This window comes from Solanum verrucosum, unplaced genomic scaffold (genome assembly GCF_900185275.1).
Source record: "Solanum verrucosum unplaced genomic scaffold, falcon-dt-bn FXZP01000281.1, whole genome shotgun sequence".
NCBI lineage: Eukaryota > Viridiplantae > Streptophyta > Magnoliopsida > Solanales > Solanaceae > Solanum > Solanum verrucosum.
The window spans coordinates 1-136,392 of record NW_026020554.1 but is presented as its reverse complement, the minus strand read 5'-3'; the positions used below and the strand labels follow the sequence as shown (position 1 = coordinate 136,392).

At 31.0% G+C, this 136,392-nt stretch overlaps 15 protein-coding genes, 2 non-coding genes and 1 pseudogene across 19 annotated transcripts in view; 11 read left to right on the top strand and 7 right to left on the bottom strand.

Moving 5' to 3' along the window:
* Positions 1 to 3,099, bottom strand: part of LOC125810152 (lanC-like protein GCL2) — a 3,443-nt gene extending 344 nt beyond the window's left edge. Inside the window, exons 1-7 of one of the 2 annotated variants that reach the window (XR_007441846.1) lie at positions 2,865 to 3,079; positions 2,044 to 2,222; positions 1,463 to 1,574; positions 1,140 to 1,256; positions 728 to 1,045; positions 130 to 177; positions 1 to 35 (exon numbers count right to left, since the gene is read on the bottom strand). The exon at positions 1 to 35 is cut by the window's left edge and continues 208 nt beyond it. Coding sequence is in view for 1 of the 2 variants with exons in the window: in XM_049489672.1 (XP_049345629.1) it covers positions 1 to 177; positions 728 to 1,045; positions 1,140 to 1,256; positions 1,463 to 1,574; positions 2,044 to 2,222; positions 2,865 to 3,044 (1,083 nt within the window). In the remaining variant the exon portion in view is untranslated. Of the gene's footprint in view, positions 178 to 727; positions 1,046 to 1,139; positions 1,257 to 1,462; positions 1,575 to 2,043; positions 2,223 to 2,864 lie in introns of both variants that reach the window. The other variant, XM_049489672.1, reaches the window with a different exon arrangement.
* A 1,850-nt stretch (positions 3,100 to 4,949) lies between these two features.
* Positions 4,950 to 6,297, bottom strand: LOC125810099 (F-box/kelch-repeat protein At3g23880-like; annotated as a pseudogene).
* Positions 6,298 to 14,148: 7,851 nt separating this feature from the next.
* Positions 14,149 to 16,406, bottom strand: LOC125810145 (expansin-B3-like). The gene is made up of 4 exons (XM_049489666.1): positions 16,235 to 16,406; positions 15,514 to 15,814; positions 14,876 to 15,005; positions 14,149 to 14,348 (listed from the first exon to the last, which is right to left on the bottom strand). Exons 1-4 carry the CDS (start codon positions 16,404 to 16,406, stop codon positions 14,151 to 14,153), a joined length of 801 nt encoding a protein of 266 aa, XP_049345623.1. The 3' UTR covers positions 14,149 to 14,150.
* A 5,535-nt stretch (positions 16,407 to 21,941) lies between these two features.
* On the top strand, positions 21,942 to 22,014 carry TRNAV-UAC (transfer RNA valine (anticodon UAC)). The gene has a single exon. It is a non-coding gene; the product is annotated as a tRNA-Val (tRNA).
* A 20,976-nt stretch (positions 22,015 to 42,990) lies between these two features.
* Positions 42,991 to 46,094, top strand: LOC125810111 (uncharacterized). The gene is made up of 4 exons (XM_049489639.1): positions 42,991 to 44,652; positions 44,801 to 45,073; positions 45,624 to 45,743; positions 45,822 to 46,094. The coding sequence occupies exons 1-4, from the start codon at positions 43,531 to 43,533 to the stop codon at positions 45,876 to 45,878; spliced, it is 1,572 nt and encodes a 523-aa protein (XP_049345596.1). The 5' UTR covers positions 42,991 to 43,530; the 3' UTR covers positions 45,879 to 46,094.
* A 373-nt stretch (positions 46,095 to 46,467) lies between these two features.
* Positions 46,468 to 52,983, bottom strand: LOC125810089 (E3 ubiquitin-protein ligase RMA1H1-like). Its single transcript, XM_049489607.1, has 5 exons — positions 52,977 to 52,983; positions 51,526 to 51,766; positions 51,291 to 51,383; positions 50,721 to 50,805; positions 46,468 to 47,124 (listed from the first exon to the last, which is right to left on the bottom strand). Exons 1-5 carry the CDS (start codon positions 52,981 to 52,983, stop codon positions 46,468 to 46,470), a joined length of 1,083 nt encoding a protein of 360 aa, XP_049345564.1.
* Positions 52,984 to 53,867: 884 nt separating this feature from the next.
* On the bottom strand, positions 53,868 to 55,336 carry LOC125810110 (E3 ubiquitin-protein ligase RMA1H1-like). Its single transcript, XM_049489638.1, has 2 exons — positions 55,284 to 55,336; positions 53,868 to 54,655 (listed from the first exon to the last, which is right to left on the bottom strand). Exon 2 carries the CDS (start codon positions 54,615 to 54,617, stop codon positions 53,946 to 53,948), a length of 672 nt encoding a protein of 223 aa, XP_049345595.1. The 5' UTR covers positions 54,618 to 54,655; positions 55,284 to 55,336; the 3' UTR covers positions 53,868 to 53,945.
* A 4,860-nt stretch (positions 55,337 to 60,196) lies between these two features.
* Positions 60,197 to 64,651, bottom strand: LOC125810105 (uncharacterized). Its single transcript, XM_049489633.1, has 2 exons — positions 64,371 to 64,651; positions 60,197 to 60,613 (listed from the first exon to the last, which is right to left on the bottom strand). Exons 1-2 carry the CDS (start codon positions 64,606 to 64,608, stop codon positions 60,300 to 60,302), a joined length of 552 nt encoding a protein of 183 aa, XP_049345590.1. The 5' UTR covers positions 64,609 to 64,651; the 3' UTR covers positions 60,197 to 60,299.
* A 4,399-nt stretch (positions 64,652 to 69,050) lies between these two features.
* LOC125810141 (GPI-anchored protein LLG2-like) lies at positions 69,051 to 71,128 on the top strand. The gene is made up of 3 exons (XM_049489661.1): positions 69,051 to 69,217; positions 69,386 to 69,442; positions 70,650 to 71,128. Exons 1-3 carry the CDS (start codon positions 69,133 to 69,135, stop codon positions 71,018 to 71,020), a joined length of 513 nt encoding a protein of 170 aa, XP_049345618.1. The 5' UTR covers positions 69,051 to 69,132; the 3' UTR covers positions 71,021 to 71,128.
* Positions 71,129 to 73,902: 2,774 nt separating this feature from the next.
* LOC125810150 (uncharacterized) lies at positions 73,903 to 74,660 on the bottom strand. The gene is made up of 2 exons (XM_049489670.1): positions 74,538 to 74,660; positions 73,903 to 74,300 (listed from the first exon to the last, which is right to left on the bottom strand). The coding sequence occupies exons 1-2, from the start codon at positions 74,628 to 74,630 to the stop codon at positions 74,157 to 74,159; spliced, it is 237 nt and encodes a 78-aa protein (XP_049345627.1). The 5' UTR covers positions 74,631 to 74,660; the 3' UTR covers positions 73,903 to 74,156.
* Positions 74,661 to 82,950: 8,290 nt separating this feature from the next.
* Positions 82,951 to 83,031, top strand: TRNAL-AAG (transfer RNA leucine (anticodon AAG)). The gene has a single exon. It is a non-coding gene; the product is annotated as a tRNA-Leu (tRNA).
* A 1,811-nt stretch (positions 83,032 to 84,842) lies between these two features.
* LOC125810088 (uncharacterized) lies at positions 84,843 to 89,477 on the top strand. Its single transcript, XM_049489606.1, has 3 exons — positions 84,843 to 85,168; positions 86,483 to 86,773; positions 88,034 to 89,477. Exons 1-3 carry the CDS (start codon positions 85,010 to 85,012, stop codon positions 89,219 to 89,221), a joined length of 1,638 nt encoding a protein of 545 aa, XP_049345563.1. The 5' UTR covers positions 84,843 to 85,009; the 3' UTR covers positions 89,222 to 89,477.
* Positions 89,478 to 90,664: 1,187 nt separating this feature from the next.
* Positions 90,665 to 92,607, top strand: LOC125810087 (uncharacterized). Its single transcript, XM_049489604.1, has 2 exons — positions 90,665 to 90,850; positions 91,975 to 92,607. The coding sequence occupies exons 1-2, from the start codon at positions 90,679 to 90,681 to the stop codon at positions 92,250 to 92,252; spliced, it is 450 nt and encodes a 149-aa protein (XP_049345561.1). The 5' UTR covers positions 90,665 to 90,678; the 3' UTR covers positions 92,253 to 92,607.
* Positions 92,608 to 94,625: 2,018 nt separating this feature from the next.
* LOC125810086 (uncharacterized) lies at positions 94,626 to 95,324 on the top strand. The gene has a single exon (XM_049489603.1). The coding sequence runs from the start codon at positions 94,626 to 94,628 to the stop codon at positions 95,280 to 95,282; it is 657 nt and encodes a 218-aa protein (XP_049345560.1). The 3' UTR covers positions 95,283 to 95,324.
* A 1,663-nt stretch (positions 95,325 to 96,987) lies between these two features.
* Positions 96,988 to 97,521, top strand: LOC125810085 (uncharacterized). Its single transcript, XM_049489602.1, has one exon. It carries the CDS (start codon positions 97,003 to 97,005, stop codon positions 97,519 to 97,521), a length of 519 nt encoding a protein of 172 aa, XP_049345559.1. The 5' UTR covers positions 96,988 to 97,002.
* A 5,474-nt stretch (positions 97,522 to 102,995) lies between these two features.
* On the top strand, positions 102,996 to 107,692 carry LOC125810083 (mannan endo-1,4-beta-mannosidase 2-like). Of its 2 annotated transcripts, XM_049489600.1 has the most exons (6): positions 102,996 to 103,178; positions 103,438 to 103,892; positions 104,891 to 105,088; positions 105,879 to 106,001; positions 106,704 to 106,915; positions 107,092 to 107,692. In XM_049489600.1, exons 2-6 carry the CDS (start codon positions 103,503 to 103,505, stop codon positions 107,501 to 107,503), a joined length of 1,335 nt encoding a protein of 444 aa, XP_049345557.1. In that variant the 5' UTR covers positions 102,996 to 103,178; positions 103,438 to 103,502; the 3' UTR covers positions 107,504 to 107,692. The 2 variants fall into 2 exon arrangements, with proteins under 2 accessions (XP_049345557.1, XP_049345558.1); XM_049489601.1 differs by lacking the exon at positions 102,996 to 103,178 and having other exon boundaries at positions 103,183 to 103,892.
* An 8,190-nt stretch (positions 107,693 to 115,882) lies between these two features.
* LOC125810104 (probable serine/threonine-protein kinase At1g54610) lies at positions 115,883 to 122,433 on the top strand. The gene is made up of 8 exons (XM_049489632.1): positions 115,883 to 116,360; positions 117,191 to 117,475; positions 117,596 to 117,913; positions 118,381 to 118,608; positions 119,966 to 120,066; positions 120,394 to 120,475; positions 121,019 to 121,495; positions 122,082 to 122,433. Exons 1-8 carry the CDS (start codon positions 116,010 to 116,012, stop codon positions 122,256 to 122,258), a joined length of 2,019 nt encoding a protein of 672 aa, XP_049345589.1. The 5' UTR covers positions 115,883 to 116,009; the 3' UTR covers positions 122,259 to 122,433.
* A 9,239-nt stretch (positions 122,434 to 131,672) lies between these two features.
* Positions 131,673 to 133,096, top strand: LOC125810109 (transcription factor bHLH162-like). The gene is made up of 3 exons (XM_049489637.1): positions 131,673 to 131,848; positions 132,300 to 132,650; positions 132,872 to 133,096. Exons 1-3 carry the CDS (start codon positions 131,714 to 131,716, stop codon positions 133,091 to 133,093), a joined length of 708 nt encoding a protein of 235 aa, XP_049345594.1. The 5' UTR covers positions 131,673 to 131,713; the 3' UTR covers positions 133,094 to 133,096.
* Positions 133,097 to 136,392: the final 3,296 nt, after the last annotated feature.

Genomic DNA, 136,392 nt, shown 5'->3' with positions numbered 1-136,392 from the left:
AAAAGCTTTGGCTCTATACAAGTACTCCACATTTCCTGTGAGCCGATACAGAGATAAGAAGGCATAAGCATTCCCGCTGATGCCATGACAAATCCCAACACGGTTAAGAAGACCGCGGTTCCATACTACCTCTGCTGCAGCTACTGCTGCATTAAGAAATTCTTCGTCTCCCAAAACCTGGCATTGGAATATTCCATGTCACTTCAAGTTACAAAATCAACTGACAGGAAGTCTTGGGCAAAGGAAACCAAAAACTATATGAACTTGAAAACACAATTTCTTCATTCCTCTTTCTTCTTAGGAATGCAGTAACGCATTAATGCTCATTGAAAACCCAATTTGTTTCAAATGCAATGAAGAACACGCTAAAAATTGTCCAGGAATAACAAGGTAAGTTCAATGCAGAATTCCATAGATCGCGACCTCCTTGAGCTACTTTAACTTAGTTACAATATATTGAAATCAAGACAGGGTGAAAACAGTTGAAAGTAAACTTATGATGTTAAAAACCATGTCAGTTACCATATAAAAAAAGTTTGAAATTCGTCATTGTAAGAGATGCTAGAACCTCTTACATCTCAAGAGCATAAAAACAAAGAAAAAACTCGAGGGAGTTCTATGTAATGACTCGAACGCCCTCAATTAGTTAAGGAAATGATGAATCTTCGATCAGAAAGATGTCATACATAATAGCATGTGAGGCAAATATAATTAAAGGGGTTATTACCTCAGCTGCCTTGACAAGTGTTAGCACAATCCCAGGAGCTCCATGGCACCAATGCACGAGTAAATCTCTCCTCCTATCATTTTCACTTGCAGGGTAATTTCCACTGGGAAACCGATTCTTAACCATGTACTTTAAAGTCCCTTTGACATCTTCATAATCATCGGGTTTCAGTTCAAAGTCCATCAGAACATGCATAATTCCAGCCAATCCATGAGCTGCACCCCAGTACATCTCACCATACCATTCATGCATCAATGGGCTTCTGCCCTTCCCGCCCAATTTTCTTCCATTCTTGATGATTTCATTGATCACAGCAGCCTTAGACACAATCAAGAAAGGGTAAGTTTGGATTGGATACCACAACCGCCTGAGTAATGCCTGCTTAGATTACAGAACTTATTGTTGCACTTACAGTGTAGGTGGAAGGAATTGTTCCTTGGCCAATATGCTTATTTATAAATAGAAAGGCCCAGAGGTATCCAGCTCTACCATACAGCAATTCATCAGGAAGATCTTTGGTTAATTTTATCTGCTCTTAGAACAAAATGTGTATCTTGTAAGCTATCATGTAAAGGAAAATAGAACAGAAGCTTGTATAAAACAAACCTTCAATATGAAAGTCTAGCTATAAGCTTCCGTTTTGTTTTCCTATCACGTAAGGGAAAACACAGACGGAAGTTTATATAAAACAAACCTTCAATATGAAAGTCTAACTATAAGCTATCAAAACCAAACCTCTTTAAATTGAGATACATAGTAGAAAACCAATTGATCATCACCCATGTACTTGGCAACGACGGCACCTAGTGCACAAACCCCAGCTCTCCCACATAGGAACGTCACATCCCTATAATTCATTGATCAAATTAACACAATAATCAACCCAAAAAAAAGGCCATTTTGTTTATCCGGTTGCCATTTGAAACTTTAAATTGAAAAGCCAGGAAGTCATCACTTCCCTCAAGATCATTTTATCCAAAGTAACACAAAACATATACTAGAAAAGTCCATTTTCCTCATATTGCTGCCAATTGAAGCTTTACATTGAAAACCCCATAAAGGGATGCCAATAATTAAAACTCATGGATCCAATTAACACATAAAATCAACCAAAAAAATGCCCAATTTCTTATCTTGACGCCATTTGAAACTTTAAATTGGAAACCAAGAAAGGCGTGCGAGATATTGATCAAAGTAACACAAAAAATCAACAAAAAGAAGTTCATTTTGCAGATGTATCGTCAGTGGAAACTTTAAATAAACCACACTGCATATAACATAGAAAGGATAAGACTTTCCCCAGATCAAGCGCAAACCTTGAGTGTCGAGAAGCAGAGTCACAATCCTTCACAATCTGAGAGGAAACAGCAAGGTCATTCGTGTTCTTCGTCACCTGATAGGCCTTGAAGAGCAAAAAAGCAGTCCCAAGGGTTCCACAATATAGTGTAAAATCTGGAACCTGTTGCTTTGTTAGTCCCCATGTCTCCACCACTATCTGTTAGCAACCGCACCAGACACCAATTCATCAAAAACAACAATTATACCTCAATCTCAAACTAGCTAAAATCAATCATATTAGACTCATGGCATTCTGCTATTTATAGCCTGTTTGACCAAGCTTCCAAAATCTACTTAATTGAAAAAAGTAATTTATTTAATCAAAAGTCTTTTCCAAAAAAAGTACTTTCGAAGAGTAACCGTTTATGTTTGGCTAATCAATTTGAGAAACACTTCTACCAATATTAGAGCAACAAGTTCTTCTTGTCCAAGTTTCCAATAGTACACGAAAAAACTAATTTTTTAGCTTCCGAAAAACATATTTTGCTACTCCGCCCTCTAGAATTATTATTTTTTTGCTTAAAAGCTTGGCCAAATAACTAAATTCTCTAAATCAAACATTTTATTTTTTTTCACTTTTACCTTTCTAGAAGCTTGATCAAATAGACTATTAATAAGAGTCAACCATCAAAAACACATCAGAACTATCACTTTTTTCACGAGCTTCATACCTCAATCATAATTTGCTCTATTTTCCTACGTGAACTATGAAAAAGTGAAACTCGCAAAAAAAATGATATTTTAACAATTATGACTATGAATAATCTATCATATAAGGAAAGAATATCAAGTTGCTTACAGTTTCTTTGAGATCGAGAGCTGCGCGTTTGAACTTTTCGGATAGAATGTGGTATGGTGTTGAGAGAAGCTTCAACAGTGATTCATTCGTTCCTTGCGGAATTGGATGTTGTTCTTCTTCTATCGCCGGATTCTCTGCAACAAAATCCGGTATTACATTTGGGTAAAACCGATCCGCCATTTCTGCAATTCGACTGAAAATCGAAGAAATTTTCAGAGAGACGCTATACTAGGCTGAGTAGTCAACGACAGAACGACGTCGTAATTGGAAATATTTTTTTATAAAAATATTCTCAAATTCAACTTGATTTCCAAGAATTTTATGGCCAAACATGTTTACTCTTATTTTTTTAAGTGTCTTGAGGTGGCAATGGGTTTTCTAAAGAGGGTGGAATATAAAATCTAATCTCCGCAAAATATATAGTTGAAATGTTCATTCTTTCACCTACAATAACAACAATAATAACAAGATTCAAGAAGAATGTTGTTCAACTTTTATCTCTATCTTATTTCACGGGGTATGTTCTTATTGATTTATATACTATTTTTTTAATATGTTAGGGGCATTTTAAACCCTTATTTTAAAGTTATCATAGATGTAGACTTAAAAGTTAAATTCCATTAGCACAAAAGGCATTGCTAAAAGCCATAAATATAATTCATAAAGAGAGCAAACAACAGTTCCATAGTTCATCATACAAACTCTTCTTTACACCAAAAGTAAAATAAAGGCAAACAATTCATCTTAAATCTTCTGGATAGTATTGCCAATATCTTCGAAACATCTCAAGATTCTTTCCTTCCTTATGTTAGAGATAGAATGGTGAACCGTAGGTGTGTACTTTGAACCTCAATACTCTCGTGCTCGAAGTATGCTTGAAAAATGCATAGCCATTCGAAGAGGTACCTGGAAAATGCATAGAGCAAAGGGAACATACAAGTATTTACTTGCACCAACATTTATATTGTCCATGAGATCAGCTTCAAAGGCAGAAGTTGATTCGATGATGAACAAACCCAGAATTCTTGTGGTTCCTGCATTGATTGATCGTGTCATTGTATAGATAATGTAAATTTGTCCCTCACCCCTTTATCGATGACAAGGAAACATGGGAAAGCAAACAATCAAGCATATAAACCGTACAGCCCAGGTCGTTCATATCATACATACAAGGCACACTTTACTCAAACATGGTCACTGCAAGCATTTTACACATATAACTAGCAAGTTTCACTTCGACACATTCACAAGAGTTATAACAAGTCATGTATGACTTATGAAGGCTTACCTTAGTCACTATTTATCTAATTATCTTCTCGGGATAATTTTGTGTCTTTCCGTGAAATATGCTTGTTCCAACACATACACGGCAAAGGATAACATAACTACTTCACTTTAAGCATTTTAACAAACACATGCACTAGTTTGTACGCAAACCAATTCAAGGATTGTGTCTCGGTAACCTCAATGCTACCTTAGTAAAAGTGATGTTACGAGGTCAAGAATGCACTCAACGCAATCAATCTACATCACCAATAACATAACAACATCTTGTCCATCTGTAATGAAGAGACGGGGAAGAATCTCTTGTTAACACAAATGGGAAACTTTAATTTCTTTTTTCATTACTTTTCATAGGAGCTAGACACATGTCTTAGGTCAGTTTTCGGGCTAACCAGTATGATAATTTTTCTCTATGAAAACATATTGGGAAGGGCAGTTATACTGTATATGTGGGTGTGTGGGTGGGTGAGTGGGTATAAGGCTAATCATCCTTGACGGGAAGCATTGCTTAACCCCAGTTCCTGAAGAGGGAAAAACACACCAAAAACATACAACAGAAAAACTTGCAGCACTTAAATTTCAAGTAATCAACCTAAAACCACTTTCACAAACAAGCTCCATTTTGTACTAAGATATCCAATTTTGTTGTATACTCAACCGAATTACTCTATTAATCTTCATAAAGCTCACGGCAAGATAACCAGCGCACACTTTATTAATGCATTCAACCAGCTACTTCCTATTTGGCATTGAGGATTGTGTATCGACATGATATGAATTGTGCGGGAAGATAGAACTTAATTGAGCATGATAACAATAATATTTCAATGTTGCTGAAGTACCAAGACTCTTACATGATAAGGAAGAACGCAAAGGAACACAATGACAAAGATACAATGTGATCACTAAATATGAGAACATGGATACAAGACAATCAGAAAGATTTTTACCCTCTTTTAATTTCTCTGCCCCCACAATGTCACCTGTCATCACATCACTTCATATGAGGTGAAGCAAGGCTCTCAAAGTAGGTCGTAGCTTGAGCTTGACGAAAATAATCACCAGATGAGTAAACGTCAAGTCGCTTGTATGAACCATCCCTTGAATTATACAGTGCTAGCTCTTCCCCAAGCTGCAGCAGAAATTCATCACAATTCTCAGCCACGAACAATGGTAAGATATAAGCCCTACGATCAACGGGTAACGAGATGGTAACCAATTTAGTCCAGGATTCCTCAACACCATACTTCTTCATCACCCACACATCTGCCTTATTCTTTTCGTAGTTGCAACAACCGACTAAATACCCCCTCGAAACACCTAATGTCCAATAAACACCTCCATCTTCATAACTAGGCAGTGCTATTTTCCCATATCTCTCTACAGCCAGGTCCAAAGTAACAATCTCCCAAAACGAACCCGAACAATGACTATGGGACGCTTCCCAATGAAGTGCCCCATTTACAAACACACCAACCTTTCCATTTAAACTACCACTATTGAATCCCTCAATCATTTTCCAAGATTTAGCCTTTAAGCTATAAACATTAACCATATTCTCATATCTTCCCTCAATATGAAGAAAACTAAAGATCTTCACAACCTTATAATCTTCAAAAGATGCATCATAACCAAATCCATATCTAATAAAACAACCAACAGCACTACCACCACCGCCGCCGCCATTACTCCGAAGCATTGAATCAGGAAACACATTAAACTTTCCAGTACAGGGATTCAATAACATTACTGTAAACGAGTCACTAGTTAAACAAATCAACCCATTACAAGAACCCAAAATCCTAGCTGAGATAGCTAAAGATTTAGCAGGACAACTATTTCTAGCCACACCAAGGCATGAATTTTCAAACCCCATGTTGTAAAAATTGCATTTTCTACCTGAACCATAAACAGAAGCTACCACAGCAAGTTTATAATCAGTCAATTTGGGGTTCTTTAAGCAAAAATCGACATGGGTTTTGCTGAATAGAGGACTTGAGAGAAAAAAAACCAAGATTTCGAAACACACCTGAATTTCAAGAGGGATTTGACAGGTAACCTCAAGAAAATCTCAAAAATGATTTCTTGGGGAAAAATTGTTGACCCTTCAGAAGTTTGTTCCATTTTTTATGATTCAATTTGCTTATTGAATTGAATCAATAGAATCACTATTTTATTGATGCAATTGTTGTCCAAATTTCGCTTGCCGATAAGCTTATACGAGTGGCCTTTTAAGTAGTCTGATGTTGTCATGCCTGCTTGCCGATACAAGGGTATTTTTGGTATTATTAATTTGTGCGCTTTAAAATTGTCATGTGTATGTATTATCTGCGGTTTGGATAATTAGTCTAATATTTTTTACGAAAAATTACTTTAAAATGTATTTTTTTAATAAATAATTACTGATTTTAGCGATATTTTTTATCTATTACTATTTGTAGTAACATATCTGCAATATGTATTAAAATTGAATTATGTATGCAATATATATGTATTATAACTGTTTAAAATATATTATGCTTGTTTGGAAAGAAATTGACACATTGTATTATAAAGTGTATTAAAATATGTGATAAATGTATTATTTATCAATAAAACTTGTATTATATGTGTTTTATAAATTGTTCTCTATAATATGTATTATAAATGTATTAAAAGTGAACAAGTGAAAAGAAAATGTTATTGCTATAAAAGGTAAATATTTTCTTAATATAGTATATTTATGTAAGTTTCCTTTTTTTTCTTATCTATTGTATAAGTGGTTTTTAAGTAGTTGGACGTTGTTATGCCTGCTTGTCGATACGAGGGTAGTTTTTATATTAGGTAATTATTTTATATGTATTATCTTTGATTTGGTCGACCAGTTGGACACTCATCATCAACTTTACAAGTGGCTTTTGAAGGGGATGGATATTGTCATGTTTGCCTGTCGATACGAGAGAATTTTTATTTATGAATTTGAATGATTTAAAATTGTTATATGTAATGGTGTTTTTATGTGTACTTATCTAAGTAGCTGGTTGTTGTTGTGATTGCTTACCGGAGGGTACGTTTGGTATTATGAATTTGTGTGCTTTTAAAATTGTTATATGTAATGGGTTTTTTTTATATGTGTTGTCTCATGTTGGGTGGCCTGTCGAACATTCTTCGTCAGCTATAAAATGACCTATAAGCAGTTGGACGGTGTCATGTTTGTTGTCATTACGAGGGTATTTTTGGTAGATGAAATTGTATGCTTTAAACTTGTTATATGCAATTATCTTTTATATGTACTAATTCCTGCTTGGGTGGTAAGTCGAACGTCCTTCGCCAGCTATACAAATAGCATTTCAGGAGTTGAATGTTGTCATGTATGCTGCTTGTCGATACGAGGACACTTTTTATAGGCCAAATCCATCGATGGCTCCCTAAAGTTGACACCAAATTTCACTTAGACACCTTAAATGGGCGATGTTCATTTTAGACACCTCATGTAGGGGGGAGACGAGCACCGGAGATGATAAACAGTGTTTTGAGGTGGTGGGGTATTTGGAGAAGACAAATGTTTGGGGGGGGGGGGGGGGGGGGGGGGGGGGGGGGTTCTTTTATTGGTTTAAGTTTTATTTTAATTTGTAATTATTTGGTTCATGTGTCATTAATCGATTGGTTAATTTTTATTTTTACTCAAAATTAATGATTTAAAAATTACTTTTGACATAAATGACAAATGTCGTCATTTAATTTGTCACTTTACACGTGATTCGCGAGCGTAACACACACATTATATATTTTTGCTGATATAAAAAAAGTGTCCAAATGACACAACGGAACTCAACACTAAGTGTCTAAAATGAACATCGCCTACTTAAGGTGTTTAAGTGAAATGTGGTGCCAACTTTAGGAGGCTACCGATGGGTTAGGCATTTTAAAATTATTACATGTAATGATTTTTTTAGGCTTAAGTCATTGACAGCCACTCAAAGTTATCTGCACAATTCACTTGGACACCTTAACTAGAAGTTGTACCTATTGAACACATTTTGCTTACATGGCATAGAAAGTGTTTTACACAATTATTTAGCGCATGAACATATCTTCTTCAAAATGTGTTTAGCTGTGTACCTCTTTTCTTTTCCTTTCGTCTTCAACCATATCTTCTTGGAGCATTGGGGTGTTTTTTCAAAGCTCAATATATAGCAATAAATATGTTGAAATAACATGATTGTGATTGGTGACATATAACAAATCTAGTGAAACTAAGGGTGTGCATTCGGTTTTTGGTTTTGTAAAAGTGTAACCCAATCCGATCCAAAATAAATTTGGTTTGGTTTGGTTTTCCTCTATTCGGTTCGGCTTTTTTCGGTTTGGTTGTTCGGTTATGTCAATAATTAATAACATATATAACTAAAGTAATAATATTTAATCCCTTAAATATACTTTCTAATATAAATCATAAGTAAAACTTAAAACACAATACTTTATAAGTATACCTATTATAGATGTAATTCAAACATAAAATATAAACGTAATCATCATGAAAGGCAATAACCAAAAAGGGACAAAAGTGGTTAACTCCAACTTAATTCTAAGCCTAAACGTTATATATATTTAAAATCCAAAACCAAACCAAACAAAGTAATTTATTAATCCAAAACCAATCCGAAAAACCAAAAAAGCAATCCAAATAAAAATTTGGTTTGGTTATTCGGTTTAATCCGAATAGTGCACACCCCTAAGTGAAACCATTGAAGATTTTGTATTCCTATTTGAGGGCATTTTATGTATTCTATTATACATAATGAAAATCTAATTTATTTTATTTTTTATATATATATGCACTATTTAGTGATAGTTACATATAGTTAATTTAGTGAAACCATTGAATATTCTCAAATCTTATTTCCCTTCTTGTTTTCTTCTTCTTCTTTTTTCGGAGGTTGAATTCACTCATAAAATCAGTGTGTTAAAGTCGGCTTCATGAAAGCAAGAAAGGAAGCAAGTTTAGCGAACATAGAAATGGAGAGAGATGGATTTTGCTACTGGTATTGGTAGGCAACTTTTCCAATACGAGGACATTTTCAATATTTTTGGACTTGTAAACTTTAAAGCTGTTATACATAATGATTTTTCATATGTGTTATTTTCAATTTTGAGCATTTGATTGATTTTTCAAAGTCTAATAAAGCAAATAATGGGTTGAAGGAACCTAATAGTGACATATAGCTAACTTAGTGATATATTATATTGTGTGCTTTAAAATTATTATACCTAATGATTTTCATTTGTATTAGGGATCATTGAAATAAAAATTATATTAATAAAAAGAGTAAAAGTTTTTATCGACATTAATTAATTGTCATTAGATTTAATGACACTATAAGGTTTAGAGATATTTACAAAGAGTGTTAATTGCCCCTAAAAATTATATTTAGCGACAATTAAGTTATTTTCGTTAATAAAGAACTTGTTTGGATTGACTTAAAAGTTGATAAGACTTAAACCCACTTTTAAGTCATTTTTAGTTTTTGAGAGTGTTTGACAAGGTTAAAATTAACGTAAAATAAGTTTAAAATCAAAAGTACAAGTCTTCAATTTCCGATTATAGAAAAATGTGCACCTAACATGATTGAATTTTGTTCGAATCGATTTATTTTTTTCAGATTCAATTTGATTGGATATTTCTAAGATGAATTTTCAATGAAAATGAGTGGAGTAAAATAAATACCACCTAGCATCATTGAATTTTGTTCAAATCGATTAATTTTTTTCAGATTCAATTTGATTTGATTGGATATTTATAAGATGAATTTTCAATGCAAATGAGTGGAGTAAAATAAATACCAAATCAAATAGAACTCTCTAATTTCCATGAAGGAGGTCCCAAAAACTCATTTTTCTGCAAATGTCAGGTAAAGGCAGGACAAGAAAACTCTAATCCTAGTAAATTTCTTTTTCTTTAAAACATATATAATAAAGTTTGATTTTTTGATGCACCAAAAAGTTGACTTTTAAATCAAACATCGAATTGAAGAATCAAACTGTTAGGATAAAAATTGTACTCAACTGGACGAATTGAATGAATTTTGTTTGGTCCGATTTTTTAATTTTTCAATATTTATGCTTAACTCTAATAAGGCAATAAATGTATTGGAGTAACATGATAGTGCGATCCTTAATTTAGAAATAAGGAGTTCGAGTTTTGGGTATGATTGAAATTTTATTAAAAATGTCATTTTTAAAAATGGACTTTATAATATGAATTCGTATTTAATCGAACTTCAATAGATGTCGAATGAAAATAATACTTAATAATAATAATTAGGGGCGGGCGTTTGATATTCGGTTTGGGATTATCAATTTTCGGGTTCAGTAATTCGATAATTGACAGTTAAAAAGTAGATACCAAATACCAAAATTTTAAATTTCGGTAATCGGTAAATTAAATTTCGATTTGGTATGGTATTCGGTAATACTGTCTTGAAGTTGTAGCCGATTGTATTACAAAGTTGCTGCTACTATTTTTTCAATCATTTCTATTTTTTATGTGGAAGCACGATATAATAAAAGATTAATAAATAAGAAGATATCAAGAAAAAAACAAATTGATACAATTACTAAAAGATATGCATTTGTATTGTTTATGTTCATTCTTTAACTTTCTTCTTTGGACTTTGTAGTAATGAGTAATGGACATGTTGATAAATTATTTTCATTAAGTAAATAATTCGATATTCGAGAAATATCAAATACCAAATAGCAGATGGTACTCTGTCTCATACCACACGGAAACCCGAATACCATAATTCTGAAATTTTACTTCTAAATACCATATTGAATACCCAATTACTGAATACCAAATCACCAAAAATTTCAATTCAATTCGATAATTTAATTTTCAGTATTTTATGCCCAGCCCTAATAATAATAATGACATATAGCAAATTTAGTGAAAAATCTCAATTCGTATTTCCCTTTTTGTTTTCTTTTTCTTCTCTCTTTTGTTCCAAGTAGGTGGTTAACGACTAATGATTAAATTAGCCAAATCTTTGCTCAACTGAAAAAATGGACTAACCAATAATTAGAAAAATATAAGAGATAATGAATCAAATATCACATTATTAATTGGCCTAATATAACTTTGTGATTATAATCCAAACAACATAATAGATCATTTGGTTTGACTAATTGTATAATCAATGAAACAAATTCATTGTTATTCAAGGGTTGTGGTGCTATGATAAATTTCTTCGTCTTTAATTAAATGTTTCATTTTTGAATTACAACAATAATAATAACAATATATCCAGTGAGTCACAAATAAGGTCTGAGGAAAATAGAGTGAATACAAACCTTACCACTATCTCGTGAAGATAAAAAGGTTGTTTCCAAAAGATCTTTAGATATATAGAAAAAGTAAACAGTGATGAAAACATAACAACATAACTAATATAAATTAAAGCCTAAAAGAAAGAATACGAACAACAACAAGCAAGACAACATTCCACTACCTACTAACCTTCTACCCTAGTACGCGACACTATCTAATATCACGTGCTCGTCACTTATATGCTCTCAACACTTGCCACATCCGTAGCAAACCCAAACGAACTAAGTACCTCTAAATTCAACAACACTTTCTCTTGTTGCTCCTTTGTTTAAATAAATATCATACTATTCTTTTTATTTTACCGTTGAGAGTTATTAGTCTTGAAAGTATGAATTTAACCAACATAGAAAAGCTAATTAATTAATACATATTCATTGACCAATTTAATTAATCAAAATAAACTAATTTATGTTCATTTATTGAAAACTTGACTTCAAAAGATCACTGGATAAGGGTAAAATGGTAAATTTACGTAATTTCTTAAGGGACGTGAAATCTAAAATAGTGACATATAAATAGAAATGAATGGAGTAATTATTAGGTTAGTGGAAAACTTGATGTAATGAAGAGAGAGACAGTCAAGAATTTGATGTAATTTTAAGATATCTTTTTAAATTCTCTCTTTCTTTTTTCATATATAAATATATATGGGAAAAAGGTCTAAAACATATTCGAACTTTGACCAAAATTGTTGTAACAATACCGAATTTTGGAAAGGACCTTTTACCGCCTGCACTATTTAATAGTGTATTTTAAAGGTATATATGTGTCCACGTGGACATTAGAAATATTGCATCATTATAAATAGTAATGTATGTGTCCACGTGGACACATATATACCTTTAAAATACACTATTAAATAGTGCAGGGGTAAAAGGTCCTCCATAAAGTTTGGTATCGTAATAGCAATTTCGGCCAAAGTTGAAGTATTTTTCAAACTCTTTTCCCTATATATTTCAAAGAAAAAGAAAAAACAAACTTTTCCATTTCATTTGATTGTGTAATTATATTTGTCCAATCAAACACGACAAAGGAAATTACATTCTGACAAATAAATAGATCATTATATATAACTATTATACTATGCAATTACTAGATTATGTAATTATTATTTCAATAGTTACACAGTCTGATTATAATTATACATGACTTTCTAAACAAATCCTGAAACTCAAAGGAATTAACAAAAACCTACACAGACTTTTAAGCATAGTTTAATTTGATACAATGCGCTAAGCGTATATTTGACCCTATTCACTTGTTAATCAGATAATTAGGTTAATTGAGTGCTCAAGTACTCCAATTAAATAAAAGATATAGGTTGATTAACTATTAAACATTAAAACCATATATGAACTAAACAATTAAGAAAGAACATATCTACTTAATTTCAAATACTTTAAGAATATACTTCAAACTTTTTTCATCTAAATTAAAAAATCTTTTTTTTAAAAAAAAAAGCTGTCTTATATTGTAGACCAATACAATTGTTCCATTAAAGATGGGGAGGATTAATTTGAACACATGTCCATTCACATGGGCAAGAACTATTCAATGTCAGTTTGATCCCAAAAAAAAAAGTTATTGGGACCTCCTCCATGTGTGGAACATTATCATAATTGTCCACTTCTCAAACTATTATGCATGTGAGAATGATAATTTTTTTTTGTTCTTGCAAACGATATAGTCACCCTTTCTATTGGCCTAATCAAACTCTAGTCGTGTGATTGAAGTTCAGACATTTTTTTATAAGTACGTTAATATATTATAAGTGATTAAATTTCTATTACCTTTTTAAATGTATATCAATCACATATGACTGATGTTCAGTTATTTATATATGAGGTTTAGCTGAATAAATTTAATAATGCAATACATGATCTAATGCTAAACTCTATTCGAAATGTGTGCTCAAATTTAAAATATAAGTTTCACTAAATAACAATTATTTTAACAAATTCATTTTGCGATAATGGTGTTTTGTCACCAATTTCAAGTTTTTTCAATATCATTCACTTCCTTTAAACTCTTTTATTTTGTATGAAAAAGGGTCGTCATGCGAAATTGAATAATAATACTTTTCGTTAATAATTTGGTCTAAAAACATAATATATGTTAATTGTTATTAATAGTTTGTTCTAAAACTGCCTCAGAGCAAAACTAAGAAGATAAGCCGTCCCACATCATTTATTTTATGTATTCATATGAAACAACAAAAACATTAAATGTAAATCACTTAACATACAACTAACAAATAAACATAGGAAAAATCACTTTTACACACAAAGGGCTCACTCTCCTTTGGAGAGGGCAACTACTATTAACAACCCTTATATAAGCATTTTACAAAATAATAGGGAAAAAAAATTACATCAATATAAAGAGAGAAAAAAAAGGGAAAAGAAATGAGCCTAGGAAACTTATTATACTAATCCAAAGGCTGATTTTCCTTCTTTTAAAAAAAATTCCAACCAACACTGTTAAATAGGGTTTTTGGTTCTTCTAAATCTGTCCACATCGAGACAGATTCAAGATTTAAAAATTCAAGTTTGAAATTTCACTCATGACCCATTATTTATACTTAGTGAATCTACAAGTCTTTAACTACGATCGTTGTGATATAAAAGTAAAAAAAGTTACTTTAAGAAGTTAAGTTTAGATGTGTAAGTAGCCTTAGGAGTCCATTTACTTGGAATAACATCTCTAGCTGAGAGGGTTCTCTTTTTGGTTAGTGTGGTTAACTTCACTGAAAATGGTCCTTGTAATGGTCCACCAATAATGCACCAATTTGCACCCCATAGATGTGACATGGTTAACCATCTATTAGACTTTGCCTGAAAAATAAATATATCAAAATTTTAAATGACAGGTAAAAATGACATGTCCTTTTGCTTTAAGGCATGTCCCTTGATGACCTATTATTGTCTCTCTAGTGCAAGAAAAAACCAGATAATAATTTATTTATTTTTTAAAAAAGAAATAAGTCATTTTGCACTATATGATTGGTTGGAAAGGTTAAAAGTCAATTTTGTAGATTATTGTACTTGTGCACTAGGGTGGAATATTGGAAGAGCATGTGAAGAAAGTGATTTTAGATGGCAAGAAAAAATTGCATAACAAAAAGAAGATATCATATGTATTTTTAATGGTCAGATAATCTTAAAATAAAAATTAATTCTTAAAATGAGTTGAAGTTCTACACTATAATGAAATAGAAAATACAAAATCAAATCACTTATAAGATAACTAGAAGTACTAGAACTTTTTAATATAATAGCTAACCGCTATATATCACAAGTTAAATTTAATTTATATGTAAAACATATTTTACGTTGTCAACCTATATAATTTAAATTTGTACCTCTCTTATTTGCATGGATCCAATATCACCATCTCCATCCTCAAACTCCACCAAAAGTGAAAGCCAATAAGGTGTTGAGCCTGCATTTACATGAAATGCAATGTTTTGTCCAGGATATTTGCAAGGAGTCCTACACCCACAAATTCAAAAAATTAGTTTTTTTATTAATCAGAGCGATAAAATGTTAAATTTCAATCGATCGTGACATTATAGTTGCTTTGTTGTCACTAACAATACTTTATCTCATACTTAAAAGGTTGGATCTCAATTGCTCGTGTGGCAGCAACAAAGTCACTCTACTGCTTACAATACTTCATCGCTATACGTTTGCAAATGATTTTATTCTTCGCTCGATAAAAACAATGATAGAAAATGTATATTAAAAATGAAAAAAAATAAAAAAATATATATATATATATAACATTATAGTGACTGAACTCAGTGGTGTCATTGTCAGTTTGTCACTACTTTCTCAAAAAAATTAAAGCAAAAAATTGTACGGTATACTTTTGTTAAATTAATTAATTATACCACTAATCACAAATTGACAAAATTGAAACTGCAGTTTGTTAGTATTAATCAACTAATTAAAAAAATTAAGACACATAAAATAAAACGGAATGTTCTTTATGACTTACTTGCGGTAAATAATGGAGATTTTACCACGGTTGCGCAGTTTAGTGTTACGACCCGAAACAGCCATGCGTCCAAACGCGGACCCACTAAGATCGAAGTGCACTAGACCTTTAGTTAGGGCAGGAGATTCATCGGTAATAATAACTGTCACCGCCCGTTTCGAGCAAATGGTTTTATCCAAGCATCTTACTTTATAGCAAGCGCCACAACCTTCGCCCTTTTTAAAAAGGGCCGAACTCACGGCCCCAACTCGGGCCCTAAACGGCTTCACATCAACCATCGTCCCGTAACCACATGCTCCACCTACACCAAAATTCCATCATTCACAACGAAATTTATAAGATATTTCGAAATTTTCTAGTCGTAAAATTTTAACTCCACTACTTAAAAAAAAAAAATTTAATTATATTCCCATTGGCCTGTTTCTCTATCCATAAAATGCATGACCTGGAAAGCACGTTATAATGCATTTAATATCATAAAATTCCTCACTAATAATTACTCAACTTGTTTTACTATAACTTTCCACTTATGTCTCCTTGTCTATTTATTGAACCAATTAGAAGTAAATGTGGCGGAAATAGAATTTTTATAATTTTTCAGCATTTCGCCTATGAATGTAAATATGAGCCTTTCAAAATTTGTATCAGATTCTCTAAAAAAAAAGCATTTCTGCATTTATGAAGAATCCAAATAATATTGAGTATAAAACTTGAAACGTACCGTCACTACCATCTCCATTAGGACTACCATACCAAGTAGCTGAAGCAGAGTGCCAATGTGGGTTCGAATTCACAACACGTCTAAGAGGGCCAGCCGATGCAATGTCAACAACCGCGAAAAAAACTAAAATCACCGAAACAACACAACTAACAAGGCAAATACTAGAATCCATAACGTTGTGTTAATATAGTCCTCGGTTTCTCTCTGCGTTTTCGCGGAGAAACCGAGGAAGTAAGATTGTAAGAATTGAAGAAGAGATGAGAGTGTTAACAAGTTAGAACTAAGAAGAGAATTATATAGTCTTATTTTTATAAGGTGAAGAATATTATAAAGGTAAGTGGAAATTTTAGGGTCCATGTGACCTTATATTTTAGATTTTTTTTTTTTTTAATTTATGATGGTACCACTACGAACTTTATATTATAATAAAAATAAAATAAATGGGGGCCAGCGACAGTTAAGGCGTTAGAACAGCAAGCTAAGTATAGTTCTTGTCAGTTGAGGGGTCACTTTGTTTGTTGGTTTAGTTATACATATTTTACTACATTAATTATGTATTCAATAAATAATAGAGTTTTCAGTTATAATATATAGTACCGATAGAGTTGTAAGTATTTCTTTTATTTTTAATTAGAAATTTTGGGTTTGAGTTTTTTTAGGTATGAAATTGGCATTGTTAGGGTGCGTTTTAATTAACCCGACCTTAATGTGAGACTTTTTGGTGCGAATCTAGATTTTGTCAGGTTCCAATGTGAGTACTGAATTATATGTCTAGAAAATGTAAAGTAGTTAAGAAACCCATATAAATGAACGGTAAATATGAAGAAAAAAAAACAAAAGAATTCTTTTGAACTTTGAAAAAATCACTTATTTTGAATTATGAAATTCAATTACTTATTATGGACCAGATCGAGGGAGTACTAATCTGGCTTAGTGTCTTTGTCCGTCTATAATCAGTTGGTTTACGACATGTACTCATAGCTTTGAAGATGATATATACATCGTCTTTGCATTTTCGATGACCGTAAATTGAATGATTGTGGAACTTAGTTAGAAAGGGAGATTGCTAGTGTACGAATAAGTCTCACATTGATAGTTGGAAAGAACAATGAGTTAATTATAAGGTGTTGGATACTTTTAAAGTGTGAGCCGCGCCTGTAAGACCTTTTAGAAAAAACTATGTAGATTTGACTCAAATCAGATAATATTTCACGATATTTCTTAGACCATTTTAGCCCAATAATTTCTTATACTATCAAGCTCTACATATAAAAAAATAAATTATACTAGTATTAGTTATATGGAGATTAACATTATACACATAATTTTTTATTTCATACCAAATATGGTTGTATTAAAATACTTGCTTAACGGTAAGTGCTTAGGGGCATATAGGTCATTTGACGAAAAGAATAGAGAATTCTACCGTTATTTTACTTATTTTTGTTTGTTTATTGGGTTTTGGGATTTTCCTCAAGTGTACTATTTATAATTTCCATTCTTTGGTTTCATCTAAAAAAACAAAAAAAAAGAACGTAAGAATCTTTTATTTTTCAATATTTGGATCCATTTTTTCTTTGTAATGTTCCTTTGAGTACATGTTTGATTTTTATACTTTAAACAAGATCAACTATTTTCTTCCATTTTTGTTTTGCTTTTTTATCTTTTTTATTTTATTTCTCACAAGTCCATCCATATTGAAGTCCGACTAATTCAGATTTGTGTCGGATAAGGCTCCATTCAGGGGATAGCGCTCCCTACCTTAAATAAACAATCAAGAATTGAATGTAGTCTTTGTCTAACGATAATAAAAAGTTTCTTTCAAATCGACCAGTGTAATGACGGAATGATTAGGATCCCTTCTTCTTCTTCTTTTTTAACCTTAAATAAGTAATCAAGAATTGAACATTCTTGTTGTCTAATAGTAATGAAAAGTTTCTTTCAATCGACCTATGTAATGACAGTGTAATTGGTATCCCTCCATTTTTAACCAACGATTTTAGATTTGAGCCTTTAAAATAAAATAAAAATCAATTGAGAGAATTAACCCTTGAAATATTTGTATGTAATAATATATAACATGATTTTATGAAGTCCTCAAAAGTGTTATTTAGTTTGACTTTAGAATATTATTATTGGATCTATATTATATATATTATTGCCATTTAATTTTCACGTTCTATCTTTCACTTTAGGCATCTCTTTAGGGGAGAACTTTATGCTCATGTGATTGACACCTCTATTAGCCTGTTATATATACGCATTTTGTTTTTCATCACTTTTGGGGTCTTGGACAACTCATCTTTGTTAAAGTCGTACAAAAATAAATTATCGTAATATATTTTATGTGGTTAATTTAATTATTTAATATAGACGGATAAGAATATACAAAAATGATTCAATTCTTTTAGTTGAAACTGTCAAATAGAAACGTTTTATTAGGAGTCGAGATGTTTAGCTGAAACAAATTAAAGGATTATAAGTTCGAGTATCTAAATGAAATGTTCTGACAATTTTAAGGGGCGATTATGTACTCCATTAATAACCAATGGATGACTCTATCTTCTTACCTCCAATGTTAAAGTGAAATAGATAGTAATCTTGCGTCATTAATTAGAGGTATTGAGTTTGAGTTTTCTATATGAAAACAAAAAATATATAATGGAGAGTACTATTTCCTCCTTTAATTTATCTTATGGCTGCAACATAAATCAAAATTAGACGTGATCTGAATATAAATATTGGACGCTAAATAAGAATTTTTTTAAAAAACTATATATATTTCCTCATCATATATTATATAGTACTATTTTTACTAGTAATTAGTAAATGGAACTCGGCATATATACAATTGTTCCTCATCATTGGCTCGCATATGTAGGGAAATCCTAAAAAAATTTTGTAATCCCATTATTTATTTGCTTAAATCAGACACAGATTTATGATTTGAAAATAATAGAGACATGCGCAAAAAAATTGTTTGTGCACCTTGTATTAATTAGTATACTTATCCAACCTCGAGTGACTATGATCCTCATACCTTAAGCTAGAGAAGAGATAAACTTACCTTTAAGGCAGGAGGATCATGGTCACGCGACAAGAATATTCATAAAATGAAAATCTAAAATGTATCATAGCAGAAGAGTAACAAATGTGAATCATCAAAGGTGTTTTATCCTTATTTTCCCACCTAGCTATGAAGAGTGATAATTATAGCAAGAAAAGATAGCAAGTGCCATGAGCGGAGGCACCTTAAACGATCAAAGAGTGATTCTATACACATTCTTTATTGAAAAATTATATGATATGTAAAAATTAAATGTTAATTATTATTAATATGCATATTCTTCGTTAAATTTCTTATTCCGCCAATGGTAGGTGGGGTTGTGGCATCAACCTTCAAGTCTAAGAATTATATATTATGGTTGAGGGCAAAAACATGCCTCGTGCGTTCCTTATCTATCCAACAAACGTATCACCAATCACACACTCACTTCATAATTATTTTAGGCAAAAACATGTCTAACTTTTACCATATTCAATCATTGACACGTTATTATGTTCTTTTTCTTTAATTGCACGACGTGTAACAACATTAATAACCAATAATATGATAGAGGGAGTGCTATATCGATAGCCCTTTGAATTTGTCTGTAATTAAACGTAAAAACTAGAATTAAGTATTGTTTCAATTGAGCACCTAAACACATAATAAAGTGTTTCTATTAGATCGATACTTTTGATTCAAATTTTATAAAAATATCCGAACGTGTTCTCAAATATAGCATATTTTGTTCTTATAAATTATCAGCTTCTTGGACAAACTCATATAGAAAGTCATATATATAATAAATGTGAAGGAAAAATTATAACCTAATAGTTTTGCATTATCTATTTTATAAAACATATCTATATTTATAGTGTATACAAATATATATATATATATATATATATATATATATATATATATATATATATATATATATTATATTATATATATAAATTTGATTATCGAAGGATATACTTACTTAAACCTTCTCAGGAATTATTATAGGGAAAATTGTATGAAATAGCAAATTATTAATTCAAATTAAATCCTATAGCCATAGTTTATTTTAATTGTAATTTGCAGCAAACATTCCTTTTTTTTGCCATTTGATTCGGTATACAATTAGCCATTTTATACATTTCAGTATAAAATGTGTTTGTGTTTGTATAAACCAAGAGAAAGGTGTTTATAAAAATACAAATACATATATTTTCGTCATATACACTTATAATTATACAAATTACAATGTATAAATTAATTTATACAAAACTGAACAATTTGTATAAAATTGGATGTTTGTAGCGAATTATACAAATCAAAAGCTCCATAGCAAACATAAAATATGCTATGGAACGCAATTATGCAAACTATAGCTATAATATAGAAATATAATTTTTATGTTTGCTATAAAAAATTTTAAAATTAAAGTTTTCATATTATATTTTTTTAAAATAGGACTAATGTACGCAGTACACGTACAGGAAGTTAGTAAATATATTGGAAGCGATGATGTATAGTTTAATTAATTAAGTGGTACAGCTAAATATTACAATGTTTATTAGATTATTGTGGTACTTTTTAATCTCATCGATTCCATATAGTTGGGATTTTTGGTTTAGTTATGAATAAAGTTAAATATACAAATAATTCTTAATACATCGACCCTACTTAACAAAACAATTAGCAACCAAATGCAAACTTTTCTTTACACGTATTAAAGTACAGGCTTGAAAAAATCTCAAGATTTTCTGTGATAATGGGTAATGATATACTTTCGTTCTGATACTATTTGAATTTTGAGAGTTAAAAAATTGATCGTAAGTTTGATAAAAAAAAATTAAAATAAAATTAATTGACATATTCGAGAATTGAATAAAATGCAATTATAGAAAAACTCTTTTAATTCTTGAAATTCGAACGATATCACGTAAATTAGATCGCATAGAGTATATGTTACAGGCTGTTAGTTAAAGTAACCAAATCTCTATGATTCCCTTTCAGCTTATAGAACAATACTTACTATAAATCAATCATTTATAGTATATTTCTCAAATTCTTATATAATCTTATCTGAAATATCATGACGTTGTTTTTCATAATTTTATAAAGATCCATTAGTTAACAATAGTAATAACTAGTTAGTCTTTTAAAATAATCTTTTTCACATGGAATGAACATCTCATCACATCGAGCATGAATTATTTTTTGTAAAAATAAAAATGATTCGATTCATTTTAGTCCATTCAAATTCGTCTCAAAGTTAACGAGCTCCAAATCTTGAGTTTATCAAATTATGAGTTTAAAGCTCTATACGATCGATGATGAGCTGAAAATTTTGTAGGTCTGGCACAAAAAAACATTATATTCGAAAATATATAGATCCAATGTCATCCGAAGATTTATGATACCTATATAGAACGTACTCAATATCTCTAAGCCTGCACCATCAAACAAAGATGTATATGAGAAATGTACTATCTATAGGACCTATTTTATCGATAAGATTTATCATCATTTTTAGCGACTCTAAAACTATTATTTTTATTATTATTTCTCTATCCCATGTCTAGTACCTACAATGGAGCCTAGATTTACGTGGGTAGAGCCCACTTGGGAGTGAGTGATAAAATTAATTACTAGAGTTTAGTTTAACATGAAGTTGCTGTGGTGTAGTGGTTATCACGTTAGTCTTACACACTAAAGGTCCCCAGTTCGATCCTGGGCAGCAACATTATTTTTTATTTTTTGTTCGCTTTAATTTTTGTTCCACCAACTTATAATTGATTCACTTGTATGGTTGGTCATATAGGTGTCAAATGAGCGGGTTGATTGCAGTATCGGGTGATTAATTACAAGAATGGCGTTGGAAGTGTGTGGCGTCTTGAATTTTCGCCCCCACTTTCCCATGAGCAAACCTTCAATTTTAATAAAATTTGGCCCAACATTTTGACTTTTAACATTGAAAGTCTATCTACGAATCAAGCAGGGATAAAAAGTTCAAGACCTCCCATTTTAAAGGTTGACAATGGTTGCAAGATCATGTTTTCATCGACTAATTTTATCATCCTTAATTAATTGTTTTTGTAATTTTGGATGGGAATAGATGGGGTCATTATTCTTGCTATAATAATGAAGTTTATATTCCATCATGCTTGAGTCATGTTGCATTTCCTCCCTTGTTAAATTATTGAGATTTTGAAGCCTTTTGTACTAAAATTTTCCATGTGACATCATGTGAATAATATCATAAGAGAATAATTGAAGTTGGTACTTACTTGGCTGGTGGGATTTGATTCAAAAGAAATTACTATATGTTTTTTTTTTTCAAGTTTTCAAGGAATTTGTTTCCTTCCATCAAAATAAATAGGTTATTCATGTTTGTTTGTTAACCATCAAAATCATAACTCAATTTAACATAAACACAAAACAATGCTCATCATCATACAAGTACTTGTAAATTAAACTAAAATCAACCAAAAATTATAAGTCAATCACCTCAGCCTATCATTTTACGTCTCATAAAAATACTGATTTGATTAAATCTTTTACCATTTATCCATAATATCTTTTGTAGTCTTCAAAACATTTTTCCTAAGACATAACATTTTATTTATTTCTTTATTCTATTTCTGTCATAAAAATATATATATATATATATATATAAACTTATTCATTTTTACGTTAAAAAATGTCTACCAAATACATATGAACTACTTAAATTTTACTTTTTCTGGGTTCATCCCCTATTAATTTCTTTTACCTTTTCTTGAGTCTTTTTTTTTCCCACCCGGTGTTCCGTATCCACATTGGAGCCCGACTAAATTCAGATTCGCGCCGGAAAGTCCCACATTGAGGGTAAAGTGTTCCCCTAATAAAGGCGACTCCGTACCCAAGGAGACTCGAATCCAAGACCTCTTGATTAAAAATGAAGGAGTATTTACTACTCCACCATAATACTGTTGGTTCTTGAATCTTTGTTATGTTGTATTATGCAACAACTTTATTTAAAGGGAAAAGAAAAGCACAAATAAAGTCCTCAAGGGCATAAATTGAAATAAAGCATTTCTTTTCCAACAGTTTTGTACCAAAAGTTAAGGAGGCGTTTGACAGAAAAAAATTGAAATTGAATTTTCAAGAATTTGAAAAATAACAAAATAAAATTTGAAATCGTTTCACTTCAAATTCCTTACAAAAAGTCAAAAAATAATTTTAATTTGTATTCATGGCCAATCACAATTCCAATTATCAAATATCATTTTTCATTTTAACTATAAAAAATTATTATTATACCAAATTTTATAATAAAACATGATCAAATACCCACTAAATTAAATAACCATCATCTTGTAGTGCAAGTAAAGCAGAATTTGAAACCTCAAGAAAACCCGCAATTACTATCCTTCAAAAATGAACGTGCAATAAATAAACCTACTTCTGTACAATAACTCATAAACCTTTAAAGACCAAATGTCATTCTTTTAAATCGATAAAAGTATAATTAAAAAAAGTATATATTAAAAAAAAAACTAAAGAAATGATATACACTCCCTTCACGTCTATATCTTCTAAAATACTCATAATGTACCTTATGAGTTGGATCCCACGTAGCCCAACTCCTTTAAAACTTTTACTTTTTGATTGAACATTCTCTTCACATCTAAGAAATATTTGTGCATATAAGTTCTTGCTTGCTACTTTAAATTACTCGTAGCGTAAGCCAACAAAATTATTGCATTGCATAGAAGTCGCTAAGATATTGGTAAGAATATATCGTTATTGCAAGTTTATAACTGTTAGAGTTTGTCTTGAATTTTCTATTTTATTTGAATTTTATCTAATTGTGATTTACTTTTAAAAAAGAAGAACTCTTTCATATTTAATTATTTTTCTCATTTGAAATGTTAAAACGTCTTACTTATTGATTATAAAAAAAAAATTAAAAGTGAACTAACCTTACTCTAAGATAAGAGGGTTTTCGCCCTTCTGTCTTTTCTAGGGTTTTGATTTTGTGATATTTTAAATATATTTTTATAGGGAAAGTTAAATATGGGAAGTTTTGAGAAGCAAGTGAAGGAGAGAACACAAGAGTTGAAGATGTTTTTCAAGAAGGGAGCAAAAATTGTGGGAGATTCTTGCAAGAAGGGTTGGTACAAGATGAAGAACATGAGGAGTTGAAATATTTTTATTTTCTTTAATTTGAGAGGTTTTGATTAATTGGAGAGAAGGTTGATTTTATGTCACTAGGTATATTTTGGTTTAATTTGCAAGCTTGGTTCTTGAAAAGATAGAAATGTAAAGAGTCTTTGGTATTTCTCTAGTGTTTCTATGGAATAAATTTGATTTTGAACTCTCTATTTTATGGTTACTATGATTTTGTTTGTTGTAGTTTGAGTGAATATAAATGTTTAAAAAGAAAGTAATAATATTTTTGAAATTTATAATCTTATAAATAATTAAATATTGGAAAAATTACCTAACTACACATCATTTATTATTATATTTTCTTATTTTCCCTATCATTTCAAAAAATATCAAAAATCCCTTTTTTGGCTCTCATCATTCCTTTTTTTGGATACATTAATTTGAAATGTCCTAACCATGATTTTCCTTTTTTTTGGATACATTAATTTGAAATCTCCTAACCATGATTTTCCTTTTTTCGGATACATTAATTTGAAATCTCCTAACTGATCTGATACATCACTGCTACAATAGCTTTTGTTTTATGCAATGTATCATGTTCATATTTAAGGTATGATACATAACTCTAATGTTGTTGAATCTTCGATTAGTTTTATCATGTTCAATATAAATGTACTTGATACATTAAAAAAAATTATGTATCACACACCAAAAAATATGTTATTTGGAACAATTACATGTATAATGTTTTTAAAATAAAATAAAATATAGTAATTCTCAAACAAAATAAGATACATAGATAATACTATATCATGTACTAATTTTTTAGGCATGATATGTAAATTCAAATTCATACTAAATGTATCTGATACATAACAATTACCAAACATAATGTATCAATCTCAATAAATACACTTGATACATAAACCTTAACGTTTGTAGCTAAAGCATTGTGTATCAAATTATTTGATAGGTGCATGATACATAATATATATCAAATTCAATAGTTTTCAAACTTTATTACATATATCATTATATGTATCAACTGACCACTGTTGTTTTTGTATCCCACACAAAAAAATGTTATTTAGAATAATTATATGTATAATGTTTCTTTTTATAAAATACAATATTTCTCATACAAAATAAGATACATAAATAGTAATATATCATGCACTAATTTTTTATACATGATACGTCAATTTGAATTTATACTAAATATATCTGATACATAGCAATAAACACATAGATATGTATCCATCAAAGTTATGTATCTCTTCAACCTTTTTATACGTTGTTCAATGCATAGCGGATACACATGAATAATTTCATAGCACCAACATGGACGACACAAGGCAATTACCTGAAGGAAATTTGCAAAAAGAAGATATCATATCTTTTTAACCAACCCAGTTGTCCAACAAGTAGGCAGAATCAAGTGATGTTGCCCCTCCCACTGCGAAATTCACACCTTGCCTGAATTTTAAAATATTCCTTTCATTTTTCCTTCCAAATATGGTGGCACTAATATATGAGAAATTTAACATCTTTGCTAAGCGTTTAAGAGGAGCCTGGATACTATAACACGAGAGCACAATTAACAATGGACAAAAATTAGTTGATTGATCCATTGACCAATGTATTAATTATCCAAATGTGTAGATACACATACCAATAAAATCAGCTATTGTTTTCGACTTTTTTCAATCTATTACGATTTGGGTGAGAATTGAAAGAAGAAAATTTGAATTGTTTGAAGCTAGACGAATTTGGAAGAGAATTGAGAGAAGAAAATTTAAATTTTGAATTGAATCTGGGTGGATTTGGAAGAGAATTGAGAGAAGAAAATTTGAATTTTGATTTGATTGAATCTTTTAAAATTTGGGAGAGATTGAAATTAACTAGATTAGCGTGATTTGGGCAACTCACAACAATTTTATATTCTCTTTCCTTTAAAAGTCTAACTGATTTTGTTTTAATGTATCAGATTTAATGTATCCGACTTCTTTGCTATATATTCGGATAGCAATAATTTTGAGGGATTTTTATAAATTAAAAAAAAGTAGGGATAGAATATAATTTAGGAATGTAATTTAGGTCCTTGCACTTTGTGATTTATGTAAGTTACTTAAATATTTATATGATTGTATGAGTTTTGAAATTATTGATCTTAAATTTTTTGATTTTTCTTATTCCACTTCAATTTTGAAATCTCTCTTACACTGTGAGGTATGATTAATTTGTGTGGATGTTATAAGTGTGCTAGCGTACGGGTGCGGATTATAATAAATAAGGATCGAATTAATTCAATAATTTTTTCTTAGATCTTGTATATAAATATATATTAGAAATTTCAACAAATATATACAAATATTTAATCATGAATTCAGTAATTAAAATGAGTAGTATATTTGACAAGAAACTCATAATCATAAATTTCAAAATTTGACTTTATCTAAGCACATAATAGCGAAAAGCAAAAAAAATTGTTAGGAGCCCATTATTGCAGGGGTGTACATGGTCGGGTTGGTTCAGATTTTTCAAAAATCAAACCAAACCATTGTGTCGGATTTTTAAATTTATAAATCAAACCAAACCAATAAAACTCGGGTTTCTCAACCTCGGGTTTTTTCGGATTTTTTCGGGTTGTTTCGGATTTTTCCGGTAAAGTATTCATACAAACATATAATTTACTTGTACTTCAAATATTTCTTTAGTCCTACCAAAATACAACTATCTAAGATGTTTCTTAAAAATATAACAGAATATGATATGGTTAATGACACTAAAATATCTTACAAAAATAATAATAATGAAATCACGTAAAACAAATATTGCAAATTAACAAGTCATAATGAAAATGATCATAATTTAAAAGTACTAAATCATGCTAAAATTAAGTTTAATAAGTATTAGTTACATGACTAAATATTAAAGGAAATTAAAATTAGATTATGTATTTTAATGTCTAAACCAATGTAAAATTAAAGAACAAATATTCAATATTATTGTCATTCTTAGTGTTGAATTGATTTCCTTTTTGCATTAGTATTAATTTGATTTTGATTTAAGCTTTATTATAATTACCAACATCTGTGGACTATAATCTTTATTGGCCCATTCATAATTCTAAGTTTCAAACTTGAAATAATATATTAAAAGATAAAAACTATGAAAAAGTATAAGAAATATTTAAAAATTATATCACAGTAAATATTTTTATGTATAAAATAAAATTTTAAAATTATATTTATAATGTCGGGTTGATTTGGTCTCGGGTCGGTTTTTTTTAGTTAAAATCAAACCAACCCAAATATAGTCGGATTTTTTTTTTGGATTGACTCGATTTACAGTTTGATTCAATTTTCGGTTCGATTTTGTACACCCCTAATTGCAAGTTCAAGTAACTTTAGGACGAAACAACTTTAACCTAAAGTATAGCATAGACCTAAGGTGTAAAAGTGTTATGATTTGATTTGAATGAGTTTTTATCAATTCATTATTTCCATACTTATACTTATAATTATTATTAGTATAATAATTTACCCATTTCATATCATATCTACTACTTATTTATAAGTGTGGATAACCACTCAGGAGGCAGTCAACATGTCTACTTCACCTGTGTAGTTCTACACTTTTATTATTTTTGTCTATTTTTTTCTTCTGTTTTAATTTGTTTGTTTTATTTTTAAATTTTTTTATATATTTAAAGATTACGTAAAAAATATTATAAATTATGATAATTAATATTTTTTTAAAATATATATAAATTCAATTGCTTATAAAAAATTCGATTGACTCATAAAATTAATCTATTTATATCACATAAAATGGAACAAAAGAAGTTGCATGTATTATTTAATTTGAAAAGTACGTAAAAAGTATTGTATATCTCAATAATTAATAACATATTGACTCTTGAAATTATATTTGTGCTACATATATTGGGACAAGGAAAGTAACATATATTATTTAAAAATTACATAAAAGTACTATAAATTACAATAATCAACAACTTAAAATATTTTTAAATCATATTAAAATTTAATTGACTCTTTAAATTTCATCTACTACTTATTTATAAGTGTGGATAACCACACAGGAGGTAGTCAACATGCCTGCTTCACCTGTGTGGTTCCACACTTCTATTACTTTTGTCTATTTTTTTCCTCCATTTTAATTTGTTTGTTTTATTTTTAAATTTTTTTATATATTTAAAAATTACGTAAAAAATATTATAAATCGTGATAATTAATATATTTTTTTAAAATAATAATAATAAAAAATAAATATATATATATATATATATATGGTTAGATTTTTAACTTCTTAATAACAACGATGGATTAACCTGTAAATTCCTAGGATGTTTCTAAGGCCTTAAAAAAAAAAAAAAGTCTGCAACATTCACAGGACGTCTTATTGGTCGTTTCCGGGGTGGGGTTAATGAAGAAGTTTTTAAGAATACAGGTGAAAAGGAAGAGATGAACGGGGTAGTAACATTAAAAAAAAAGAAAAAAAAAGAAAAAAAAAAGGGAAAACAGGATACATATAAGATAAACATGACCAGACATGAGTAAGAGGGAGTACTGAGTAAGATTTACAAAAATCTGAATTTCTGTTATTCTGCTATTTTGCCGATTTCTGTTATATTAAGTTCTGTGTAAATCTGTATTTTTGTCTGTATTTTCTCTGTCTCTATTAAAGTAAAGTCTGTTTGCATTAGTATTTTCAGTATTTTCTGCTTTAATTTCTGTATTTTCTGTATTTTCTGTATTTGTCTGTATTTTCTGTATTTGTCTGTATTTTCAGTATTTTGTAATATTTGGTATCAGAGCGAGACGTTTTTGGGAAGTAATCATTTAATGAGAAGACCGCTACGTAGTACTCAGACACATTTAGAAACTAAAAGAAAGTTAGAAAGTCTATATTTAGAATACAAGAGACTGAATAAGACTAAAGAAGACAATATAAGGTTAGATTTTCTAATAGAAATAATATCTAGATTAGAATATAAATTTATTACACAGTTAAGATCAAGACAGAAATAATATATGAAAAAACATCCTTTTGCTAATCAACTACGACTAGGATATTGGTATTTATACAGAGAAATACAAATAAAATCAGAATTGTTAAAATTAAAACAAGCAATAAGTATATATTTACAAGTACTAGAGACAAGAGACTTAGCTGATAGACTTTGTAATCACGGAGGTTTATACTCAGTAAATAGACAAACACTAGTCAACCCAGAATTGTTAAGCGCTCTAAAGTGGGAATTACATAGCATCGATAGTGATATCCAATACGCAAATAGTAGAATAAAAAATCAACGGAAAAGAATTAATAACATTGATATTCCGTTAGGATAGCAAGAATAGATTCATTAAAGCAATTAGAATACCTAGACTTAAGAATTTACCCTGAAAAGAAATACAGAATATTAAAAGAAAATTCAGTAATAAGGTGCAATTTTAGTCAAGGAGAACACCTTTTACATTCAGAAGATAAGCAATACAATACTATAATAGATCTTATATTAAACTTTAGTGAAAAAACACAAGAAAAGGAAAAGAATATAGTAAGATTACTAGAAACAAACGAAATAACTCAAAATAAACAACAGAAGATATTAGAAAGATTAGAACAAAACTTTGATTTCCTAAAATCACAACAATTAGAACTAGATAGAAAAATCCAATACTTAAATAATAAGTTTAATATAGAACAAATACCTACAAAGATTGAAATAGGAAAACTAATTAAGACCATAACAGAGAAGCCTAAAGAGCTAGAAATAAAAACAACAGAATTAATTGAAAAGATTACAGAACAAGTCGAAATAGTAACAACTGAAGTTATTGAGTTAAAAAAGACGATACAACAACTAGAAGATAAACTCCTTTCATGAACGATCTATGCCAAGAACCATCCTATACAAAAGCCTTAAAATTTGCAGGAAGTATCCAACCAGATCCACAAGGATTGTCTGACCACCAACCTTCAAGTAAATCAGATCAAATAATTATTAAACAGAATAACACTATAACAGTATTACTGATAGAATTAAATAAAAAATTAGATAAAATAATTAAAGAAAAAGAAGTTATAAAAGAACAACCTAAAAATACTGAAATAGAAGAATTAATAAATCAATTAAAAAATATTGAAATTACTCCACCTAAAGAAAGACCAACTATAGGTAGAAAATCCATAAAATGGACTTTCTTTCAGGTAGAAGAACAACAACCGAAGAAAGACCACGAGTAAGTTTTTCCGATAATAGAATAGGAAATAATTTTATATCAAGAATATTAACAAGAAATAAGCAAGAAGATAAACAAATCCAGGAGTTAAATGAAGTAATAGATATAGATAAAGACCTAAGAATATTCCAACAGAATCAGTTGAATCTACTAAACCCAAAGATATTATATGATACAAGATATTTTGAAAGAAGCAATCAGCTATATAGACATTATAGAGAAGAACAAATTTCAGCCATAGGAAAAGAAATAGCTACTATGAATTTAATAAACCCAGAATCCTTACGAGGAATTATACATAACAGACTAACATTAATGCACATGGGCTTAATAGTAGTAGGATTAAAAGGATTAACCAGAAAAAATCTAGGAACTAAAGTATTAATAGTAATATACGATGATAGATGGTCTGACTTAAAGAAATCAATCATAGGGTTAACAGAAGTAGACATGACCAATAATGGAGGAATATTTTATATTAGCCCAGATTTTATGATTAATTTAGGAGAATTCGGAAAGCACATAAAAATAGGAATCCAGACTAAAGGCTACGAAGAAATGAGTAGCGGAAATAATTTACTAATGTGTATAGGTTTCATTGGAAAAGTTGCATCTAAAAGTAATACAAGGTTTCGATTAAAAGTAGAAGATGTAGTAGAGGTAATGGGTAACAAAGGAATAAAATTAATAAAACCAATAAAAATAAATCCAGAAGAATATGCAGGATTAGAATGGAACCTAGAACAATTTAATAAAAAGAAAGTACTCATACCAGAATCTCATCTAATGTATACTAATACAAAAGGAGAAACATCTATTAGATTCACAAATTATAATTATTCTAATCAAACGAACTTAGAAGAAGAGTTAGAATTAGAAGAAGAAAAAGAGTTTATGAATGTAGAAATAATACAAGAAGGATATGAAGTAGATGAAGCTTTGCAAGAAGCCGAAAGAAGATATAATAATAATACAGATATAACCTTTAAATGTAAAGGATGTAAAACAGGAAATATGGGTATATTTGAAATAGACAGACATTTTAAAACATGCGAATTTAGAACTGATAATTTAGGATACAGAAAAGAATATAATAATCAAGACAAAATAGAAAACCTTGAAACAATACTAGAAAATCTGTATGAAAGTGAAGAGGAAATAGAAAGAGATTCTATAATAAGTCAAAAAGAGCTTATGAAATCTACTAGTTCAAGTGCTAGCCCGTTCCAACGAACTTCTCAACACCATACAGTAGACACAAGTATAGGAAATGTACCAAGAAGACGAGTCTATAGGGTAAACCCAGACACAGTAACTGAAAACGTAAGACCAATGGGTAGAAGGATGCCTATAGAAGAACCTATTAGGTTACAAGAAGGAGGAAGTAAAGGAAAAATATTAAACATAGCAGCACATGACCCTCAAATGTGGAATGCAGTAATAGATTTATGGAAAGGAATAGTAGTAGCAGACTATATAAAAACATACCAAGATGCAGACGCAGAAACAATGTATAAATATATGGAAACTTTTTTAGGAGAATCTGCAAAGGCCTTATGGGAAGCATATAAATCTAATTTCCCACAAGAATTCCAAGCTTTAGTAAACCTGGGAGCAAACCCGTATAATTTTACAAATAAAATACACAGTTTAATTATAGGAGAAGACCCTAATAGTGGCTTAGTAGTCTTACAAAGAAATGCTTTAATACACCTAGAACAGTTAAGTATTACAAGTTGGTTCCACATAAAAAACTTTCTTAAAGATTATTATTATTATTGTACAATTAGTGGGAATTCTTTTGATGAAGAATTAGGAAAAAAGTTATTTAATAAATTACCAGGAGCCTTAGGCAGAGAAATAGAAGAAAAATGGTATAAAAGAGAAGGAGTAATACAGAATCCAAACGGTAAATGGTCAATAGGACACAAAGTACAACATATAATGAAGTCTTAACAGAAAAATGTACAAATATACAAATACAGAAACAACTAAAATAGAATGAAATGAGTTTCTGTAAAAATGTCATGTATACAACCCAAAGTTATGATAAAGGACAAAATAAACCAAGAAAAGATACAAGAAATATAAACCCTACTATAATAAGCAGTATAATAAAAAATACTATTTAAGAAAATCTTCAGCCAGGAAACCTTATCTAAATAAAGATAGACATGTTCGAAAATATAGAAATGATAGAAATTATAAAAAAAGCTAGAATGCTTCACATGTGGAAGTATAGACATTTAGCAAATGTATGTCCTAAAAGAAATAATAGTAGAACTAGAAATTCTCAATTAATAGAAGATTTTCAAGAAACTTTAATTAATGTAGATGAATACATGTCAGACAATGAAAGCATATATTCTATAGTAAGTGTAGAAATAGAAGAAACAACACGATCTGATGAGTCAGATTCAGCTAATGAAGAATTAATAAATGAGATAGGACTAGAATTTAAAAATATAGACTTAGAAGAATTACAAATAAATACAATGATGAATGTTTTACAAGAATGTACCCATGAATTTGAAAGGAATAAAGGAATAGATAGTAACCAATGTATTCTATGTAAATGGTATCCAAGTAGAGAAAAAAGGGCAAAATGTAAGTTTTGCTATGCTGAAGGATGTATCACATGCATAGAAAACCTGTTAAAAATAAAAATAAAAGGACGTGAAAAGATAGATATAAATAATGATACAATAAATTTACGATTAATAACATTAGAAAATAGAATAAACGAACTAGAGCAAAAGGTAATGTCGTTAGAAAAAGGAAAACAAAAACTTGAAGAAAATACAGAATCGGTTCAAAGAACAGAAGAATGGGGGATGTACAACACATCTACCCAAGAAGCAGAATTAATGAACATAGAAACTAGAGAAAACCATTATGAAAATTTCATATGTAATGAAGATAAAAAATTCACCACTATTAAAGTCTTAGCTAGACTTAAAATACAAGATATTGAGTTAGAAACTTTAACATTAGTAGACACGGGATGTACAGGTAGTATAATAAATAAAAAGATTTTACCCCCAAAATTAATCAGAACATTAGACAAGCCAATTGCAGCGATGCAAATGGATGGAACATACAATACCTACCAACATTATATCGGAAAAACTCAGGTAAGTTTTATTAATACATGTAATGAATTTTATAAACCAATGTATACACTTGACAGGATATGGGTAAGAGATCTAAACATAAATGCAAATTTTGTATTAGGATTAAAATTTATGATATAAAATAACGGGGGAACATTAATTACAAGAGATGGGGTAATATTCTTTAAGCATCTTACTTATACACCGGTACAAACTATTAAATTTGAAACAAAAGGAAGACAAGCTGGTATATCTCCAAGCACTTCTGAAAAGGATAGTTCACAGATATGTTGTAAAAACTGCAAAGATAAAAGTCAATGTTGTAAAGATTTAGGCCAAACAGAACAATACGAGGAAGAAGAAGAATATGATATAAGAGAAAAAGATTATACTCTAATAGAAGTAGAAAATGAATTCTATAATTTCCAAACAGGAATCAACAGGATAGGTACAATTAGAAATCCTAAAGACTTAGAAAACATAGTAAGAATATTAGACGAAATGGAAATAATAGGAGAAAAGCCTTTAAAATATTGGGAAAATAATAAAGTAGTATGCAAATTAAATATCATAAACCCTGAATACATAATAAAAACAGTTGTCATTGAAGCAACTAATCAAGACTTGGAAGACTTTAGTGTACAAATAAAAGAATTACTAAATTTAGGAGTAATAAGAAGATCTACATCAAAACATAGATCAGCAGCATTTATGGTTAGAAATCATAGTGAGATAGTGCGAGGTAAAGCAAGAATGGTAATTAATTACAAAAGACTTAATGATAATACAAGAACTGATGCATATAAATTACCTGATAAAAATGAATTAATCAATCGAATCCAAGGAAAAAGAATATTTAGTAAATTCGATTGTAAGTCAGGATATTGGCAGGTAAAAATGCATGAAGAAAGTATAGAATGGACAGCATTCACATGCCCGGAAGGACATTTTGAATGGTTAGCCATGCCATTTGGACTAAAAACTGCCCCTCCAATATTTCAAAGAAAAATGGACACTATATTTGGTGACTATAAAAGGTTTGTCTTAGTATATGTAGATGATATCTTAATATTTAGTAAAGATATTAAAGAACACTTAGGACATCTACAGACAGTGTTTAGATTATTTGTGAAAAATGGAATAATAGTAAGTAAAAAGAAAATGGAATTATGTAAGAACCATATAAATTTTCTAGGAGTAACATTAGGAGAAGGAAAAATAAATTACAACCACATATAGCAACAAAAGTATTAGATATGCCAGATAAATTAGACAATACAAAAGATTTACAAAAAATTTTAGGACTAGTAAATTATGCTAGGAATTTTATTAAAGATTTAGGAAAAATAGCAGGACCACTATACTCTAAAACAGGTAGCAAAGGGCAAAAACATTTTAATATAGAAGACATTAAATTAGTCCAACAAATTAAAGAAAAAGTTAAAAATATTCCAGAATTAAGTATACCACTAGAAACTGATTATTTAATAATTGAAACCGATAGTAGTTTCCAAGGATGGGGAGCTGTGTTAAAACCTAGACCCAATAAATACAGCGACAAGATAGAAGAAAAAATTTGTGCTTATCAAAGTGGAAAATATAAAGAAAAAGGAAATATGAGCAGTATAGATGCCGAAGTTTTAGCAATAATATATGGTCTTAATAGTTTTAAGTTATATATTTTAAATAAAAATGAGATATTAGTACGAACTGACTGTGAAGCCATAGTTAAATTTCATCAAAAAATAAATCAAAAAGCTAGTAGCAAGAGAAGATGGCTAAATTTTATGGATACTATATCTATATATCCAAATGTTATTTTTGAATATATAAAAGGAAAAGATAATAGTCTAGCGGATCAGTTAAGTAGATTAAATATTAAAATAACTTAAGTATACTTTTGTTTTCAGCATGAGACCAACCAGTTCAATAGACAAAGGCAAAGGAGTAGCCTCAACATCAGACACATACGCTCAGATGTATTAGGTAACATGAAGTTTAGACCTCAGACACCATCAATAGATATGATGGATCGTATTTACTTCGGTAAGCATAATTTAATATGTTACCTGAATTCAAATTTATCTTTTAGACAATTGTCAGAATGTGTGTTAGACAAACCTCAGAAATGCTTAGCAGACAATTTATGGATGGCATAATAAAAAAGACAATAAATATTTTATAGCTTCATTAAATGCTTTATGTCAATACTTTACAGACAAAAGTAGAGAAAATAAATTTAAATATTATGTGGTAATACATGGTAAGACTAACGGCATTTTTCAAACATGGATAGAAGTAGTAGAATCTATAAACGGAGTTAAAACTCCTCTTTTTAAAGGTTTTAATGATTTTACTGAAGCACTAGATTATGCAAGAGGGATACTTGGTCCAAATTACTATATCTCTCCAGCCCTCAGACAAAATCCCCAAAAGACCCCTCAATACAATATCCAAAAAGACACTGACAAAATAATCTTTTGTGACCATTGTTCTTCCATGACCGAGGCCTTCAAAAGATTAAATGCAAAGGTAGAAGCATTACTCCAAGAAAACACTAAACTAATGGAACAGATAAAATCACTCAAAGGTAAAGACTCCATTCAGAAGATTGATATCAGTACACAGACCTCAGAAAAGAGTTTTCCATCTCTCGAAAAAATGGATGAGCAGGGTGTGCATTCCCCAACGAATGCAAAAAGATCCACTGTATCGGATAATAATGATGCAGCTAGTCTGGTTCAAACGGTAGCCGGTAAAGACATATCAAACCCGTTTATGGCTGTCACTTTGCCAAAAAGTGAAGGTGAAGGTTCTTCATCCAGACGCAGGTTACCCAGATCATTTATTCTGGTAGAGACAACAACAAAGAAGACTATGCTCCATAAAAAGAAAAAGAATGATAAAATAGAGAGCATAATAAAAAAGACTTTAAAACAGTTTTTCCAACAAGGACAAGATAAACATGTACTTACTCCCCCAAATCCAGATCCAAACGGAGACAGACTAGTACCAGATACAAAACAAAACAGACCTAATATTAGTCCAAGAAATACTAATAATAACATAACCAGATCCAACAGTTCAGGAGAAGAAGACTATCGAGAACATTCATATTATCAAGATGCTCAAAATCCAAATGCAGATGATGATTCAGGAATGAGTTTTGATTCCGAAGCTCTTCACAACCTTGATACCTGAAGAACTGAAGAAAGAAGAAGGAAAACAAGACAAAACAAGACAATAATGTAAAGTAGGAATAAAAGTGTGCCATGTGGGTATGCCCACATTTGTCGTGTGAGTGCTTACTTTATCACTATCCTCCAAGGAGGAAAAAACTGATAAGCACGCGTCTGTCTTATTTTGTGTAAAAGTCGTGTAAAGCAAAAATAATGCATGTGCGATGGGGCCCAAATGTGTACCCGACATGAATTATTTGAGCTAATCTTGAAAAAGTGTCGGCCAATTTTAGGCCGTTAATTTTTATTATAATATCTTAGTGCGTCGGTCATGTTTGGTCATTAGGTTTCTTCCACGTTTTATGCTGAGCCCCCCTCAACCTCTATATAAAGACACCCCTCCACACTTACGAAGACAAGAAGAAAAAAGGACCAGAAAAATACACAACATATTCCCCTTCCCAATGTTCAAAAAAACCATCTCCCTTACTCAATCCAAAAACTCCTAAAAATCCCTCTTGTAATATTCAGCTTGTAAAAAAGTTTGTTTTAAGTGTGTAAGAGTCAGTCGGGGTTCCCGAAAGGGAAACCTCTCTCAGTCTAAGTCATGTAAGTCTTTATGGTTCCTGTATTTTCCTTAAAAATATATGTAAATTATGTTTGTTTGCTTTAAATTAATGTTAAGTATGTAAATATATTTGTAAAACTACCCTTAGTATATGGTTAGACTTTTAACTTCTTAATAACAACGATGGATTAACCTGTAAATTCCTAGGATGTTTCTAAGGCCTTAAAAAAAAAAAAAAAGTCCACAACATTCACAGGACGTCTTATTGGTCGTTTCCGGGGTGGGGTTAATGAAGAAGTTTTTAAGAATACAGGTTAAAAGGAAGAGATGAACGGGGTAGTAACATTAAAAAAAAAAAAAAAAAGGGAAAAACAAGATACATATAAGATAAACATGACCAGACATGAGTAAGAGGGAGTACTGAGTAGGATTTACAAAAATCTGAATTTCTGCTATTCTGCTATTTTGCCGATTTCTGCTATATTAAGTTCTGTGTAAATCTGTATTTTTGTCTGTATTTTCTCTGTCTCTATTAAAGTAAAGTCTGTTTGCATTAGCTGTATTTTCAGTATTTTCTGTATTTTTTGTATTTTCTGCTGTATTTTCTGTATTTTCTGTATTTGTCTGTATTTTCAGTATTTTCTGCTTTAATTTCTGTATTTTTTGTATTTGTCTGTATTTTCAGTATTTTGTAATATTTGGTATCAGAAATATTTATATCACATAAAATGGAACAAAAGAAGTTGCATGTTTAATTTGAAAACTACGTAAAAAGTATTGTAAATCTCAATAATTAACAACATATTGACTTTTGAAATTCTATTTGTGCTACATATATTGGGACAAGGAAAGTAACATCTATTATTTAAAAATTACGTGAAAGTACTATAAATTACAATAATTAACAACTTAAAATATTTAAAAATCATATTCAAATTTAATTGACTCTCTAAATTTTATCAATGTCACATAAAGTGAGACAAAAAATAACAGATATTAAGCCCGTGCTAGTACGGACAATTATGTCTAGTATCATATATATAAAGGAGGACTTGAAATTTCTCTCTTGAAGAACCATAGAATATTCATCTTTTAGGTTGTTGAACAATGCTTGAAGAGGTGGGAGTGGGAGTTGGCACTAAGAATCATATTCCTCTAAATTTCTTTTTATGTTACACTTGTATAGTTTTATTGATGTTTGTTATTATTGCTTATATTTTATGAGCATTTGTAAAGTTACATTATTGTGTTGTCACGTCAAATTTATTAGAGAAGTCATATATTTTATTTTATAAGTATTTTCTTATTGGCTAAACCGAAAACAAAACAGTTAGGACCAAAATCGATAAAAAAATATCGTACTGGTTTGGTTATTGGTTTGACATATTTAAAAACCGAAAACTGATAAACCAAATCGATAATATATTTAGTTATAGCATATATAGTTTCTTATTTTTTGTTGTGTATTACTATCCGTTGTTATATTTGTTTTATATCTTATTGTTTTGTTGTCTCTTTTCATATAATTTTGCATTGAATATTTTTCTTTTGAGTTGAGAATCTATAAATTCAAAAAATTCTCCTTACCTCACGAAGATAGAAATAAAATATGTATACATCTTTTCTCCTCTTCAGACCACACTTTTACATGTTGTTGTAACAAAGATTGAAGATTTCCTTAAAAATCTTGTAGACAATAAAATTTTCGTTGAGAAAACAATAATCAAGATTGGAAAATAATGCAAAAATCGTATTTGTTGATTTCAAAGTGTGAGTGTTACAATCTCTATCATTCCTCTGTTTCGTCTTTTTAGATATAATTCAAGGGCTCTTGAGCTTGATCTTGAATTTTGTTCTTGATCTTGATTTGTGAATTTGATGAACTTGATATGGACTTGAACTTGATGATCTTGATCTTGGATTCAAAGGCTTTAGAGCTTGTTCTTGAATATTTGATGAACTAGAACTTGAGCTTTATCTTCGTCTTGACTTTTATTTGAATTCAAGGGCTTCGAGCTTGTTCTTGAATCTATTGGTATTGATCTTGATCGTTCTTGAACTTGAATACTTGAATTCTTGTACTTGTAGCTTGTAGAGAAATCTGTGGCTTTTGATCCACGAGCTTTTCACTAGCTTCTTGTTAGAATTCTTGGTCCCTTTTCTGAATTATGAAGACCCCTATTTATATTTTTAGAATAAAGGAGTTGTGATAGGAACATGATTCCAGATTATGACCAAATAAAACTTATAAGACGGAAACTATTATCTTTTTCACATCCATATATCATGACAAATCATCATGAACATAAAACTTGGTATGAAAACATACTTAAATCCATGAACACCATTTGTGATTTTTGTCTTTTAAACCAAGACATAAAACATCTTGTTGTTTCAGCAATGGGATGCTAGAAAAAAAAAACCTTACGTATGATTTGGGGATTATAACACATATATAACTACACGTATTTATGTAACTCTAAATTAATTATGATTGGTAGTCTTTCAAATAGAAGAAGAAATGCATCATGGATCATGTGCATTTTTTAACATCATACTCAAAAAAAAATAAAAAAATTAATACATATTTGAGCTTTAAAAGATTCATTATTTAAAACAATAAAAAAGTGTCAAAAGTTTATTTATTTTGAATAGATGCTAGGATTATCCGAACGACACTATCACAAATTATTGTGGTTAGTCTTCTTAATTAAGTAAGAAAATATCCATGTTCATGCTTTGGTATAGGGGTTAACATTTCAATTAATCTAAATTCACGTTATATAAGATTTATTAAAGTTAAAAATACAGCGTAAAAGCAAATAAAAAGTCTATTCATGTTATATAAGATTTATTAAAGTTAAAAATACAGCGTAAAAGCAAATAAAAAGTCTTGTGGTCAAGCTATTGTGTTGTCATCTATATTAAATGCTAGTATTACTTTTTTCTTCCCAATAATTTGAGATTGTATTTATAGCAACTTTTATCGAGTCTAGGAGCAAATTATAATTATATGGGAAAAGGGTCAAAAATACTCCTCAACTTTATTTTATTGGTTGATTATGCCCTTACCGTTAAAGTGAAGTTATTTTTACCCCTGCCGTTACTAATTTCACCATATATACCCCTCATTTGACGGAAAGCCCCAAATCAACCAAAATTACCCAATTTCAATTAAAATGACCCGTTTCTCTTTTAATCCAAACCTGATCCACTAAACCAAATTAATTCATACTCAATTAAAACCACAAATCCATTTGTTTAATCTTCTTCATGTCCTTCCACCATTAAAACACTTACTGCTGAAATCGTCGGAGGTACTTTGCTTGATTTTTTTTTGGAACAATTTCATCATTTCATTTTTAACATGGGAATTAATAAAACAAAGCATCACCCAAGTGCTTAATACTGTCACATTTGGAATAACACAAATTGAAAGAAAGAACAATGTTCACCCAAAAATTATTAATAACTAAAAATCATTAAAAAAATAATAAGATGGTCAGAGTTTGAAATGAGAGTCAAATAATTCACCTGAAACGCAGTAAAATATAACAACAAAAAGAGCAAAACAATAAAAGAAAGTAATTTTTGATGGAGTTGATTGATGTTGTCGAGCTGGAGGGCTAATGAGTTCTGGTTCGCTGAAAATGCAGATTTGCAAAACAAACAAAATCGTGAAAGGGAAGGGGAAAGGGAAGAGAAACAACAACGATGATGGTTGCTTGTTGCTGTTGGGTTTCACGAGCTCATGGAGTTGAGAATGTTCGCGATGGTTTTTCCGTGTCGATGAGGCGGCGGCAGAAAGGGTTGTTTGGGGTGGTGATTTCTGGCGATTTGGAGGTGAGTGGTGGTTGTTTGGAGGTGTTTCCGATGTGGTTCACCGGAGTTTCTGCTTGGAGGAGGAAGATGGGTTGAGGGAAGTCGATCAGTGGGGTCGATTTGGGTATTTTCTGGTGACATTTTGGCTGGAGAAAAAGATGCAGTAAAAGGTGGTTTGGTTCGCCAGAGTTGGCGTCTGGTTGTGAGGTGGTTTACAAATTGTTTTCCATCAGAGTGGACTGATTTCAGGTGGGTTTGGTTGCCGGCCAGAAAGTGGGTGATGGTGACTGTGAAAACGGAAAAAATGGGGTCGTCTAGGGGTGGTTGTTTGGTGGTTGGACAGCAGCGTAAAGAGGAGATGCTGGTCGGAAAAATGGGAAAACAAAGGTTGAAGTTATTGCTTCTTCCTCCCCTATTTTCCCTTTGTTCATCTCTTGGGTTAAGTGTTAGAGGGTCCGGCATGGGTTTAAAAATGGGTAACGGGTCGTTTTTTTAAGATTCTGGTTAATTTAAGTTAATTTGGGGCTTTCCGTCAAATGAGGGGTATATATGGTGAAATTAGTAACAGCAGGGGTAAAAATAACTTCACTTTAACAGTAAGAGCATAGTCAACAAATAAAACAAAGTTGAGGGATATTTTTGATCATTTTCCTTAATTATATTAACCTGATATTATTATAGAAATTTATAACAAACTAAAAAAAAAATCTTTATGTGTCAATAAATGTGTATTGACACTTTTAAGTAAGATAACATTAACGGATATTTACTAACCTATCGATAACTAAGCCATTTCATATTACGATTTTTCTTTTCTGAGTTCGATATCGAAATTTTTAGTTAAATGTCAATGATCATATCAACCATATACTAACATAATTTATTATTTATTTTTTCAGCCAGTTGGCAATTAGCTTACGTGTGAAATTGTTAAACAATATAAATATTTAAAAATGACAGAAAAAAAATTAAATTATTTCCCATGCTTATTTAGAAGATCCCAAGAATCTTCCTTCCGTTACCAAAATCAACTACACACTACATATTAATCCTATATCTACAACTAATAATCTTAACCGTTTATCATCTCTATCACAGATTTAGCTTCATCATCACACTAGCAAATTTTTCGTTGTTTGATATCTGTCATCGTATTTTATTTGTCGAATATCCATCTATTTTGTTATTCTTCTTCCTTCTTGTAGGTTTTTCAAATACCCATTTGGAAGATATGGATATTCGAATTTGCTGTACTTTTATGAGGAAGCGATAAGATCTAGGTATATTATATATCTTTTTTAAATTTCATTATATTGTTGTATCAGGTTATTATAAAAGTTTGGAACATGCTTTTACTGTGCACCGAGAAGTATAGGATTACCACCCATTTTTAAAACCATATAAATATAGATATTCACCAAAATTTAGTTAAAATTTTCACAATTCCCTCTTCTTCTTCCCTCCTCCTCTCTCTCTCTAGAACCTTCCTTGTTACAGTTTCTCTCTCTACCTATACATACATATATATACACTGTATATGCAATCTCTGTTTCTTCTTGTTTGATTCTGATTTCTAGTTGTTGTTGTTGTTTCGGTGCCCTTCTTCTTCTTTTTCTTTTTTTTTGATTTTTTTAATGGAGATGAAAATGGAGGATTCGTGTTTGCTTTCGTTGATTTCTGAGGTTTCTTCTGGAAGATGCGCTGCTAAAAATCGTGGAGTTACGCGGTTCACGAAGATACCTATAATACCGAGTATGCCTCGAAGTTGTAAGTTTAGGGTTTGTTAAATCTTTTGTTAGGGCTGATCGCATTTTACGTTTTATCTGTTTTGTTTCGTACTGACTGAAGCTGAATTTGAAGATTTGGTGTGGAATTTGTGAAGGTTGTTGTGAATTCTGAATTCTCTGTTTGATAATTCTGCGTAATTCGTGAAAAGTGGTTATTTCGTTGTTGTATTTCATGCGAAAATTCTGAAAATTTTGGCCGCGTTTGGTGATTTCTGTGATTGTATGGACAATTTTGAAAATCTGGTCAGAGATCTGTTGGCTTTTGTTGTTCAGAGTACTGCTTGAAAGATTTAAGAGACTTTAAGAGACCTGTAGATCATTTTTAAGAAGTTGTTATCTGAGTTGAAACTGGAAAATTGATTGAATGGCGGGTAGGCAATTAGATTTCCCGAGGACGAGTGGTGGTAACTTGAAAGAGCAATTAGTGAGGAGAACTTTGCAGAATGTGAGGTCTCAAGGGCACATATATGTTGAGCTTAGAGAGGATGGGAAGAGGCTAGTCTTTTTCTGCACGCTATGTCATTCTCCATGTTATAGCGATTCTGTTCTGTTTAATCATTTGAAAGGTAATCTCCATACTGAAATGCTTGCTGCTGCTAAAGCCACATTGTTGAAACCTAATCCTTGGCCCTTCAATGATGGTGTACTTTTCTTTAATGATCCGGAGCAAGATAAGCACTCACCTAATGTGAATGTTGGGAAAAGCAGACTGGTTGACACTTGTCTTGAAGATGAAAGTAGCCTTGCTATTGTTGAGTGTGATGACAACTTGAGACATAACGGGGATACATATGTTTCCGAGTATGAGTACGGCCTGCTGGATAGTGAGTTAACTGGTAATGGAGAGAGTGAGTACTTGGTTATTCCGGGCGTGTTGTGTAAAGACGAGTTATCTGATCTAGAAGTGAAGCATATTGGTATTGGAAAAATTGCCGCTCGTATTAGTGTACGTGGCATTGACTCAAAAAAAATTCGTAGAATATGGTGTGAATGGTTGGCAAAGAAGGATTCTGATGATATGGATACCTCTGTGATTCCAGATCATGATTTTGCGGTTGTTACATTTCCTTATAACTATAATTTGGGTAGGAAACCGTTACTTGATGACAGATTTTTGCTCCCTTCCAGTCCTTATTCAGAATCTGAGGAAACCAGTGGTACTGGAAAGAGGAAGAGGAAGTCATTTTCAGACCCCGAGGATTTCAGTGAGTCTCTTAGTAATCATTGTGATTCGTCTGGGGAAGAATCTCAATCAACAAATAACTCAAATATGAAACTGATATTGGGAACATGTGATGATCAACTAGTGAGTTCAAGAATTATATCCAGCAAAACTATGAGGAGAGAGTTGAGGAAACAGCAGCGAGTGGCTTCCGAGAGAATGTGTGATATCTGTCAACAGAAAATGCTTCCTGGTAAGGATGTGGCAACTCTTCTGAGCTGGAAATCTGGAAAACTTATGTGCAGCAGTAGAAATATGACAGGGGTAAACACTGTTCTGTTTTGGTGTTTTTTTCCATATGATATTTGTTTATTATTGTGTTGTAGACTTGTTTCTCCACTTTTGGAGCCTTAACAGAGATCCATTACTTATTACTACAATTCATGCTCATTCAAATCCTGTGTCAATACAGGCATTTCATTTGTTTCACGTATCTTGCCTCATTCATTGGATACTTCAATGTGAATTGCAAACCTATGTGAAACCTGTTGACGAACCAAAAATGGAAACAAAAGCAAAACGAAGATCTCAGAGGAAGACTGGAACCAAACACAATGCAAAAGAGAAGGAAGATGAGATAAAATCAGCGAGACGGATCAACTCAGTGTTCTGTCCAGAATGCCAGGGTACTGGTATCATCATTGAGGGAGATGAGCTGGAGAAGCCTCCTGTCTCACTTTCTGAGGTTTGCAAACAACCTGCAAGTTTCCATTCCTCTCTTTTCACCTTGCCCACCCACCCTCACACACATAAAAAATAAAAAGGGAAGGGGAAACCAAAATAGATGTTTTTTCCCCCACTTGCTTGGATAGCTGTTGATCACCACATTTATATGAGTCTTTTCCCACTTGGTTGACTACCTGTTGATCACCACAGTAATGCTATTTAATTCATTTACATTTTCTGTTTCTTCCATGTGCTAATTCTTCTTAGATTCACTAACAGAATATACTCCCTGTTCCTGTATTTGTTATGTGAATTGGGAAGTAGTGCCAGTTTATTTCTTGGTAGTAATCCTCAGATATGCTAGTGATATCTAATATCTCTAAGTGCCCATTTATGAGAGTCCTGTTGGCTCATCGAACCAACAGATGATGTGGGGCCTAAAGGGTCATTTAGACTTGAACCTGTCGTGTTGCCATATTAGACTCATTTGAGTGCAGTGTTTTGACTATGAGTGGATGTGACTGAAGTTATTAGTACTTGTTAGCTTATATCTTTAGCTTGATTTTCAGGTGTACAGGCACAAAATTAAACTGAGTGATGCACGAAAAGCATGGATGAAGAATCCTGAGGTGTTGCAAAATTGCTCAACGGGTTTCGATTTACCCCCTGAGCATGATGATCTTCTCCAGGTTGGAATATTAGAGGTTATGTCTACATAAAGAAGGGGGATTGATCTTAGGGATCTTACTATGCTTTTTCTTTTGCAGGAATATGTATCACCACTCAAATTGCTGCACTTTTATCGCGCCAATGTTTCAAGCTGAGGCTATATTTTTGATGTGTCACACTGACGAGCATTCACAACTGTGCTATGTGTGGAATGAGTCTTTACTACTGTTATGTGTAGAACTTAGTCTTTCCGTTGATATTATTAACCTTTTGTAAATGTCATGGGTCTGATGAAACTATTGGTTACTATAGTAGTGTGTACAGACTTTAGAGATGAATGTGTAATATGAGAAGACATGATTTTCAATTCAGATGTACTCCTTATTTGGTAAAGATTCATATATCATGCTTCTTCCCAGGTGTGAGACAGCGTAAATTGTTAGGTGCCGCCGTGAGAAGTTCAAATCTCTCTTGTGAATCCCAGGGTGTTGAGAAACAAGCTGTCTGCATAGAGTATTGCTGAATAGTTTCATATAACATTTTCAATGCTCCAGCAACAACTTTATGCGGAAACCCTTTTAAAGCACAGGCCAATAATTCACTATAATAAGAAATTTTATGTTTCAAGTCATGAGTAGAGAGTCTTCCATTGGTTTCTTATTGAAGATCCAGATACAAATAGTTTTGTGTAGTACATTATTCATATTTCTTACAAAGTTACAGCAGAAAAAAAAGTCTTTATCATCATAACAAGATAAGACATAACACTACGCAACAGATGAGAAAAAAATGTACTCTGCGAAGTGATTTATCATCAGCTTGCAATTGTTGCCTTCTCATTCTCAAAGTAGTGCTGCCTACTAGATGATGCGCGTTTGGATATGGATACAATGTTGGTGATGAGTTTCCAGAAACGCGTGCTGCATACGCCGTTTCACCAATCAAGGGATGTAACATATTTGTTGTCGTGCCACCAATCCTGGTTGTATTTGACTGACCTCGATGATGGAGTTGTTGAGGTGGATGTGAATCAATCCCAGGTCTTTCTGGTATGACCATACCATTAGCTTGAACTTCAACTTCAGATGTTTTTGTAGCTTGGTCGCGGCCATAGAGTGGAACCATGCTTCTTTCTGAAACATCAGCCTTGCAAACAGGGCATTGTAGGTGGCGTTGAGATGGATTTTCGGAAGGGATGCTATGTAAGTGGATCCATTTGTAGATGCAAGGCCAGCAATACAAGTGACCACACAAGGTAACCACTGGATCATTTGCAAGATCCAGGCAAATGTTACACTCAAAACCACGAGAGAGATAGCTGCCGCTTTCACGTTCATCATCAAACATCTTCGACTTCTCTAAGGGGGTACCTTCTTCTATTTGCTTGTTGCAAATGAAGATCTAGGACCATTTCATGCTTCTTGATTGCTCATGCCTGTAGAAATATATGAATAGATTCCAGGATCACAATACAACACAGAATGGATAAAATGAGTCAAAACTAATCACTTCGTTACTCAAAACTCTTAAAAAATATCATCAAGTGTGTGTTGGATCCTCCAAAAAATAGTGCATTTTTGGAGGATCCAACACGGGTGCAACTCGGACATACTTAAACATATGCTTTTTACCCCCCATTCCATCCAACAAGAGCTTAACGTACATCATAGAACACCAAATAAACTGATATCACAACTATAAGAGAAACTATTAGAAACTGATGCATAAAATTTAGAAACTGAGGGGATCTTTGTAGATAAAACTTGAGAAACTTATGCCATGTAACAACACGTGTGTTTACTTATTCAACTTTATACAAGTTTAAGTGTTTACTTGAGCACACCGAAAGTTGGAGTGCAGACATACTAATTGAAGCCAAGTTAAAAGGGCCATACTCTTAATGGTGTGACACATTTTGGCGAAAATCATTCAGATTTAGCCCAAAACAGACAATATCTCACTAGTCATTAGAAACAACAACAAAATAACCCCTTCCCCCCCAATTTCCAAGAAAGCAAAAACCTAAAATATGATACTTCAGGCACAATAGAAATCTATATTGCTCAGACTTATAAAAAATATTTCATACTCAAGTTTCATTCTTCAAAAATACACTACAAAAAAATCTAATCTTTTTCAATAAAATACACTCCATAAGTGAATTAGAAATATAGACACAGAGAAGGAAAAAGGAAGATACCTCAACTGGATACAAACATCAGAATATCCCACTCAAAAGAAAAAACACTTTAATCTCATGTTGATTGATATAAAGTCCCCCAAAAGAATGGAGGGGCTAAAAATAGTCATAAAAGAAAATGGTGTGCTAATGAGTATGACACTTTGGTAGTATATATTTCCCCATTAGGCCATGTTTCAAATATGATTAAAGCAAGTGTTATATGATATTATTTTGGGAAAATTTTCAAAACAATAATATTTTAGCATCTATTAGGACCTCTTGTCAACAATTTCAATATTTATTTAAAATGTCAATATTTTGGTTTGTTATAGGGCAAACTTTTGTATTTATTTAATTTGAAAAAATACAAATCTTCAACAACGGATTGGCGAAAATCATGGGAGAAAATATTTCAAAAAAGATAAAAATCACTTAAATCTCTAACAAGTTGCAATTGAAAAAATACGAAGTGTCATCTCTCTCTTGTTCTTTCAAAAGTCTTTTACCATTGTTCTGAAGTTCAGGTTTTGTAGATTGCGTCACTTTTCGTTGGATAACAAAATTTTGAATTAATCAATTGGTATTTCAAATAGAATTCCATCTATTTCTTTAAAAGTTCAAATTATCAAAGAAAATAAAAAATGGTCACGAATCTTTTAAGTGTCGATTATTTATTTTTTTGGGATGAAAGTAGTCAGATCTATGTATTTATGGAATATAAAGTGATAATGAAATACAAACTGAGCACGATAAATACTCATTTCAATTGAAAAGTTAGACCATATAATACAAAACTTGATTGTATACCATTAGGACAAATACAAATTCAAATCTAAATACAAATTATCTGGTATACAAAGTGATATTGAAAATACAAAATGAGTCAAATAAAATACAAAATCTATTTACTAATGCAATTAGTGTATATATATATATATAAAATGAATATGCAAATAGACTATATTTTGGTTATTTAGAATTGAGAATGAATACAAAATCAAATTTAAATACAAACTATATGGTATACAAAGTGATATTGAAAATACAAAGTGAGTAAAATAAAATACAAAATTTGTTTTTAAATGCAATTAGGATGAATACCTATATAATGAATACATAAATAAACTGTATTTTGGTTATTTAGAATTGAGAATGAATACGAAATCAAAAATAAATACAAAACTTGATGATATACCATTAGGAAGAATACGAAATCAAATCTAAATACAAACTATTTGATATACAAAGTGATTCAAAATACATAATGAGCAAAATAAAATAAAAAATTTATTTCACATATGCAATTAGGATAAATTCCTATATAATGAACACATATATATTTTAAAATGCGATACTGTCCCACCCAAACTTCATAACCTTAACATGATAAACCAAATAGCTTCATAAATTTCACACATTTTTAAAAGATAAATCATTACTTCATAACCTTAAAATGATGCCTTAGCAGAATAAACTGCTACAAAATGTTAATGCTACGAATGACTTAAAGAAATTCTTTAAAAAATGGATTAATTTCGAAGAAATTTCTTAAACAAGTATAGTAGATAACAATGGTGGAAACGATAGAGAGAAAGTAGAGAGATTTGAGGTAAAAACCTAAAGAGAGAAGATTGAAATGTGGGTTTTTTTTTTTTACTTTTAACTGATAGTGAAGTCAAACTAGGTAAATAAGGGTCTGATTTGAGAAATAAAGGATAATAAATTAATTATATTAGGATACATTATATTTGCTAAAATAATGATATAATGACATTTTTGATAATTATTTTAAAGTGTAGATATTTTAGCTAATTATGTTAGCAATTTTGACTAATTTGCTAACTTTCCCTATTACTTTTAGTCAGTCTAAAAAAATATATAATGCATTTTTATAACAGAGAAATTAAAGCTTTGAGGCATTAAAGATCTGTTAGAGTTTTGTCCTAATTTTCTTACTTTATTTGATTATTATTCTTCTCTTAAAAGAAAATCAAAGTATTACCATAAATGTTTTAACTTTTCTTAAAAGAAAAGTATAATTTTCTTCCATCTTTACACAACCTTATGTACTTTACATTTATACAAATAGCTGTTTTCAAAGCTCAAATCCGTCATAATCTTCTGATCCGCCCATGATGTTAGGTAGGGATGTTCATGGTTTGGATAAAAATCAATCCAAATCGAAAAGCTGAACCAAACTAATAAAATAAACCGATTTTATTTGGGTTTGATTTGGTTTGGTTTTAGATTTTTGAAAACCAATAGTATTTGATTTGGTTATTGGTTTTTATTCGAAAAAACTGAAGAAATAACCAAATTGAACCGATAAATTATATACATATATTTTAATATACATATTTAATATATTATTTTTATAAACAATTTTAAAGATCTTAAATATGTTTTCATAAAAAATTCTTTATAATTTACTTATTGAAAGCAAAAATGTACATGGTGAAAACATTTATCTTATTGATGTCATGTATATGAGTGTCTATGACAATTCTTTGTGAGTCTGAAAATGTTATTGTCTCTTCCTTCTAGGCCAAAATAGTGAATTTAAAGCTTTATTAATAGTAAATTCAGTAATTTTAGTCATGCTAACTATTTTTCGTTTTGAATGGATTGTTGTCGCTTTTTCACATTTTGAATGAATTGTTTCTTTTATTTTTTTGTATGGTTAATAACCGAACAACCATACCAAACCAAATCGAAACCGATAACCACCAAACCAATAAATGTATATTATATTTGGTTTGGTTTTGATAATTTTAAAATTGATTAAGTTGGTTTGATTTTGATTTTGACCAATAACCGATCCAAACCGACCCGTGAACACCACATTAGGTGTCGAGTCATTGAGGTCATACCTTAATTTTTCAGCTAAGACCTTATCCAACCTGGCAATTAGTGCTTAATTAAGTATTAAAGTCAAGTTATTAGTCTTTATCACCCAATTTCTTTAATATTAATTTAGGGTTTTCTTTAATTCACCACATTTTAGTTTTATGGGGCTACTTGGCAGTTTCCTAATCGTTAATAGACATACTCTGACTCTCTGTAATAATTAACTAAACAAAATAAATAAATATTTTACACTTGTAATTATTTTCTTGTGTTTTTTTGACTAATAAATACTATTACTAAGATCTGTAATTAAATTGGGGAAAAGGGTCAAAAATACCCCTCAACTTTGGTTTATTGTTTGACTATGCCCTCGCCGTTAAAATGAAGTTATTTTTACCCCTCCTGTTACTAATTTCACCAAATTTACCCCTCAATTGGATGGAAAACCCAAATCAATTAAAATTACCCAATTTCAATTAAATAACCCAATTTTTTCTCTTTTTAATCCGAACCCGACCCATTTATACCAAATTAAAACCCCAAATCAAGCTCCGGCAATCCCCATTCATTTTCTCCATTTTCCGGCGAAACACCACCAAAACAACCTCCAAACGACCACTTGAAACCACCACTCAAAACCCCCAAAAACCAGAAACGACATCAAGCAGAAAACATTAACAACAAACCCATTTTCCTCTACTTTCCAGTGAAGACAACAAGATCTTTCTTCTCCATTTCCGGCCAGTTCCAAGCTGGAACAACATTAAGCAAACCACCCACCATCGGAATCATTCAAACAGCCGTGAAACCGACCTGAAACAGCTCTCAAACACCACCCTCTCCATGCCAAAATCCAGTGGTAAAACCACACTTCGGCCCCACCAGAACCCAGACCTCCATCACCCAAGCTAAAACAACCAGCAAATGACCACCAGACCACCAGTTCTCCGACCTCCAAACAACCAACCAACAAAACCCCTACCAAAACCCCATCGGAAAACAACTGAAGCACCGCTAACAAATCAAACCAACAACACAATCAGGCAAGAATCAAGGCTCGAAAATAACAGCCACAACTTCATATCTGGCTAGGCTCAACAAGCAAGCAATATCATAGTTTCAGATCTGCCCGCAGGAAAGCAAAATTCGATGATTGAACGAGCTCCAAGCTCCAAGCTCCGACCACACTGAAATAGTGGTGCAATTTTAGTAGGAAGGACAAATATGCATGAGTTTAACTACAGAATATTTGTTGTCAATTTTAGTAGTATGTGTTTCAATGGAAGAAGGAGATGGAGAAGATTAGAGAGATGGGTTTAGGGTTCTAATTTGATATAAATGGGTCGGGTTTGGATTAAAAGAGAAAATCGGGTCATTTACTTGAAATTGGGTAATTTTAGTTGATTTGGATTTTTCATCCAATTGAGGGCAAAGGGTCAAAAATACCCCTCAACTTTGGACGGGTCGGGCATTGGGTTTAAAATGGGGAATGGGTCTTTTTTTAAAATTTGGGTTAAACTAAGTCAATTTGGGGACTTCCATCCAATTGAGGGGTAAATTTGGTGAAATTAGTAACAGGAGGGGTAAAAATAACTTCATTTTAACGGCGAGGGCATAATCAAACAATAAACCAAAGTTGAGGGGTATTTTTGACCCTTTTCCCATTAAATTGCAACTTCAAAACTGTGTTCTAGAAAATCTGTGTTCCTAGCGGCTTCCAATTTTTGAGAGGCCACCTTAATTTAAAAATTCTTTGTGCTAATTCTATATTTAATAAATAAGTAGCTACTAACTAGAAAGCAATTAATTTTTAATAGATTCTCGATTTAAAAGAGAAATTACTCATAGAAGGATTGTAGGAAGAAAAAATGACAATAAAATATCAAAATATCAAAATACAAAGCAAAGAGTAGGATATGAGGCAAGTCCTTAACCTCTCCCACCTAACGGACGACTACACTCGGCTACCTATCGAACTTTACTCTGATTTTTGACCTTTATACCTTCTTATCTAGGGTCATATAATCTGAAACTGCATCATGTCTTTATTAATCACCTTTCCATGTTTTTTTTGCCTACCTCCTAATTGGCGTATCCACGCACCTCCTCTTCATAGTATCTGAGTCATCTTATTCTTCCTTTATCTTATCCGCCAAGGAGACAACTCTCACCTTGTCCCCTATAACATTTATTTTTTAACAAATTGTTCATTTCAACTTTCAACCTGACATGTTTAAAACCAAAAACTTAATTGACAATTTGATACATTTCACTTTTTTTTTAATTGAAGACCACAAGATTCAAAAAAATTATTACTTTCTTAAACTTCGTATCAAGTCAAAACAAGACAAACAAATAAAAACGGACAGAGTATTTTTTTTAATTATTATCCTTTGTTTCTTTAGATTGAAACAGATTTTTGCAACAGAAGCAAAGTTTTCATGTCAAACCAACAAACTCAAAATTAACATCCTTTGACATTTTAGATAACTACACAAACTGTTGAAGTGATTGTAACTGAGACAGTTTGAACATGTGAATAGGAAATGTATTAATGTCCCAGCGTGGAGGTTGGCTTTGAATGGTTTTAGGGGAGGTGGAAGTAGGCCAAGGAAGTGTGCGGGAGAGGTAATTAGACAGGACATGACACAACTTTGACTTACCAAGAACATGACCTTAGATAGGAGGCTACGAAAAACACAAATTATTTACTTGTTCTTTTTATTTCTGTTACTATATGTTGTTTCTTTTACTTCAATTATAGTATCATTATGTTGTAGTTATTTTTTTTTCTTTCAAAATGTTTTAGTACGATATCTTTAGCATATTGTCATGGTCTCTTCACTTCAGTTGTTTTGATATACTTGTACTTGAGCCGAGATCTATTTGTAACGAACCTCTCCATCACCCGGGTAAGGTTTGCATTATTACATACACTCTACCCTTCGACAAATAAGATTATACTGGATATGTTATTGTAGTATAGTAGTACCAAGACCAAAGAACAAAGAAAGGTAGCATCTTTTGGTTGTTAATGACACACCTTATGGTAAATAAAAATTTGTGTATTATTAGCCAGAATCAAGAACATAAAAAGCTTGGAAGACATGTTACATTGAGCGAAGCTCGTATATTCAGCATCTAATAAGGTACACATATATACAAATTACACGCAATGTAGCGCGAAAAGTGATCAAAACAAGAGAAGGCATGCCAATACACAACAGAAGAGGAAGAAATATAATCTGCCAAGTGATCTATCCGCGTGTAATAGCTGCCTTCTCATTCTCAAACTCGTGTTTCCTGCAAGATTATATGAGTTTGGACATGCATTTCCAAAAACTCGTGCATAAACCACTTCACCAATCACGGGTGGTGAGGCGATGTAACCTCCTGAATGTGGCTGTTGTCGATGGTTAAGTTGTTGTGATGGAAGTGAATTTGTAGTTGCCATCAGTGTATGATCCCCACTACATCTTGGCCTCAGAGGCCTTTGTGGTATGACCATGCCTTTACTTGTAACGTTGTCTTCAGATGGTTTTGTTGCTTGGCCAGGACCATAGAGCGGAATCAACTCTTTTTGTGAAACTTTAGCTTTGCAAACAGGACATAGTGGCTTTTGGTGATCCGAGGCGCTCTGGAATTGAATCCACTTATAGATACAAGGCCAACAATAAAGGTGACCGCAAAATGTAACCACGGGATCTTTAACAACATCCAAGCATATGTTACAGTCAAAACCACTAGCACGATTGTCTTCATCACGCTCATCATCCAACGTCTTCCATTTCTGTAAGGGGCTACTACGACATTCGTTAAAGGTACTCTCTGTTATCTGGTCTTGGAAATGAAGATCTAACGCCATATCTTGTTTCTTGATGTAGTTTTGTTGATTTCTAGTGCCTATAGAAAACAAATGCCAAGAGGGAAAACGATTAGAAATCCATGACCTTAATTAGATACAACTACGGTCACTCAACTAACAACTTTTTATCTCAAAGAGTCACTCGACCTTATTTTATAACTAAAAAGTCACGCAACTATCGTCATTTCACCTAAGACATTCAATCCCAAGAGACATTACAGTATAAGTCTGCATAACTACAATGTACAAAAACTGCATTAATTCTATCTGAACTACTGAATCTTTTTTCTCTAATAGGGGGAAAATTGAAAACAAAAAATCCCAAATTCTGTATAAAACTTATCAAACATCAATTGAACCACAAAAAGCTCTAATCTTTTCAATCAAAATACGTCAAGAAAACCTCAAAAAGTTTTCAAAAACACATCTTTTTCAAATCTAATACATCAAGAAAACCACAAAAAGCTCAAATCTTTTTCAATCTAATACATCAAGAAAACCTCAAAACACCAACAAAATCACAAAAAGCTCCAATCTTTCAATCAAAATACATAAATAAAACCTCAAAACTTTTCAACAACATACCCAATGTAATCTCACAAACTCCAGATAAGAAAAACAAAGAAGAAACCACAAAAAGGTCTAATCTTTTTTCAATATAATTACCTGAATACAAATCAAGATTGTCCTTTTAACTGTTGATTTTTCAGAACTCCCAATCAAAGTGAAGCAAAGTGAAAATAGAATGAAGTAATTTGGGGGTGGCTTTAATATATATAGTGCTTTACAAAATATGCACCTATAGATACAGGAGTTGTATGTATAGGAAAAATATATATTTAGGGCGTAAAAATATAAAATAAAACTTTTTGAATAGAAACTTAAGTTATCAAATTTGTTTTGGATAAGATGACTTTGTTGGCCTACGTGGTAATGACTATTACACACTCTTTGTGGGACATTATTTTTTTTTGTATATTTGGATTTTTCCATTTTTTGGATTTTACTTGATAATAAAATAACAAAAACAGTAACTAGTCATTCATGTTTGGGATAAGGATCAAATAGTCATAATCACATATTCAATAGAAGAGAGTAGAATTTACACTTATTTTATTTCTACATTATGGAGATAGAGATTGGGGCGGTGTCTGTTAGGTCGGAGGGGATGAATCCTTTTTGAATGTATATGATTATTGATTGAAATAAAAATATCGATTTTTTCTGACTTTTGTGGGTATGCTTCTTTCATATTTGGAACTTCTTTAAAGAAAATCATTAATGTGTTACAAATATGTCATACCCCATTTAATTATTGCTCACCTTTGCCCAATTTTTTTTTTTTAATTTACCTTTACTACTTTGAATATCACCAACCACTGGCACCTACTTATAAGGGCCTACATATTTCACCCAATTAGTATATAATATTAAAGTCAAGTTATTAGTCTTTTTTTTTAATTTCCATTCGGTGTTCGGAGCCCACATTAGAGCTTCGATTAAATTTGAATCGCGCTCTGCAGGGCTCATTCGGGGGTGCCTCTCCCAATAGAATTTTCTCCATACCTAGGGCTCGAACCCAAGACCTCTGGTTAAGGACGAAACACTCCCACCAGTACACCACAACCTATGTCGGTAAGTTATTAGTTTTATCACCCAATTTCTTTATTCTAATTTAGAACTTTTTTTTATTAACTATTTTTTTTAGTGTTGTGGGACCTCTTCTTTTTCATTTTCACATTGGTTGGCGTATAATATAATATGCTATTTAATAAATATAAACACTACTATTGTTAATTAACTATACAAAATAAACGAGTATCCTACTTTACACTTACTTTCTTGATTTTGACTAATAAATATTAAGATCAATAATTACGCGTTGATTAAATTGCAACATCAAAACTATGTTCTAAAAAGACTGTGTTCCTAGTGGCTTCCAATATTTGAGAAGCCGCCTTAATTTAAAAAATTATTTGTGTTAATTCTATGATTAATTAAAAGGAAGTAGCTACAAATTTGAAAGCAATCAACGTTTTGTATATACCTATGAAAATTGTATGTTGGGTATCTAAGAACAGATAAATGACACATTACACGTGTTATTTAATTTGATCTTAGATGGTATATATGTTATTTAATTTTAGATGTAAATAAGTAAACAATTAAATATGTATAAAGTTGAACAAGTAGACACACACATTATATATGACATAATATGTGTCTGATGTGACATGAAACAAATTAGATCAAGTTATAGCCTAACTCATCGGTGATCCTCTAAAATTGACACGATATTTCACTTAGACACTGCAAAAAAACGCCCGCCACCCTTTGATTGTCTTCTCTAAATACCCCTACCCTTTTGTAGAAACATCTGCACGCACACCAACTCTTCACTAGATATGTGCACCACTGAAAAAAACTCTTTACAAAAATAAAAAAATATCACGATTACTTTCTTCCTTTTTTCTTTTTTTTTGCCTAATAAATGATTTTCGCTAGTCCAAAGAAATTTTTTAGCTTAATTAAAGAAATTATCTCCCTCGCAAATTATCAAGATAAGCTTTTATTACTCTTTTTCAATTCACTTTCCCACAAATATTAAATTTCATGTATGGGTTTATTATTAAATTTTAAAAACCGTTTTTCCTGATTTTGCTAAATCTTTATTCACAATGAACTGAAATTTAACTTAGTTAAAATGGAAGCTGAAAATGGAGAAGCGGAAGAAAAAAAATAATTAAAAATTAACTAACACTTCACGCGCCTGTCAATTAGTATATCGCACTCATTATGTCATGTAAGCAAAAAGTGTCAAAATGACACAAATCTTGTAAGCTAAAATTATATCATATCATGTCTAATCAATTTCTCACTTCCTTACAAGTTTTTTTGGCCTACCTTTACCAATCGTAACTCATTCTACAATCAACCTCTCATATATTGGCTCATCTATGCACATGGTTGAACCATCATCTCTCTTGCCTTATCAAATCCATCTAAGTATCCTCATCTATGCTACATTCAATTTTTGAAGGTGCGCGTTCTTGATTGGTCGACACTCTGTCCTATAAAGAGATGATGGTCTAACCACCACTCTATAGCATTTACCCTTAAACTTTGGCGATACATTCTTATCGTATAGTACCCCAAATACGAGCTTCCGTTTTACCCACTACCCCAAGCCTAATCCGTAGGACAACAAGACAATGCTCTATTAATTATTAATCTTATGCCCTAATCTGTGATCTTCAAATATCCACCTATTAGAGCCATATCTTTATTGGCTAAAGATGTGTCAAATCTTATCTAATCAACTCTCTCCAATAGCTCTTTGACCTACCTCAAAACCCACCATCATTGATCTCTCACGCCTCCTCACCGAAGACTTTAATTTCAAGATCAAAGTCATACCTTGATATTTAAGCTAAGGCCTTATCCACCCTGGCAATTAGTATATAATATTAAAGTCAAGCTATTAGTCTTTATCACCCAATTTCATTATTCTAATTTAGAGCTTTATTTTTCATTTTCACTCTGGTAGGTATAATAGACATAGGCCAATTAACATTTTGCTTAATCGTTAGTAGACATACTCTGACTCTATATAATAAATAAATAAAACAGTACTATTGTTAATTAATTAATTAACATAAACGAGTATCGTACTATACACTTTTAAACTTTCTCGATTTGACTAATTAATACCTTGATTAGTACTACGCGCTTGATCTGAATTAATTAGTAGGATTATAATATATCAAAGTTAATTAAATTACAACTTCAAAACTGTGTTCTTGAAAATCTGTGTTCCTAGTGGCTTCCAATTTTAGATTTTAGTAACCTAAAAATAACGTCGAGGGCATTTTTGGACCAGATGAAAGAAGAATATCTTTTTAGCGAATTTTAATTAGTTAGAGGTATCTTTTTAACGTCACACTAGTTTGCCTAGTGCAGGTTACCTCTCCTATGTGGTTTGCGATCTATTGCATAGGAGCCGAATTGCGGATTTACTTTGTCATAAAAAAAAGGTATTTCATTATCTTTTTTTTCATTGTATTATATTATAATAAAAGTTGTTTTTCTTCTCTCTTTTTTTTTAACTATAATTATATTTTATTTTTTGTAAAAATCTTGACTCCGTAACATAAAATGTTGTGAGACAATATTAATAAAAGCAATAATAACGAAAAGAAAGATCACATAATTTTACGTGAATATAAACCTCAAAGAAAAAGCAATTCATCATCAATCAGCAACTCTTATTATTTCCAATAAAATATGATAAAAATATACCAAATACGTTATGTTTATATAAATAATTATAAAAACATTAATTTGCTTGTTTTAGACTAAAAAATGAGAGCATGGTGTGCTAATATTATCATTGGTTCGTCAGAATGATGAAAGCTTTCTTATTGATATTATTCAACTTTGCTTCTCGAAGAGTCCATGTGATTTGTCATTTGTCCATTAAGAAATATTTCCGTTGATCAAACAAATTTGATTTGAATTTTACGATAGTAAATTAAATTTATAATATGTATCAAAATAGCTTTTATTCTTGTAGTCATAATATGTTACGTACAAATTTCTATTTTTTACGATCTTAATCTAATTATAGTAGATAACCTAGTTTCCTAATAAAGAAAAGTTGGGGACATAGTAAATCTCCGACTTTCGTAATTTCTTTTTATGTGCTTAAATATAGTGAGTAGAGTTATTTGATGAGTTAGTGAGAGGTAGTAAGTACCTAATAAAATAATTGATGTACGTGCAAGTTGAACCGGATAAACATCAAAGTAAAAGATTCAAGCATGACAAAAGAAGTTTTCACATTGATTGGAGAACATATTGTTGGTTTCCTTATATGAACGTGGATAACTTTCTTCTTATGAGATAGTTTTTAGAATTGAGTTAAGCTCAATCTACATACAATACATGGTATCAAAGTCAACATTATGTTGTCCGCGCTCTAGTTTGCCGTTTGGGCATATGCAAGGGGTGTTAGAGTTTCACATCGATAGAAAAATATACCGATGATCTTCTCATACGAACTTGAACAATTCTTCCTTTGAGATTAAGTTAGGCTTAAATACATATCTTATGAAGTGGTTAAACTTTGAACTCACCCTCTCCCAAGATCCTTCTGTGCTTCCCTAAACAGGACTAAGGGTCAAGAGGGTCGTAAACTAAAAAATCATAAGAATATACCAAAATGCTCATTAAAATCCGTGGTCATAAACATGACACGTAAAAATTGGGACTTTAAGAGTGGTCAAAAAAGAAAGAGACATTCTTTTTTAAACAGACTAAAAAAATAAAGACGGACAAATTGAAGTAGGAGTATAAAATAGATGGATAAGTCGGGCTTAAGTGGGTCAAAACATGTTAATTCTATAAACAGATCATGGATCAACCCGCCCAAAATTTGCTTGGGTCAAAACGGATCAAACGACTAGTTCAATCCAATAGCGCCAAGCCACCAACTCAAATTTGAATATTCGGGTTGAATATACTTCCATGGTTCAATATTAACAGCTCTAATTCTGGTAAAAATGGACTTCATTTAAGTTAAAGCTCAAAACCAAGTGTAGCTTTGGTTTTACCATTCAAAAGAAAGAAAAAAGCAGACAAAACAAAGCAAATGCAGCTTTTGGCTTTACCATTCAGCAGCTTCTACAAGAATTTGTCTATGCTGGCAGTTAGACTTGTTTTGGGTACAGCACCAATGATAGCATCTTTCTTCTCTCCGTTAACGAAGATCATTATTGTTGGGATGCTTCGGATTCCATATCTAGATGCTACAGAAGGGCTGTCATCGGTATTCAATTTGAAGCACTTTACCCTTCCTGTGTATTGCTTTGCAAGATCACTGATTACTGGATGGAACATGCGACATGGTCCACACCAGGGAGCCCAAAACTCAACCACCACGGGTTCAGTAGCGTTGAGAACGAGTGAATCCCATGTTTCCTCTGTCACGGTAGGGACTGAAAAGAACAAGAAAATGAGGCACGGAAGAAGTTAAGGCAAATTTGACCGGGAAGCAAAAACTTTCAACCAGCGATAAACCTCCTCCAAATGCATAGTTTAGAAATCATTCAGTCAGTCTCCCACCACACACACTCCACCCCACCCCTCAAAAGCCAAGTAAAAAGAACATTCATAACATCAGAAGGAATTTTTATTTATCTGATCCGGTATAATAACAAAGAATACCATCTAAAACAGTTTGAATAGATGAAAATACAAAAACGGCCACATTTATACTACTTGAAACACCAAGTTGAATATAAATATAGGCCAGACATAAAGGAAGTGTAAATTTCTTTTATTATGACGTTGGTGCCTGGGCCAGCTTGGTCGTACCGCGACTATTTTATCAGGTACTGGCTATCTTCCACAAGGCCTAAGCAGATGGAAAGAAAACACATACTTTATTGACCACTACGCCACACCTTTGGGTGCCATCAGTGTAAGTTATAGAATGATGTTGAGAAATTGTACTAGTCCAGGCTTTCAACAAAATAGATATACCCTAAATAATTTTTGGAATTTCGGTGTTAAACCACGGGATCAATTGCTAAGGTTTTCTCTATGTGCTTGAGCATTCACTCTAAATGTGAGGAAGCAATAGTGTCGGTAAAGGTCCAGGAACCTAATACTAACAAAGTTTTACATCTGCTTTTGAAGAAAGTAAATCTGGAAAATTGCACAATCGTTGAATGACAAAAAACTACGAATTATATGGATAGCTCAAAAGTTCTCTTCCGCAACTTCCCTTCTTCTTTCCTCCAAGACAATTTCATGATCTTGCATCCAAGGACATCAAAGCAAACTGATTAATCGTGATTTTCACAGCACAACCTCTCAACATGTGCCAGGCAAAGCAACAATTTTAAAAGTAATGCTTACTTGCTGGAAGAAAATCCGTAGCAGTCTTTTTCAACTTTTGTTAGTTCAATGAAGAAAGAAAAAGAAACTAGCAAAGAGTGTGATGATGACTCAACTCCCAAATAGAAAAGAGAGTGTATACTCTTCTTATAAAAAATACAGTGTGACATACTCGCAAAATGTTCTCATTGGGCTACAATGCATCCCAGGCCACTCTGAAAGAAAGTTCTTTTGCCCCAAGAGAGTTAGAAGAAGATAGTTACAAGAAGAAATATTAGGTACACGAATAATAACTTGTTTGTCAGTTATGGAGAAGGATTGCTAAATCATTCTTATCCTTCATAACACATGTAATAAAACTTGTTTGCTACAAAACCATCGAAAAGATGTTTCTTTCTTAAGCTTGCACTAGCTCTAGAAGTTTTCAATTTCACTATGAAAAGTCCTTTGCTCCAACGCCAGCCACTCTTGTCCTTAGATCTTTTGCTCCAACGCCAGCCATTCTTGTCCTTAGATCTCCTACCATGAAAATCACTTAGTATCAATTGACAATTATTACCGTGGCTTTAAGGTCCCACGATTTTTATATCAATCATAACCAACGAGCTTACTCCTCAACTGCGGGTACATGCAAAATAGCCAGCTTAACAAGCACTAACCTAGAAAAACACTCCCATTCAATATAGTCACATCACTGTATCTCCAAGAAGAGAGATAGTGTAAGCTGAACGAACCACTACCCCCTACACATCTCTCCCTATACACTAATCTAGCTGCTATTTTTCATAATTCCTCTCATAGAATACACTTGGCTCAGATAGCTCTCTATAGCATTTTCTGCTAAATCATGTTTTTTCATGAGATATTTGACTCTCTAGCTCAGACTACCTAACTTTTTCCTCAGTACCTAGATGTTCTTCTCATAGTACTGAAAAATTTCCAAGAGTCTTTGTCCATCCCTTCAATTGAGCATATTTGAAATCAGCTAAGCAGTTCTTAGGATTTCAACAGATGAATAGTAATACCATGTAGGGAGCTCTTGATCCTTTATGCCATCTTGATTATCAAGATGTGACCATTGTTAAATTGCATGACTTTTACTGCGACATACTAATAAATTCACCCCTACTACGTAATCCATGATATTTCAGTGACAACGAGATCCAAACCCTGCCTCTGCCACTGAAACCTTAATAAACTACCACAGTAATTAGCAACAACGCACATTACCTCAACGTCAGCATATTACAATTACCATGAAATTTTTCATGATGTCTTGTATCTAGGTCCAATCCACATATTTGCAGTTTATAGGAAAAGGAAGTCATATCATCAGAAAAGAGAGAAGAACATGCTTATATTGTACAGAGTTTTGAAACCCTTACATGAGTAAACTGGCTGTATTTTTTGACCTTCCTAACTGCCAGAGATACATCCAATATATGCCGCTGATTTTTGGACCCAGAGGGAGTAAGCAAACATCTTCAAAATGCAATAAGCTAGTAGCTGAAACTTAAACTAACATATCCTCCTTATTAGCTTTATGGAATAACTGTGATGTCCTGGCCAGCTTGCGTGCAACTTGACTAATTCCACAGGATATGTGTCACCTCCTACCAACAATAGATCTCAGGTAACTTTGTCCACAAAGGAAGAACATGAGGGAAGAAGTCACCTAGTGTTTTTGTCTCTACTCGTATTTGAACAAGAGACCTCATGGTGCTCAACCCACTTCATTGACCACTAGGACACACCCTTAGGTGCATCCTCCTTATTGTTACCCTGTCATGTTCTACACAATCTTTATTCTCTCCTACTTCATGACGCATGTATTTATAGTTGTTGCATATATTCCTCTTTCTCATGATGACTCAATAAATTTTCATATCTTAGTGCTGATTGGTCTGTCTTCTGTTATTACCACGCTATAATATTCGACTCCTCCCATATTCCTTTGTGATCAGTTTAATCTTGGGGGTCCATGCACCAGGGTAGGAATGTTTTGGGGTGGAGTTTATATCAAGAAAACCAAAACAAAGGCCCTTTTTTTTTTGCTTCCCAAACCAAAATGAAAATAGTCTACAAAAGCAGTTCCATAATAACATGATGTTTAGGTACTGTCAACCCATTTACAAGGAGAAGAAGCAACAACAACGAAAAGTTAAACTCCGTAGTGCTCTATAGACAAAGGCGGATTCATGATTTTAAGAAGTGGATGCAGATTGCACCAAACTAGTCCTTAGAGGGGTTGGATTCAATTGCAGATAACAGTGAGTTAACTAGCACACAATCACAACAAAATAACACAAAGATTAACGAGGTTAGACATAAATCTACATAGTAAACCATAGCAACCGGAAATTCAAGAAAAGATGATATCTTGTGGAAAATCTAATACTCCCTCCCATTTTTTTTAATATTCGCATCTCGATTAATTACACCCAATAATTGCCATCTCTCACAAGCAACAAGTATCACACAACTCTGTCCACCAAAACTAGAACAAATAGAAAGAAATCACCTAGTACTTTTGTATGGATTTTAACCTGAGACTTCATGGTGCTCAAACCACTTTATTGACCACAAAGCCACACCTTTGGCACCTCCCTCTGTCCTATTTTATGTGTTATTTTTCACTTCACTTATGGAGAGTCAATTGGATTGATATTCAAAGCTAAATTCAACCAAATAAACTCTGACATTTTAAAACTATATGCAATTCTTCTCATATCAATATAACAAACGAAACAATAGTACATTCTAAAAATATTGTCAGTTTGAATCTCGGGAAGCGAAATATAGAAACGCATGGTGTAGTAAAAAAGCTTTTAAAAGGGGGAAATGAGAACGAACCATCGAAGGCAACATCGGAAGCTTCGCCGGATACGCTATTTGTGCGGCGAGAAATCCTTGAAGAAGATGCAAGTGAAACTTGATTATTAACAGAGGTATATGATATAGAAAAGCCGGTGAATTTCAGAGGGGCACGGCGGTCCCATGCGGCGGAGAACGGCGGTGAGGGGCGGAGGGATGGGCGGAGATTAGAGGAAAAAATTGAAGAGATGGCGAGTGAATCGAGAATTGTCGACATAGGAGGGAAACTGTGCGACTAGTTGACGATTTCTCTGTTTTATGAAAATGTGAAAAAGACAAATTTATAGCTCCACTTTCTCTTCTTGATATTCGTATGGGAGCCGAACTAATTCAAACACTCTCAACTTCGACTTGGGACCCTATTCTAGCTTCGACTCGAGACCTGATCCAGACTCGTGACCTAACTCCCAATCTTGACCTCAAGTTTGAGTTGGGTCAGATTGAATTTCAAGTCAGGGTTGAGTTTTGAGTCATCAGAATTGGGAGTTGAATTCTAGGTTGGAATCGAGAGTCAAGTCCCAAGTTGGGTGTCAGATTTGGTGTTGTGGTTAGATCGGGACAAGGGTTTCAGTCCGTGTTAAACAGTTCGGGTTCGAGTTTGGTGTATAGTATTTGATCAGATTATACTTAAATATTCTAGGGATAAAATTTCCTTCTTACTAATCAAACACGAAAAAATAAGTAAAACAATTTACTCATTAAAAGAAATTGTAAAAAAAAAATCATACCAAACACACTCTTAGGGCCCGTTTGACCATGCGATATGAAATCATGACATAAAGTTGAAGTTTTGTTTGGAAATGCAATTTGGACTTTTTATGTTGTATATTTTCTAATAAACATAAAACTCAATAAGTTGAAAAACTATTAAAATTGTCCCAATTTTTTATATAATCTTACAAAATAAGCAAAAGTTTATAAAATCGCATAATACAATGTCACAAAGTTATTCTTAAAAAATAAAATATTTATTGATCAAACATTAATTCAATAAAAAGATTAAATGTTTATTGATCAAGCTAAGAAAATTGTTTTTATCAATTAATTCCACAATGGTCAGTCAACTTGTCCACTTAATATAACGATGGAAAATTTTTAGTTTTACTAAACGTTGATTTGAATGAAGAAGTAATAAATGTGGTTGATAAATAAATTTGATAAAAAAAATAACAAATAATATAAATAGTAAAGTAAGAGTTGATTTGAAGTAATAATAAATTTTATGTAAGTGATAATGATCGTTATATGATATATAAATGATTTGAAATGTAATGATATGAATTGTAAATTTTATCTCTATTATTTTTTATACAATAAGTGATTATTAGATATAAATATGAGTTCTTTTTTACAAATACAAATTTGTGGATCAATTTTTGTATTTGAAAAATCCTAAATCATGATTTGAAATTCTTAAATCATGTTTTTTTTAAAAAAAAATTGGAATTTTATATTCCAATATGAAATTACATGTCCAAACACCTACTTTTCATGACATGCAATGATCAAGCTAAATCATAAGATAGAAGGTTAGAAAACACAAGTCATCATCATGGTCAACACAAGCTTAACATGTTTGAAACACTTTGTAGTTAGGGACAAGGAGATTGCTACTAGAGACCCGACCTCTACTAATTACGGGAGAACCTCCATCTCAGTATCCTCTCGGTGCTAAGTAAAATTCCACAGAACATTCATTAATCATATTTATTTCATCATTCATGGAAAGACACAATTAAGCTACCAATCCAAGTTAAAAGTCATTTAGAACAACTCCTTAAATCTTGATTCAACTTAGGTGAGAAAACCTTTCAACCTTATGAAACCTTAGTTGAGAAAACCTTTCACAATCTCATGGATACTTTCATCTAAAAGCATCCTCAAGTCATTTACATCAATTTCATAAAAGCATGCATATCTTTGTAAATGGGTTCATATGAATTCAACTCAAAAACATGTAATTAATTCAATTCATGCAATATATGATACTTCCTCTGTCCCTAATTACTTGTCCACTCTTGAATTGACACACCTATTAAGAAAACAATTATTGATAGAGTGAGTTTACTATTTTACCCCTATTAACTATGAAGTGGATAAATTAAAAACTTAAGATTTTCAAGAATTCTACCTTTTTCAAAGTAATTAATTGAGGGTATAATAGGTAAAAATATTTTGTCCTTTCTTGATTTGTCAAAATGGACAAGTAATTAGGGACAACTAAAAAAGGAAAAGTGGACAAGTCATTAGGGACAGAGAGAGTAGAAAATAGGTAATTGAATCATAATTGAAAAAAAATCATGAAAATTGTATAAAACCCTAACTTTGAATTGATAAATTGAACTTGTAAAATTGGAAGATTTTGGGAACCCAAGGGAGGAAAGGACTCCATTGATGAATATCAACATACCTTAGTAATAAAGTCTCAAAAGATATGGTGAATTGGAGATCTTGTAGTAAAACAAGACTTAAAATACTTATATAGGACTTAGAATATGGGTTAAACGACATATCTACGCTTAGGAAACTAAAATAGCCTGATTAAAAAAATCTGACGGGAGCCCTGTTAAAGAGCCTTCACAGACCGTTTATCCCTTCACGGTGATCGTTGATCACCACGTCGGGTGAATGAACCGTTTATCCTTTCACGGGCGGTTTAGGTCTCCATGAACGAGGGCCTGATTCACGGTTGGGCTAAGAGATCGCGCACTTCAACATGGTCCGAAAACCTACCCGTTAAACATGTTTTACACTTTTCAAATCCCAATATATTACAGAATATTTGGAGCTGAATATATCGTCTTATCCTCATGACTAAAAAGTTAATTATTGTACAAAAAAATTATTGACAATTTTCAAATAAATTATAATGTTAATGAGTAGAAACATGACTATGATTTTTGAAACTCGAGATACAATTGTTTATAATAAAACTAATGAGACAACCATTAAACTTTGTTGGTTATGCATATAAAAAAACTAATGAGATAATTATTAAGTTTTGTTGCACATAAGTTCACTTGGGGTGGCGCAAAAAAAAAAGACGGCTAAAAGTCAAAATCTTAATGACGTTAGTTAAACGTATCTAATCAAAGACATATTGTCCGTAGCTTCGTTACAAATATATTTGTTAATAATACTATCTATTTATATTGACAAAGGTTATTTTATTAAGAACCTTATTACACAATTAATTAAACTGATATACTATGAGTCTATGACATGCATTTATCCTCTTTTAAAGATTATTCATAAATAGTGACACTTAATTACCTTCCGTTGAATTTCAGTAAATTTATTTAAAATTTGTAAATAATCCATATTTGTCGTCGAACTCACTAATGATCTAAATTTACCTTTTATATTGTTATCGTTAGCCTATACAGAAATAAAATAGTAATTTTGATATACTTTCTCCGTTCATTTTTACTTATAACTGTTTATAAGTAATTTTACTTATAACTGTTTAATTTTGTACATTTATTAAGAAAATAATTATTGATATAAGTATTTTATCATACTATTCTTACTAATTAATGTTTAATATTGGTAAAACATAGAAGAAAAAAAATATTTTTTCTTAATATGTCAAAAGTGAAAAGTAAAAATGAAAATCTCCTGTCTGGTGTGGTTTATTTCCCCTATGTGGAGTGGGTTGCAGGCTATTACACAGTTGAGGTTTACTCAATGTGCACAAAGTACTCATCCGAAGAGCAAAGACTATGACAGAGGTTATAGCGACTGCGAATTATCATGAAATTTAAAAAAAAAAAAAAAACTTATTTTAGAAATAAATAGCAAGGAAATGTAAATCGAGGGATAGTAACTATTTCAAATTTAGTTTAGATAAATTAGTAACGTACGTCAAGAGAGAGAAAATTAAATAGTTCAATTAATATAATTGATTGATATACTATGACATACGTTTATCCACTTTTGAAAGTTATTATAATAGTTAGTGATACTTAATTACCTTTAGTTGAAGTTAAATGAATTTACCTTTAAAGTTTGCAAATAAATCATATGCATTCGTTTCAATTTATGTAATATAATTTAATTTAATATGATTCTTTTAATTATTTTTTTGAAATTTGGGATCTAAAATAAATCATAAATATTTGTAAAACTATAACTATTTAGGTAAAAATGAGCATTTAAAATTAAATTGTTAAACATATAGTAATAATATATCGTTCTTTTTTAAATTAACTAAAAAGAAAAATAAAATATATAGCACATAATGAATATTTACTCTTGGACTCACAAATGGTCTAAATTTTCCTTTTTATCATCATGTAGTCGTTAGCGCAGATGACAAAATTGAGCCATTTTGATTACAACGAAGAAAAAACAAGATTTTTTTAGAAAAAACAAAAACAAACATATTCAGTATAATTGAGATTTCAAAAAAAATAGTATTTATATATGCAACATTATTTGTTCTAAACGATACAATAGTTCAGAGACATGTTTGAACCGTTTCACTAACTAAAATAACATTTAATTCTTGTAAATAGAGAAATTAAAGGGCCTTTAAAAGCCCTTTGTTTTCTCCTAGTATTTCTCTTTTATTTTCATTAGCTTCCACTCTTTATTCATTTAACATTTCTCTCTCTAAACAAAAACAAATTCAAAAAAAATATTCAAGAGCTTTTTGTATTTGAAGAAAATTCTGGCAAAAATAAAAATAGGTTAATTAAAAAAAATCATAATATTTGCCAAAAGAAGAAGAGAAGCTTTAATGGGCTTCCAAAAATTCTTGTTTTTGTTTCTCTTCTTCCTTCTTGTTGGCTTGTCATATTCTTCTTCTCCATTATACATCAAACGTAAATTCCTACATTTTTTAAAATTATTTTTTATATTTATGATTTTGTTTTTTATATTCAAATTTGGTTATTAACAAAAGAAAAGATTGTTCTTGTTTTTTTTTAATGTTTTGATTGTTTTTGTATTTGTTGAAGACTGAGACGTAATTATTATTGTTGTTCGAACAGATGATGTGCTTGAGGCTCGTGTTCATACGGGACGTGCCCTTCTTCAACAACAAGGAAGTTAGTATCAATTTAATCCCTTTTTATTGTTATTATGTTATATTTCTTGTTTGGTTTTTTAAAATTTTAAGTTAATGCAATTAATTTATGAATTGATATGTTTTAATTAGGATTGTTTTTTCTTTTAAAAATATATTAATGTTTGTTCTTGAAAGCTCAAAAAAATGATTAATTTTCAAGAATTATTGCTTCTAAGAAAGAGTTGAAATTGAGAAGAGGTGTCAAATGAACAAGTTACAGTATTAGAACTATATTTGGGCATGTTAAAATGATTCGAATCAATAAATGGTTAGAGTCATAATGCGCCTAATGTTTGTTTAGGTCAAAATGGTTTGATACATAACCCTAATTAACTCATGAACAAATATAAAAATTGCATTGGTAGTCGGTTTTATATTTATTGTTCAAGTTATATTAAAAAAAGTTTGAAATATTTAACTTGTAGTCAAGGTTGACGTTATTTGGCACAGAAAATTGTAGTTGTTGGCTTTTTATTAAATGATGTTGCTTACATTACCTATAAACACAATCAATTTTTGTTTTGACCTCTATTAAATGAACAAACAAGAATGGTTATATTGAAAGGAATAAATCCAAAACTAAAGGGGAAAAAGTTATGGTATATATTTTTTAAGAAAATTAATGTATTTGTTTATTTTAGATATATTTGAAGTTCAGAATCAGATATACGAGCCTGAAGTTAGGTTTGATAGGTCAAATTTCAAATATATTATTTTGAAGTTAGGGACTGTCAAGCTTAACTTCAAATTTACTTGTCTGAGGTTCCAATTGTACAAGCAATTTGAAGTTTGTCTTGACTGTCCCTAATGCCAGAATCATATGCTTGAAGTTTGAAAATTTAGATTCAAATTTTCAACTTCAGTCTCGTAGATCTGACATTTATTCTAAAACCTCTCCACATTAAGTATTTGGTAACTTTTGAATGTTTCTTACATAACGATCCTCAAATGCACTAGCCCCTAAATAAATACATATTTAATCCAATTAACCAACTCAAGTTTGAACAAGTTGAATAAGTTATATTTTTATGGACTAAACTTCTCATCCTGAAGTACATCATTTACCTCTAATCGTGTGCATTGTCTTCACGTGACTTCTTCGTGTATTTATTATATTATATTTTTAATTTGACTTTTTAGTAAAAATTATGACTCATCATTATATCTGACTTCTTTTTTTCTCAAAGATTGTCCCATTGATTTTGAGAGGGAAAACTACACCATCATAACAAGTCAATGCAAAGGACCTCACTACAATTCATCAATATGTTGCAATGCATTCAAACAATTAGCATGCAAACATACACAAGAAATAAATGATGTGCAAAATGGATGTGCTACAACTATGTTTAATTACATTAATCTATATGGCAAATATCCACCTGGCCTATTTGCAAATATGTGCAAAGAGGACAAAGAAGGCCTAAATTGCAAAGATGTTATTCAGCCAGAAGGCAAAAATGATGAACAAAAGAGTAATTCTTCAAAAGGTACTAAATGTTCAACAATTCTAATGGTGATAGCCACTTTTTTAATCATATTAATGTTAAATATATGAATGAATGATGATGGATAAGTCTTTTTTAGTTTTTCATTTTGGTTCTTTTTTAAATGTAATACTTTTATTTACTTAAATAAAATATTATAATTGGGACCTGTAAGAATTCTTTTTTATTAACGAGTGATTTATAAAAATAGCCTTAGAGGTGGGTGATTTTTTGAATTTTTGACCTTGTTTGTTTTTTTGACAAAATTTTAAGCTTAACAAGTTTTTTAGGGTAAAAATTCAAAACCCTCAATTTTCAAGCTAGGGTCATTGAGTGTAATGTCCTATAGTTCAATATTTTTGCTTTTTCATACTGGAACTTTTCATTTTATTTATTGTTCTTATGGAAATTTCTTGTGATTATTTATTTTATGGGAGAGGAAAAAAATCAATTCATCTTTTGGAAAGTGTATCTTATATATACTGACAGTATACAACTTTCCTATGAGAGAAAAAAATGGTGGCAATCACTACAAAATAGCAAGGGGTGAGAAAGTTTACTTCGAGACGAAAAATGTGAAAATAAAGTTGAAATAACTAGGGGTGTGCAAAAATCGAACCGACCGATAAACCGAATCGATAAAAGTGTTATTGGTTTATTGTTATTGGGGTATTGGGTTAACGATTTTTTAATGGTTTTATAAAAAAAATTATTGGGTTATCGGTTTGGTGTTGATTTTTAATATTGGGTTATAGGGTAAACGATAGCCCATTAAGACTATTAATTTACTACTTTTACTTCTAGATAAATATTAAATATTAATCTCAATATCTTACTAGTTACTATCTTTGTCCTTTAACCTTCAATTCACACTTCACAAGGACTTTGAGTTCACAATTTCACATTATACAAAACGTTAAAATCTAAAGTAAAAAACCCTATTCTTCTTAATTTCTCTTTATGTTACAATTGTATAGTTCTTTTCATGTTTGTTATTATTGTTTCTATTTTACGAGCATTTGTAAAGTTACATTATTGTGTTTTCGTATCAAATTTATTTAAAAAGTCATATATTTGTTTTATAAGTATTTTCTTATTGGTTAAACCGAAAACCGAACCGTTAAGGACAAAAATCGATAAACCAAAAACCGATAAAAAATATCCTATTGGTTTGGTTATTGGTTTAACATATTTAAAAACCGAAAACCGATAAACCGAATCAATAATACATAAAATTGAACCGAACCGACCGATACACACCCCTAGAAATAATAACTATTATCTCATAAACCATGCATACCAGGTTATATTGTGACTTTAATCTACCTGTTCCACTCCTAAGGTCACATATTATTTTGTTTCATACTCCGTGTTTGATATTTGTGTTGGAGCGCGGCTAACCTAAATTCGTACTGAAAAAATGTTACATTGCAAGATAAAATGTTTCCTAACGAAGACGACTCCTGAGATCACATATGTAAATACACGTTAGCTCTATAAAATTATTTAAAATCAAATTATTTTATGAGAAAATTATGTCATTGTATATAGATAATTATCAATTAAGTAAATGAATAAATTGCTAATCCTTCTCAACTATGAATCAATGTCGAGTCGGATGGGGTTGACTCGATATCCATATAAATGCAATTGTAATTTTTAAACTAATTATGTCATCCTTTTTTTGGTGGTGTAGTGTACTCTATCGTCACAATTACTTTTAGAAATTGATAATTTATCATTAGATATAATCAGCAACAATAACGACATATTTAGTGTAGTCTTATAAAGTAGAGTTCAAGAAAAATCGAGTTTACACAAACTTTTACCCCTACTTTGGAGCTAGCAAGTCTGTTTCCGACAGATTCTCGACTCAAGCAAAAATAATCTAACGCAGAACGTAGAAAAAAATAATGAAAGTGAAAAAGTTATGGAAGTATGTCAAATTATTCAGAATAGTAACTACAACAAAATAACATAATAATTGAAGTACAACACATCACTTTAGTAACACATAATCAAACCATCAAAAATAAGATTTTTAATAACGACGAGTAATAAGGACCTTTAAGAAAAAAGATGTCCGGCATACGAAAAGAAATAAAGCCTCTCACACATCTTTTTAAATTCTAGTCTTTTATGATTTTCATTTCATTTTATTGACCGTCATCCCATAGGGCTTAAAGAATATTCCCATTACAAAGCAAAAAGAGGAGTGGAAAAATCTTCACCCCAAAGATAAAGTTATTGGAAAACAGATGAGAAATGCATTATAGAGGTTGAGATTTGAGAATATGCAGAAAATATTCGATGAGCTAGTAGTCCGATCGAGACAGATTCAATATTTAAATTTTATAGATTCAACTTTTAAGGCAGTATCATTATTGAACATATTCTAAAATTATGGATTTAGATTATAACGTTAGAAGAAAAAGATCACGTAACTTTATATTTTATATTTAAAATATTAAATTCAGATAAGTCAAAATTGAATAGACGGTTTTGTTCTCAAAATATTATGCTTTTAGAGGTGACGTCGCAGCAATTTTGACTTGAAAAACAAGTCACAAATCACAATAATAGTTTATTACACCAAATTCAACAAAATCTGCTATGGACTATTTCTTACTTTTCTTTTGTATTTTTATTTTTCTGGTAATAAACTATGTCATATTTCCCAATTATTACAAAAAATAAAAGGTAAAGAACATCATAACAATCCCTCAATCACGTATGATGATATATTTACCTAAATAAAATATAACTTGTGATGAGTAAAATTATCTTGGTGAAATGTTTGTTTTCCTTTACCTTTATGATATGTTTCAAGTAAGTTCGACTTTCTACCTAACAAGTTTAACTTTATATATATCTTTAATTTAAAATCACAAAATTTTGATATTTTTTTTACTCTCTTAAAGTGTCATATCAAATCAAAATCAGACGAATAAAATTAAATCAAAAATTTTTTATTTTTTTTAAAAGGAAAAAATTACTAATCTCCCACCAATCACTTTCATACAACACATAAGAAAGCAAAATCCCTCTTTGTTCCTTCAATCTCTTCATTCATAGTACCAAATTAAAAAAAAAATAGTCATCAAATTGGCTAATTAAACAACAATTCACCTTCATATATTCCATTTTCCTCAGATAATATTTTCCCTAATAAATCTGTCAAAAATTATTTGTTTCCCTCTTGTAAACTTATCTGTGAGCTGTAACCAAAGTTTCAATAAATCTCAATCCATCAAAATTTGGTGCAAATTTATCTGAAGAAGATTTTGATTCTCCCATTTTCTTCGATGAATTTTCTTCCTCCATCTTCTTCTTCTTCGACGAACTTTCATCCTGAATTAATAATTTTCCCCAAAAAAAAAATAATTAAATTTTTATAACAGCTTTCTTTCCACGCAAGCTCATCGCATCGAGCTTGTCTAGTACATATATATTCAGTTTAAAACATTTAAACCACAATTGTAAATTATTTCCACTAATTTGAAATTCCAGATCTATTTTCAAATTTTAAGAGAAAAACACAAAAAAAAAAAAAAAAAAACTCAGTAAAATTGAGGAAAATTTATTTACCTGATGATGAGAAATTCGAACTTTGGATGAAGAATTCGAAGAAGAAATAGCAACTGCAGTTATGGAAGCTACAAAAATACTTGATTTCTTCATTTTTTGGAGGAAAGTAAATTTGTTTTTTTCTTCTTCTTTTTTTTATGTGTTGAGAATGAAAAATTATTGGAGATATTTATAGGTAAGTTGAATGAATTGGACCCATGACATGCTGGCATGTATTCACATTTTAAATACGCGGCAACAATTATCTTTTCACGCAATCTTCGTATTATATTATTTGGCCTTTGTTGACTTCCGGAACCTTCTCTCATGTTGTGTTATAGTGCCTCGAAATGCACGAACGCGCCACATGTGGGAAAATTTGGATGTGTGGTTAGGGACGAGGACTTCGTGTATTTTGTAGGTTTTCGTAATTCGAGTGAGATTGTCATGATGCAGAAGCAAATATGGTTTGGTATTTTCTTATTTTGTGTATTGATTATGTTCTTTATATTTTGCTTAGCGGAAACTAATCGAGCTCTGTTTGATTTCTAGAAGCAGATATATTTTATAAAATTATATTCTTTGAATATAGATTTTTTTTAAAGTTTTTTAAAAAATTATATATTTAGAAATTATTTTTTTTTTACTGTTCGAATAGTAACTAAGACTATCATTTTAGGACGAAAAAGCATTAGAAAGATGTTTGATTACTTCATCTTTATCTGATATTAAGATAATATTTCTTTTCATTAAATATTTACTCTATTATATATCATAATTGAGATATTTACTGTCTTTAAAGATAATTACTATAAAAAAAGGTAAAAAAATAAATTAATTGCCATAAGCATTTTGATAGCAAAAGTCGATAGGATTAAAAAAGATCAGCATTTTGAAAAATATTTTTTGAGATAAACATTTTAATAAGGACTAAGTATTTTGAGATAAATATTTTTAATATGAACAAATAATTTTTAATAAATCTAACTAATAAATATTTAGAAACAAAATAATCAAAAATGATATTTCAAATAATTAAAAATTAAACATATTTAGTCATATATAATAAGGTCAAAAACTAAAAGTTATCCATAATTAAAAAATTTCCTTTCTATACTAGATGAACAAAAACCCCATCCACAAATTTCTTACCTTTTTTGTCTTTTATTGATCTAAAAATAAAATAACCAAACAAAATACCAACATTGGTACTTGGTAATGGTAAGTCCGTGATAAATTCTTCTACTTATTTAAGTTTTTTTAAATATATATATATATATAACTATGAGGAATTAGGGATGAAATCTCTCATAACCATTTCTAAATTTAATTTTAAAAACGTATTTTATTTTTTATATATATAAAAATAACATATGACTAAAAACAAATTTTAAAAAAGACTATAAAATCAAAACTTTTGAAATTGGGTAGAATTTTTATATAGACGTTCAAGATTTAATATATATATATATATAAAATTTTAATTTACATGTTGAGAAAAGACATAAAGTGACATATGAATTAATTTAACTATGCGGGCGTCTTATTACCCACTAAACAATCTTAAACTGATATTATTACATCATTTTTTGTCCACATGACATAGAAAATGTGTGCACTCTCTCAAAGAGAGTGAACAACCTAAAATAACTAATATAATTTTATTTTTACAAATATTTTATTATAAAGTATATTTTCTTATTTTTCTTATTATTTTAACTTTTTTCCTTTTTATTTTTCTCTTTCTTTCTTCTTCAAAAAAACCATTGTCATCTCCATTGAAGCTTCTCACTCTCAGTGTCACAATTTTTACCACAACTTCACCTTCCTTTTTTACTACTATTAGTTTTACTCTCTTTAATTTTAAAGCTTTTATCTAAATCGATTCGCTCTAGTCCCGTAACCAAGCGAAAGAGGATTCATGGACAGAAGTTGCGGGTAAACCCTCGGTTTGCCCTCAACTATATACGTTGTTTTCTTACATTTCGAACAATTTGATAAACACATTAGATTTCAAGATGATTAGAAAGTATCATATAGCTTTTTTTATCCGATTTCAATTAACGTCTTTCAATTTTCGGTGAATTCATTGATTCTTTTGAAATTATCATTTCTAATTGTGAAGTTATATGAAAAGGAGTAATTGATGATACCTTCAAAATTTTAAATTTTCTTAGAAAAATAATTAGTTTTGTTATCAATAATTTAATAAAGTCTAGAAAATAGTATGAATTCTTTTTTATAAAAAAATAAAATTAAAATAAGTCAAAAAGTAAGAGAGAGAAATAAAGAAAAAAAGAAAAAACTTAAAATGATTTTTTTTTTTACATTTTAAAGTAAATTAACACGTGTCATGTAATGATTGGTGTGTGAACACATTTGCTTCTTAAAATCTGGGGCTGATCGATTACAAAATTAAGATGTCTTTTTGAAAATTCGAGACAACTTTAATAACCACTTTATGTCTTTTTCTCTTACCTGTTTAATATGTGATGATACTTTGATCTTCATTTGATGAGAAAAAAAAACAAATCTCACACGTGTATGGATGTAATTTGTCCACAACAGCTTTGCTGTGTTTCATATGTTCAATATTATGATTCGTGGAAAATTGTTCATTTGAGTGAGACAGACATTGAAGTTGAAAATGACTAATAACAAGTTGACTTGTCCAAAAAAAAAAAAAAGATAAAAATGCAAGGTGTATATTTTCGTTCGTTTTATTTTATTTGACCTAATTATATTTTGATTAAGTGTGCGTAGGTTTCATCGTTATTTATAGAGGTAGAGAAACTGATTTGAAACGATTCTTAGCTCAAGTGCTAAATTGAACAAATAAAACCCATAATTTAATTTTAATATAAGAATCGAGTAAAATAAAATGGAGAAACAATATATATATATATATATATATATATATATAGATAGATAGATAGAGATATATATATATATATAGAGAGAGAGAGAAACTGATTTTATAATGTGTTTTTTCATCATATTCATAGGCAAAAAGTTACAATTTATAGTACTTTTTGTATAGATTTTGCATATTTAATTCTTTTTAAAAAAAATTTGAATTAATACAATCTGATTTAACTTTAAAAATTAGTCAAATGGACTTTTAAAAAGCGCAACATGTCCAATACAAGTGGACGGAGAGAGTATATTTTAGCTACAAAATATATTAGAGATACAACTTTTTAAAAAATTTAAAATTTTTATTGCGTTGACTCTTGAAATCTTATCATTGTCATATGAATTTGAACAAATTATATATTATTAAAAGTTACATAAAAAATGCTATAAATCACAATAATTAGCAATTAAAAATATTTTTAAATCATATAAGAAATTTGGTTGACTAATTGGAATAGAATAAGTAACATGTACAATTTGAAAATAACGTCAAAATTTCTAGAATTCACAATAAATTAACAACTGAAAATATTTATGATTATTCACGTGCATTGAAACATGAGTAACCTATATTATTCAAAACTAACGCAAAAATACTATAAATCACAACAATTTAATAACTTCAAATATATTTTTAAGAAAACATATAAAAAATCGACTGATCTTAAAATTTTATTTATATCACATAAATTAAACAAAAAAAAATATTTATTGGGCCCGTGCTGGCACGGACACCAAATATCTATATATATGTGTCACAAATGGAAAAGTCTCAATCAAGGAAGCAACATATATCATTTACAAATGACTTAAAAAGCATTAAAAATTACAATAATTACCAATTTAAAATATTTAAAAGTTATCTAATACAATACGTTGACTCTCAGAATTCTATCAGGTTCACATATATTGGGACAAAAAAAAATAACACATATCATTTTAAAATTACCATAAAAGTATTATAAATAATAATAATTAACAACTTAAAATATGTGAAAGACATTTTAAAAGGGTTAATTTTGTAATTTTATCCATATCACATAAATTAGGACAAAGTGACCAGTAATGTACATTATTTGAAAGTTACATAAAAATATCATAAATCACAATAATTAATAATTTAAAATATTTTAAAAAAATATATGAAAATTTGGATGACTCTCCAAATTTCATTTGTGTCACATAAATTGAGACAATAAAAATAACATATATTGGGTCCATTTTAATTTATTTGCCTTATTTTTTATTTTATTTTATATTTAAAAATTGCGTAAAAATACTATAAATCATGATAATTGACAATATAAAATATGTTTTGAAAAAAATATAAAAAATTTCACTGATTCTTGAAGTGAATCTATTGTAAAAATACTATAAATCATGATAATTGACGACATAAAATATTTCAAAAATGTTGTATGTGGGTAGTCTTATTATGCCTTAAATAGAGTTAAAGAAAGTACAAGTTTGTGATAAAAAAACTTATTCCTTTATCCATGCAAACAATCGCTTTAAAAACTCGGTCATTAGCTCCAAAATATACCATTTATATTATTAGCATGGGCCACATTGTCTAGTATGTATATATATATATATATTGGCAATTCCCTTTCCATCATGAAACATGTTTTGCCTGTCCTTTTTAACACAACACCGACTTGCATGTGATCTTGTCATTTGACACACCCAATCAAACCTTTTTTTGTAATGATTAAGATTATTAGGTTTAATGTTGTTTAAGTACAATTATTTATTTTCAAATAAGACCATTCAATTTATAAATCAAGTTAACATAGTGTGCAGTGGCGTAACTAGGAATTTTGTAAAGAGTGTCCAAATATTATATAAGTAATTTTTTTTTGATGAATGGATGCATTGAAAAAATTAAAATTGACCTAAATAATATTAATATTACTTTTTTTTTATGAATAAATATTTTAATTTTTTTTTAAATCAAACTGCATAATATTTAGCTTTAATATTTATGTTTAATTTAATATAAAGTGAACGAACAAAACAAAAAAAAGGAGGTGGGGGGGGGGGGGGGATTAAGCTTAAAATGAAATCATTTTTACGTTTCAAACTTTCACTAATCTAGGGTGATGACAACAATAACGTGATATAAATAGTGAAAGCAGAATCAAATGAGGTTTTGTTCGCTTTTAGCAACTTTATAGAAATAGTTTAGAATTTGTTTATTAACTTTAAATTAAATAATTACATTTAAGTTTTTTTTCAAATTTTAATGAAAAGAAATAAAAAGTCAAATTCATTGAAAATTCAATTAGCAACTAAACCTAGATTTCTAATTAAGAATATAATTTAATTAGCTTAGACAATTAAAGAAATATGTTAATGAATAATAAAATAAGAGTGTTCTATTTAAAATTTAAAATGATTATAAAATGCACTAGTGGGGATTCGAACCCACGCCTTCAAAGTAAGGCAGGAGAGCCTCACACCGTTGGACAATAGTATCTTGACATGTTCAGGGTGTCCAATCTATTAACTTTAACCGTTATCAGTAGCATTTTACTTATATATACGGTATAATTTTTTGGCAAAGAGTGTCCAATTGGACACCCTCGGAACACTGTAGCTCCACCCATGATAGTGTGTGCATTCTCATTCATTACACCCTCCCATAATCACCTAACTAATGTTTCATGCACCCAATAATATTTTGTTGAATCTAGCGTTAGAGACCAACGATGATTATAGTGGGATCAGGGATGAATAAGATTCTTTATTTTTAATCAAAAGTCTGAAGTTTAAATTTTGATGAAGAAGAGGTGCATGCATGGGAAAAAGATCCAGTCAAGTTCTATTTCCTCAAGTAATGTTCAACGGTCTCTTAGATTAATGTCATGTGGATCATAAAATAATTTATGGTTGAGATTCATTTCAAATTTTGCACTTAATAGAAAAACCAAAAATGGTAAAAGTAAAGCTAACGGTGTCAATTAGCTTTATTTTTACTATTTTTGACTTTTCAGCTAAGTGTAAGATTTGAAATGAATTTCAATCATAAATTATTTTATAATCCACGTAGCATTAATCTAAAAGACCATTAAACATTCCTTAAAGATGAAAAAATAGATTCTAACTACTAATTGTCAACCTTCTTTCTTTGAAATTACGTGAACACATTGATTCTTCCATCTCAATAATTTCTCTTAACAACTTATCCTAAGGTCTTTTCGCCAAGAGCTTCTCTATGACGACAAAAAAAGCAACTCATTTATTATGATTAAACATCTTTTTTATCCAGAATTTACTTAGCTAGTCATAAATTAAAGGTTACTAATAATTCTCAAACTCTTTTAGATACGTTTCATCAAGATTTCTACTTGCAAGTCCACTGCTTTCCATATTAATTAAGAGAATTTACTTTCCTCGATTATAATTAAAATATCAAAACAGATATAAATATCGAACATCGAGAAAATTTGAAAAACCTTAGTCTTAGACATGAACCCTCTTGTCATCATGAAAAAATTTAATTTTGAGAAGTTAAAGTTAATCCACCAATAGAAATAAACCACATGGAGGTGTGCCACGTGCCACATCGACTCCATTATCAACCATTCTTTTTATCTTATCGAATCAAATCATATTGTAGTTGTGGCATGTGTAGATAATATTTCTTTTCTTGGTCGGCCAAATTTACAAAGAGTTGACAAAGAAGCCTAATAGGAGTAGTCAAGGGTCCCTATATAAAAGGAAGGAAAAGGAATGTGGGGGTGAAGGGGGGTTAGGCGGGGGGGGGGGGGTGGGGAAATAAAAAGTTCATTTACAAAATTTTAGCAATTTATAATAAAAAACACATTTTCAGAACTTGAATTTAAAAATTCTGATTAAAGATGGAAATAGCGTACAATTCTGTCACATCCCTTGGTGGTAGCTATTGTTTTGAATAGAGTTTAGCTTCTATAGACTATATTACTGACAATATAAATAATTTTTAACATTATCAAATCACTTAAAACAAGAATAATAACATTTTTAGTATTTTAATTATAAGTAAAATTAAATTTTGCTTCTATTAATCTTTGACTTAGCATATTTAACCTTCGGTTTGTTAAAGTTGCGCATTTTTCATCCTTCTTCTTGTGCCTCTTTCCAAATTTGTCGAATTATCGGTTGTTGTACTATTTAATTGACTATTTGTAATGTTATAATGTTTAGTATTATTTTTAAAAATCACCTGTAATAAGTGAAATTAGTAATCTGACAAAAAAAAAACTTTTAGAAACTACTATATGATGGATTAAAATAATTTAGCACTATTTATATTTATATATATAAGTGAACTCTTTTTTTTTTCTTTTTATGTTGATACAATATAATTTCAGTGGTGGTTGACGAAACTATATATGATAATGTCGTATCTCATCAATCAATCATATTACAACCATACATTGAAAAGCAATCAATATCTCTTGTCAAAGACTCTAAAAAATTTAGCAATATTATGGATAAGATATAAAGTAATTTCTTTACTATTTTCAGTGCTACAAACAGGATATGCACCTTTCTAAATGTGATATGTAATACATATATATACTATTAAAAATATTATTATTTTTCAATAGATATTTTCCACGAAAAAAATGTTTAGTGATTATTCTTATAATTATTTTAATTAAAGAGAAAATATTCAGTGTCTACTTTCAATATATCAATAGAAATTTGTTTTCCATCATGAGTTGATTATGTGGAAATGGGGTGAAAAAACATATTTTATAGCATAACCTTTTTTAAAAAATTTATGGTAAAAGAGGTCTCTTCTAGTGTTTTATATAGAGCAACTTTCACATATAACAAACATAAAAATCATTTATGTCGATCCGACACGAATTTAGCGTGGGCGTCATGAGTTCACATCGAATTTGGTCAACATCATATCGGTGATGCTATAATAGGTCGTGACAATATGGTGTTGACTTCAAGCGTATTAGCAATATTAGCGATCAATTACCATTAAATTTAGGTTATATATATATAAATATATTGTCATTGACTCATTGTAAAGAAATTTTATAGTATCAGGTCATTCAAAAGATATTTACAAATAAATCTTTTTAAAATATGAAATTTTAATCTTAAAAATAAGATAAATTAAACTATTTGCTAAAGCAGATAAGATGACCTGATGATGTATAAATTTCTTACACCAATAATGTATATAATTTGATCGATCTTATTAATTATATACTTATATTCTTTATTCCTTTCTATAATATAATTGCTTTTCAATAAATATTCTAAACAAAGGAGTCAAGATTTTTACTACGCAAAGTCAAATTATAAGAAGTAATTGTACATGAAGAAGTCTATACATAAAATAGAATAAAAAATTTCACCTAACTACTCAATGTAATTTTTTAATGAACATGTTAAATGACACTCTCGAACAAAGATAACTTTGCCATTCAATGTAGACAGAACCTTGTAACAATATCATGCACATCGAAAAGATGTTTATTAAAGAATTAATAGTTCTATGATATCAATTGTTGAGATGGCCGAGTTGGTCTAAGGCGCCAGATTAAGGTTCTGGTCCGAAAGGGCGTGGGTTCAAATCCCACTCTCAACATAGTTTTTTTATTTAGCTTTTTTCCTTTACATAATAAAGTCATCATTTATTTTTAAGTTTTTAGATATAATAAAAAGGTTTTCACCTTCAAAACTCTCTCAATATTTTTAAACATTATTACAAATAAATATTCATTTGTATTTGTAGTAAACTTATAATTCTTGGGCACATTTTTCCTAATGTACTTTGCTCCTTATACTGAAAAATAATTTCAAAAATCTAGATCGAAGGACTTGGAAAATAAATAAAATCCAAATTAATTATCAACAAGGATTGCAATGTGATGAGTAATGTTCCTTTATCTTTAATCAAAGATCTTGAATTTAAATCCTGAAAATTCTATTGACATGAGTAGGGGTGGTGTTCCGAGGGACAACTTTAGGTCATTTGAGGGATTCTCGGGAATTCAGTAATTTTTAAAGAAAATCGATAAATATATAAGGAATATGACTTAGGAACCACTAACAAAGTATGTTGTTTGGTCTAGTGGCAGAAAATGAACCTTTACAACTTTGTCACTATCACCATATAGGTCTTTATTTTGTCTCTATTTTTTTTTTTAAATTTGAGATAGGTGTGAATTCAGAAACATCAAATCAAATCGTAGATTCGCTCTGTTAGATTCTTTGGATGGTTGTAGAGTCACTTAAGAATAATGCACTGGTGGGAGTGCTTCACCTTTAATCAGAGGTCTCGGGTTCGAGCCCTGGGTATGGAGAAAATTTTGTTGGGCGCGCCACCCCCGAATGAGCCATGCAGAGCGTGATCCAAATTTAGTCGGAGTTCCAATGTGGGCTCTGGACACCGGGTGGAAAAAGAAGAAGAAAAAAGAACAATGTAACTACATTATTTATTTGTTCTACGTATAGTCATCATAATAACTTACTCATTGAATGAACCTCGTGATTCAAATTTGATTTAATCATATTTTAATACAAATATAAAAAACGAATAAATAATAATAATAAAAAATAGACTTGAAAAAACAAGAAATGATGGTGACATATCAGCTAATCCATCATTCTAACACCCATGATTTTCACGTTTAAAGAAAAGGTGTCGGTTGGAAAAATAAATAAATACGTTTATTTGACTTTTGTATAACATATATTAAAGGTAGTTGGAGAAAAAAAAAGTTAAGTAATAATTAAAGTTATTTTTACAAATAAAATATCATATAAAAGTTTGGCATTTGAATAATTAAATCAGTTTGAATACCTAAAAAGTTATGAAAGTAGTAGATGATAATATTATTAACAAAAAATATTCTGACCATTTTGAAATCTTATAAAATAGAAAGGGATGTCACACAAGCACAAATTGAACAACTCTTTTTCTTTTTGTCTATAGAGGATGATATGCAAATTTTACATCTATTTTGGCAAAGTAGAAAAAATATTTTTGATAAATTTTTAACTCAAATATTAAATTAAGTCTGTTGTCTCGATTCAAATTATGTAAATTATGAACAATTAAAATGATCTTTAATATTCGATCCCAAACAATCAATTTATTTAAATATTTATCAAACTAAGTTCGATTCGGGCACATAAAATATTCAACTGTAACCACTAAGCCAAGCAGCTCTAGATGAGGGGAAGTACACAACTGAAGCACGACTATCAGCTACGTGCTTCTAGCCTCTTATACTATATATAATTCATATTTTTCTTCTTCAAATTTATATTTACTTATTATTGTGAACGTAACGCATTTACTTATTATTATAAACGTAATACATTTACTTATTATTGTAAACGTAACGCACATACTACCAATAAAAATGTGCAACGACGAGTCTTCGTCAAGCAAACCACAATTCCCAATTACTTCCCTCTTTCTCTCTCTATATAAACAAAACATAATCCTTTTCTCCATTTTCTCTCTCTATATATACACAAAACCTAGGTGATATTTTTTTCTTGTTTGTTTGATCAGTAAAGTGAAAACCCTAGTTTTTTTTTGTGATCCGTGAAGTATGGCATCTGGATCGTCTGGTAGGCCGAGTAATTCTTCGGGTTCGAAGGGATTTGATTTTGGGTCTGATGATATTCTCTGTTCTTATGAAGATTATCCACATCAAGATGCCTCTAATGGAACCCACTCTGATCCTGCGATTGCTACCAATTCTGCTAAGGTAACTATGTGTTTTTGTATTTTTAAAATTTAATCGGAGAGGGATTATAAGATGAGGAATCAAACTCTTAACAATAAGGTGGTGGAAAGTTCAGGTAGTCATATGAGTAAATTATTGTAGAGTGGAAATGTTCTCTTTGTTGTTTTGATTGATACCCACTAGGGGTTTTGGAAGTTATGAGGTAAAGCTTGAGAATTTACAGATGGGTATTGCTGAAAATTGTTGATTTGTGGTGTCCGGTCAGCTTGTTCACACCTCGACTGGGTTGCTGCTAGCCTTCAGTAGTTTTTAAAAATTCACTTAATATGTATAGTTATTTTATGAAGAACTCAGTAAAGTTGGTATTTTTAGAGTTCATTACTCATAAACTCAAAATCTTAGCTCTGCATTTGCTAGATATCTAGTAGTCCACCAATGGTTTACTATGTTTTAGCAGCTGCACTGACCAATTTTTTGACCTATATGATAATTATCCTGATGCAGTCTGTTTAACATTCTAAGTGTGGATTTTCAAAGTGATCAAAGGTTAAAGAGATGGTTCACTTGGCTGTACATAAATTACTGTGGTGTTTAACTATGTAGTTCAATTTTAGAGGGGTGAGGGACGTAAGATATTAGTCTATCTTCACTCATTTTGAGCTACTAATAGGAGTTATGAATCATTGTTGTAACCTAAAACTTATGATGACGGAGATCCTTGAACTCTCCTATACCTTCTCTTCTTTGTCTCTTTATATCTGCCTCTCTTTTTGTAAATGAATAATCCGAAGACATGAGACTGCAAAAACAGGTTAGCTAAAGTCAATCTACATGTAGAACAATAAGGAAATCATGTTTCACACAGTATCCTCAAATCTCAATAGCTCTGGCTTTGCATCTGGATTCTAGATTTGGTGTAAACCTTTTGGAAAATGTTTGGAGTCGTAGTTTTGATGTAGCTCATTGATAGTAATTATAACAGATTAGCAGCTCTTTCAGGGGTCATAGACAAGAGGTAGAATTGGTTTTCTGATTAATTTACCATGCTAGACTATCCATAGTCATGTTAAGTCTTCTCTAGATTTTTTTATTTTGTGGCTGGTTCCCGGGTCTTAACTTTTATCATGTAATGGAGCTAGCATATCTACTTTTGTATTCTTTGCATCTTCTTGATGCCGGTAATGAAACAATTTGCTTCATCAAAAAAGAAGAATCTTACCACAGTGCTTTTTAGATCTTTGTAGGAAGACTTTTTCTTTCTATTTCTTTACATTCAATCTTACCTAAACAACTTCTATTTGACTTCTTACTCAATTATGCTCTTGTATTGAGTAGGAGTTCCACAAAAACAGAATGACGAGGTCATCAATGTTTCCCACTTCGACATATAGCCCTCCAGAGGAATCTTCCTTCAATCAAGACATGATATGTACTGTTGAGAAGACCATGAAAAAATATACGGACAATCTCATGAGATTTCTAGAGGGTATCAGTTCACGCTTGTCACAGTTGGAACTGTACTGCTACAACCTTGACAAGTCCATTGGGGAAATGCGGTCTGATTTAGTTCGAGATCATGGTGAAGCAGATTTGAAACTGAAGGCTCTTGAGAAGCATGTTCAAGAGGTTCGTTCACTGATTTCCTTGCATGGCATGCATTTAAAGGTTCTGTCTAGCAGCTAAATGCTGTGCTTTTAGATATACCCCTTACACAAGTTAAATGTTAATTCTCTTATCGGTGGTATGTGCTAAAATAAAGTCTTATTTGAAATTATGGGTAGTATTGCATTGCTTACATATTATGTTTCACATGGTATATAATGTTGTATGTTCCTCCTCCTTTTTCATAAAGATGATATGCTGCTTATACTCTCACCATCCCAAGCCCTATAAAGTAGGATAGTCCTAGTAACATGGTATATATAATATGCATAATCCTATTCTTGTAAGTTCCTCCTCCTTTTTCATAAAGATGATATGCCTTTTATACTCTCACCATCCCTAGCCCTATAAAGTAGGATAGTCCTAGTAAGTTAAGTTATAATGTGATAAGACTTTTTGATTATCTATTATGTTTGACAAAGTTTTAGCTAAAAGTTAAAATCCATTCAAAGATTTCTCTCCCAGAACTGATGACATTAGAGACTTATCACTTCCTCATTCTCAAGTTCTGGGTTTTATACATGCAATGTACGGCTTCATGTATGTTCTAATATTCGTGGAACGTATTTTTCTGTGACTGGAGAATTTTATATGGTTTAGTAGACTTGAGAAGTTTTCAATGCTAACAGGTTATCTGGTCTTGGAGAATTTTCTACTCTATTTTCTAGTACATATGGACAATTGGCAAAGTTTACCTCATCAGATCAAGTTAGACCCTATTTTAAGTAGGAGTCCGCGTGTGATTAGAACTAACACCACACCAACAAGGGTTGTGGTGGAGTAGTAAGTCTTCATTCTTAACTAGAGGTCTCGGGTTCGAGTCCCCCATGGTACGGAGTCGCGTTTGTTAAGGAGCACTTTACCCCCCAATGTGGGACTTCTCGGCGCGAATCTGGAGTTAGTCGGGCTCCAATGTGGGTACCAAACACCGGATGGGAAATAAAAAAGAACCAACACCACATTATTGTAGAGACACCAATCATAAGGATTCACTGTCATGGTTTACGTCCATCTTTCTCTGCAAAAACACACATCTTTCTGTTTATTTGTGTCTGAATTTCAAATACACCTATTGACTTTCTAGCCTTCTAATGCTCCTAGTCAGTAAGTATGAATTCATTCTTGTCCAATGTTAAGTTGCTTTCTGGAATTATGCCTTCATAGTTTCTCCTACTTTAATAGCTTTCCGATGACTAATTTCTTTGCTGTTTGTTGTTCCTGCAGGTCCACAGATCTGTACAGATTCTGAGAGATAAGCAAGAACTTGCTGAAACTCAGAAGGAGCTGGCTAAGCTTCAGTTTGCGCAGAAAGAACCAGCTTCAGCGAACAATTCTCAGCAGAATGAGGACAGAAATGCTCAACCTGTGTCTGATTCCAATAAAGGTGACAACTCAACTGATGTAAATGGACAACAACTGGCACTTGCTCTACCCCATCAAGTAGCACCCCGGGCTCCTCTTACTAACCAACCCGTCGAGCAGCCACAACAGGCACCTCCACAACCAATTCCATCTCAAAGTATGACGCAGTCACAAGGTTACTATTTACCCCCAGTGCAGATGTCAAATCCACCAGCTCCAACTCACTTGTCCCAAGGTCAATATCTTTCATCTGACCCCCAGTATCGAACTTCTCAAATGCAAGATCTTTCTAGGTTACCAACCCAGCCAGGAGCACCTCCGGGGAATCAGACCCCACAAATCCAGTCAATGCCCCAATATCAGCAGCAGCAATGGGCGCAACAGGTACCTCAACAGGTTCAAGCATCCCAACAGGTTCAACAGCATCAGCTTCCAACTGTGCAACAGCAAGGTAGACCCTCATCACCTGCTGTTTATCCCTCTTATCCACCCAGTCAACCGAATCCTTCTCCTGAACCGGTCCCCAATAGCATGCCAATGCAAATGTCATTTTCTGCGATCCCTCAATCAGTTGCAAGCCGTCCAGAAGCAATACCTTATGGGTATGACAGGTCTGGTAGGCCACTTCAGTCACAGCCTCCAACCCAGCATCTCAAGCCTTCGTTTGGTGCTCCAGGGGATGGGTATGCAACTAGTGGGCCTCATCCATCTCTTTCTGCAGGAAATGCATATTTGATGTACGACGGTGAAGGCCCAAGGGGACAACCACCAAATTTCCCACAAAGTGGTTATCCTCCCTCCAGCTTCTCTCCCCAGAACGCACAGTCCTCCCCAAGCCCCAATCATATGGTTCGTCCACCTCAATTGATGCGCACTCATCCTTACAATGAATTAATTGAGAAGCTGGCAAGCATGGGCTACAGGGGTGATCATGTGGTTAATGTTATCCAAAGGCTCGAGGAGAGTGGTCAGACAGTTGATTTCAATACTGTGCTCGATAGGCTGAATGGACATTCTTCAGGTGGTCCTCAAAGAGGATGGTCGGGTTAGGTCATTATCCCAAACCTTTCTAATCATGTTTTCATGTAGGGTCACAGGGAATCTGAAAATAGTGAAAGTGCAATTCGACTCGAATACTATCTATTTGCTGAATAAGGGTCATATAATTAGGCAGTTGACGATGATGTATACAGCACTGTCATGCTGTGTATTGTAGATTTGCCATGTCTTACTTCTGAAGTTTTATTTGTTGTAAGGCAAAAATGTTTTCAACATTGTAACGTAGGAGAATTGATGAATACCTCTTAAGATTGAACATCTTCTCTCATTCTTGTCCTTTGATTTAATCAATCTTCGCTCTTCACCGTGAAAAGAAGTAGTCTTATTTGGGCCATTTCGCTACGCGGTGGAACACGACATATATTTGGATATTTTTAACCCCATAACATGTGTATAAGCTCGTAATGAAGGACGTGATCTTGCTCAGGAAGGTAAGAAAACACTATTAATATAAAAGTTTAGCTCCACCGGAGTCAAGAGGGGTGTATGACCATATTCTTTAGTATTATTGAATTGTGTAAATTATCTTATAATATAAAAACTTTAACTATATTGCTGCTAAAGCTGTAGAAAAGCAACTTGTAATTGGAGAATAAATTCTTAAGGGAATATTTTGAGACATTCTTTATAGTTGCTGGAAAAAAAAAGGGATCATGTTAAACACGTAATAAATGAAAGCAAAATACTCCTGTTTTATGTATATAATTACATTGCTTGAGGGCTCCATACTAGGATGGTTGCCCTATGCACCTAGTTGGAAACTTATCGATACATTAAAGCTCCCGTTATATGTTAGGTTTTTCAAAGGACCTGATCACATTGTATCTATTCGATGCATCATTTTTCCTGCATTTTTACAAAGATATAGATGCCTATTAAATTATAATATTTAGAAGATTTAGCATCTGGTGCTTATCAAAGGACAAACATGGTGGACACTAAATGTGAAGATTCTTGCCAAAAGTTGTTGGTAAATGGCACTCCATGTGGTTATTTAAAGAAATTAATTGGAATTTTTATAAATAAAATTAAGAGACAATGATAAAAAACAACACACTCGAAGTATCATTTTTTTTCTTCGAATTTCCAACCTAAATCAAGTGTCCTTTTCAACTTGAATGATCATCAACTAGTTATCAAAACACACCTTGAAATTAATGAGCCGGCTACCATGTGATGAAATTTTATGGGCAAATTAAGTTGTCACATGTGCACACTCCTTTCGATGATTGTATTCAAATACATGATGTAGTCAGTTTCAAGATGTGTTTTGATGATAAATAGTTAATGATAATTCAGATAAAAAATACAAACACCCGATAAAGTGATACTTCAGATACATTTTTAACCATTATCCTTTTATATTATATTATATCTCATCTATATATTGATAGGACTTGATACAGAGAAAGAGAAAGATAAGTTGGATAGAGATAAAAGAAAGAGAGATGAGAGGAATGAAAGGTGAAATTTTGCTCAACATCTCTGCAGAAAAAGCATGGGAAATGTATAGGGATAATGATAAAATTAGCAGAATTAATCCACAAATGCTTGCTAAAGCTGAATATATTAAAGGAAAAGGAGAGCCTGGCAGTCTCAGATGTTTCCAGCTTGGTCCTGGTAAGTCTTTAATAAAACCCGATTTACGATAAAAAATTTACTTACATCTGGTGTTTGTACAAAGGCGGATTTAATTATAGATTTGCGTGAATCACTTACTTGCATCTGGTGTTTGTACAAAGACGGATTTAGAAGTCTGATTATAGATTTACGTGAATCTGGTAATTTTTGTTCACATCTTACCTATATATTAAAGAATCTATTAAATATTTGATTGTAAATTCAGTGATTATTGTAATATTAACTTGAGGTCGTTATAGGAACCTGTAATCTTGAAATTCTGAATTTGTTTTTGTGTTTGCCCTAAGTACTGAATGAAAGACATGTGTTTGCATATGATTTTTTTTATTTACAAGTAATCATGGTTTGAGTAATATGTAATCTTACTTTAGTTTGTACCAACGGCAACAAATAAATTATTTGATTTGGTGTAAATAATTGTGAAAGTCTTGATTATTTACCTCGTCTTCTAGGTTAATCCAGGATAAACAGTTACTCTTAATTTCAATTTATTTGTTTGATTTTGATTTAATATAGATTTTAAGTGTGTTTATTTTATTTTTTTAATTTCAATTTGTTTGTTTGATTTTGATTTAATATATATTTTAAGTGTGTTATTTTATTTTTTTAAGAAGCGAATTCAAGATTTAAAGTTTATCAATAGTTTCTACGGTAACCTCATGATCAAGTTAAAACTATACCACAAAAATAGGGTAAATCATATTTATATATATGTATAAAGTCTAGGCCAAAAATTATTAGGTTGACGTGAACTCGTTAGTACTCCTATAAGGGTGAAATCAGGGTCATCAAAAAATTACACTAAAAAAGTGAAATAGGATCATCAAAAAATAAACACTATATGTATAAGGTTGAAATTATTTATTTATGTATATAGAGTTACCTCTTTATATATATCGAACCCCATTAGTAATAATTTTGATTCTGCCACTGCACCTTTTGTAACACAAATATTTTATGCAACATTGAGCAACTATGTCAAACATCAATCGTACATGTTGAATCTCTTTGATTTCTTTGTCTATTTACCTCTTTATATTTTGAACCCTATGATAAAGATTCTGGCTTCGTCATTGCGCATATAACACAAATATTTTATGCAGCATTAAGCAACTATGTCAAGCAATCAATAGAAAAGATAGAGAAGGTGGAAGAGGGGAGGTCAGTGACATATCAAGTCACTGATGGTGATTTGAAGAAAATGTATAATCCATACAGAGTTACCTTCTCTTTCATTCCTGTGAGCAATGAGCAATGTGTAGCAGAATGGAAAGCAGAATATGAGCCAATTGCACCTACAATTCCTACACCAGAAAAGGCAAGAGATGCTGCACTATCATTTCTCAAATTATTTGGAAAAATAGAGAACCAAGCTATGTAAAACAAGGAGTTGATATCTCAGATGGTCGTTCAACTAAAAGCTATTATCTCAGAAGACCGGTGAATTTTTGAGATAATAACTATTAACTGAACGGCTATATGAGAAATCAGAAGCGAATTCAGGATCTAAGCTTTGTGAGTTCAAGCTTTAAAGTTTTTAGTATACAGGTTGTTGTGTGTTTTTAAAGTCGTGTTTATATTGGGTTCATATGAGTCTGGTACTCTGTCGTCCGTTTATGAAATTTACGTTGTGTGTAAGAGTAAAGAGGTCATTTTGTTACATGTACTATCCGAAATGATCTCGCTAAATAAGCAGAGGTGGTGGATACATGATGTGAAGTTCATGAGCTTCTGCAGATTATATTTCAAGTTAATAATAATAATTGAATTTATAGTCAAATATTTGATGGATTTCTTAATATGTATACATGATTTTGACCCTCAAATAGATGGATTTGGGAATGATTATGGAATTGATCATAGAAAATCGAAGGCAGACAAGAAGATAAGGTAGTTGAGTAGTCACCTGGAGGAGGTTTTTCGACTAGATCAATGGATGTGATTTTTCCTTCCCACAAAAATAACTATGTATTTTGTGAATATTAATTTAATGTCATTCTGTTTCTTTTCTATCAATTAAAATAAAATAAAATAGTTCCAATTCATCATATAAATTAATTATTGTAAAAACTAAAAAGATCATAATCCCTTGCAAAAAACATAATAAAAGATCTACTACTTTTATTATCATTTTAAATTAAAAATAATTGATTTTGTATCCAACTATATGCACGAGGGTACATATCTATTTGAAATTAAACCTTCTAAAACTAAGAGTCGATGTCATATTGGATGCTCTCGATAGGTCTAAGATTATAAATTCCAATTAGTGGTGTGTATGAGTTCGGTTTTGCAATATTTTATTGGATTTAAGTTAATATTGTATCATACTTGCAATTTATATACACTCATATATCTTCATTTAAACTTTAATCTTAAAAAAATTCTTCTAATTAGAATAAATTTACATTTTACAGTAATTTCTGGTGCATCAATTTCATATGTAAAATGTATATTATTCTTGTTTTTTAATCTTTTGCAAGTAAGTGTGTTTTCACAAACTTATAGAGGAAGAAGAAAGACTAAATTAGGTTAATAAGCCTGAATTATTTCAAATTTAAACGCGTAATATTACGATTCAAATTGTAACCTCTTGACTATTGAACTGCTCTAATAAATTGTGCATGATTAAGCAATACAATCAGATGATTGAGTTTCAAGTTAGTGACCATAAAAACAAGTTGCTCCTATTTCATCTTGTAATTCAATTTTCTATTATTACGTAATTAGTCAAATCAACATTAGATTAGCATTAGCCTAGTTAGTTTTAGATAGTTTATTATAGTTAGATATTTATCGTGGACCATGACATAGATGGTTCTTATAGTAGCAATGTTCAATTTCCGGCCCATGAATACATGATCATTGGGAACTTGGGAACATTAGCCCAAATCCCAATTATGCTTTTGAACTTCATCGAATGGTTCGGGTTGTGACTTTCTAGTTGCTCTGAAACAATTAGGAGATTCTCTAGAAGAAATACGGAGTTTCGAAAAGCTTGGGAAGGTTTTTAACGTGATCTTATTTTGGCAGGCTTAAAAGACAAATTTAAGAACTCAATCCATCTTTTTAAGTGTTAATAGGTTTAATAATAATTTGAGATTCATTAGTACTACTCCCTCTGTCCCATTTTCTATGTCACCTTTCGGATTTCATGAGTCAAACAAGTCTATCTTTGATCGTAAATTTTTCATAGATCTTTTAAACATTTTGAATTATCAATTATTGTGACTTATAATACTTTTTACGTAGTTTACAAATATATAAATTTCATTTTTAAAAAATTGAAGATTTCATGCACAAATTTCCAATCAAACTTAAACTGTTTGACTCTCAAAACATAAAATATGTCATATAAATTGGGACATAAAGAGTATTTGAGACTTGTTGGTACGGTTTGAATTAGAACTCGAGGGGCTCAAGGGTGATTCAGCACCATTGAAACTCATGTCGATGTTGTAAATTATGTTTCGCGATCGCTTAAAAGAGGACCGCAACCACATAAGAGGTCATTTGTGTAAATATCCAAATTTAATATTCTCCCTTACCTAAAATTTGGCGCAAAAATTTCAACTCAAATTCACAACAGGGCGGTAGATATTTGGCGGCAAACGTTCCCGCAAAATATTTTCCCTCCATTGCAGCTCACAGTGAAGCACTATATATAAATCTTGCGCCACCCAATTCATTTTCATCTAAATCTCAGTTTCTTCACTGACAAACTCTCAATTTTTTTGTTAATTTTTGGGTTATCATGGTGGTAGCATTAGGTCCCGGAAAGTTCTACGGCAGCAGCTTACCAAGGCCGCGGTTTTACGAAAACCCAAATGGAGAACGGGTCGATCCACCAGTATCTGTTTTGGATCCGTTTTTGTCATGGGCTGAGGAAGCTCATTGGTCAATGGGGGGTTTGAGCTTCAAACGCCTCCGTCTTCAGGGACGGATCGAAGGTAACATCAAGAAACTCAGAGCTGAGTGTGAGAAGATCGAGAAGAAATCGGTGGGTGAGAAGAAGAAGTCGGTGAAAAAGGGTTCGTTGTCGTCACCGGTGGTTCATGTAAGTCCGTCTCCTCCTCCTGCTCCATTGAATTTGAAGAGGAAAATGCGGTTGGTTGATGAATCTGATGATGAAAATGAAGAAATGGGGGTTGATGGGAGAGTAGAAAAAAGGGGTTTAGCGAGGAAATTGGATGATGATTTTGATAAAGTTGCTGAGAAGAGTGATGGGGTAGTGATGGGGAGAACAAGGAGTGGGAGAAATAAAGAGGCTGTAGTTGAGAAAATTGTGAAATTGAAACCCAAAGGTAGGAAATTGAAGAAGGGGTTGAAGGGATCTGAGAAGAAGAGTGTATCAGTGACACCAAATGCAGCAAGAACTTCACCGAGATTGTCGAAACGTAGGTTGCCTTGAAGGTGTTTGATAATTTGTGTCAATGAATGAAACCTTCAATAGTACAGTGTTATTAAGTGTGTTAGCTTTTTGAAATGTAGGTTGGATTATTGTAGTAAGTTATTAATCTTGATAAGATGAATGAAAATTGAAACAGTCCAGTTGTTGAATGCTTTATAATTGATTGTCTTTGGTGCATGGTTCTTTGTGCAGATCATATACTATATTAAGGAAAATGTGAGAAATTTTGAATCTTAATAGTCTTCATTTTAAGATGTGTAATGTTTTAAGGTGTTCTTCGAATTGTATGATCTTTAACGAGCTTTAAATTGATATGTTCTTTGAATCTTATGATCTTGAATGATGCTTAAATTCAGATGGTGGGAATAGCTTTTTGTTTTTTAAACTTCTCAAGCTAAGAGGCAAAAGAAGATACCATCAAAATTGCAGTAACTCTAATAAAATTTTGATTTTACCCTTCCTGATTTTGAAGAGATTTTTACACTTTTATGCTTGGTTTCTAATCCTACCAATGAGTATCATTGGCTGTTTTTTTTATGAACTCTTTCCATTCTTGATAGTTGTGGATTGTTTTGGTGATTGTGTGGTTGAGGAAGTGCTTTGTTAGAGTTGTTTGGGTGAAGTTTTGGCCTTCACCAGTTCATATGGTTAGGGAGTCGATTGTGGAATGAGTTGTAGTATGTGTTTTAGAGTGGATTGTTTCAGTGATTGTGTGGTTGAGGAAGTGCTCCATTATAGTTGTTTGAGTGAATTTAGTTGTAGTATGTGTTGTGTTGGCATTCTTGTTTAGTTTGTGTGATATTTAGCTTGTGTGGAGGCTTGTGAAATCGATAATTATTGCTGAAAACTTGTGATATGTGAGTAATTGCTAGAGCAAGGGGCAATGTGACTTATTCGTATATTTGATATTGAGATGCTTGGGAAAAAAATGTAGTTCAAATTCAATAGAGATAAAGAAGTCTTCTACTCGTATGTGTTTTCTATGTTTAGCTTTTGGCATGCTAAGCAAGGAATCTAACAGGGTGTAAAGTTAGGGAACAACAAGAGAAATGAACAACACACACTGAGGCAAACAAGTAAATGTTCCCAAAAGAGTGAAAATGCCATTATTTTCTCTTACTTTTTGTCCCTCTCACAAGTAAGTGGTGGATATACACTTATGGGACAACAAAACTCAATAATCTTGTATTTGTGTTAAAAGATTATGACTCATAAACCTATAAGATTTAATTAAAATCTTGAATATGCTTCGATCAAAAATAAGTATTCTGCACCTTCTCCTATAATAGGGGCGGAGCTAGGGTCGGCATATCCAAATCCTCTTTATTGAAAAATTATACTTACAAGGTCAATATTATTTTGTTGTATATATTTAGTAGATATTAAACTATATTAACTTCTTTGATTGTAACAATATTTTAAACAACCAAATCATAAAAAAAAAACCCACTAAAATCTTGAAAGATAACATAATATTAGAAGTAAAAATGTATATCATCTCCTTTTAAATTGACAAGTAAGGCTTACTCGAGTAATTGAGATACTCCACCATCAATCAATATATTGAGGGTTTAAATCATGTTATAAGTGAGAACATTATTGATCGTTCTAACGGAACAAGGTGTTAATTAAATTAATGTCATTTACCTAATCACCTATATCCCACAAACCACATCAAATAACAAAACAAGAGCCACAAAATAGCAAAATCCAAATCTCCATGGCTGAAACTAAACAACAAGAAGAAGAACCTCCCCTGTTTCCACCATCATCAACCTCTTCTTCCTCCTTCATGCTTCTCTTGAAAAAACTTATGAGCAAAAGACGAACATGGGTCTTCCTCTTTCTCACCGTCTACACAATTTTACTGTCAATTTCTTGGAATTTCCTCAATTCAGTACTTTCTTGGTACGAATCCACCATGAAATTGACACCCACTTCAGCTCTCTACGGATCTATGATATTAGGGCTTGCGTTTGGGGTTTTATCGATTGTAGCAGCTCTGATCGTCGTTGTTCCAGCAACGCTTGTAACTTGGATCACTATTTTGGTTTTGCTGACATTTGCAGGTAAAGGGAGAAGGGATTTGGTTATGGAGGGGAAGAAATTGACGGCTGAGATTACTGGGTTTGTTGTTAGGGTTTTGATTAGAGAAGGGAATCTAGTCGCTGTGATTTGTGCTATTCTTGGGTATTTTGCACTTGTTAGGAGGAATAAAGAAGACGATATTGATTATTGAGTTTGAAAAATCGAGTTTTCTTTATGATTATAAGCTTAGTAGTTCAGTTGGTTGACTATCTGAACTTTCAGCTTATTGGTAAGAGTTTGATTCATCATCTAGTAATCCTTTCCCGTACCCCATTAAGAGGGTCTAAATCAGGGGTACTTGTTGTATCGGAGGGGTTTGAATTAGCTCTGAAAGAAAAGATTGGCAATTTGCCTTTCGATGTACCTATTCTATCTTAACTTTAGCTGCTTAGAAAACCTAAACGATTGATGTTTTTCCCGTCTTCCCTAATCATGGCTGTTATTTTATTGGAGGGGGTTTGAATTAGCTCCTAAAGATTGGCAATTTGTCTTGTTCAACCTCGGAATGTGATGAGCTATTCTATCTTAACTTTAGCTGCTCAAAAATTCCTATTTGAAATTCTTCAGCTACCAACCCTTAAGCGAGCTAATCAGTCTTGCTTTTGCAAAAAAAATCCCTCTTCCCTATTCTGTTTATCGACGTTTGCTGCAATGATATTAGTACAGATAATTGTTTGCTTGCTGGAAACTTCGACTACTATACTCCTTCAACACTACGATTACATTTCTAGTAATCGTTCCTTGTTATTGTGATATTGATTTCATCGTACAATATTGTCTAGCATATGGAGGAGGCCTTTGATTGACCGAAAGTAATCCTATGGAAGTCGGTTGTTTTGCCTCACATCGCCCTTTCAAGACATCTCAGGACGACACAGCCTGAATTTTGAGGGATTTGGGGACTCATTCATTCAGAAATCAGAAAATTTGATAAAGATTCAATCTTTGAGCTTCTGTTAGATTAGCTACAAGGGTGTAAGCATAAGTTAGAATTGGTAGCTTTGTCTAACAGTAGAAATGGTACATGTTTCTGCAATGTATGTGATATATATATATAAAATATATAGTGGAAAACGGATAGTATTTTACCAAATACTTGTGCTGATGAAAGGTAACGAGATATTTTGCACACTAATTGTTTTTGAGTATTTACATGTCGTTGCATGATTTGAGACTTCATATCGGTTCATGTAATGTTTTAAAACTTATTTGTATGCTCGAATTGGGACCCGAGAAGATGAGGGTGTTTCTGCACCATTTGAATAGCTCAAATTGTAAATTTTCTGGTGCTGGTGCCTTCTTCAGAAACCAGAATTTGAAAAGCTTATTGGAAATTCCTTTGTCTCCTTAAATAGCGGTGAAGTATGGTCATTCTCATAGGTGAAGTCCGAATTTGAAGTTTATAAATTCTAAATCTTTCAATGACTCTCATGCCTAGTACTAAGACGAGATATGATTTTCTATCAACAAGGCGCGGTACTAGTTGTTCCGTTACTTTTTCAAGTATTATCAGGTCACCAACTTCCTTGACCTTTCTACGTCGAAAGGATGCTCATTCTCGGAAGAGGATTCATACCTGATCATTTCTTATTCAGTAATGGACTAAGGGTATCTCAAATCCTATTTGATACAATAAAGAATAAGTCCCTACTCGCGAGGCAAATCCTAGGATTCATGTAAAACACCACTTGTAAAGAAATAAAATGAAAAAAAGTGAAAGGTAAGAGAATTTTTTTGAACATTATGAATTTTGAGATAGACTCAATAGAAATTGAAAGGAAAACCTAATCAAAAGGGAAGAAGCAACAAGATCTTTCTTTTGTCCCTTCCAGGCGATTGTAAAGAAAGGAAATGGTTAATATATTCAAGATATTACGCATTTACAATATACTGTCTCAATTCATCCTATTTCATCAGATTTGAGATGGTTTAAAAGGAAGGAAGTACAAACTATTTTGATACAACTTATATTCAAACACTTTGTAAATACAATATAGATAGCTTTATACAAGTGACACTGCTTGTAAGCACTTGCACCAAGGGTCTCGAATTCAAGTTCTGAAAATGAAAAAAGTCCTATTAAAAACATCACATCTAGAGATAACCCTACAATATGCAAATTGAAATTAATTGAGTTTCAATATGAATATTAAATATTGAGAAAAAAAAAACACTTCTAACATGTCACACAAAAGTAAAAGTTTCTTATTTATCAAACAACCAGTATTTACAAGTCTGCAAACTGTCGGTGGTGGAATCATATTTAATTCACCCCAACCCATAATGATATTATTCACTTAAGTACTTTTTCCATTCCAAATTAATAGTTACATTTGTAGTCAAGTGTGTAACCTGAGGATCAATGAAATAGATTGAATATCGTAAAGTTTCTGATTCAAATTCTAGCAAAGACGAAATACAAGGTGATTGCTTTTCATATGTTTTAGCATTGCTAGATCGAATTATTAAATACCTATTGCTAATGAAATGTGATAAATATCTCTTGAAATTAATCAACGTGTGCACAAAACAGATAAAAAAATATACTCCTCAAAATAAAATTACTCTACAAATTTAAGATTAAATTTCATAAGTTTTTTCAACAAACATCATAGAGTACTATGCACAATTTCTAAGAAAAAAAATGCAATTTACTTTTATTAAATAGCTACACTTTTATTGTAATTTATTTTAAGTCCAATATGTTTTTGTTGATGCTGTAAGACTCATGATGATAAAATAATTGTTAAAGAATAATGATGATACTTTTTATAGTAAGTTGGAGAAGCATCATTCCTTGTTTGGTAAGTGTATTTCTATGAAAGAATTATTTGTTAAAGGATAATATTATTTTTTATCTCCAAGTTATTCATAATGTTGTTTTGATTTTTGTGATATATGATTAAATGTATTTATTATTTAGTTAGTTATGAAGTATGTATTTTTGGCCCCATTACAGAAGAAGTATATTATATTTGACTATTTATAAAATTACATTATCATCAAAGTAATTAAATAGTGAAGCGATAAATAATTATGATAAATTTATAAATATTTTCACACAAAAGGATTACAACTCATTCGGTTGAAGGTTTAATATAGTTAATCAGATTCAGATCGATTAATTAAAATTTATCATTAATTGAAGGACTTAAGAGAAAACTATTAATTCTTTATTAATAATTAAGAAAATCTGACCCACGCTGTATTTCTTATGATTTTCAATCAATAATTATGAATTTATTTGATACTTTGAGTTGGAATAAAACAAAATCAACCACTATGATTAGAAATTTAAATATGATTAATCCATTTGAACAATGGATATAGGTGGACTATAGTTTGCAATATTGTCAAATCGAGAAGATGTATTATCACAAACAATTATTTAAATTGTTGATTATTTTTAAGGATTTAAAATATAGATGTTTATAGTATGATCAAAAGGCATAATTACTCCTCAAAGTTGTTTCAAATTTATAATTAATACGTAATTACGTACTTTGCGAGAAGGACATATTACAGTTATTTTGAAAATAAATATACTCTATAAATATCATTACTATATAATATTTTTTAATTGTTGACAAACCACGCTTTGACACATGTATTTTTTGCTTATTTTTTTTCCTTTCTATTTTCACCCCCACCTTCACGTCTTTTTTTTTTTTTTTTTTAAAAACAAATTCTTACTCTTTTTTTTTAGATAGTTTGACCAATAATTACAAGAAGTCTGCTAACTGTCGGTGGCCATTGGCTTTACACTTTTTTTTTTCTTTTGGTCAACAAGTTATAATATATATATATATTATTCAACTAAGTATTTATTCATCTCAAATTAATAATACAATACATTGGTGTGACCTAGTAATCAGTGATATAGATTGAGGTTTCAGATTTGAATTCTAGCAAAGATAAAATGCAAGGTGATTACTTTTCATTTGTTCTAGTATTGATGGACAATATTATCAGATATCTATTGCTGATGAAAGATAACAAATATCTCTTAAAATTAATCAAGATGTATGCAAACTAGATAATCATTTTAACAGAGAAATATTTTCTCAAAATAAAATTACTCTAAGAATTTAAGATTAATTTTTATTTCAACAAACATCATAGAGTATGTATGCCCAATATCTAAGGAAAAAATGCAATTTACTTTTATTAAATAGGTACACTTTTATTGTAATTCATTTTGAGTCAGCAACAATAATTTTCTGCAACAAATATATTCAACCTATTTAATTTAACAATAAATATGTTTTTGTTGCTGCTGTAAGATTCATGATGACAAAATTATTGTTAGAAAATGATGACACTTTTTATAGCAAGTAGGAGAAGCATCATACCTTGTTTGGCAAGTATATTTCTATTAAAGATTTGCTTATTATAATGATAATATTATTTTTGATCCCCAAGTTATTGATAATTTATAAAATTATATTATTATCAAAGTAATTAAGTGGTGAAATGATAAATAATTATGATAAACTTACAAATATTCTCACACAAAGGGATAAAAAAAATTCACATCTTGATCATGATCACTCGAAGGTTTAATATGCTTAGTTAGATATTATAATAATTAAAATTAAAATTTATTATTAATTGAATGACTAAAATACTATTAATCCTTTATTATATTATATCCCATTTAGAAGTTGTAAGAAAATCTGACCCACAAAGGCTGGGATTTCTTATGATTTTTCAATCAACCATTATGATTAGAAATTTAAACATGATCAATCCATTTGAACAATGGATATAGGTGGACTATAGTTTTCAATATTGTCTAATAATGATTTAAATTGCTGATTATTTTTAAGGATTTAAAATATTGGTGCTGATAGTATGAAAAAAGGCATAATAACTCCTCAAAGTTGTTTCGAATTTGCAATTAGTACATGCTCACATACTTTGCGAGAGAAACATATTACATGTCTCATTTATTTCAAAAATATTATTACTTTTAATATGCTTTAAAGTAGTGACATACCACACTTTGACACATGTATTTTTCGCTTAATTTTTTTCTTTCTATTTTCACCCCACCCCCACTCCCCACCCTCACCTTTTTTCAGAAAAATAAATTCTTACTTTTTCTAAATAGAATGTGAAACCATAAAAAAGAAGTAAAATTGTTTTAGTGGAAAAAATATTTGCTTCAATGACTAGCAGAAAAACCGCCTACAATAGGCCATGATTGAAGCAAGACTGCAAGTACCAATGTTGATTTTTTTCCCCAAAATAAAAATAGAAAAAATCAACTTGTTTATAATAAAAAATAATGCAACACTTAAATTATATAACGTACATGTAAAATATATTTGAAACTCGACCTACACCTTTGAAGTTACGAAATAGTAATAATATTTGCATACATTCTATTTTCTTTGATTCTATCACTGAATATGTTATTGTTGTTGTTGATAATAAGGATGATTCTTTTCTTCGAAATTAACTTAGAAGAAAATGTGCCACATGAATTGAAACTGATAGAGTAACATTTTATACCTCAGCATGTACAAATCAATTAATTAATACATTGAGTTTAGATTCTTTTATCTATACCCATAAATCACGTACATAACGCCTATCAGAAACAAAATCAAGTTAGGCCCCCCCAAACCTACCCACCCCCACACATGTGATGCAGTCTCATGTTGGGTATCTTGATTTTTCAGATTGATAAACTTTGTCTGTGCTTCATGTAATGGTTTGTCACTCTTTCAGAGAAGGGGATCTGACTGTTCTTGAAAAAAAATCACAAAGTCCCATATATTGGGGGAGCTAAGGAGATCCCAGGTACAATTTTTTTTATAAAAAAATACAATCTTGGTAAACTGTATTACATTAAATTCTTCATTTTTATAGTATAAAGTTTCAATCTTGGTTTATGGGTTTCATAAATTTTTCATTTTTATAGTATAAAGTTTCAATCTTGGTTTATGGGGATTCAGCATTTTTCATATTTATAACATAAAGTTTCAATCTTGGTTTATGGGTTTCAGTACTTTCTCATATTTATAACATAAAGTTTCAATCTTGGTTTATGGGGTTTCAGCATTTTCTCAAGTTGGATCTCCAAAGAGCCTTCTCCATTTTTTTCCCTTTTTACCATTTCTTGAAATGGTTCAATCACCTATGAGCAGAAAGCTAGCAAGAAATGGTGGCCTGCTTTATCCAGTCATTGGGTTTGCACTGTTTGTTACTTTTCTTTATTTGGCATTTGGAGACTTGTGGGGTTTCAATTTCAACAGAGAAGAAATAAAGTTAAGTTTTGTGGAGAGAAATGGAACTCAATTCTTTGTGGATGGTAAAGCTTTTTACATAAATGGATGGAATTCTTACTGGTTAATGGACCATGCTGTGGATTATAGTAATAGACCAAGGATTAAAGAGATTTTACAAGCTGGTGCTAAGATGGGGCTCACTGTGTGTAGAACTTGGGCTTTTAATGATGGTGGATACAATGCTCTGCAGATTTCCCCTGGTAGATTTGATGAAAGAGTGTTTAGAGTAAGTAAAAACTTGTTTTTTTAAGCACAATTTCTTTAATTGTTACTTGTGTCTTTTGGTTTGGTAGATTTGATGAAAGTGTGTTTAGAGTAAGTTAAACTTGTTGTTTAGTACAATTTCTTTAATTATTACTACCCCTCTGTTTCAATTTGTTTGTCCGATTTTGACTTGGTACGGAGTTTTAGAAAGTAAAGAAGATTTTTGAATCTCGTGGTCTTAGACACGTCATGTGAAAATTTGAAATTTAAGAGTTGCTAGAAAAGGAAAGATGCATTCTTTTTTGAACGGACTAAAAAGGAAAGTAACACAAACAAATTCGAACGCAGGGAGTACTATATGTCTTTTAATTTGTTGAAAGTGTGTTTAGAGTAAGTAAAACTTGTTGTTAGTACAATTTGTGTTATATTACTGCTGTCTTGTATATTGGTAGCTTAACCCTTTATAGCAATCTTTCCATAATTATTGCTCCTACTCAAGACCATTTACATTGAATTGTAGTACCATATTTGTATTAAGGAAGTTTAGTTTTAGGACTTCTAAATTCTTGTCAAGTACATAAATTTGAAGCTATCTGATTTTATCTAATGTTAGTATATTTTAAGAAGGAAAAGGGAGGACCAGTGTACGAAGCTTCCCGCATTTTTTGTGGGGTCCAGGAAGGACCGCATCTCCAAGGGGGGTGTGATGTAGGCAGTCTACCTTGGCGCGACCATCATTGGCTGATTGTTTAATCTTGTAAATTAGGCATAGTGTTGCTATCTTTAAAAAAAAAAGTAGCCTGGTTTATGAAGCATCCTGCATTTATGCGGGGTCTGGGTGAGGGCCACACTCCAAGGGTGTGTGTTGTAGGCAGCCTACCCTGTCACAACAATCAATGCCTGATTCTTTAATCTTTTAATTTAGGCATACTGCTACTAAGATTTATATGGTGTGTGAATCATCTGCATTTTTATCTTTGTCTGACAGTTTTCACTTGATGCGGATATGTTTTCTTGCAGGCGTTGGATCATGTTATTGCAGAAGCCAGAAAGAATGGCATCAGGTTGATGCTTAGCTTGGTTAACAACCTACATGCATTTGGGGGGAAGACTGAGTATGTGAAGTGGGCAGAGAAAGAAGGTGTTGCTTTAAGCTCTTCCAACGATTCATTCTTTTATGACCCTACCATCCGTCGATACTTCAAAAATTATGTCAAGGTAATTTTCCTAGAAAAGAAGTTTCTTCAGGAAAAACTTGTGTCTTGTGCTACGTCCGTGTTTCCAAATATAGCATACCTCTAATCGTTGAACAGGGAGCAAGCAAATATACATTTGATCGAGATAAATCTTGTTATTTTCTTCTGTCACAAGTGTTGCATATGGAATCAATGAATCACATGTAATTTTCTAAATTAGTGCCTCCACTCTGAGAGTTTCACCGAACATGAAATCAGGAGATCTATGTCTGAAAAGACTGAAAGACAAGAGTACACATGAAAACGAAAAAAAAGTTGTAATCAAAGAAGAGGAAATAGAAAGATATACTTTTGGTTTGTTGGATGTTGAAGGATGCGTAGAAGGAAGATTGACATATTACCAATATTTATGCCCATCATAACTTTATTACATTAAAAAGAAGTGAAAGTTCTGTTGCTCAGACCCTCCCAAAATGTTGTTGCACGGGTGTCAAACCCTCCAAAAATGCATGTCTTTTGGAGGATCTAACACACGCTCAACGGTATTATTGAAGAGTCCGAGCAACATAGGTGCAAAGTCTTGTTTTGTACTTTTACCTATTTTTGGCTAGCTTATTGTGTGTACATAATTACTCAGTTGTTTTATTTATTGCCTGTCATGACATGCTATAAGGAGAGAATGAATAGCTTTCGCGTTAGGCCATGCCATGATTGCGGCCATCTTTTTGCTCTTTGCTCTGCAGTTATTAATGCTAAAATTACATTTTTGTAAACTTCTGACCCGTGTCATCGGTCTTTTTTCATACTCCCAGACAGTGCTAACTAGGAGAAACATATACACTGGGATTGAGTACAGGGATGATCCAACTATCTTTGCATGGGAGTTAATAAACGAGCCTCGCTGCATGACCGATCCTTCTGGTGACACACTTCAAGTAATTTTCAGACTCTCATCTCATTTTGATGTCATAGTACTCAATAGAAAAGTAGTGTTTCATTTGAGTAGCTATTCATTTCTGTTATTCTGCTCTCTGAAGTTTGGGCTGTCACTTGATATTTTAGAAAGTAGTGGAATGAAACAAGTCCAGTTCGGAATTGAGGCGTAGTTGTTGTTTGTAATGTTATGAGTGTTTACCATTATCAAATCATCGTCCTTCTGTGGATACTTCATGCACATGGAAACCAGAGTTCCATTTGGCAATTCTTGCCTCCAACATTTCTTCTCGTACGAATTATGTAAGACGAGGTCAAAATTTTGTGCTTGCTTTATGTTGATTTGTAGTAACACATGCCTCTTAAACTTTGTATTATAGCATTGGCATAATACATAAACAAACACTCAAACTTGGCCTCAGCTGACAAGTAAGCACTTCAACTTTGAGAGTGCAAGTCTAGACACCTCACTTGTCTACATTGAGTCAGTTGAACGATCCAACTTACAAAATGATCATTTAGACACGTCCAAAATTTATGTGCAACGTCAGTGTTGGTGTTCAGAGACACAGTGAGGTCGAGTTGGAGTGTTTAATCTGAGGGTATCTTGTGTTTGTTTGACTAATTAATTGTGAAAAAGGAAACTTCTCTTATGCCTCCTTACCCATTTGGATATGAATTAATCGTTTCAAAGAATTCTGCAGGACTGGATAGAAGAGATGTCAACATTTGTGAAGTCAATTGATAGGAAACATCTGCTTACGGTAGGCCTAGAAGGATTTTATGGCCGTAAAAGTCCCAAAAGATCAAGTGGCAATCCAGAATTTTGGGCTGCTGATCTTGGATCAGATTTCATCCGTAACTCCATGCTCTCGACGATTGATTTTGCCTCTGTACATGTATATCCAGACCATTGGTGAGCTTTTTATCATACTCAACTTTCTTAATTTGTGACAAACAGGAAAGATGAAATCTTTTCGTGCAGTGCTAACGATTTTATAACTATCTTTTAATACCGAACTTTCCCTTTTCTTATCGAAGTCTGCTGCTTCAGAGCATTTTTCCTGTTTGACATATCCTTTCATTTTGTAGGTTCCATGATAAAAATTTCGAAGAAAAACTAAAATTTGCAGCCAAATGGATGCTTTCTCACATAGAAGACGGTGACAAGGAACTGAGAAAACCAATCATGTTCACTGAATTCGGTTTGTCCAATGAGAACGAGGACTTTGAACCTGCTCAACGAGACAGATTCTACAAAATGGTTCTTGATTTCATATACAAGTCTGCAAAAAGAAACAGGTCAGGTGCAGGATCATTCTTCTGGCAGTTCTTGGTTGAAGGGATGGAACTGTATAATGATGATTTCGGAATTGTTCCATGGGAGAGGCCTTCAACATATCAGCTCATTACTGAACAGTCGTGTAGGCTCGCTAAAGAACACGGGGTACTGCCTACACAAATGGAACATTTGAAGGATTTTTGTGCATCGACGAGGTTATAAATTATGTATTGATCTTAGAAAAAGAAAGAAGTTTGATGTGTACAATGAAGAATCTGTTTGTGTTTTTTTTCTTGTTTGAGATTTGTTATAGAGGGAGGAGCTGCAGCATAGTTTTACACAATGTATTTTCTTACTTCATAGATGTATACAAATTTGCATAAAGTGAAAGTAGAGCAAATTCTTTTCTAACTTTTTCTTGTCTCTAATTTCTTTTCTTTGAACTAGTTTTGGGTTAAGTTAGACCCAGAGTCGTCTCCTGATGTTGGTACCGGATAGTGTTTGGTGTGGAAAGGGTGTGAATGAAATCTCACATTAGAGACACGTGGATCCTTGGACTCTTAATATGGTTTTGGGCAATCCTCATCTCTTGAGCTAGCCTGTGGGTTTCATTGAGTTAGGTTCATGAAACAACACTTTCATCGAAAAACTATATTGTATATATAGAAAATATCGTTAGCGAAATTGTTGATTTTTCCACCACTCAAACAGTACAAATTGCAGGAGGCACTTGTAAAAGCAGCCCTAATATTTTCCACACCTTTCACCTTAATTAAAGAAAAGAAGGATGAGTTAAAGTTGAACTACCAAGGAAAACTGGGCTTACATTAATCATCTTGATAATTTATCTTGGTGCTTTAGTAGGAATCATCTAGGTAGTTTTGAGTGCGTGAATTTGTGTGACGGAGATTAATCATTATTCAAAGTATTATTTGTTTGTTTATAGTGGGAACATATAGTATGGAATCATTGTTTTTACGGTTTATATTTAGATCTAGATAAATTATGTGAATTTGTGTGATGGAGATTAATCAGTGTCAGAATCATCCTTGTTCAAAGTGTCATTTGTGTATAGAGGTAATGTATATCATACATTTTTATTTTAGTTTATATATATCTAGATCGAGATAAGGTGTGTGAATTTGTGTGATGGAGATTAACTAATGACAGAATCATCCTTGTTCAAAATGTCATTTGTTTATAGAGGGAACATATAAAAATAAAATCTTTGTTTGTTTTTTCTTTTTAGTTTATATCTAAATCTAGATAAGTTGTGTAAATTTGTGTGATGAAAATTACAAATAACATAATAGTGTCATAAACACATAATTTGTTAGTAATAATTTTACTTATTTATTACAACTTTTTCTTAAACTTTCTCTAGAGCAATGTTGCCAATGCAATACTTTTCACTACAGTTTGTCATGTCATTTTCAAAGTTGTTATTATCTGCAAAATTAACCAGAAAATTAATGATTAAGTACTATTAAGGAGCAAGATTAAATATATTATTTATCAACAAACTTCTTAGACTCTATGTCACATGAATATATATATATAAGATCTCTTATAATTAATATTTGGTTTTATGCTATTAATTTTATCGAACCATCCCTATTTTTTTTGCAAAAACACAAGTAGTAACGCAAGAAAAGGCCAGGTCTAGTCCTCCTTCTCCAAATGTAATTGTTTTTAGATATCATATTGGACGAGAAATTTGAAACAATGGCCAAAAAAACATTTAACATTACAAATGATTTTTCGAGTTTTGATCTTCATACTCTCTGAATCAAGCCAAACAATTGAATCAGAAAAAAATAGTTTGTTTTGGATATTTCAAAAATCGACTTGACTTGTTTGATTTCAAATTAAGTGAAAATAATCAAAATATAAACGATCTCTATAATTCAATCATCAAATCATAGTTTGCGGAGTAAACTGAACATTAGAACTAATTCAATCTCAAAATAAGGGAAATAGGCTCAATATCATAAACCACATGAGAGATTATAAGTGTAATAGAGCAAGACTTGAAGAAAAGTTTCTGAAACTATCTCAAAATAATTTTAAAAATATAATATATTTTTAGTAAACAATGGGGCAACATTAGCTGAAAAAAGTAGTTGAAATTTAATTGTTGGACATATGACAGCTTCATTTAAATGTTAAGTCAATACATACCACTGGAATTTCAATTTGTTTACTACCTTTATCATTATTTTTTTTCTCACTCGGTGTTTAAATCATGACTCGATTAAATTTAATACGTAGATTATAAAGCCTATTTTTTTTTCTCTATTTCTCAAAATGATTTCTTAAAAATAGATAAAATGCAACACAAAATACACTAGCTAGTCATTGTCCTTTTCTTTGATATTTTCATCATTAATTAACTACTACTCTTCTTTTTCTATGAATATTATACCTAATATATTTACCTAATCCTAGAATGATTTTTCTTCTAAAGATCATACATATTTAGTATTTATTCACTTGAAAAAATAGAGAACATATTCCAAAAAGAATATTTTCTCATTCGGTGATTCGATTTTTTATTTATCATCTATGGACGTTGATAAAATCTATTCATAGAAAGTTCAGATAATATTTTAAAAAATGATGCTATTGTCTGCACCAATTAATTGCACATTATAAATTTGAATCCTCAAAAATAAAAAATTCATTTGATGATTTAAGAAAACTTTTTAAAGTAGAATCATTTTTATTATTCTACTCTTGAAGTTACATTTTTCATACATATACATATATAAAATCACCAATAAATTTTTTTTATCTCGAAATATACTTAAATTAGTTCTGTATATAGCATTTTTGTTTCATTTTTGTTTTTTTTCTCTATTAATTTCAGTTATAATCACCAATAAAAAAAAATTATATCATAAATATACTTAAATTTAGTTCTATAGATAGCATTTTTTTTTCATTTTTTTGTTTTTTTCTCGATTAATTTCAGTTATAATCACCAATAAAAAAATTTATCTCATAAATATACTTAAATTTAGTTCTATATATAGCATTTTTTTTTCATTTTTGTTTTTTTCTCGATTAATTTCAGTTTTAGATCGCATAAGAACCATATAAAAGAACTTCATAGTTTTTCCATACTCAGATTAAGTATATATAGAGAATCATATTCATTATTATTTGTACCAAAATTATTTTTGGTATTTTTATATCATATAGTTGTCGAGCAGGTGACCAGAAAATAGTTGAAATAATTGTCAATATTAGGCTAGTTAAGAATTTAAGAAATTTTTTTTTTCCTCACATATCTTAGGTCAAATTAAATTCAAGAAAAATTGAGGGAAGTTGAATTCTGCAAAAAAAATATTGACAACTTTTTCTAATATTTAAGAACTTATTTCTCCATCAAAAGTTTGACCAAACATCTGCATTATCTATTTTAAAAATAGAAATTAAATAAATTTTGGCCTTTCAAAAGTTTTGCCAAATAAGCTATAATATATATATCGCAAATCTACTTCAATTTATATATCATGTATATCTAACTCTGGATTTGTTATTCCACAACTTAAAAACAATAATATATTTATATTTATCCCATGTCAATGCATCAAGACCATTAAGAATTGGTCTTGGAATTTCTTATGTAGTTTTTTCGAGGTTTTTGAGACTTCATTATGAATTTACTTACCAGAGTATTGAAACTTCAAATAATATGTTTATTGAGCCAGTTCTCTTAAACCTAATTAATGGTAGATATATAGATAAAGATTGTCTTACTAATATAGAAGATGAACTCCTTCAGACTTAAAGAAAAAAAAATGTGATTAATATAATAACCCTTATAAAATTGGGGATTTTTTTTTACAACATTAGGAAAATCAATAAGTTCATAAGGTTTAAGAGAGAAAATTTAAACGATAATAATTATTAGCGCTTAAATTAAGAATACCAATTGAAGTCAAGATTTGTCTAAATAAAATCTGTTGCACGACGTAAAACTTTAATTCATACTTCAAATGATTAAAAAAAACTTTATTAGGTTGGTTGTTTACACAAAATCAAAATTATTATTCCCTTTCAATGGAAACTAATGCTCACTTATATGACTAAATAAAGTAGACAACATGGGGTTATATCATTTAATTGTTCTTGACTTTTGAAGTTACTTTCTCCATCTATATATGTTGATCACCAAGGAATTTTATCTCATAAATTTAGTTCTATATATAGCACATATTTTTGTCTTATTTTTTTTTATCAATTGTTTTGTGTATGTATTAAGAACTTGAATTATTTGAATTTGTGCCGCATAAATTCCATATAAGGAGAAAATGTTCCCTAACAATATAGTTGAAATAACTTGTCAATATTAAGTCAATTGAGAATTTAAGAAAAATATTTTGGCTCGCATAAGCAGTTAGGTCAATTTTAAAACATTTTCACATGATGTTTGATATCAGTATTGGGACTCATAAATTCATTTTAGGAAGCCCTACATTGGGGGGAGGGGGTAAAACATTGTCTAACAAAGACAACTTTATATCGAAAGAAACTTAAACCTAAAACTACTGATTCAGGATGAAGGAGTAGTTACCATTCCACTAAAACTTGGTTGTCAAGTCAAATTGAGTTGAAGAAAATTTGAGGGAAGTTGAAATATGCAAAAATAACATTGACTACTTCTTTTACTATATAACAACACTTACTTCACTATTTAAAGTTTGACCATACATCTTCATTCTCTAAAATATTTTTAAAAAATAAAAATAAAATAAAATTTGAGCTTTCAAAAGTTTGATCAAACATATTATAATAAATATACCACAAATTTGCCTCAATCCATACACCATACCATGTATATCTAGTCTGGAATGTTATCCCAAAAGTAAAAAATGATAGTATTTATATCCCATGCCAATGCATCAAGATCATCGGGAATTGAACCTGGAATCTCATATTCTGAGAGTGGTATAGAGTACCACTTATCTCCCATTTGATCATTACCCTTTTCATCTTCTTTTTTGTCCTCCCTCTCGTAGCCAGTCCAAGTCCAATCCATTGATGAATTAAACTTCAAATCCTTCTTCACAATCTTTCTTATGATTGTTTTTGTTCTTGGTTTTCTAGGGATTGACATAAAAGCTAACTCTAAAAGCTCAATAATAGCTTCATTCTTTTTTGTTAGCTTCTTATCTAATTTTCTTTGAGGTTTCAAAGACTTCATCATGAATATACTGAGCAAATATTAATTTTTTTATTAATATGAGTGGTCTTGCTCTTTTATATGTACTATAATCCTAATATTAGATGGAGAAAGATTATCTCATTAAAATCCTTTTGACTAAGGAAAAAGTAAATGCAATAAAAAAAATTACCTTTTTTGAATATAACAATCCTTGTAAAACCGGGAAAGAAAATATTATAATATTAGGAAAATATATAAATCTATAATACTTAAAAGAGAAAATTTAAACAATAATAATTGTTAGTTATTAACATTAAGAATTGTCTAAATGAAATGTGTACATGACGTAAAACTTAAATTTATACTTTAAATGATTAAAAAGAGAAGTTAATTGGTTTGCTTGCTTTACACAAAATTAAAATAATTCCTTTTAACGGAAAATAAAGTCCATTTATATTGACTAGGGTGGACGTTTGAAATTTGATTCGATATTTTTAAGGTTCAATTTTGATAATTCCGTAATTAATAGTTCAAAGTAGAAAAATATCAAATTTTTAAAGTTTTGCTCCTTAAATAGAACTTTAATACTGTAAATCAAACTTTGGTTCATTTATTTGATATTGCGAATTTAAAAAATATATATTTTGATAAAATATGTTCATAATTTGTACAATATTTGACATGTTACCTTTTAAAGAAATCACGTATAAAGGTTAGATCTACACTTTCAAACTCTAACTTGATGAAATGTCGACATAGGTCAACCGAGACATCCAAATCACTCATTAATGTTACCCATATATATGAATTATGATAGACAATTATGTGAATTCGATATTTAGTTAGATATTTTCAAAATTTGATAATTGATAATTAAAAATAGATATCAAATATCAAACTTTTAAAATTAAATTTGATATAACAATCAAACTTCGAGATAATAAATTGTAATTCGAAAATTTATGCCCACCCTAATAAAGTAATGATCCTCTGGAGAAATACAATAAACTAATGTTATTTTATTTTTGAAGTTATTTTATATAAGTTAAATAAAAACCTATTATTATTAAGCAGAAAATTATGGTAGACAACATGCTATATAGGTTTTTATAATATTTTATATTATTAACAATAGTCCATCTCTATAATAATATTTTATTATGATTAACGGTTAAGAATTTTTCGGAATAAATATTTTATATTATTTTATCCGTTCTTTATAATAATATTTCCACTATAGCAATTAAAACTTATTTGAAAAAATAATAGTATTATAATTTTTTTAACTGTGTGTATATATATATTAAGTCATCATAATTCCAAATTAATATGATATTTAGTTTTACCTATAGCACTATAAATAATTGAGCATTTTTATTGTAATTTAATTGATTAACATGTTACTTATAAGATTTTGGTAGTATAGATACATGTATTTCGGGATAAATGAAATCAAAATTAGGTGTAATTTGTTTTAGATACATTGAATTCAAATGGATTCACATATATTTGGGATAAATAACAAATCTCGCTTGCCTCCTTCCCTCCCATCTCGATCGCTCGCCACTCTCCTATGTATCTGGTATCCCAGATACATGCAAAACACACTAGATACAAACAGTTACATGTATCTAGTGTGATTCACATGTATCTGAGATACATGACTATCTCGCTCACCTCCTTCCTCATTTCGCTCGCCTCTCTCCATATTTTAATGTATTTAATAACTATCAATTATTTACAACCCATTAATAATAGAAGCTAATTAATGATAATTTAGGTAAAAAAAAAAACAAATAACTCATAGCTTAAATATGAAACTCCCAAGAGAAAAAGAGAACCTTACTTTTGATAAAAATTAAAAGTTGGAGAATTTCATTCATTTCATCACATTATGTATAAATTTTGAACGAATCTTAGTAGTTCAATTAGTTGATTACCTAACCTTATTGTTCAAGATTTGATTTCCCTTCCTATAATTCCCTTTCTCCCATTTTCCCCAATTTATTTTCATAAAAAATCATATAAATTTCATACTCCTATTTCTTTTTTAATGTATTTGTTCCGTTTAAAAGAGAATATTTCTTCTCTTATTCGATCTCTTTGATTCTATTTTTTTACACGATAATATGACATACTTAATACCATAAAATTATAAAGACATTTTAATATATCTAATATATTATAATTACTTTAATTATAATATTTTAAATTTTCTTTACTTCATTAAATTTTATTTCAAGTCAAAACATGATAAATAAATTAAAATTAATATTAAATTAAAATATAATAAATAAATTAAAACGAAGAGGCTAGAAATTATTCATTCAAGGGAGTATTCGGTCAAAAACTACAAACAAAGTGCGACTATTTCAGTAAAAAAATGTGTAAAGAAACAAAAAAGCGGTCCCAAACTGTCAAACCCAACGACCCCTTTATGACTCTTTTTATTATGACGTTTGATCGAGAATAAGTTATATTAATCATTTTTAATAAATTATTTTATTATGTGTATATGGAATAACTTATTTGATAACTCAAATATAAATGATAGGGATATATAATTATCTAATATGTTACAATTAAATATAACGTAAAATAATTTTGCATTTTATTCGAGATAATTATAGTTTATGCCTCCTCTCACACAGGTGAGAGCCTTCAGCATATCATGGCTGACTGAGCTTTTTGGCGGCTCCAGTTTCTCTCACTTTATTCATTTCTTGATTTCATATGAATTTCAATTTCAGCAGTTACCTGTAAACGCGTTGAAGAGTCAAAAAAGTAGCTAAGCAACTTCCTTTTTTTGTCAAAGATCAAATTTTTATCTTTTTTTGTTTTGTTTTGTTTTGAAAAAAGTGGGGTTTTAGGCTTCAGGAGGAAGTTGTTGAAAGAATTGTGAAGATTAAGACTTTGAATTTTGAAAAAAGGGTATTCTGGAATCTTGATTTTTCACTTGTGTGAAAAAGTTGGAGTCTTTTTGGGGTTTTAGCTAGTTACTCTATCCAGTTTATATGATCCAAATTTTGGGTATTTCATATAATTGTTATTTTAAAGCTCTAATACTAGAGAGCTTTGAATTGGGATTTTGAAGGGTTGTTGTTGTGAAGATCAAGTCTTTTGAAGATTTTGGGGTTTGTCATTATTGAGGTCTGAAAAGGGTATTCTAGAATCTGGATTGAACTGAATTGTGTGGAAAAGTTGGGGTCTTTTGGGGGTTCTAGCTAAGTTTCTCCATGCCGGAATCTTGAATTCACTTGCAGTTGAATTGTGTGAAAAAGTTGAGTGTTTTGGAGTTTTAGCTAGTTCCTCTATGCAGTTTATATGATTCCAGTTTTGGGTATTTTATATGTTTCTTTTTAAAGCTCTTATACTTGAGAGTTTTGGATTGGGGTTCTTAATGGTTGTTGTTCCACTGCATTATGTTTGATGATTTGGTGAATGAAAAGATTGTTTAAGCATTTGTTGGATGGTTTTCTTGGAAAAATGGTTTTTTGCTAAGCCTGGTATTGTGGGGCAGTAGCTTGAGGAAGGTCTTTGATTGGTTTGTTGAATATGGGTTGTGTTTGTGGTAAACTTTCTCGAAAGGTCAAAGATCGTCGGGATGGCCAAAAGAAGAGAGAGTTAGATAAAGGGGCATCAGCTGTGAGTTCAAAGAGAGAAAAGAGTTTTAGGGTGAAAGAGAAATCGGAGAATGGTGATATAAGTGTTGGTTCATTCGACAGGAAGCCTAATGGATCTAAAAAGGTTGGGGACAATAACTGCGAGAAGCTTGAAGTTGTCCCAAAAGCAATGGAAGGAGAGTTGATTGCTGCAGGATGGCCTTCTTCGCTTGCTGCAGTAGCCGGTGAAGCTATTAATGGTTGGATTCCACGCAAGGCTGATACTTTTGAGAAATTAGACAAGGTATAATTTTGGTGGACTTATTCTATGAAATTCATTTTATCGATAACATTGGATATAAAACTAACCACATTTACTGTATATTCTAATAGTATGTGAGCTCATGTAAGAAGTATATGTTACTTCCAGACAAAATGACTTGGTGGTAGAGTTGTGGAAATGCTTGTTTCTTCCATATTTTGGACCTTAGCACCATGGAAGAATATGTTACTTCCAGACTTTGTTGTTACTTCTGGTAGGCTGTGCACTGAGTTGAATATCAATAGTCTGATCGCATGCAGATTTCAAAGAATAGGGAGATAGCCAGTTCCAATGAGTGAAAATAATGAAAAGCCTGTGCACTTTTTGGAGTTTTAAGTTATGGAAACTTAACTTTCCACTTTCTGGCTGAGTTCTAATCCCTTCACTGTTTGTATTTTTCTCTTTTTTCCTGAAACAAATTTAAGTCTGTTTCTTTTGTATTGGGTTGCTCTTACCTAATCATATTGACTCTAGATATCCTCTGTCCTTCTTCTGCTTCTTCATTTTTCCTAACTTCGAACCATGTGCTTTTGTCCCCTTGTTCCATATACCCATTTAGGGAGAATTATCGGGTGCCTGTTATAAATTCACCTAGTGAAGGCTTGGTGCAGATTGAAATATACTAGTTCTGTAGTTCATATGATCATGATGAGATTTTTATTCAGCTGATTCGAAAGTCATTCCATGTAGTGCATTTGCAATGCTTGTGGCATTTAATCTTTTATCCTTTATGGCCTAATTTTGTTCCCAATGTGCGCTAGTGTTGTCAATTAATAGTTTTTTGGTTGTGTAATAGCGTTTTATTCTTGCAGATTGGTCAAGGGACTTATAGTAGTGTATACAAGGCTCGTGACCTGGTTAATGATAAAGTTGTTGCGCTTAAAAGAGTGAGGTTCGAAAAAATGGATCCTGAAAGTATCAGATTTATGGCAAGGGAGATTGTTATTCTGCGAAGGCTTGATCATCCAAATATCATCAAATTGGAAGGCTTGATCGTATCAAGAACATCTTGTAGTCTGTACCTTGTATTTGAGTACATGGAGCATGATCTCACTGGACTGGCAGCTCTTCCTGGTATTAAATTTACAGAGCCACAGGTGCTTTTCCACAGATTGTTTGTTGGACGTTAGTTTTATTTTTATTATGATAACTGCTTCTCTCACGCTTCATAATTCAATTTTAATAACAAGTTTCTAATCTTTTTTTTTTTTTTACAGGTTAAATGTTACATGCGGCAGCTTTTAAGTGGACTTGACCATTGCCACAATCGGGGTGTTCTGCATCGGGACATCAAGGGTTCTAATCTTCTCATTGACAATCATGGCACTTTAAAGATTGCAGATTTTGGGTTGGCAAACTTTTTCGATAACCAGCAAATTGTTCCATTAACAAGCCGTGTTGTGACTCTTTGGTATCGACCACCAGAGCTCTTACTCGGAGCAAGTCATTATGGAACTGCAGTAGACTTGTGGAGTACTGGCTGCATTCTCGGAGAATTATATGTTGCCAAGCCCATAATGCCCGGTAGGACAGAGGTATATTGTTGTAACACTTCTTTTGACTTGAGCATGATTAATACTTCACTGCTGCACTTCTATTTTATGCCTCTATTTCGGGATGTCAACTGCAATTTATAAAATAAATCGTCAGTGGAAATATATTAAAGGAGAGCATGGTGGAGTCAAGTACGACAAAGGACTCTTCGATCAATTAATCAATCCGTTAACTCCGCCTCAATTTATGTGACACTACTGTGCGTTTCTGTTTTATGTCTCAATATTGGAATGATACTCCAATTCATACAATAGACAAGCTAAAAACGAGGAGGTGGAAGAGGCAAGTATGATGGGAGGACTCTTTACAGCCAATCAACCTATCGATCAACTATGCTTCAATCCTAAATGTCACTATGCAGATTAATATATCCTGTTTTTCTCCTTACTTATGATATTATTTGTTATCGATGATTTAACACACATGAGCTAAATTTTCGTCCTTGTAGGTGGAACAACTACATAAGATCTTTAAGCTTTGTGGTTCACCAACTGTGGATTATTGGAAGAAAACAAAACTATCCTATTCAGCAGTATTTAAACCTATACAGCCTTACAAGCGGTGTATTGGCGAAAGATTTAAGGAGCTTCCTCCATCTGCCGTGGGGTTACTGGAGACATTACTTTCTATAGATCCTGCACTTAGAGGAACAGCAGTTGGGGCTCTTGAGAGTGAGGTACTTTTCTAACTCCTCCAATCCCATCCCTACTTTTTTTTTTTTTAAGATAATAGTGGTGTCCAGGCCAGCTTGTGCGTGCCTCAGGCCTCAGCTAATTCCATGGGGTGCCTGTTGCCTCCCACCAACACAAGTACTAGGTGACTTGGATAAATGGAAAGAAATTACCTAGTGTTTTTGCCTTCGGTAGGATTTAAACCTGAGACCTTATGGTTCCTAACCCACTTCATTGACCACTAGGCCACACCCTTGGGGTCACCCCGTCCCTACTTTCTTCCATCCAAAAGTTGGTGCTTCGAAGCCTCGTCATACAAGATCAGCAACTTCTTACTTTCCATGCTTAAAATATTTGTACTTTTTGTAACTTATTTACTTAGTTACATGTTTCATGTTGTTAATGATGCCTAGTAGCTGTTGTCTTTCTGAAATTTCCTTCCAACAATTCAAACTTGGATAAACCAGTGCTACTATTTTTAACTTGTTATGACGTCTTTTCAACTAACTAGTCCAATTTTATCTCTTTTCAAACTATTATGTTAAACACTTATCTAATTTAATATGGTATGATAAATAACAATATATTCAAACTTAAGTCTTAATATCCACTCTAGTCAAATAAAGGGAGCTGTAAGTGGCCATTGATTTTCCAGAGAAAAATGTTAGTTGGAACTAACAAGACTTCAAAAGAAGTGTATTGAGACCTAAAAGAACCTTTTTTTTTGTTGATAAACTGAAGTTTTATTGATGCTGTGGGGAGAAATTCCGTACACAAGAACTATTCCAAAAGTAGATAACATAACATATGTACGAATCTAAAAAAAAACACCCTGTAAAAAGTCTTGTTCCACATTTTCAGAATGTTTTGCCAAATTAACCACATTGTGCCAGGGTGAGAACAGGGAAGGGGGAGTCTTTATTCCAGAAGCAATATGATTCACACATTAGGAAGATGAGATTGACTAATGTTGTTGCTGTTGTTTCTTTCTTTTTTTGACAAATGAGACTGACTAACCTTTTTTTTGAGTTAAAAAATGCTATTGAAATTTGCATCTTGTGTACCCTTGATTTCCTTTTCACACGTTCTTTTAAGATATGATGCATAACTGTCCATTCAGAAGGACAAGGAACTGAAGTATTTACTGATTCATATTGGCTTAGTCTGAGTGAGTAATAAGACATTTTTTAAATAAATTTTATCAGCTTTCATGACTTGAACACTGAAGTTTTCTGACAAGTCGTGTAGTTCCAAATAGCCAGACTTTTAATGTTCTTTTAATGTGTTTGAATCATTTATCGCGTTATAAAATTAGCAACAATTGTTTTTCTCACTAACACTAAGGTATGCCGTGACTCACAGTTCTTCACCACGAAGCCATTTGCTTGTGATCCTTCAAGTTTGCCAACATACCCTCCCAGCAAGGAAATTGATGCAAAAATGCGGGAAGAGGAAGCTAGAAGGTAGATGCCTTAACCATTCCATCTTTTGTATGGCAACGTAAAACTGAATGTTTCTCATTCTCTTAGTAATAATTCTTCAATTTTGTACTGAAACTTATACCTTGTGTTGGAATATGGTTAAGTGGATCATACATTAGGAAACAGAAGTGACAATTGCATATATTACATAGTGGCGTTTCCTTTCTGATTAGCATTGAATGACTCTATTTTGCTTTACAGTTCCATCATATCTTGATTATCAAACATTTGTTGACATAACGTTATATATTTCTGACTCGAAATATCCATGGATATATCGTAATAGTTTGTCTGAAATAATTGCTGCAGAGGAGGGACTACAAATGGATCAAAAGAACGTCAAGCAGTTCCAGCACGTGATGCTAATGCCAAGCTGGCTAGCTCAATGCAGGTACTTTTATGGGTGTTAATCTTTTAGTCTTCAAATTAATTTAAGTTTTCCTTTTTGTAATGCCAGAAGCCAATAAACTTCATGATTTTTCAATTTTCGCTTGGACGTCGTAATGCATTAAAAATAGAACTGTCAATTGATAAATTAGTTGTATTTTAGCAAAAGGTTGGAATTTGTCTAACTTGTCGTAGTTTGCAAAGAGCATATGATAACTCCGCCCTTGATCTTAACAAAACATTTCTAGGCGCTATATATTTGATAACTTTTGTGTCTTACTAGACTTTGGTTTCAAAATAACTCAATCTACACCCCTACAATGTATCTGCAAGTATGTTTTCTCCTATGTTGCTCAGACTCTCGAATAATGTTGCCGCACCCATGAATAATGTTGCCACACCTGTGTCAGATCCTTAAAAAATGTACTGCTTTTGAAGGATCTGACATGCACCAGCCAGCATTTTTGAAGAGTCCGGGCAACATATTTTTTTTTTTTTCGGTATGTTTTTCAATTTATTTGGTCTTATGATTTGCTCATTATAACAGAGGAGGCCGAGCAGTTCCAATCCTAAGAGCCAAAGTGACCGGTTCAATCCCTCGAAGGAAGCTGCTGCTCGTTTTCCAAATGATCCTCCTAAACCATCACAAGCAGTGAAAGAAACTGCGAAAGATCACATGGAGAATCTTTCAGATAGATTTTCAGCCAAAGATAACCTCGACGATCTTTCAGAGACATTTTCCCATTCAGTCCCTCTGGCTCTAGGGGTATTTGGGAAGAAATATGATGATATCTCCATTGGTCCCAACAGAGCTGACTTGTCAGACTTAGTAGCATCCAGGTCCGTTGTGTCCGGAGACAATCGAGATAGATGTGTTCAGCTACAATCAGCCCATCAAGTAGAAAGGACAGCACGGCTTCTAGACGAACAATCAAGGAAGCAGGATCAGAAGTATTTCACGCAGAACTTTGCTAGTTCTCATCAATTTGAAAGTGGAAGGACTTGTACGAAGGAGGCAAATCTGGTAAGTTCTCATAAACACATAAATCTAAGAGTTTGAATGCATAGAGAGAACCGAGGTAACTGTGTAGTTACTACTGAAACGTCGACCTCTCAAGTATAAACGAACTTTGTTTGCTCAATCAATCAATTAACCACATCTCAATTTCAAAAAAGTCCGGAGTCAGCTCTATTGATTCGTTGTATCAATTCCATTTCATTGCAATACTAAGTAGTTTTATCGAACTTCATTAGCTATTCAATAAGAATCTTCGTTTTTGTTCTTTGCCTCAAACCATTACTACTTTCAACCCCCCGTTTAATCAAACATCTCAACACAATCAAAATTGCTAGGTGATTTCTTCCTATCTGTCCTAATCTTGGTAGACAGAGTTACCTGGTACCTGTTGCTGATGGGAGGTGACAAGTATCTTGTTGAATTAGCTGAGATGCGCAAAAAACTGATCCAGACACCACAGTTATCAAAAACAAAACGCCAATAATAACATCCTTGTTTCCCGTTTTAATTTTGCTACATTTCCGTGGTTGTTAGTGAGAACATGTAACTCATACTAATCGATTTCTTATCACTCTCCTGTTTCTTTGTGTAGTATGACCCTTCTGACAAGGGAAACAAAATCCATTATTCTGGTTCACTATTAGTTGCATCAAATAAAGTGGATCAAATGCTTAAAGATCGCGATCGTCACATTCAGGAAGCTGCTCGACGAGCAAGGCTCGAGAAGGCACGAGCAGGTCAGGCTCATGCTCAGGTGCGAGGAATGTGAAAAACATGTAACTCTATAGTTATATATATGTATGTCTAGTTTAGGAACAAGGTAGATAAGCATATATAGAGAAAGGAGAGATTTTTCTTGTAAATCATAAGTAGCTCTATGTATATTATCTTTTGAGGAATATTATATATTTATATTTCTTATAGAATAAAAGAGAAAACCAAGATTAATATGAAAACTATCAATTAGCAGCCACAAATGCAAAATATATCATTCTTTTTTGGTGTATACATTGAGTTCAGAATAGCCACATAATTTGATTTGGTACATACACTGTTGAAACACAAGCTTTTTCCATGTGTTAAGTTAGAATTTGAAGTTTATAGATTTTGTTTCTCATGTTTGTAATGTTGGGTTCCTTTGAATTTAATGTTTACACCAACTCAATGAATACGATCATTGGACACATATCTTTACATTATTAAATACATATTTATCATAGCACATTTTCTTAAGGATGAAGAAAGAAAATATTTTATTATGGGAGAACATTACAATAAATGTTGTTTTTTGAGTTTTTGGATATTGAATTGCGATGTACAAGGGACTACAAAAGGACGCATTGTTTAAGCACTCTGTTAACTAATAATTAATTTTCAATAGCCACCTAAAAATTAGTCTAAACAAATGAGTGGTTCCTTTAGCTTATACCAACGGCAAAAGGGCACTTCTATGATCCTCTAGCTTTTACCCTTAGCATTATTAATTGGATAGGTTAATAACTTATCAATTTATTAATTCAACTCATTTGATCTGTCTAATATAATTCAACTTATTTGAAAGTTGGCTTGTTATATAACTCATTGACGCATGAGAGTTCTAATTAAAATATTTTAAAGATATTTTTTGTTTTATCTATAATATATCGTCATAGTAAAAAAATGATTATTATAAGGTACTTAAGTGAATTATAAAAAACAAATAAATAAACTAATACTCAATAAGAATTGAATGAGTTGAGTAATGATCCGTTTGCTAATCAAATTCATTTCAATCTAAGTAACATTATTAAATCAGACGATTTTAACTTACAAATACAAGAACGGATGATGTATTGTATTATACACTTCCTTCGATCACTTTTAGTTGTTGTATTTGAACTTGACACATTCATTAAAAAAATAATATAATTATTTTACCACATTAGCTCTATTAATTGATGTTTAGTATTAGTTCTTGAAAAATGATTTGAGAAGAAATAATTAATGCTAAGGGTAAAACATAAAAAATAATTTTTTTTATATATGGTAAACATATGTAAAAGTGAAAATTTATTTTTAAGACAGTGAACAGATAAAAATGAACAAAGAAGTATTTAAAATTATGGATTCATGTTTACTACTTATCACAATTTTATAAATTTTCTTACATAAAATTTTATACTCCACGTTAAAATTATGAATTCAATTGATTCCGTACCTATCGGGTCAGGCCTAACATCAATCTTCTAGATATTTTGAAGGTAATTAATTAGTTCGTAGGCCTACTCTTAATGATTTTTGAACTTGACCAGGTCGTTGATAGGTTCATTTTCTGCATCTACATCTTATCATAATTAATTATACATTAGTATTATTTTCATGCATCATGTTTATCGGAGAAAACACAAAACATGATTCAAGTGAATAAGATCTACTCCTAAGAAACATATCGTGTTAGGTTCCTAGGAATTTATGGTCAATACACCAATTATTCCACGATATGTTTTTATGGCAGATCTAGAAGGGGCGAGGGTATTCATCTGAATCTTTCAATAAAAATTACATTATATATATAAGATATTTTAAAAATTATAATGTGTATATAATTTTTGAATCCTCTTATCACAAAATTAGTGATTGACTCAGTGATTTGGACAATTGAAAATTCATCACCTTGAGATTTCAAGTTCAAATATCTGACACTGCTTTTTTAATTTTTAAAACATCTTAGAGAAGATTTTGAATCTGTCATTTATTCTTTTTCCAAAAGGCAATGTCATCTTTGATATGGTTCTTTCCATCAAATCTATTTAGGGGAACGGATATTTGATCAAATCTTAATTTTAAACTTTATGAGTTCAATTTTATATAGTTGGATCAATGTTATTTATAGGCAGAAGTGAATTCAAAATTTAAATCTTATGAATTCATTAATCTTTTAAGATTCTTAGTATAGGACTCATGATTATATATAAAAAATTATGAACGCATCATGTCTACTATTTATTTCAATTATAGTAAATTTTTATACATATATTTATTTTTCACTCAAAAATTATGAACTCAATTAAACCTGATCCGTCCTTATGTTAGATTTGTCATCTGTCTTTCAGATATTTTGAAGTTGCTATCAAGAAGGTTAATTAGTATCTAGGCCTACTCTTAATGATTTTTGAAGTTGACCAGGTCGTTTGAGTCATTTTTTTTGTGTCACCATCTTATCATAATCATAATAAATACATTATTATTTTCATAATAAAGTTTTGACAAGGTCCATGGGGCTTGAAGCAAAAAGAGAGAAGTGAAGTGCGTTATTCATTGAAAAAAATGAGTATATCGTACACATATTAATGTAGTTTTATAGTTAATCAAATAAGATGTGAAGCGCGCTATGGATTAAAAGAAACTAGAGTATTCATACATACACAAGTATTTAATTAAAACATATTTATTTTGATAGTGAATTTAGTTCTTAATCAATCAAATGATAAATAAAGCGTGTTGTTCATTGAAAAAAAAGGTGAAGTATTGTACATATATGAATTTAGTTCTATAATTAATCATTTATTCACTCAAAAAAACAAGTGGAGTATCGATACATAATAAATACATTTAGTTCTATAATTAATCCAATTTTAACTTAAATAACTAATTTCAATATTCATTTACAATAATGTTATTATTAACCTAATTATTCAAAGTTGAGATTCAAATATAAAACCTTTTCTTTGCTTGCCGCAAAATTGTGAAGTTTTTTTTTCAACAAAGGCTACGTCTACGAAATCACTAGTTTAATTTATATACTCACTATATTTTAATTTATTTGTTTTATTTTAATTTGATATGAAATTTAAAAATGTAAAAAAGACTTTTGAATCGTATCATCTTGAACTTAACATATCTCGATCTTGTGATCTTAAAGGTGTCATGTAGAATGTTAGAATTTCAAAATTGTCAATAAAGAAAAAAGATATTATTTTCAAAATAGACTAAAAAGAAAATTAAAACACTAAATAATATATTCCAAGAAAATTGGAACATCAAGATAGATTTTTATTTATGCTTGATGTTTCATGCAAATTTTTATTTTGGAAAAGCCTCGCTTATTCATAAGGCTTCTTATCATAGTTGTGGCGGTTGACATTTATAATAGTTGTGATCATCGCTGAATGTAATTAGTGTGATAATAACTGATGATTAGTGTAATAATTAAAGATAATGACGGTAGTTAGTAATATATAATTGGTGTGCATGGTGACCATAAATTCCAAGGATCTTACCATGTTATATTAAAAATGTCATAATGTCATTATTTTAGCAAATATAATGTATTCTAATATAATTGTGATTATTTTACTATCCTAATATAATTATTACTATATTTATGACTCCACTACACGGTTAAAAGTAAAAAAAAAAAGACCCCACAACCCTATTTCTTCTCTCTATGTTTTTACCCCCAAAACTCTCGACTCTCTCTCTTCTGTTTCCACCATTGTTATCTCCTACAAAATTTCTTATAAATAAATCCACTTTTAAAGCAATTTCACGAGTCATTCGGTATATTCTTGAAAGATTTTAGCCCGATTATATAGGTAAATACAATCTCATCAAGTATCTTTTGAGATATCATTTTTTTTCCTGAATATAATCTTTTGAAAGATTTATCCTGATTATACAGGTAAATACATAAAGTATTTGTGTTTTTAGCTACATTATATATCTTGGGTTAGTGATGAAGAAAATGGTATTTTACTAGATCCATTATGTATCCCAAATTAGTAGTATCCAAATGAAGAATTATATTAGCTCCATTATATAGTTGTTTAATATATGTGTTATGTTTATATATTCTTTTCCAGATTGTATTATTGTTTTGTGTATTAGTATGTTCTTAGATTGTATTATTTTTGTCTTTTTTCAGATTGTACTATTATTTTGTGTATTAGTATGTTGTTAGACTGTATTCTTTTTGTCTTTTTCCAGATTGTATTCTTGTTTTGTGTATTAGTATGTTCTTAAATTTTTTTTTTTTTTGTGTCTATTAGTATGTCTCATATTATATTGTTTTTCAAAATGCATTTATGTATCCATGAATAATACATTTTGTATTCATTATTTCAACATATGCAGTCAAATGATTTTATGTTACAAATCCACCTAAAAAAGCTCCACACGTTCAATGTAGTTTTAACAATCAGTTTAAAAATCTAAAAATAAACAGTCAAACACAAGTTCATTTCGTCCTAAAAATTTCGTATTCATACTAATTTTGTATTAAAATTAAACTAAGATACAAAATGTCAAATACATACACAAATCCAATTACTTTCATCCAAAAAAATAATAATCGAAACTTAAACAATACTTGACAATTTTTTTTATTTTCATTGGTAATCTTGAACTTTAAAGGAAATCGATGGAATTAAGTTTGAAATATCGATCGATTAATTCAATAGTTTCTTATCCAAATAAAATTGACGCAAATTAACGAAAAACTCCACTTCAATTTCACTAGATTTATTCAAAAATGGATATTGAAATTTTTTAGAACAATGGTGAAAGGGGTTTGAATGAAGAAGAGAGAGATGACACGTAGTAGGACTCCAATAGTAATTGATTAGATATTTAAGCATTTTTACATTTTAAAAAATATATTCTCCCATTATTTTCTCCATTATGTTGTTAAAAATTTGTATTCTTTCAAATTAAATAAATACAAAAGTCAGCCTTATAACAAACCAAAATATTGACATTTTAAATAAACATTGAAAGTGTTGACAAGGGGTCCTATTAGATGCTAAAATATTGCTGTTTTGAAAATTTTCCCTTTTTTTTAATGATAAATTATCAAAAGAATCTATTAGTTTGGGTTGAAATAGGAATTGGGTTGGGTCCTGACCCACCCAAATTTACTTTGGACTCAAAGGGGTTGAGCTCAAATGGGCTTAAAAATGGGTTGAGTCTTGACCCGCCCAATTTGACCCACTTAATCTCAATAATTTTAATATATTGTTATTTAAGTTTTATAACCACAATTTGGAAATTTCAACTCAAGAAAGTTTTAAAAAAGAAGTTACAAATGGATGAATAAATCTTAAAAGATATAAAATAGATAGTAATTCATACCTTCAATATATGAACATACATTACATCAATGCAAATAAAGAGCCTTAAAACAGATTGAAATTGGAGATTAAATTGGGTTTAATTGAAGATTCTCGTAAAATGAGTTAATGTTTGAATGGATTGAGATTGAACCCAATGCACAAATTATATATCTTGTGCTCAATCCTTAAAATTCTTGACGGATTAAGCGGGTTACATATAGTTGAGCTCATTTTTGACACCCTAAGAGTTACATATTATAACAAATCAAGTATTCAACACAACAATGTAGAAAGAACCTACGATGTCAACGCCTCCAGTAGTGATTGACAATCACAATGATATACATTTGGCGATATATTAGTGGTGATTGATAATATCAATGTGACTAGCGACAACAATATCGATTATATAGACAAGGTGGTGACCACAAATTCGTAGGAAGTTCCCATGTTATGTTTCTTTGCCCAAAACTCAAGGTAATCTTTGATAATATGACTATTTTGTAATTAAATCCATAGTCGTTGTTGCCAAATGCCAAGTCAATTAATAAATTGAGTCGTACTATATTATAAATCAAGTATTCAACACAATAATGTAGAAAGAACTTATGATATCGTCAATTAATCAATTGAGTCGTACTATATTATAAATCAAGTATTTAGCACAATAATGTAGAAAGAGCTTATGATATCGGCCTCTAGTTAACATATGGTAACAAATTAACTATTCAATCCAATAATGTACGCTAGAAAGAACTGACGTACGATATCAACGCCTCTTAACGATCGAAGTGATAGTAAAATATTGATTAAATAGACAAGGTGGTGAGTACAAATCCCATGTTATGTTTTTTTTGCCCCAAACTCGAGGTAATCTTTGATATGACAATTTTCTAATTAAATCTATAGTTGTTGTTGCCAAGTCAATTTATAAAAGGACTGGGCCCTTTATAAAGAAATTGATATATGGTTACTGTTGACATCCTAAATATCTCTGTCAATTTTAATTTGATAGAAATTAATTCAAAGGTATTGAATTCTTAGTAGAAATTTAATTTAATTCAAAGGTAAACAATTGGTATCACTCACACTAGACCATGAGGTGGCTTTTTGACTATACGTGGGTGGCCTCAAGTTATAATTACAATTCGTCTTGCAAATATATTTGATTTTAATGAAAATTTCACATGAAAACGGCTTCAATAGTACATTGATATATTTGACCCTTCTCTGTATTAGAATTAACTATTCCCTTAAATATATATTTTATGTTCTAGAAGGTGATTGTTAGACCTGTTATGTCATATGATGCATAGCCCAATCAAGAATTAACTCTCACTTTCAGATTCAGATTGATAAGGTTATCAGAGGTTTCAAGTTCGAGTTATAGATATGAAAAAAATTATATTGGGAGTGTTGCCTCCTAATAGAAGTTGCAATATACAATTCAAATAAAATTGAAACTCCAATGCAAACATCAAACACCAAATGAGAAATTAAAAAAAAATCATAAGAATAAGTAGTCTTTACAAAACAAACTACCTTAACTTATTTATATATGTATAAACTCTTTGTGATATTCATAAATACATCTTTTAATGGTGGCATAGGTGTGCAGAGTGTGTTTAATTTGGTATAGATAAAAATATTTTTCATAATTTGTTAGTCAAATTCAAAGATAAACCTTGTATAAGTAAAATATTTCTATAAATTCTTGCTATATACTATGGAGTATGGACTAAAGACTAGCAAATTTTATGCATTTTTATTAATGATATTTTAATCATAGGAATTCTCCTAGAGGGCATATTACCTTTTATTTGATGAACCATATTAATATTTATTTTATATTATTATAATCAGTGCTTGATCTACTATATGTATTTTAGAATTAACTATTCTTTAAAAATATTTTATGCTACCGTTGTTGTATTTGATTATATCAATTTTTTATTAAGTCAATAGTAATACTGAAAAGAGTCAAAATTATCCTTAAACTATTCGAAATAGCTCATATATACCCTTTAATTATGTTTGAGATCAAAACTATCATTGTCGTTTATGTTTTGGACCACAAATACCCTTAAAACGTTATATTTGTCATTAGAGCTGACATGACAGTCCACCCAGACACTCCAACATGGCAAAAATATCTTTCTCTGAATAATGTCATTCTTCCTTGTTCAATATCCCTGCCACAAAAAGGAAATCAAATATAATTCTTTCATTGTTGTTGTTTGAGTTATTGTTCGTGCTTTGAAACTCCAATTTCAAAGTGTGCTGAAGTTTGTTTGAGGTTGTAATTGCGTGTTGAAGGGTCGAGTTCATTGTTTGGGATTTGGGGTCATAGATTAACAAAATTGATTTTTAGATTTTCAAGCTTTTAAGAACTCTTTCATATTATTTTTTTTGGAATTTCAACTCAAATCTTCAAATTAAAAAAATCAGTTGTTAAATGTCAATTTCTAGCTTCAATTGCAATATTCAAACAATTTTAGTAACATTCCATTAAATCTCTTCAAATTTTTGCACTTCAAAAACCCAACAAAGGCTAGAAATTTCTCACCAACAAGCTTTCAAATGAGTAGCTATTTTCGAGTTTCAACACAAAAAAATGACTTTTAAGAGTTTTTCAACATCTTTCAACCATGAGAATTATATTTTCAACCTCAGATTCGATGACATCAAAACCTAAATAATGAACTCGATCATTCAACACACACCTACTATCTCAAATGAAATTGGAATTTCAAAGTCCGAACAATAACTCAAAGAAGAACGATGAAAGAACTATTTTTGATTTTTTTTTACTTAAAAAAAATAAATTGTGATAGAGATGAACAAGGAAGAACAAGATAATTGAGAGGAAGAGATTTTTGCTATGTTGGACTGCCATGTCAGCACATATGAAAAGATAACGTTTTAAGGGTATTTATGGTCCAAAACATAGACGGCAAGGGTAGTTTTGATCTCAAACATAAATAAAGGATATATATGAGTTATTTCGAATAGTTTAAAGGTAATTTAAACCCTTCTCCGATAATAATATATAACTACACCAAAATATTCTGACGGTTCCGCTGATGGAAGAAACATTTTAGTAAGATTCACTAGGATAATCATAATTTATTGAGAATCGTAAGGTTAAAATACGAGAAATAAGTAAGAAAATTATTTATTTATTAGAAAAAAAATATTTTCCTTTGGGTCGTTTGGTTGTTGATATAACTTATACAAGTTTTAGTTATGGGGATTGTAAATTAGTACCACACACTATATAACTTGACATGCTAAATTTTTACAGAACAACTAAAATGCTACCAAACTTTGTACTCCTTCCATTCTAATTTATACGTGATTTTTTAATAAGCCTTTTATATATTTTAGATTATCAATTATTGTGACTTATAATAGTCTTTATATAATTTTAAATATGTAAATTTTATTTAAGATAAATTAATGTTCAAATTTACAGTTAAAATTTAGAAATTTGACTCTATAATTCACTTCCTATGGCAATCAAATGACCCCTTGCAGAAATGCAGGTGGTTAAGGGGCTACAAAAACTCTCAATGGTGGGTGTTCAATCCTGAATCCGCCATTACATGTACAAGCTATGAAAACAACCTCTTGCAGAAATGCAGGTCGTCCCTTTTCTTGTAAAACAAAAAGGTTATTTTCAACCCTCACTAGAAAGTAGTTAATTCCTAGATAATTCAATGATTTTATACGCGTGATATAAATGTAATATCTCTACTGTTCCAGCTCCCCACAAAAGAAAACAAGACCCCCCCCAAAAAAAAAAAACAGAAAGACTTGAGACTAAAGTACACATGTGTTTCAAGTTTCATAAGCACGTCCAACTTATATTTCTTTGAATCTCGAGTCTATTATAGAAACTTATAAATTTCAAATTCTAAATTTGGCGTATCTTGAGAATTAAATATCACGTACTAATTTCAACATCACTAATTATTTTTATGTCTACAACATGTTCTTGTTGACCCCAAGGGATTGATTGATTACCTCTGTGGTATATATATCTATAAAAAGGAGTTATACAATTTATAATACATTGTTGGAAATTAAACTAACTTATAGTTTTCTAAAAATAGTACTCAAACAGAAAAAAAAAATGGAAAGACGCTTGAAGTCTAAATTAGCTCCAAAATTGGAAAGGAAATATGTGGAGAAAAATAGAAGGAATCATATGAAGAATCTATGTAATCAACTTCATTCCATGCTCCCTACTCATTCCTCCTCCTCTAAGGTTAGTTATTATGCTTTCGTAATTACGTCTGTTGGATCAAAAATGTCCTCAACGTTATTTTTTTGGTTCAAAAATACCGTCTTGATGCATCTCCATTTCTTATCATATATAAGAGTTCTGAGCCAATAAAAGGAAAATTAGGTCATGAATCTTGAATTCTGAATCCGCCTTTGCATTGCATGTATCCAATTGTTATATATTCTCCTTTACCCATATGATTAATGATCACATGCTCTTAGCTAACATATATCATTTGTGCATGCATGGAAGCTCCTGAATCCGCCTCTACGTATATATTTCAGTAACTTCATTCTGTAGAATTCAGTAACTTTGATTCAAATTTTGTATACAATGATACAAAAGAACTGAAATTCCAAAACAGATAATCTTCAAATTCCTAAATCCGCCTTTGCGTTGATATATTTCTTCTAATACAATTTGAGTGTTGCAGGAAACAACAATGACAGTACCTGATCAAATAGATGCAGCAGTGAAGCACATTGAAACCTTGAAAATGAATTTAGAGAAGAGCAAGAAGCACTTGGAAGAATTGAAAATGGGCCCAAAGAAGGCCCAATCACTCAATCAAACTAATGAGCCCGGCCCAATCACAAAGTCACCACCTCAGATTGAATTCCATCAAATGGGCCCAAACATGGTCGTGGTTTTAATAAATGGCCTAGATAATATAGCCACTTTTAATAACATCATTAGATTGTGCCATAAAGAAGGTGTTGAAGTTGTGTCTACAAGCTTTAAACTCAATGGAAACTCTACACTACAGATTTCTCATGAAACTAAGGTCAGTATATTACAACTGTGTGTTTTGACACAGGTGCGACTCAATAGAATTGGTGGTCTAAAGCCAAAATATATGTCTTAAATTTTATGTATGATTGTGAAAGCGCAATGCATGATGTGTAGGTCTGATGAAAATATTATTTGTTGTAGTTGTCAACTTCTTGCAAATCAAACTCAAACTAGATATTTTTAAACTAACATTTATTATTTGATCTATTTTAGGTGCAAATCAATAAAAGTTCACCAATGGAATTTAAGGCTACAAGTCTTTGTGATAAGATGAAGGAGTTGATTTATGGACCATCTTGCAACAATGACATTGAATCAAGCCAACATCTATGGGACTACATTATTGAATCTGGACTTATAGAATTTAATGCAATAGAGTTACCACCAATAGCAAGTCATATGGAAAATATTTATGAAACTCCTAGCTTTTTCTAAGTTGTAGGGTGTTCACGAAAAATCGAAAACCAAATCAAACCGAAAAAAAATAATTGATATTTTATGGTTTGATTTGGTTTTGGTTTCAAATTTTAAAGTTTTTACGGTATATATATTAATCTTTTTCAGTCTTAGTTTGTAATTTAGGTTGTTACCTTTATAGTAATCAAATTCTTTACCTTTACTTTCTAGTATGATTTGTAATTTTTTATTTTCATAATGTCTATTATTTCATGTTCAAAATAACTTGTAGTCTGTTCATCATTGTTTAATTCAAATACCGTCAAGAATTAAGATATCATTATATATCAGTACAACTAGGTATTTAACTTCTTGCACAAAAAAATCATGCATGGTTATAAATTTTATTATAATCCTTAGAAATAACTTATATTTAGCTCAATCTATATCATATGTATTCAGTATTAATAAGTCTAATTTTCAAAGGTTCAACAAATTTGTACGCTATAGCCCTATTAATTATAGCATTAAGTCCAATATAAACTTTTCTACTAAATCAAATATAATATAAGTTTTTCTTCATTCTCACATCTTCTATTAATGGATTAAGGTTGTTAATTATTATATCCTGACTTAAAAGACTTGAACGTCAAAATCAAACATTTAAAATATCCAAATCGATTGATCTTAAATATAAACTTAAAAAATTCAATCAACTATGAATTTATTTAAATTGGATTTGAAAATAAGAACAAAGAAATAATAAAAACGATTATATTATTCAATGTAACAATATAAGTAAGAATTATTCGTAAAAAGACAAAATTATGTCTAACAGTTACCAGGGTAAACAATTATTTTTTAACAAAGAAATTCATAATAATAATAAAAAAGAACCACCATAACTTTAATTTAATTAAATAATATATCAATCATATGCCTAGGACTTTCTTGATACAACAACACCAAATATGTAGCCAATACTAACTTATATTTAAATCTCATTTCAATAATTGATGTGACAAGTCATAACTACTAACTTCTCCCATTTTGTCCTCTTGTAAGTGACTAGAGCATCTTTTGTGATTTTCTACCATGCATTAACATGGTATAAATCATGGTATAAAAAATATGAAAAAATAAGTTGTTTTGTTTTTAGCTTTTTAATCGGTGTCTGATATTTATATTAGAGTTTGACTAAATTTGAATTTGTATTGAAAAATTTACATAATGAAGCTAGGTAAAACACTCTCTAACAAAACGATCGACTTTATGTAAAAAAAATTCAAATTCAAAATATATAAATTATAATTAAAGATGAATATATGTTTACCACTCTCGTCGGCAAAGAATTACAAGTGGTCCATTTTTTTGTTGTATTTATCAGTAGACTGGAGATATAAAAATTAACTTTGTTTGATTCATATATATATATACTAGTAAAGGCAGCCCGACTGTTGCCCGGGCCCAACAGGAGCCTAAATATGTATAACAATCAAATCAGTTTATGAGGGGCAGATGATCTTCAGGAGAATTATTAGGAGAAACAAACATGAGTCAGTGCAAAGGAAATTCAGTGAAGACAGAATCAAGCATTTCAATGAATGCGTAAATGTCAGATCACTTGCACCTAAATACATATTCAAATGCATATTATAAATAGCACGTAGTTTTGCATTTTCTAAAGCACCTATTGGTCCCAAAAAGTTTCAGCGACATATCCTTTTCGCCTGGACAATTCTGCTCTACATCATGAATAGAGAGAGTGTAAGAAAGAGTTCCAAAGCACATATGAAAATATTTGACAGACTGATGAACACTTCTTTTTTGATGAACAATAAGGAAGTCACCATCAACATTGCAGAGAGCAGAGTTCTCTATTGATAGATATGTTGGCAGTATACTAACAATCGATAGGTTGAGGCAATCTCAATCCTAAACAGAAATAAAACATAGCAAGAAAGTAACAGCTCCATCACAAGGACATAATGATGACAATACCAATTACATGTGACAATCAGCTTTGAATATTGGCAAAATATATATCGAGAAAAAAAATTCAACAACAAATAATGATTTCAAAATAAGGCATCAGTACATGTACTTGGTCAATAGTTCCTATTTTATCGAAGAGGTCAACGTAAAAGCGACCAATGCATAACACTTATATACTACTATGCAGGACCTCATATAAATAAGGAAACAACTGAGATACCGAAAAGTGAAGGAAAATTACAAGCTATACTGAATCTTGTGAATGCATTCCGAGAGAGTGGTTTGATTTCTCAAACAGAAAATGTAGCCGCTGCCTTTAACAAAAGGATGTATTACTACCTCTAGAAGTGCTTTGGTTGTAAGATACAAATGTATCAATTTGGTAATAAGTTGGTATTATCAAATGAAGTAAAAAGTTGATGTTTCTTAGAATACAAGAAGAGGTGTAAAGTTGGTGCTGGTACCTCTGTAGTACCAACTGCATATCATTTTTTTTAGCCATAAAGCTCAATTAAGTAGAGCAACAAGAGTTAGCATTGTTTGAAGATAGATTCATTGATCACATAGAAAACAAGAAATGTAAACAATTATATATAAGATCTCTATGGGTATTAAAACCAGGTGAATGGTTAAGAGTTTTAAAAAATGATTCAAATGTTATCAATATAATAATAACTATACAACGTTAACCTTTGCAAGTAAAAAATTACAACGTTACTGCATATGCAATTATCACTAATGCGGCTCAAGTTGAAGTGAAGTAAATAATTTTGACGAAGAAGTAAGAACACATGCTGTTAACCTATCAGCTTTGGTTGTTGTATAAACATGAAGAGTGGTCGATCAACAAATTACTTTTAACTTTTAACGAAGAAAGTAAGTAGATGTGTGAACTGAAGAGTTACATATAATTGGCTTTCTGTTAACTTGTTGGAGCTACTGTGTTGCAAATAAAAGCATCTACTTAGAGCCTGTTTGGATGGGCTTTTAATCTGGTCAAAACCAGTTTTTGACTTATTAGAGTGTTTGACAATTATCAAAGTAACTTATTTTAAGTAAAAAATGACTTATTTTAAGCCAAAAGCTAAAAGCTCGGGGAGGGGAGCTTTTTTTTTTTTAACTTAAAAACCCTTTTATGTTGACAAAGTATATTACCTTTTTGCCCTTAATTCTTTTATACAATTTCCAAATTGCCCATATTGAATTATTATTATTTTATTTTATTATTATATATTTTTTTATTTTATTATTATTATCATTATTATTATTATTATTTTATTATTATCATTATATTATTATATTATTATTATTCCTCTTATAAATAATTTGTGGTGGTAAAGAAA

Excerpts from the sequence above, each read along its gene's own strand:
- LOC125810141 (XM_049489661.1), top strand. The coding sequence starts at position 69,133 with ATGGGCTTCCAAAAATTCTTGTTTTTGTTTCTCTTCTTCCTTCTTGTT. Across the intron at positions 69,218-69,385 it reads TTCTCCATTATACATCAAAC|ATGATGTGCTTGAGGCTCGT; the intron begins GTAAATTCCTAC and ends TTGTTCGAACAG. Across the intron at positions 69,443-70,649 it reads CCTTCTTCAACAACAAGGAA|ATTGTCCCATTGATTTTGAG; the intron begins GTTAGTATCAAT and ends TTTTTCTCAAAG.
- LOC125810111 (XM_049489639.1), top strand. The coding sequence starts at position 43,531 with ATGGCGGGTAGGCAATTAGATTTCCCGAGGACGAGTGGTGGTAACTTG. Across the intron at positions 44,653-44,800 it reads GCAGTAGAAATATGACAGGG|GCATTTCATTTGTTTCACGT; the intron begins GTAAACACTGTT and ends GTGTCAATACAG. Across the intron at positions 45,074-45,623 it reads CTCCTGTCTCACTTTCTGAG|GTGTACAGGCACAAAATTAA; the intron begins GTTTGCAAACAA and ends CTTGATTTTCAG.
- LOC125810104 (XM_049489632.1), top strand. The coding sequence starts at position 116,010 with ATGGGTTGTGTTTGTGGTAAACTTTCTCGAAAGGTCAAAGATCGTCGG. Across the intron at positions 116,361-117,190 it reads CTTTTGAGAAATTAGACAAG|ATTGGTCAAGGGACTTATAG; the intron begins GTATAATTTTGG and ends TTATTCTTGCAG. Across the intron at positions 117,914-118,380 it reads TAATGCCCGGTAGGACAGAG|GTGGAACAACTACATAAGAT; the intron begins GTATATTGTTGT and ends TCGTCCTTGTAG.
- LOC125810083 (XM_049489600.1), top strand. The coding sequence starts at position 103,503 with ATGGTTCAATCACCTATGAGCAGAAAGCTAGCAAGAAATGGTGGCCTG. Across the intron at positions 105,089-105,878 it reads ACTTCAAAAATTATGTCAAG|ACAGTGCTAACTAGGAGAAA; the intron begins GTAATTTTCCTA and ends TCATACTCCCAG. Across the intron at positions 106,916-107,091 it reads CATGTATATCCAGACCATTG|GTTCCATGATAAAAATTTCG; the intron begins GTGAGCTTTTTA and ends TTCATTTTGTAG.
- LOC125810105 (XM_049489633.1), bottom strand. The coding sequence starts at position 64,608 with ATGTCGACAATTCTCGATTCACTCGCCATCTCTTCAATTTTTTCCTCT. Across the intron at positions 60,614-64,370 it reads TTCCGATGTTGCCTTCGATG|TCCCTACCGTGACAGAGGAA; the intron begins GTTCGTTCTCAT and ends TGTTCTTTTCAG.
- LOC125810085 (XM_049489602.1), top strand. The coding sequence starts at position 97,003 with ATGGCTGAAACTAAACAACAAGAAGAAGAACCTCCCCTGTTTCCACCA.
- LOC125810089 (XM_049489607.1), bottom strand. Across the intron at positions 50,806-51,290 it reads TTGCCGGAGCTTGATTTGGG|GTTGGATAAGGTCTTAGCTG; the intron begins GTTTTAATTTGG and ends ACTAATTGCCAG. Across the intron at positions 47,125-50,720 it reads TCACGGGTCGGTTTGGATCG|ATCTTCATTTGCAACAAGCA; the intron begins GTTATTGGTCAA and ends AAATGGTCCTAG.
- LOC125810088 (XM_049489606.1), top strand. The coding sequence starts at position 85,010 with ATGGCATCTGGATCGTCTGGTAGGCCGAGTAATTCTTCGGGTTCGAAG. Across the intron at positions 85,169-86,482 it reads TTGCTACCAATTCTGCTAAG|GAGTTCCACAAAAACAGAAT; the intron begins GTAACTATGTGT and ends TGTATTGAGTAG. Across the intron at positions 86,774-88,033 it reads TTGAGAAGCATGTTCAAGAG|GTCCACAGATCTGTACAGAT; the intron begins GTTCGTTCACTG and ends TTGTTCCTGCAG.
- LOC125810110 (XM_049489638.1), bottom strand. The coding sequence starts at position 54,617 with ATGGCGTTAGATCTTCATTTCCAAGACCAGATAACAGAGAGTACCTTT.
- LOC125810150 (XM_049489670.1), bottom strand. The coding sequence starts at position 74,630 with ATGAAGAAATCAAGTATTTTTGTAGCTTCCATAACTGCAGTTGCTATT. Across the intron at positions 74,301-74,537 it reads TTCGAATTTCTCATCATCAG|GATGAAAGTTCGTCGAAGAA; the intron begins GTAAATAAATTT and ends TTATTAATTCAG.
- LOC125810087 (XM_049489604.1), top strand. The coding sequence starts at position 90,679 with ATGAGAGGAATGAAAGGTGAAATTTTGCTCAACATCTCTGCAGAAAAA. Across the intron at positions 90,851-91,974 it reads ATGTTTCCAGCTTGGTCCTG|CATTAAGCAACTATGTCAAG; the intron begins GTAAGTCTTTAA and ends TATTTTATGCAG.
- LOC125810086 (XM_049489603.1), top strand. The coding sequence starts at position 94,626 with ATGGTGGTAGCATTAGGTCCCGGAAAGTTCTACGGCAGCAGCTTACCA.
- LOC125810109 (XM_049489637.1), top strand. The coding sequence starts at position 131,714 with ATGGAAAGACGCTTGAAGTCTAAATTAGCTCCAAAATTGGAAAGGAAA. Across the intron at positions 131,849-132,299 it reads CTCATTCCTCCTCCTCTAAG|GAAACAACAATGACAGTACC; the intron begins GTTAGTTATTAT and ends TGAGTGTTGCAG. Across the intron at positions 132,651-132,871 it reads AGATTTCTCATGAAACTAAG|GTGCAAATCAATAAAAGTTC; the intron begins GTCAGTATATTA and ends GATCTATTTTAG.
- LOC125810145 (XM_049489666.1), bottom strand. The coding sequence starts at position 16,406 with ATGGATTCTAGTATTTGCCTTGTTAGTTGTGTTGTTTCGGTGATTTTA. Across the intron at positions 15,006-15,513 it reads ATCTCCATTATTTACCGCAA|GACTCCTTGCAAATATCCTG; the intron begins GTAAGTCATAAA and ends TTGTGGGTGTAG. Across the intron at positions 14,349-14,875 it reads GATCCATGCAAATAAGAGAG|GCAAAGTCTAATAGATGGTT; the intron begins GTACAAATTTAA and ends TTTATTTTTCAG.